We start from the raw sequence: 144,179 nt of genomic DNA, 5'->3' as shown, positions 1-144,179 counted from the left end.
TAATTGTCATGTGGCTTCATTCCATCAAGGCTAAAAAGATGTGCCCATTTCATCATTGTTGCAAGAATAAAGTTTTTAATTTCACACAGCAATCTTTCCCAGATCACTAGCTTAAAGACTATCTTTGGGATGGTAAATGAAATAGTCATTCCCCACGTGAAAAATAATCTGAGACTCTAAAAACATTCCATTGGGATCAAAATAATATCAAAAAAGAATGGTCACAAAAATCTTTTACCTCCATTAACAAAGGTATCTATTCTATTTGTTTGCACACAATCATAATTTCATTATAGCCCTTTCTTAGTTTGTATCCCTAGGAAAAAAATAAGAATTGCAAAGTGTTATTTTTGTAACTTATAAATAATGCTTTTACAAATTAGAATTCTGATAACCCCTTAAAGGTTATGACCCCCAAAACTTATAAAAATTACATTGGGCTGGGCACGGTGGCTCACACCTGTAATCCCAGCACTTTGGGAGGCTGAGGCAGGCAAATCACCTGAGGTCAGGAGTTTGAGACCAGCCTGGCCAACATAGTGAAACCCCGTCTGTATTAAAAATACAAAAATCAGCCAGGCGTAGTGGCAGGCGCCTGTAATCCCAACTATTTGGGAGGCCGAGGCAGGAGAATTACTTGAACTTGGGAGGCAGAAGTGGCAGTGAGTTGAGATCGCACCACTGAACTCCAGCCTGGGCAACAAGAGCAAAATTCTGTCTCAAAAAAAAAAAAAAAAATTACATTGACGTTCTCTCAAAACTAGAAAAGTTTTGAAGTACGAAGTTAAAAATATAATTGGAAAATGACATATAGTCAACTCTCCTTACTCTTATGAGTTCTCTCCCTAGAGATACAAATGGAACTTTGGTTCCTCTAGTATCTCTCCCGTGTGTTACATCACAGCATCATATTCAAATCAAAGAACTAGAACTAGGAAGTGCCAGCAGCTGGCAATAGATACCAAAATAATTTCTCTTTTTCAAATTTTTACAATCACTAACATTGAGAAATGGTTACCCAGTACAGAGTTAGGTGAAAACATGCGCACACATATATAGACATTTATTTAATTACGTGTATACCCTACCACAAATGTCTAAGTGGTCTCTTGTCTTTTTACTAGATTCACTACAGTATAACATAAGATGCTTTGGGTTGTGAATTGGAGAAAAGAAAATCCTTATTGTCTTAAATGCTGGGGAAACTAATTGACTCAGATGATTATTGAAGTCTATAGCAGTGTTTCTCAAAATATCTGTGGACAGTTCTTGCATTGATTTAATTTTTCAATTCAGTGCAGATTGCTACATGGTTACAAAGCACAAGATTTGTACACAGTTTGCACAACTTACAACTCACCCATTTGTTGGACAACACCCCAACTAGTCTAGAGCCTACTTGGCTAGATAAGTGCACTGACCACACACTTGGAGGCGATTGCAATATCAAATCCCTACAAAAATTCCTAAGCATGTCTCTCAATTTCTATGTCTATGTCGTCATAGAATGGTAACAAACAGTTCCCAGACACCCTACATTTTGAGTGGCCCTGGTCTAGAGATAGGTTGGGCCTTCGCATGGTTCTTGTTCCATTTCCCTGACATTTTGTAAGTTTTCCTCCTTTGTGTGCCAGCTGCCTCCTTGGGCTGGTGGGAAGATGAGTGCAATGGTCCCAGTCTTAATATGTGACAACATCCAGAAGAGATAGGTCACTTCAAAGCAACAGCAAAAGAGCAAAGAAGAATTCTCCTGGGAGGCTCTAGCAAACTTTCTGCACATCTCATTGTCCTTAATTGGATCACATGTCTATTCCCGAACTTATGACAGGCAAGAAAAAGGGGATTACTCTTGGAGCAATTGGGCCCCCTCCTGGAGCTAGTGGTGGGAATCCGTCCTTGGGGCGTGTGAGTTGCATAGTAGAGAGTAGAGAGTTGCATTAAACGTAAAATTGGGTTTATGTGGTAAAGGTGGGAAGGAGGACTGGATGATAGGGAGAAAATCAACAATGTTGGAAGTATTTTAACTAGGCTTTTATATAATTATTAGTCAATCAATCAAAGGATATTATTAAGTAGTCATTAATTTAGTAGCTTTGTATTGAACTTGGGCACACAGAAAGCCTGACTTGCCCTAACATTTCCAGCACCTGAGGAAAGAATCCTGTTGACCCTATGTTCTCCAGTCATTGTGACCAAGAGAAAAGGATTTCACAGAACAATTCTGGCTGCTTAAGAGAGGAATTGGGAGGGTATCCTTATGGACTTGAGAGAGGGCATTTCCTAGGGAGTGGGAGGTCATGTGAGCTGGGCAGATGCTTCAGAAAATGTCTCCCACAATCACTTAAAAATTAACTCCATAGGCCGGGCGCGGTGGCTCACGCCTGTAATCCCAGCACTTTGGGAGGCTGAGGCGGGTGGATCACGAGATCAGGAGATCGAGACCATCCTGGCTAACATGGTGAAACCCCGTCTCTACTAAAAATACAAAAAAATTAGCCGAGTGTGGTGGTGGGCACCTGTAGTCCCAGCTACTCGGGAGGCTGAGGCAGGAGAATGGCATGAACCTGGGAGGCGGAGCTTGCAGTGAGCCAAGATCACGCCACTGCACTCCAGCCTGGGCGACAGAGTGAGACTCCATCTCAAAAAAAAAAAAAAAAAAAAAAAAAAATTAACTCCATAATTCTCTCCTCCTTAAGTGTGAGTTGTGCACAGTGACCTCCTTTCAAAGAGTACAATGTGGAAGGGAGGGGAGAAACTTGATAGTGGAGAAACCTCACAAACAGCACTACGGCCAGGTGGTCAAAGTCAAAATCAACAGTGATAAATCACGTTGATAGTATGTACCCTGGATGTGATATGATGACAATGGTGCTTAGCATCTGTGGCCTTCCTCCCAAAAACCCATTACCTCAGTCTAATCATGAAAATATCAGACATCAATGTGTGGGCAGGAGATGAAATAAAATATTTAAAAACTAAAAATTAAATAAAATAACAAAAAAGAAAACATCAAACAAATCCCAGTTGATGGACTTCCTATAAAGTAACTGATCAATAATTCTCACAACTGTCAAGGTCATAAAAAAAAAAGTCTGAAAAACTGTCACAATGAAGAGCACCCAAGGAAACGTGACAAATAAACGTAATGTGGTGTCCTGGATGTGATCCTGAAAGATAAAAAGATAATTAGATAAAGACTAAAGGCACCCGAATAAAGTATGGGCTTCAGTTAATAATAATTTATCAATACTGGTTAATTAATTGTAGCTAATGTACCCTACAAATGCAAGATGTTAATAATGGGGAGATGGGAACTCTGTACTATGGGCTCAAATTTTCTGTAAATCTAAACGTACTCTAAAAAACAAAGTCTACAGCCTGGGCAACATGGCAAAACCGTGTCTCCACAAAAAATACAAAAGGCCAGGTGTGGTGGCAGACACCTGTAGTTCCAGTGACTTGGGGGACTGAGATGGGAGAATCGTTTGAGCCTACGAGGTCAAGGCTGCAGTGAGCCATGATCATGCCACTGCATTCCAGCCTGGACAACAGAGAAAGATCCTGTCTCAGAACAAAGTCTATTAATTTTTCTAAATTGCATGGTACTAAATAGGTGTTTAAAATTATTTTTTAAAGGGTACAGAGTTTCAGTTTCAGATGAAGAAAAATTTCTGGAGATGGATGGTGATGGTGGCTGCGTGACAATGTGAATGTAAGTAATGCTATAGAGCTCGTACACTAAAAATGGTTAAAATGGTAAATTAGGTATATTTTACCAAAATTTAAATGTATCTTAATAAAGTATACAATTATATTGGTGTTATTACCCAGTTTAATGACAGGTTTCATAGGTATGTGTTCTCTGTTCCCAAGGAATTCCAATTGTTAAGCATGAATATCAATGTAGAGTCCAACTATAGGTCAAAATCTCAGTAAGTTTTGGTTAGTGAAGGTGATATGGTTTGGCTCTGTGTTGCCACCCAAATCTCATGTTGAATTGTAATTCCCAATGTTGAGGGAGGGACCTGGTGGGAGGTGATGGGATCATGGAGGCAGATTTCCCCCTTGCTGTTCTTGTGATAGTGAGAGAGTTCTCACGAGATCTGATGGTTGAAGAGTGTGTGGCATTTCCCTCTCTCCTGCTCTCCCATGGTTAGACGTGTTTGCTTCCCCTTTGCCTTCCACCATGATTGTAAGTTTCCGGAGGCCTCCCAGTCATGCTTCCTATTAAGCCTGCAGAACTGTGAGTTAATTAAACCTCTTTTCTTCATAAATTCCCCAGTCTCCGGTAGTTCTCTATAGCATTGTGAGAACAGACTAATGCAGAAGGATGGGGAAATTTTCCAGAAAAAGTGTAACTGAAAATCCTTCTAGAAGAAAGGGAAGAATTTAGCTGAGAGGAATATGGTGATATTTAATTTCACAACACTGGAAAGAATTAGGCTTCTAACTGATATTGGACTTCAATCTACTTGAGATCCACCACCCCGCACAAACACTTTTGTAAGTAAACCTTCTTCAAATTATCCAAATTTGAGTGAGTCACCTGTTTCTTGTTGGGACACTGACTGATATATTTTCTTGGGAAATATTTTCTTGGGAGTTGGTCTTGGGAAAAATTAAAAAGAAGACTACAGGTCAAATGATGTTTGATGAGAAGCCTGTGGAGAGAATCATATGTTAACATATAATTTGGAAGCTCAAAAAGGTGTTGGTTATTGTCCTTCTCAATAACATGAGAAAACAGAGAAACCATATAGGTTATCCCTGCCCCTACTTTGGAGCTTAGAGCAGAACACAAAACAGTGGAAAATGGATCTGGAAGGGCAAAGGAAAGCTATTTAACACATTCGATAGGTCTCATCACTCATTCTCCTTCCACTGAACCAACCCCTCTACCTCCCCACAGTTTAGGGAGGACCTCAGCTAATACTGGGGAAATGATTGAGAAAAATGTTACAAAAAGATTGCAGATACATCAGTTGTGGTACTTCTGACTATAAGAAGAGTAGACCCAACTAATAGAAGTTAAAATAAAATATTATTTTATAATAAGTCCAGAAGAAAGACAAGTTCAAGCCTAGGTAAATCCATGATCCTACCATGTCCTCAAGAGCCGGGGGCTTTTTCCATCTCGGTAGCATGAGAGCAAAATCTCCTCTTGGCTGCAAGATGACTGCAGATATTCCAGGTCTCACACACTAACTCAACGACCTCTAGTCAAGAATAGCAGCATTTCACCCTAGGGTTTTCTTTGTTTTTGTGATGAAAATCTCTCCCCAAATCTTCAAATAAGATACCCTCAGATCCCATTAGCCAGAACTCAGCCTCAAACCATTCCCTAGGAATGTGAATGAGGTTGTCACTTAAGTCAATCATGATTTACCTCCTGGGACTGTGAACGAGCCACAGATTCAAAGTTTCTACCAACAAGGAAAAAGGTGGTAATTGCTGCAAGGTAGTATCCAACATTTCTGTATCGAGGGAGGGAAATACAACACTTTTTCCTCAAAGAACCAAAGAACAGGCTTTCCTGTAGCTTCTTCCTTCTTCCCCCATAAACTGGAGAGATCTCCAAAGTAAAATTTTTAGTAAAAGGAGCACCAAAAATTTATCTTCCTTTCCACATCTCTGCCTTTAAGAAAATATATTATGGGGATTTTTGCTTTTGTTCTTTAGTCTTTTGGCTGTTTACCACCTTTGGGGATATAATAATAAATAAACCAAAGCCCCTGAATTCTAGGAGCTCATGAATGATGTCAAGAGGGTGGTAAGTTTTTAATCCTTCTTGAGTTAATTTTTGTATATGGTGAAATGTAAGGGCCCAGTTTCATTCTTCTGCATATGACTAGCCAGTTATCCTAGTGCCATTTATTGAATAGGGAGTCTTTTCCCCATTGCTTCTTATTGTCAATTTCAGTGAAGATCAGATGGTTATAGACCATCTACAAAAATCTAGAAACTAAAACTATAAGAATCCTAGGAGCAAGCCTAGAAACTACCATTCCAGACATTGGCCTTGGTAAAGAATTTATAACTAAGTCCCCAAAAGTAATTGCAACAAAAACAAAAATTGATGAGTGGGACATAATTAAACTAAAGAGCTTCTGCACAGCAAAATAAACTATCAACAGAGTAAACAGACAACCTACAGAATGGGAGAAACTATTTGCAAACTATGCATCTGACAAAGGTGTAATATCCACAATCTATAAGGAACTCAAACAATTCAACAAGCAAAAACCAAATAACCCCATTAGGAAAAGTGGACAAAGGATATGAACAAACATTTCCCAAAAGAAGACCTACATGTGGCCAACAAACATATGAAACAAATGCTCAATATCTCTAATCATTAGAGAAATGCAAATCAAAATCACACTGAGATACCATGTCATACTAGTCAGAATGGCTGTTACTAAAAAGACAAAAATTAACAGATGTTGGTGAGGTTTCTGGGAAAAAGGTACACTTATACAATGTTGGCAGGAATATAAATTAGTTCAGCCAGCGTGGAAAGCAGTTTGGAGATTTCTCAAAGAACTAAAAATAGAATTACTATTTGGCCCAGAAATCCTATCACTGGGTAGCTATCTAAAAGAAAATAAATCATTCTACAAAAAGATATATGCACTGGTATGTTCATCACAGCAATATTCACAATAGCAAAGACATAAAATCAACCTAGGTGCCCATCAATGGTGGGTTAAAGAAAATATGGTACATATACACCATGGAATACTACACAGCCATAACAAAGAATGAAGGCATGTCCTTTGCAGCAACATAGATGGAGTTGAAGGCCATTATCCTAAGCAAATTAACACAGGAACAGAAAACCAAAAACTGCCATGTTCTCACTTATAAGTGGAAGCTAAACATTAGGTCCACATGGACACAAAGCTGGAAACAATAGACACTGGAGACTACTAGAGGGGGAAAGGAGGAAGGAGGCAAGAGTTGAAAAATTACCTATCGGGTACTATACTTACTACTTGGGTGATGGGATGATTTGTACACCAAATTTCAGCAACACATGATTTACCCATAAAACAAACCTGCACATGTACTCTCTGAACCTAAATTAAAAGTTTAAGAGAGAGAGGAGAGGAGAGCACTCTGTGTACAAAGGAGAGACCAGTGACTGAAGTCAGGAAGTGAGCAAAGGGGTCAAGAACTACCTTCTGCTCTGGAGAGCTGGGTGGCGCATTGGCTGTAAACAAAAGGAAGCCCAGGAGACATCTGCTTAAGACTTATCTTAGACACTGACTTTAGAAGAAAGAAGCAAGACCTTAGTAAGGTAGGAAGGTGCCAGGGAAACAGGGCAAAGCTTCTTCAGGGAAAGCTTGTCTGCTTGACAGAAGCCCTCCCTGAGCTGTCTCAGGAACTTGAGTGAAACAGCAGGGACTCACACAGGACACCTCCTCGAAACAAGGCAGGGAGGGGCACTGCTGGCCATCCCAGCCGAGGGACATCACAGGAGCAAAGAATCAGGATCAAAGGTGAGAATCCCAATGCCAAATCCGTACACATGTGAGATGGGTATAGAATGGAGACAATTGAAATCTAGAACTGCACCACATGCCATTAGTTGATGAGAGAACAATGCTAACGATGACTGTGAAGATGTCAGTGATGATGAAGACAATAACAACAATCGTGTGATGGCTGTGGTCACCTTGACACATCCGCTGAGTTAGTGGAGGTTATCCCTGCAGTGCCACCTGCAGGTAAACTCGAGAAAGACCTGGCCCTTTCAGTCCCTTGACCCACAAAGAGAAGATCCAAGTATCAACCTGAAGTCTTGGTTGACACTTTTAGAGCAAGATGTTGTTAAATATTTAGCTAAGGATTTTCAGTTGGATTTTCATCCACACCAACATGACTGCTACGGTTCTGTTTGAAATGTTCACAGCTCAGAAAATTGCACCACCCTACAAGTTAATCAGCTTTTCTATACATAGTTTCTTCTAGTGTATAATTACTGGCCGGGCTTTATATTATTTTAGGATAGTGTCAGCAGCTAATTGTGGTACAGTCTGAATGCTTTGAAATGAGCTCGGCTGACTATGAGAATAGCTCAGCAAATTTAAGGCTGTGTGTGCATCATTTAAAAAGTCTATTGTTTAGCAGGACACTGAACATGGCAGATTAAAGGTGGAGTCCAATTCAAAGGGCAAGTGATTACGGAATCCGACCTGCCGCACACTTCACTTTGAACTTCCTAAACTGCTCATTCTTTGGTACCTACTTACCACACTCAACTCCCAGTGAATGTTTGTGCTGGCCCACATGCACAGGGAAGCCTCCAGCCCTGGAGAACAGCTGAGCCTCAAACACGGCTACAGGCTCACAAAAATCAGTCATTTGGACTGTGTAGGAGGGAGTGTCATTCTTACCTCAGGTTTCTTTCAAGAGAAGGAATTTCCTTTCCATTACCCTGGAGGCAAAAATGTAGGAAGAATCCTTCTGGCCCCTTTTGGCTTCCTTAGCTACTATTTTATTTTTGGTTCGTTTGTTTGTTTGTTTTGGGTTTTTTTTGTTTTTTGGTTTTTGGTTTTGTTTTTTGTTGTTGTTGTTTGTTTGTTTGTTTTTTGAGACTGAGTCCCCCTCTATTGCCCAGGCTGGAGTGCAGTGGCACAATCTCAGCTCACTGCAATTTCCGCCTCCCGGGTTCAAGTGATTCTCATACCTCAGCCTCCTGAGTAGCTGGGATTACAGGCGCACACTACCACAGGTGGCTAATTTTTGTATTTTTAGTAGAGATGGGGTTTCACCATGTTGGCCAGTCTGGTCTCGAACACCTGACCTCAAATGATCCACCCGACTCAGCCTCCCAAAGTGCTGGGATTACAGGCCTGAGCCACCATGCTGGGCCTTTTAATTTAACTTAATTTTATTTTATTTTATTTTATTTATTTATTTATTTTGAGATTGAGTAGCTCCGATTCTGTAGGGTATGAATAATGGATGAGAGCACCGTATCTGACGGACACATCTGGGAAAAGGAAGGAACATTAGTGATTCAGCCACTTCCACTCACTCTATCCATATTCTGATTTCAAGATGCAATTGTTTTCCCCTTCCACAATTCAAGCAACTTGCCCCCCCAGAGGAACCCCTGCACAGATTCAGGTTAAATGGTGTTGTCCAATAGTTTTCCCAATAATTCAGAAAATTACATAAATTCTACATATTGATTTAACCAAAATTGTAATGTCATTCCAGTGGGAGGATGGGAGAGAGGAAGCAGTACAACAAAGGTAAATACTTAACTGCCATAATAGGAAATTAATAGGTAATGTCTAAAATCAATGAGTCAAAGGATGCTATTGAGAAATCTAGAACAGGATATATGCCAGAAGAAACAGCCAAAACTGTCTTAAGAAGTTGCCAGCAGGGAGGGAAATGACATGGACTGGAGAATGGTGGGTGTCTTAGTCAGCTGGGCTGCCATAACAGAATACTACAGGCCGGGTACAAACAACAGACATTTATTTCTTGCATTTCTAGAGGCTGAGAGTCCAAGATCTAAGTGCCGACGAGTTAGGTTCCTAGTGAGGGTTCTCTGCCTGGCTTGCAGACAGCCATCTTCCTCCTGTGTCCTCTCATGGCCTTTCTTCTGTATTTGCAGAGAGAGAGCAAGCTCTGGCATCTCTTCCTCCTCCTAATGAGGGCACCGGTGCTATGGGATTAGGGCCCCACCCTTATGTGTGCAATGCCAATAGATTGGTGTTTGCTACTGAGTGAAAGGGGTGCCAGAGACGTATAGATGCTAACAGAAGATAACTGAGAAGGACTTCCCCTTAAACAAACTTTAGTCATTTCTCAGCCCTCTTCTCAACTAGGCCTTGGCCTTGGCCTACTGAGCCCAGTTTTAGCAAAGAATCCTGCTAAATCAGTTTATCAAGAATATCCCCATCCTAATATCCAGTCGAACTCCTCTTCCCTCACCCTCGAAACTAATCAGTTCCTCTCTCTTGTTCCCTTGATACCTAACAATTCTCTTAGTCATTTTCCATCCTTGGCCTCACCTTGCCCATTGACAATAAATCCTCACTTGTCCCTGCTGTATTTGGAATTGAGTTCATGCTCTCTCCCCTGCTGCAATAGTCATGAATAAAGTCTTCCTTGCTATTTTTAACGTGTCAGAATAATTTATCTTTGCTTTAACACAATATACATTCTCTATGCTTTAACACAATATCTATGCTTTTAAATTGCCATTCGGTTTCATCCAAGTGGTAAGAAATAACATTTCAAGCTTGTAAACTAAATTTAAAGTAGAACAAATTCTCTGTCACCAAATAACAGCTCCCCTCCCCAGCCCATATATGCCCATCTCTTGCTTTCCTTCTGTGGTAAACAGCTTCTAAAATGACTCCCAGTGATCCCCACTTCCTGGTATTCACTCCCTTGTGGAATCGGCTTCTTTTGTGTGGGAGCTAGAACTAGCTTCTAATAAAAAGAAGATGGAAAAAAATATGGAATTTATTTCTGAGATAGGATTATAAATGCCTATGACTACTGTTTTGAATGCAGCCTCTCGACTGCTTTCTTGGTTGGCTTGTTTCAATGAAGCAAGTTGCTGTGCTGGAGAGGCCCATGTGTCAAAGAACTGGGGGTGGCTGCTGACCAACAGCCAGCATGAACTGATGTCTCTAGCCAACAGCCCACAAGAAACTGATCCCGCCAACAGCCACATGAGTGAGCTTAAAAGTGTGTGCTTCCCCAGTCAAGCCCTGAGATAGCTACAGCCCTGGCCAACACCTTGCTTACAGCCTGTGAGAAATCCAGAAGCTGAGTACCTAGCTAAGCCTTCCAGATTCCTGAACTGCAGAAGCTATGAGATAATAAATGTATGCTTCTTAAACTACTACACTGTGGGGTGATTCGTTACAGAGCAATTGGTAACTAATACATTTTCCATGGCCTTCTTGTCATTGGTCAACTTTTGTGCATAACTTAAAAACAGAGACCAGTGCGACACACAAATTTTGGATACTTTAAGGACACATAGAATCCGCTGCACTATCCTGGGCAGACAGTGCTCTGATTTAAGCTTGACTTTTAAAAGATGTTCATGCAGATTTTTGTTTCCAGTATTTCAATATCTTCTCCAGTTCTTTCTGAATATTGTCTGCTTCCATCATGCGGAAAAGCACATTCCAAAACAAGGGTATGAGGCTGGAGGTGTGAATGCATAAAAAATGTTTAACATCCCTCTAATACCTGCAAGTCACCCCTCCATCCCTGCTTTTCCACAATTATGTTTATTCCTTCAACATTTATTAAGCATTTACTATCCTGGCACTATTCTGGTAGTCCCAGCATAGTAAACACAGCAATGAACAAAAGAGGCAAGTTGTTTGCCTTCATAGGGGTCATGTTTTAGTGAAGGGGGCAATAAACAAAAAAAATACATAATATAATGTAGATAGTGAGAAGTGCTATAAATAAAAAATAAAATGCAGTAAGGAGGATGCTGAATGGTAGAATCGCTCTGGAAGGAGAGGTAGGTGTTTTAGGTAGGTGGTCCAAGAAAAGAGCCATACTAGGGAACTGTTTTAGAAAGTGCCTGAAATAATGGAGCGAGCCATGAGAAAAATCTGACCAGAGTATTCCAGTCTAATGAAAGAGCAAGTGCAAAAACTCTGATGACAGAACGAACTTGAGATGTCAAGAAATATCAAGAAAACCAGCACAGGCTGGCCGTGGTGGCTCACGTGTGCAATCCCAGCATATTGGGAGACTGAGACAGGAGGATTGCTTGAGTCCAGGAGTTCAAAAACAGCCTTGGAAACATGGCAAAACACTCTCTATAAAAAATACAAGAAAATTAGCCAGGCGTGGTGTCTGTAGTCTCAGCTATTCAGCAGGCTGAAGTGGGAGGATGGTGGAGGCTGCAATGAGGTGGAGGCTGCAGTGTGCCATAATCAGGAAGTGGAGGCTGCAGTGAGCCATAGTCATGCCAATGTACCCCAGCCTGAGTGACAGAGACCCTGTCAAAAAAAGAAAGAAAGAAAGAAAGGGGGGGAGGGGGAGGGGGAGGGGGAGGGAGGGAGGGAGGGAAGGAAGGAAGAAAGGAAGGAAGGAAGGAAGAAAGGAAGGAAGAAAGGAAGGAAGGAAGGAAGGAAGGAAGAAAGGAAGGAAGGAAGGAAGAAAGGAAGGAAGAAAACCAGCATAGCTGGAGCAGCATGAGCATTAAGAGGTGAGGCTAAGGCTGGAGTGAGGAAAAGGGCCTGGCTGTAGAGCTTGTTGACCAGTGGACAAGTTTGTGTTTTATTATGAGCATGATGGGAAGACTGTAGAAAGTCTGGGTTTAGATGATTCCAGATTATGTGTATGGAGGGAAATGGGTCACTGACAGTCTAAGATACCTCTGGAAGAAGGGTAAATTGGGACAGAAACATTGGCGGGTATATTAGTCCGTTCTCATACACCCAAGACTAGGTAATTTATAAAGGAAAGAGGTTTAATTGACTCACAGTTCAGCATGGCTGAGGAGGCCTCAGGAAATTTACAATCATGGCAGAAGGGGAAGCAAACATGTCCTTCACATGGCAGCAGGAAGGAGAAGAATGAGAGAAGTGCAGAGAGAAGAGGGGAGAAGCCACTCAAAAAACCATCACATTTCATGAGAACTCACTCAACATCATGAGAACAGCATGATGGAACTGCCTCTATGATTCAATCACCTCCCATGAGGTCCCTCCCCCAACACGTGGGAATTATGATTTCAATTACAATTCAAGATGAGATGTGGGTGGGGACACAGAGCCAGACCATATCAATAGGTGCTTAAAAAAATGGAAAATGTGCATATTCTACAACCTAGCCATTCCATTTCCAGTATATAACATACGGAAGCCGCTATGCATTTGCACAAGGAAACATATGTAAGGATATTTATTGCAGTATTGTTTATAATAATGAGACTGTTAAAGATGGAAACTGAATAAAATATGGTACATTGACTATAAAGCTGTTAAAAGCAATGAACTAAATCTATTTGTATGAACATACTATGTTTGAAAAACAATGTTGGGTGGAAAAATCAATATACAGATGAATATGTCTTGCATGACACTACTTATTTACACTGAAAGCAACAACCAACTCACAAAACAATATTACCTACTGGTTGTGTGTGTGTGTATATATATATATATATATATATACACACACACACACACACACACATCCATACATACAGGTTGAGCATTCCTTACGCTTGGGACCAGAAGTGTTTAGAATTGCAGACTTTTTCAGATTTTTGAATATTTAGAATTCTGGAATATTATACTTACCTATTAGGCATTTCTAACGCCAAAATTCAAAATCTGAAATGCTTCAACAAGCATTTCCTTTGAGCATCATGTCAGCACTCGAAAAGCTTTGGACTTTGCAGCATTTTGGAGTTCAGATTTTCGGATTAAGAATACTCACAACCTGGGCCGGGCACAGTGGCTCACACCTGTAATCCCAGCACTTTGGGAGGCCGAGGCAGGTGGATTACCTGAGCTCAGGAGTTCGAGACCAGCCTGGCCAACATAGTGAAACCCTGTCTCTACGAAAATCAGCTGGGCATGGTGGCAGGCGCCTGTAGTCCCAGCTGTTCGGGAGGCTGAGGCAGGAGAATCTCCTGAACCCGGGAAGCAGAGGTTGTAGTGAGCTGAGACTGTGCCACTTCACTCCAACCTGTGCAACAGAGTGAGATTCCATCTCAAGAAAAAAAAAAAAGAATACTCACAACCTGTATAGATGTATATGAAAAGAAATTATAGAATTAATTGAAAAGATACCTACAAAACTCATAGTAGTGGTGGTGGGAACATGAATGGGACACAGGTCAAATGTCGCTTAAGGCAGCAGTCCCTAATCTTTTTGGCATCAGAGACCAGTTACACGGAAGACAATTTTTCCATGGATGGGGGGAATGGTTTGGGGATGAAATTGTTCCACTTCAGCTTATCAGGCATTAGATTCTCATAAGGAGTGCACAACCTAGATCCCTCGCACACACAGTTCACAATAGGCTTTGCACTCCTATGAGAATCTAATGCCACCGCTGACCTGACAGGAGGCGGAGCTCAGTAGGTAATAATGCTCACTCACCTGCCACTCACCTCCTGCTTGTGGGCCCCATTCCTAACAGGTACCGGTTTGTGGCCTGGGGGTTGGGGAACCCTGACTTAAGTTTTCCCCATAATACTTCCTTTCATTATAAAAATAAAAAGATACGTATGACAAAAATATCCTACATTAATTCCAGGTGGTAAGAAACTGGTGCTTTTCATACTGTTCTTTCTACCTTTATATCCATGTAGGAAAAAGCTCAGCTATTCTACAACAATTAGTTGGAGCAAAAGGAAAGCCCTTTTTCTTATTTATGGCCACATGAAATTATTCTGCCTTGAGGAGATAAAATCAGATCTCTATTTTGGACTCAAGAAGAAGATTAAAATGTTTCCCTGGTTGTTTTTGTGGGTAAAATAGGCCACTTACAATTCTTAAGCAGTTTCTGCGGCCTCAGGCCTTTGCAGTCTGCTCTTCTTAACACTCTTCAGCAAAGCCACAAGGCTCCAGTCTCACAGCCAGGGTCAATATTACTTTTACTATTTCATGTGAAAAGGTCTGTTCACACAGTCCTTAAACCTACATCCAATCAGTTCATTTAAAAGAAAAAAACCTCTCCATCCCTGGGATGAGGTCCAAGGACTGAGATATCCTCTGAGCTGAGAAAGAAGAAGTTTAAACCAAAGTACAGATTTAAGCTTTTAATCCATTGATTTCATTAAGCTAGGCGGCCTAGATCGAAACCAGTCTCATTGGCTGTGAAGACTAGAAATAAATAAACAAATGTAATTGCATGTTTACCACCAAGCAATTGTCAGTTATAATCTGCTGATACTTGAGGGGAAGGTGATGTAGGGGAAGCAGGGTGGGATGGATTGTTGCCATTTTCTTCCTCCTGATGGGGATTTTTGCAAAACTTAGAATTTACCTACACAGTTTCAATTGATATTGATGTCATAAATCTGACTTCATATTCCTTTTCTCTTACCTCAGCTACATTGCTGCCAGATCCTAAATTTCTTTATGCTACGATTTCAACCTCCAAGTCTGTCCTCCACTGGAAAATTCATCACATCAATCCTACCCTCAAATCCTTTCCTCCAGGCTCTGAAAAAAAAAAAAGGGGTGCAGTGGCTCACACCTGTAATCCCAGAACTTTGGGAAGCCGAGGCAGGAGGACTGCTTGAACCCAGGAACTCGAGGCCAACCTGGACAACACAGTGAGACCCCATCTCTATTTTTTAAAAAAAGTTTCCTTCTTGATATAGTTTGGCCATGTCCTCACCCAAAATCTCATCTTGAATTATAATCTTCATAATCCCCACATGTCGAAGGAGAGACCAGATGAGGGTAATTGAATCACGGGGGCGGTTCCCCCATGCTGTTCTCATGATAGTGAATTCTCACGAGATCTGATGGCCTTATAAGGGGCTCTTCCCCCTTCACGTGGCACTTCTCCTTCCTGCCGCCTTGTGAAGAAGGTGCCTTGCTTCCCCTTTGCCTTCCACCATGATTGGAAGTTTCCAGAGGCCTCCCCAGCCATGCGGAGCTGTAAGTCAATTAAACCTCTTTCCTTTATAAATTACCCACTTTGGGGCAGTTCTTTATACCAGTGTGAAAATGGACTAATATACCTCTCCTCTTCTGTGGCAAAATGAGACTTTTATTCTTCAGTACTCAAATATGAGAAACTTCACATTTCTTCCTTTTTCTAAGTCAGATAAACCCACTACACTGTGAGTTGCCTCACCCACTCCCTCAACATGAGAGAGGATCTCTTCGTACTTTTCACAGAATTGTATAAGAATCCTGGTGCCAGAGAACCAGGAGGAGGGCTGAACTTTAGTCCAGAGCTTTCACCTCATGGCTGGGGCTCCCTCTGGGCTGCTGCCCAGGTCCTCTGGCATTGGGTACATTCTAAATGTCACACACGTGCTGGGGTCTCTCAGTGGCCCACCCTGAAGAGCACAGATGCCTCCCCAGAACCTCTTGCTGCTGCTGACCTTGGCGTACACAGGTTTTCTACAATGATTCCCACTGTAAATGGTACCAGCAGATCATCTGACCAAGTCACTCTCTTCTGGCTGCTTATTGCCTTTAGAATAAGGCACGTGATGCAACCCCATTCTGGGAAATGCACTGCCCCTGCCCCCGGTCCCCCACCCCCACCACTCACCCCAAGCTCCAGCAAAGATCCACTAAATGCTCTCTATGTCTGACTGCTTCAATCTTTCACCTGCTTTAGGTTCTGCCTAGAACACCACCTTCTCTACCCTCCATCTTCCCTCTTCTCCCCCTGACCCCCAGCCTCACCTATGTCAATAGCGCTAACACAGATGGGCTCTCAAGTCAAAATGCTTGGGTTTAAACCCACCTATATCTGTGTGTGACCTCAAGCAAGACACTTAATATGGTTTGGCTATGTCCCCACCCAAATCTCATCTTGAATTGTAGCTCCCATAATTCCCACATGTTGTGGGAGAAACCTGATGGGAGGTAATTGAATTACTGGAGCAGGTCATTCCCATGCTGTTCTCATGATAGTGAATAAGTCTCACGAGATCTGATGGTTTTATAAAAGCGAGTTCCCCTGCACATGCTCCCTCTCTTACCTGACACCAGGAAAGACATGACTTTGCTCCTCCTTTGCCTTCCACCATGATTGTGAGGCCTCTCCAGCCATGTGGAACTGTAAATCAATTAAAACTCTTTTCGTCATAAATTACCCCGTCTCAGGTATGTCTTTATTAGCAGTGTGAGGACAGACTAATATAACACTTAACCTCTGTCTTAGCACCCTTATCTGTAAAATGGACAAAACATTAATAAAACATTAATTGAATTAATAGATTATAAATAAATTACGACAATATAGCACCTATCTATAGGGTGGTGATAAGAATTAAATTAGCTACTACTAATAAGTGCTTGGAGTAATGGCCGGCCCATGAGAAAACCACACTAAGCAAGTATTGTTACTGTCACTACCACCCAGCCCAGCACAAGCTTTAGCTCCTCTGAGGAGTCTCCCCTCACTCCTCCAAACTGCCTCCAGCATCTCAGGGCACTCCCTGGTTTCAACATATTCTGGTGGTATTCTTAGCATAAGACAGTGGGTTTCCTCAATCAGTAACTTCTCTGTCACTAGCCCTATGCCCGTAGCTGCTCATATTACTGTAAATACAGCACAGATATTGGAGTTCAATCAAACCATGGTTTTCAACCCCTGCTGAACATTAGAATCATCTGGGGAGCTTTTAATATGCTGCCTGGGCCCCAAGCCAGACCAATTATATCAGGATCTCGGAGCATGGGGCTCAGACTTCAGTATTTTCTTAAAATATTGAAGTGATATATACCAGGTGATACTTATGTTCAGCCAGTGTTAAGAACCACTGACCTGAACCCACATTGAAATCTCAGTTCTTTCACTTCCCAGCTCTATGACCGTGGGCAAGTTATTAAGACTCTCTGAGTCTACTTCTACATCTGTAAAATGTGCATTATAATATCTCACTGCACTAGTTACATGCAGAGTGTGTCGCCATTGCCTGCACAGATCCCAGAAAGACAGAGGGAGGTCAGGGTTCCCTGTCTTCCACTCTGCCAGGCCATCACAAAGATCTTGAGTCCCTCCACCAAGGGACACACTGCTGGGCAGTCCTCTCCTACAGACAGAGCGATTTTCTCCATAATACACCCATAGCCATGCCCTTCCATGGCATCTGCAGATGCAGGGGCGGGAACGCCTTCCCACTCCTCATCCCCACGGTCCTTTACTGTGTCTTGTGGGTTTGCCTTCACTCTGCCCACCTTTGTATAAATAATTCCTTTATTAAAATCTCTCACACTCTCATCTGAGTGTGCCATTTGTAATCCTGCTGTGATTATAATAGCGGACCAATTGCACTAGAAAAGAAAGAAGAGAGAACTGAAATCTACAGGTAAATTTTTAGAAAAGTTAAAAAAAAAAAACCACCTCAATCCTACCTTTACTGGCAGAATAACCCCATGGAACCCTGGAAAGCTTGAAAAGACTTCTGGGTATCTGTGTTTTGTTTGACAAAAATCACAGCAAACTAAATCATATTCCAAGTTTCTCTGATACTTTCTCTCAACCACTTTTTTTCTAGTTGATGATATTCTTTCCATCAAAACCTTCTTGTTCTTTTCAAATTGGCAGAAATCATTCACAGAATTGCTGTGAAGATGAAATGAGGCCAGGCATGATGGCTCATGCCTGTAATTCCAGAACATTGGGAGGCTGAGGCATGTAGATCACTTGAGTCTAGGGGTTTGAGACCAGCCTGGGCAACATAGTGAAACCCCGTCTCTACAAAAAATACAAAAATTAGCCGGGCATGGTGGCACACACCTGTAGTCCTAGCTGCTGGGGAGGCTGAGGTGGGAGGATCACTTGAACCCAGGAGGCAGAGGTGGCAGTGAGCCAAGAATGTGCCACTGCACTCCAGCCTGACAGAGCCAGACCCTGTCTCAGGAAAAAAAAAATGATTAAATGACATGTTCTATGGAAAAAACCTATCCCATCAAAATGATATAGTGGAACAGGCTCAGGCTTTGGTGTCAATTTTTTTTTATTCTTGAGACAGAGTCTCGCTGTGTCACCCAAGCTGGAGTACAATGGCATGTTCTTGGCTCACTGCAACCTCTGGCTCCCGGGTTCAAGTGATTCTCATGCCTCAGCCTCCTGAGTAGCTGAGATTACAGGCATGCACCGCCATGCCTGGCTAATTTTCATATTTTTAGTAGAGACAGGGTTTCACCATGTTGGCCAGGCTGGTCTCAAACTCCTGAGCTCAGGTGATCCACCTGCCTCACCTTCCAAAGTGCTGGGATTACAGGCGTGAGCCACCGTGCCCAGCCTGGTGCCAAATTTATGTGCCAAAGTAGACCTATATTTGCATCCCACTCTTCATTCTGTAACTATAATAAAACAAATTGTTTTTTTTGTTTTGTTTTGTTTTGTTTTTGAGACGGAGTCTCGCTCTGTCGCCCAGGCTGGAGTGCAGTGGCGCAATCTCGGCTCACTGCAAGCTCTGCCTCCCGGGTTCACACCATTCTCCTGCCTCAGCCTCTCTGAGTAGCTGGGACTACAGGCGCCCGCCACCACTTTATTGCTTCTGAAAATTAGTAGTAATTCTCATTGGGTTGTTGTAAGATGTTATATAATGATTATTATGAGTTATTATTTTGAGCACTTTCATGTATTAGACAATTTAATAAGGACTTTATATGCACTATTTCATTTAATTCTCACAAAAACTCTCCAAAGTAGGTGCTCTTTTTAATCCTTATTTTACATATAAGGAAACTGATGATTGGGAAGTTTAAGTAATTTGCCCAAGGTTGAACAGCTAGTAAATAACAGCATAGGAGATGATGTATGATGCAAGGTGCCCAGAGTGTATATTAGGTACATGTTAATGATATCCTGATAGTTTGATAGTGATTAATTTTCTTGTAAAAAAAAATACAAGCAGAGTTCAGAATCCCATCACAATCTAGTAAAGTAGTTCTGAGCTAGGTAAGTGCCCCAATTGTCCAGAATTCAAGGTTTCTCTGTCTAGGACTTTTAATGAGCATAATGTCCTGTATTTTCACTCCTAGGAATTCTCCCAAGAAATATATATCCACAAAAAGACATATACAAGAACATTCAGGCCAGGTGCAGTGGCTCACGCCTGAAATCCCAACACTTGGGAGGCCAAGGTGGGCGGATCACTTGAGGTCAAGAGTTTGAGAATAGCCTGGCCAACATGGTGAAACCCCATCTCTACTGAAAAAATGAAAATTAGCCAGGCGTGGTGGCACGTGCCTGTAGTCCCAGCTACTTGAGAGGCTGAGGCAGGAGAATCGCTTGAACCTGGGAGGTGGAGGTTGCAGTGAGCCAAGATCGTGCCACTGCACTCCATCCTGGGCAACAGAGTGAGACTATCTCAAAAAAAAAAAAGACTGGAAGATAACGTTAACCCGAATTCTGGAGAGCCTTTAATAGCAGACTGAAGAATTCGAGCTTAGCATAACTATTAGGAAGCAAGGCAGTAACCTAGTGGAAATTACAGTTGTATACAGCATTGAGAGAAAGGCATGGATTTGAAATCTCTGGTTCTAGGCCTGGTTAATCTCATTGCTAACTGTATAAACTTTGACAAGTCTCTGGGCACCACTTCCTTATCAATAAAGTGAAAAGAATAATGAATAATCTCAAATATATTGTTAATGAGATTTGTAAAATGGCAATGATATTTATCATTAATCTGTATTTATCAAGAACTTATTAAATACCTGCAATAAAATGTAATAATGTAATAATAAGTGAGGCTAAGAACATGAGTCCATTCAATAAGCTGCTGTAGAAGCCTTTCTACCAACGTTATTCTCCGAAGGTCATTCTTGGCTATGCGACTATACTTTGACTAAACTGAAACCCAGGAACCTAAGTTTTCTACACCCTTAAAAGATGCATTTACTCATGTTTTCGTGCATTCAATAAAGACAGTATAGGGGAGTATGAAAGGTTTTCTATCATGACTTAACTCTGCTTCTTGCTTTCCCGCTGTGCCTAGATTTAGTTATCAAGACAATTTGACCCTCACTCTAGTAGCAGAAATGGTACAAAAGGCAGCAAGAGGAAAAAGATGCAGAGCAGCCCTTTTCCCTTGCCTTTTCCCAGATGATTTAGAATTTCCTGATTAGGCACATGGAGCCTGAAGGGAATCACATCTGTTCTTTGCTATTTAATACTTGTCAGCATCTCTTTAGGAAAGAAAATCTGAATGGCAAGTTTGTGCAGTTTTTTTCAGGTCACTATGCCCTTCCAAAGTTGAGATGATAATTAAACAAAATCTAGGTACATCTTTTATTTTATTTATTTGTTTTTGAGTCAGGGTCTTACTCTGTCACCCAGGCTGGAGTGTACTGGTGCAATCACGGCTCACTGCAGCCTCAACCTCTCGGCTCAAGCGATCCTCCTAGCTCAGCCTCCCAAGTAGCTGGGACCACAGGTGCACACCTCCACACCCAGCTGGTTTTTGTATTTTTAGTAGAGACAGGATTTCGCCGTGTTGTACATGCTTGCTTCGAACTCCTTAGTTCAGACGATCCACTCACCTCAACCTCCCAAAGGGCTGGGATTACAGGTGTGAGCCACTGCACCCCGTCCTACGTACTTCTTGATGCTTGAAAAGTTCATTGACATTCAATACATACATTTTTTTTACAATATAATGGATTGAAGAAAAGTAGCCAAAGTAATTGAATAACAATTAAGAAAGTAAGAGTTACAAATGACCAATATATGAACCAGAAAATTCCAACTCTTTCCTAATTGAAAAGATCTCAATTAAGTCTGGGCGCACTGGCTCACGCCTGTAATCCCAACACTTTGGGAGGCTGAGGCGGGTGGATCACTTGAAGTTAGGAGTTCCAGACCAGCCTGGCCAACATGGTGAAAACCTATCTTTACTAAAAATACAAAAATTAGCCGGGCGTGGTGGCACATTTCTGTAATCTCAGCTACTCGGGAAGTCTCACCTGATAACAATATTCCATGGGTGTAGCCTTTTACTTTTTTTTTTTTTTTTTTGAGACAGAGTCTCACTCTGTCACCCAAAGCTGGAGTACAGTAGTACAATCTTGGCTCACTGCAACCTCTGCCTCTGGGTTCAATCAATTCTGCTGCCTCAGCCTCCCACATAGCTAGGATTAGAGGCATGCCACCACACCTGGCTGATATTTGTATTTTAGTAGAGATTGGGTTTTGCCGTGTTGGCCAGGCTGGTCTCAAACTCCTGACCTCAAGGGATCTGCCTGCCTTGGCCTCCCAAAGTGTTGGGATTACAGGCATGAGCCACCGCACCCAGCCAAGGGTGTAGCCTTTTAATAATTGATATTAAGTTAACACCATTGCTCATCCTTTTATTCCCAACTTTTCTGCTCCACTTTGTTTCACATGTTTCTTGTATACAACAGATAGTTGGGTCTTACCTAGTAATTCAATCAGTCTTTTTATTGTTATCAGGTGAGATTAACCCACCTCTATAAACGTGGAAGGTAAGTTTGGTCTTAGTTCTGTCATCCTATTTTGTTACATTTTTAATATTTTCGTTGCCTAAAAAATACTTTCTATAAGCTGTGATTTCTTTATAGTTTTGGTGTATGTGCTGTTTCATTTTGTTTTGTCTTGCTTTTGATACAGGGTCTGCTCTGTTACCCAGGCTGGAGTACACTGGAGTGATCATAGCTCACTGTAGCCTCAAACTCCTAGGCTCAAGGGATCCTCCCACCTCAGCCTCCCAAGTAGCTAGGACTACAGGTGGGCACCACCACACCTGGCTAATTTTTTATATTTGTAGAGATAGGGTCTCATTATGTTGCCCAGACTGGTCTTGAACTCCTGGCCTCAAGTGATCCTCCTGCCTCGGCCTGCCTAAGCCCTAGTGTTACAAGCACGAACTACCACACTTGGCCTGGTGTGGTTTTTATGATAATTGGAAAATCTGGTGGCTTCGTTCTAATGTTTACATTTATAATTTCACCTTGTTTTTGTTATTTTGTGTTTTTCTATTTTCTGGTAGCTAATACATGAACATGGTACAAATTTTAAAAGGTATAAGAATATACATTGAAAAATATGTCTTGGCTGGGCACAGAGACTCACACCTGTAATCCCAGCACTTTGGAAGGCTAAGGCAGGAGGATCACTTAAGCTCAGGAGTTCGAGACCAGCCTGGACAACATAGGGAGACCTCATCTCTACAAAAAATAAACAAAAAATTAGCCAGGAGTGGTGGCATGAGCCTTGTAGTCCCAGCTACTCGGGAGGCTGAGGTGGGAGGATTGCCTGAGCCCTGGAGGTCGAGGCTGCAGTGAACTGAGATTGCACCACTGCACTCCAGCCTGGATGACAGAGCAAGACTCTGTCTCAAAGCAAAAGACAAATATGTTTCTCCTGTCTTCCCAGGTACCCATTCTCCATCTTAGAGGCATTTATTTTTACAAAGTTTTTGATAGCTATAATTATTTAATACTTAATCATCTATTTTTAGACAGTATGAATTACTCCAATTACGAACAATAATGTTAGTATATTTCTTTTGTTTCTACATCCCCATTTATCTGATTTTTGTTTATTATCTTTTTTAGTATTTACTTTTATCCTTAAATATATTTGCCATCTATTATTTTTATACCAGATTTCAATGATTTCTTGTATCTCAATCTCTAACTATTAAATCATAGTACTGGCCGGGCGCGGTGGCTCATGCCTGTAATCCCAGCACTTTGGGAGGCCGAGGCGGGGCGGATCACGAGATCAGGAGATCAAGACCACGGTGAAACCTCATCTCTACTAAAAAATACAAAAAAATTAGCCAGGTGCAGTGGCGGGCGCCTGTAGTCCCAGCTTCTCCGGAGGCTGAGGCAGGAGAATGGCATGAACCCAGGAGGCAGAGCTTGCAGTGAGCCAAGATCGCGCCACTCCACTCCAGCCTGGGCCACAGAGCCATCTCAAGAAAAAAAAAAAACAAAAACATAGTACTTAGGTCACCTCATACCTTCTCACTATCTCACCCTCCAAAATTTTAATAGCGACATCACTTCTACATCATCAGAATTTATAGATTTAACTTTTCATCCTCAACCATAGCATGAGATCTGTTTTGGTCTTAATCCTGCCAGTAGAATTGATGTTATACTGCAATTTTTTCATTGAGCTTTTATTTGGCTGAAGTTTGTCTATGGTAGTTTCTTTAAGAAGGGCTCACTTTTTTACCAAGGACCCGCTAACATGGGCCGCTTTCGCACCAAAACCGTGAAGAAGGCGGCCCGAGTCATCACAGAAAAGTACTACACGTGGGGAAAGGATTCCCTATTTAATAAATGGTGCTGGGAAAACTGGCTAGCCATATGTAGAAAGCTGAAACTGGATCCCTTCCTTACACCTTATACAAAAATTAATTCAAGATGGATTAAAGACTTATATGTTAGACCTAAAACCATTAAAATCTTACAAGAAAACCTAGGCAATACCATTCAGGACATAGGCGTGGGCAAGGACTTTATGTCTAAAACACCAAAAGCAATGGCAACAAAAGCCAAAATTGACAAATGGGATCTAATTAAACTAAAGAGCTTCTGCACAGCAAAAGAAACTACCATCAGAGTGAACAGGCAACCTACAGAATGGGAGAACATTTTTGCAACCTACTCATCTGACAAAGGGCTAATATCCAGAATCTACAATGAACTCAAACATCTTTACAAGAAAAAAACAAACAACCCCATCAAAAAGTGGGCAAAGGACATGAACAGACACTTCTCAAAAGAAGACATTTATGCAGCCAAAAAACACAGAAGAAATGCTCATCATCACTGGCCATCAGAGAAATGCAAATCAAAACCACAGTGAGATACCATCTCACACCAGTTAGAATGGCCATCATTAAAAAATCAGGAAACAACAGGTGCTGGAGAGGATGTGGAGAAATAGGAACACTTTTACACTGTTGGTGGGACTGTAAACTAGTTCAACCATTGTGGAAGTCAGTGTGGCGATTCCTCAGGGATCTCGAACTAGAAATACCATTTGACCCAGCCATCCCATTACTGGGTATATACCCAAAGGACTATAAATCATGCTGCTATAAAGACACATGCACACGTATGTTTATTGCGGCACTATTCACAATAGCAAAGAGTTGGAACCAACCCAAATGTCCAACAACGATAGACTGGATTAAGAAAATGTGGCACATATACACCATGGAATACTATGCAGCCATAAAAAAGGATGAGTTCATATCCTTTGCAGGGACATGGATGAAACTGGAAAACATCATTCTCAGTAAACTATCGCAAGGACAAAAAACCAAACACCGCATGTTCTCACTCATAGGTGGGAATTGAACAATGAGAACTCATGGACACAGGAAGGGGAACATCACACTCCGGGGACTGTTGTGGGGTTGGGGGAGGGGGGAGGGACAGCATGAGGAGATATACCTAATGCTAAATGACGAGTTAATGGGTGCAGTTTGTTACATATGCAGGGTGCATATGTAACAAACCTGCACATTGTGCACATGTACCCTAAAACCTAAAGTATAATAATAAAAAAAAAAAGAAAAGTACTACACGCACCTGGGCAACGACTTCCACACAAACAAGCGCGTGTGCGAGGAGATCGCCATTATCCCCAGCAAAAAGCTCCGCAACAAGATAGCAGGCTATGTCACGCATCTGATGAAGCAGATTCAGAGAGGCCCAGTAAGAGGTATCTCCATCAAGCTGCAGGAGGAGGAGAGAGAAAGGAGAGACAATTATGTTCCTGAGGTCTCAGCCTTGGATCAGGAGATAATTGAAGTAGATCCTGACACTAAGGAAATGTTGAAGCTTTTGGACTTCGGCAGTCTGTCCAACCTTCAGGTCACTCAGCCTACAGTTGGGATGAACTTCAAAACGCCTCGGGGACCTGTTTGAATTTTTTCTGTAGTGCTGTATTATTTTCAATAAATCTGGGACAACAAAAAAAAAAAAAAAAAAAAGAAGGGCTCATAGAAGCTATAGTCCTTAGGCTGGGTGTGGTGGCTCATGCCTGTAATCCCAGCACTTTGGGAGGTCAAGGCAGGCGGATCACAACATCCGGAGTTTGAGACCAGCCTGGCCAACATAGTGAAACCCCATCTCTACAAAAATGCAAAAATTAGCCAGGTATGGTAGCACACTTCTGTAGTCCCAGTTACTCAGGAGGCTGAAGCAGAAGAATCGCTTGAACCTGGGAGGTGGAGGTTGTGGTGAGCCAAGATCATGCCACTGCACTACAGCCTGGGCAACAGAGCAAGACTCCGTCTCAAAAAAAAAAAAAAAAAAAAGAAGAAGAAGCTATAGTGCTATAGTGCTTGCATCCTGGGTGACTAAAAAATATTTGTATGGAGGCCGAGTGCAGTAGCTCACGCCCGTAATCCCAGCACTTTGGGAGGCTGAGGCAGGTGGATAGCTTGAGGCCAGGAGTTAAAGACCAGCCTGGACAACAAGGTGAAACCCCTTCTCTACCCAAAATACAAAAATTAGCTGGGTGTGGTGGCACACGCCTAAAATCCCAGCTACTCACAAGGCTAAGACACAAGAATCACTAGAACCTGGGAGGCAGAGGTTGCAGTGAGCTGAGATCACACCACTGCAATCCAACCTAGGTGACAGAGTAAGACTCTGTATTAAAAAAAAAAAAAATGTATATTGCCTTTATATTGGAAAATTTTAGCTAGGTTTTAAAAAAAGTTTGTCACACTCTCTTTCTCTAAAGCTTTGTGAGCAAAGCTCCATTGTTTTCTAACATTGGATGTTTCCTGAAGAGTCAGAGGCCAATCTTACGTTTCCCCCTTAAAGGTGGCTCAAGAATCTCCTCCCCACCAAAATGCCAAGGTCTCTGGCTTCACTTTTGTAGACTTATAACTTTACCAGATGTTACTGCTGTTGATTAGTCTGTATCAATTTTTTCAATAAGATGGATCCCTTCAAACTGCAGATTCATGTCTTCTATTTCTACTAAATAAATATCTGGAATTTTTTTCTAATTTTCTGAGACAACTGCACATTCAAATTTCTTTTTACTCCTGGAAATGTTTATTAAACATATAAAATATCTTTTTTTTTTTTTTTTTTGAGACAGACTCTGTTGCCCAGGCTGGAGTGCAGTGGTGTGATCTCAGCTTACTGCAACTTCCACCTCCCAGCTTCAAGCAACCCTACTGCCTCAGCTATCGGTGTATCTGGGACTACAGGCATGTGTCACCACACTTGGTTAATTTTTTTTTTTTTTTTAACTAGAGACAGGGTTTCACCATGTTGATCAGGCTGGTCTCCAACTCCTGGCCTCAAGTGATCCGCCCACCTCAGCCTCCCAAAGTGCTGGGATTACACTGCGCCCAGCCTTAACATTTAAATGTCTTCCAATTTTTTTTTGTTCCATTGTTTTCTCTTTGTCATGTACACCTCTTATGCATATATTAAACATCTTTTGTCTTTCATAGATCAGTTTCTCTCTAATCCTTCTTAAGCATGTTCATTTACATTACATTTTGTTTGCTTTTCTCAATATGCCATCCATATGCTCCTTTGAGCTACTTTTAATGAGGCTTTTATTTCTATAATAGTGAATACGTATTTTCTTCTTCTTCCCTTTAGTCTGTTAGTTTATGTTTCATCTCCTTATGTTGCCCTGCTATATTTTTCCTGAATTTCCTATATTTCTTCTTTAAGCCCTTGTTTTATAGACACAATTGAATCAAACATTAATTCTTTTTCCTTTTTAGGTTTTGAATGGTGCTGTTTGGCCACAACATTCACTTGCTTTGAAGTAACATTTTTCTGATGAGTGTTTTTTTAGCCAGCATTAGTGTTCCTCCTTTCGCCATTTTTTTTCTTATAGTATCGTTGTATGGTTCTCATTACTATTTGCTACAATTTGTTGCAGGTTACAAGTTACAAATGTCTAATTTTCCTTAGTAGTCATTGTTGAATTATTCAGTTCTTTTTATATCGAATAATTGCAGAAATATCATGGGAGAGGGGCTAGGGGACAATTTCCAGAGTATCAGAATCAAAATTAGGTTCCCTGAGTGAGGCTTTGGGTTCCAGGAGGGTTTTTCAGTGTCAACTTTTCCCCCAGGAAATCCAGACTGATAACTTTGCACTGCATGTGATAGCTTCCTCCGCTCCACTGGCAAACTGCTTCTAGCAAATATGGTGGGTCTGTGTGTTTCCCTTTGTTCCCAATTAGGTATTGTTGGTCTTGCTCTGCTGACGTTCTGAGAGATCTGTACTCCAGGCACCTTCTGTGGACAGCAAGCCCACGTTTTATTGTCGTCACTGAATTTGGCCACCCTCCCCCATCTAGTGTGCTTCAGTGCTACAGCTGTCTCCTCGTTTATTCAAACATGGAGTTTTCTTTTCTATTTATTTTTGTTTGGTGGCATTTTTAGAGACAAGACTGCAGAATAACTTTCTTACTATGCCATTTTAAACACAGCTATCTCATGATTTTTGTAAAATCCAGATATAATTGTTGTCTTTTTTTATTCTTGCATAAAGTGTGAAATCTTGCATACCTTCATGGTGTTTTGTAATCAGCCCCAGCCTATTTCATCTTCATCTTCTGCTGCTTCCTCCCACAACTTTTGCTTTGGCTACAAGATGATATCATACAAAATCCTCAGTGGCAAATGTGTTTTCTCCTGAAATTCATAACATAAAATAGCCATTAAAGGATGTTAGTCATACTTGATAACTATTACTGAAACAAAAACAGGACTCAGGCATAAGAGAGAAGAGTTTATCAAATGGCAATCAGATCAATGGGGATTGTCTCAACAGAGAAAATATTTGATAAAATAAAAGTGAATTCCTTCCCGAAGACACTGGGATATATAAATTGGAAATCCCAGATTTTGCATTAAAAAAACGTGAATTTCATCCTTTCTCAAATTCCTTTATTAATCTTGGGATTCCATTTAAAAAAAAAAGAAATGTTTTTATTGAAGTATAAAATACATACAAATAACTTCATAAATCCTAAGTTTACAGCTCAATGAGTTCTCACAAAATGAACACACATTTGTAATCTCCAATATCAAGAAATAGAAAACTACCAGCCCCCAGAAGCTTACATGGGCCACCTCCTAGTCATTAGTCCGTCACTGCAAAGATATCCACTGTCCTAATTGTTCACCATACAATATGCTTTGTGTTTGACTTTCTTTAACTTAACATTATGTTTGTGAGGTTTATCTGTGCATTTTCTTTCTGTATAGCATTGTACTGTATAAATATATCACAACTGATTTATCCATTCTACTGTTGGTGGAAATTTGGGGTGCTACGTGTTTGGGATTATTATAAATTGCTGCTGTGTACCTTATTCCACATGTGTTTTGGTGAGTACATATACAAATTTCTATTGTGTATACCTAAGAGCAGAACTATTAAATAATAAGGTCTATATGGCCAGCTTTTAGTGATACTACCTCAGTTTTCCAAAGTTCTTGGGAGACTCTTCTGGAAGGATTTTTATGCCTGTGGTGAATTTGCATCAAAAGCATTTGTATTGGTTACTTTTGGGGCCATAACAATCCACACTGAAACTTAGTGGCTCAAATCAACTCTTTTTTGTTGTTCACGATTCTGTAGGTCAGCAATCTGGGTGGCATCCTCGTCCATTTTCTGTTGCTATAACTAAATGCCTGAGACTGGGTAATTCAAAAAGAAAAGAAATCCATTTCTTAATGTGGCACATCTACACCATGGAATACTATGCAGCCATAAACATGATGAGTTCATGTCCTTTGTAGGGACATGGATGAAGCTGGAAACCATCATTATCAGCAAACTATCTCAAGGACAAAAAACCAAACACCGCATGTTCTCACTCATAGGTGGGAATTGAACAATGAGAACACATGGACACAGGAAGGGGAACATCATACACCGGGGCCTGTTGGGAGATGGGGGGAGGGGGGAGGGATAGCATTAGGAGATATACCTAATGCTAAATGACGAGTTAATGGGTGTAGCACACCAACATGGCACATGTATATATATGTAACAAACCTGCACGTTGTGCACATGTACCCTAAAACTTAAAGTATAATAATAAAAAAAAAAAGAAATCCATTTCTTACCGTTCTGGAGGCTGGGAAGCCTCAGGTCAAGGGCTGCATCTGGTAAAGGCCTTCTTGCTGGTGAGGACTCTGCAGAGTCCCAAGGCGGTTCAGGGCATCCCGCAGCAAGGGGCTGAGCATGCTAGCTCAGGACTCTCTTTCTCCTCTTATAAAGCCACTGATTCCCCATCCTCATGACTTCATCTAATCCTAATTACTTCCCAAAGGTCCCTCTTCTCAAATGCCACAGTCAAATTCCCCACCCTCTTAATATGGTTACAGTGGGGACTAATACTCAAACCATAGCAGGTGGCTATGCCAGTCAGGTTTTCTGCTGAGGTCACTAACGTAGCTGCCGTTATCTGGCAGCTCTACAGGGTCAGATGGGATAAAACGACCTCATTATGTCTGGTGGTTGGTTCTGGCTCTTGACTGAGCCGCATGTCTCCCGCAGGTCAGCTTGGGCTTTTCACATTAGCATGGCATTCGAAGAGGAAGAGAGCAGACACTAAGATCTCCTGAGGCCTCGTCCTCGTCCAGGAAGCCACCCAGCATCACTGCAGCTGCATTCCACAAGTCAAAGCAGGGCACAGGGCCAGTCCACATTCAGGGAATGGGGGATAAGCTCCACTTCTTTTTTCTTTTTTTTTTTTTTTAACTTTTAAGTTCAGGGGTACAAGTGCAGGTTTGTTACATAGGTAAACTTGTGTCACACGGGTTTGTTCTACAGATTATTTCATCACCCAGGTATTAAGCCTAATACCCATTAGTTATTTTTCCTGATCCTCTCCCTCCTCCCACCCTCCACCCTCCAAAAGGCCCCAGTCTGTGTTGTTCCCCTCCATGTGCCCGTGTGTTCTCATCATTTAGCTCCCAAAACTCCACTTCTTGATGAGAAAGTCAGCAAAAAAAAGTCAGCCATTTTTTTCCAATCTCCCATCATCTTTCATCTGACCATAATTATTTATTTTCCTCTCACAGGCAAAGTATGCTTGCCCCACCCTAGGAACACCAAGTGCCTCATCCAATTATGGCATCGTGCTCAAGGCTATGGTCTAATCTGCATTAGGTCCAAGTGAGGCTCCTGGAGGACTTATCATCAGGTGCAGCACCCCTCAGTCTAGACACCTTCAAAATGAAAAGGCAAGTCTTCCACCCCACACATACCCAAAATATCATAGTAAAGCAGGATAACCACAATAAATAATCCTATTCAAAAGGGAAGGATGGAGGGACATAGAAGTCATTTTTCCATGGCAATTCTCAAACACAGCTGGACACATGTTGCCAGGTCCCCCTAAACTGGAAGCCGAGAAAGTTCTTTTTTTGTTTTTGTTTTTGTCTTTGTTTTTGAGATGGAGTCTCACTCTTGTCGCCCAGGCTGGAGTGCAACAGCGCGATCTCGGCTCACTGCAACTTCTGCGTCTCAGGTTCAAGTGATTCTTGTGCCTCAGCCTCCTGAGTAGCTGGGATTACAGGTGTGTGCCACCACGCCTGGCTAATTTTTGAATTTTTAGTAGAGACAGGGTTTCACCATGTTGGTAAGGTTGGTCTTGAATTCCTGACCTCAAGTGATCTGCCTGCCTCAGCCTCCCAAAGTGCTGGGATTACAGGCTTGGGCCACTGTGCCTGGCCCTGGAAAAGTTCTTGATTAGGGTTCATTGCTGTTCCTTTGGCATGGAACCACCCAGCTCATATCTCGGAGTGGTTCTTGGTTCTACACTACACTAGGGGCCCTAAGCTCAGCTCTCTGAGACAATTTTTCATTTCCATAAGAAATGGCCCATTTTGCCACTGAGTAGCTTTCTCAGTCTGCCTCCTACCTAGAGAACATCGGGAGCCCACAGGTCATTTTCTTTTTTTTTTTTTTTTTTCATTTTGAACAGTCTGTTCCTTTTAGTGAAAGCTGGCAGTGCTTTTACCAGAAAACTCTCTTAAAATTTTTGTGGATTTCTTGTGACTTTGCTACAGATCTTCATGTGGCAAAAGTCATATTGATAATTTTTGTTTAGACAGTTCTTTTTCTACTTTGGGTCGTAAGTCAGGCTGAGTGCAGCAATGCTCCTCTGTCTACTGAGAGTGTTCAGGAGACGCTGCCTTGACTCTTTTGGCAACCTTAAATATGATGTCACAGCTGTACACTTAATTTGGGACTTGGCCCCAGGTCTCATTTCATTTTGAGAATCTTCTATGAGCTGTGGAGACCAGGGATGATCAAACAGTTTTATCTTCCAACGCAGCAAATCTTGGATCCTTTCTTTTTTTATTAATATGTCATAGTTGTACACATTTTGAGGGGTGCATGTGATATTTTGATACATGTATACAATGTGTAATGATTTGGACCCTTTCTGTTTTCTCTGAATTCTACTTGCAAATGAAACAGCTACTTCTTGACTTCATCTCTCTCTTCCTCTACCTTATCATATATGTATTTTAGACCAACAAGCTGACACTTTCAACATTCTGCCTGGGGACTTCCTTAATGAAATCCAAAAGTTTATTAGTAGCATTTGCTGTCTTCCAAGTTATTGTAGACAACAATCTTGCAGATTGCTCTGTCATTTACCCCAATTGCTGAAGCCATCTCTTCATTGCTTTTCCAATCTCCGCTAATGATTGGTTTGCCACTTACACAGCCTTGATGAAAAGTTTTATCATCACTGTCTGTTCTTTTTCTCCATGTCATTTCTCAGGATTGTTTATTCAGCTAGTAACTTTGAGAGATGAGATGGTGTCTCCCCCAGGACAAATAGTAGGCTGCTAACTGCTTGCTCTGAAAGTGTTGGGGTCCCAAAGCTCAGTGCTTCTCAGTGGCATCTCAGACCCACTGCATGGGTGGCATTCATCTAGGTCACATTGCATCGTCCCCATAGGACTTGGAGGCAGAGAAAACCAAAGCAAATATGCTGATGCCCATGCTGCTTGCTCTGCCATGAATAATAAAGGCCTTTATCTCTGACATAGGAATCTTTGTCTAGCGCCAGCATCCGTGAAACAGGCACAGGCTCACTTATCAGCTTGTAAGTAGGCAAAAAACAAATCCCAGATCCAACAGTCTCCATCTCCAGAAGGTATTCTCAGATTAATTTCCAACAAACCTCGAGTTAACACTACCGAAATTTGGACGTGACCTGAAAAAAACTCACTTCCCTGAGATAGAATTGGAGGAAAAATTATGTTCATAGCATTTTTAAAAATTCAGAACCATGTCAGAATTCAGAAATGGAAGTAAATCCTATTAACATCTCTGTGCTCGTGTTTCTGTGTGACCTCAGAGCTAGCCAGCCTAAGATCAAATGAAATATTATAGCATTGTCAAAAACCACGTATTCTCTTCAGGAAGTTTTATCTTCAGGATCATTTATCGATCTAGCAAGAAAAAAAATTCCAATAACTTGCCAACTGCAATGCTTTATGTAGTTTCTGAACAAACATTGTAATCTTTAACTCTATGACTCCCAAATAATGTCTGTGTTATAAAATAACAAGTCAGAAAAAAAAAAGATTAGGGACATAAGGAGGAAAAAAGATAACTAGCATTCATATCTCACCTACCACATGCCAAGGAACTGTAGAAACTTTGTTGATATTTATGTAAAACCCTATGATAATTGCTACTGCAACTTAAAATAAAAGTTACATTAAAAAAATAACAATTACGTCAAGGATCCGTGGCTCATGCCAGTAATCCCAGCACTTTGAGAGGCCAAGGCAGGCGGATCAGTTGAGGCCAAGAGTTCTAGACCAACCTGGCCAAAATGGCAAAACCATGACTCTACTAAAAATACAAAAATTAACCAGGTCTGGCAGCACATGCCTGTAATCCCAGCTGCTCAGGAGGCTGAGGCACCAGAATTGCTTGAATCCAGGAGGCAAAGGTTGCAGTGAGCTGAGATTGTGCCACTGCACTCCATCCTGGGCAACAGAGTGAGACTCTGTCTAAAAAATAAAAATAAACAAATAATAACAATTGCTACTGCTTTAATTTCACAATGAATAGTACAGCCTGGTGCCTAGGAACAAACTCTATGACAGACAACCTGGGTTTACAGCTCAGCTCACTGCTAATTAGCCCTAAATGTGGGGGCAAGTTACTCAGCTTCTCCAAGCCTTTGTTTCCTCATATGCAAAATGGGGATACTATTCATTCCTACTTCATAGGCTTACTGTGTTATTTGAGGTAAAAGGGTTAACTCCTGTAAAATGCTTGTAAACGTGCTGTTTAATTTCAATGAATAGTATCTAGGTCAAAAACACTGAATGAGGAGGATGTACAGGAACAGAAATGGCTGGAATACACTCTCAATGATCCAAGAGTCTGGGAGGAAGGAATGCAGTACTTCCAATGCCTGGATTTCTGGATGACTGCAAGTTGACTCCAGAAACTTTTTTTGCATTAGCATCTTTCTAAAATATAGAAATCTAATGTCCTTAATCTCAGACATCTAGCCTCAAAAACTATGAGACAATGCATTTCTGTTGTTCAAGCCATACAGTTTGTGGGTCTTTGTGACAGCAGCCCCAGGAAACTAACACAAAACACACAACGTAAATTTGCACTATCTTTTCTGATATCTTTTCTTTTTTTCTTTTTTTTTTTGAGATGGAGTCTCGCTCTGTCACCCAGGCTAGAGGGCAGCGGTACGGTTTTGGCTCACTGCAAACTCCACCTCCCAGGTTCAAACGATTCTCCTGCCTCAGCCTCCCAAGTAGCTGCGATTACAGGCACTTGCCACCATGCCCAGCTAATTTTTGTATTTTTAGTAGAGACGGGGTTTCACCATGTTGACCAGGCTGGTCTCGAACTCCTGACCTCAGGTGATCAGCCCACCTCGGCCTCCCAAAGTGCTGGGATTGTAGGCGTGAGCCACCGCGCCCAGCAGACTTCTTTTCTAAACGAAGACACAGTACAGAAGTGCTTATAATAACAAGTAACAATTCCCTACCCCATCCCTAGTCCCTCTCAGTTACAATCTAAAGAGCCTTTTAAATTGCTGTTAAATTTCCTTCTTCTTTAAAGCCTTTCCAACTACCTGGAAATGCAGTGTGGGTTTCTCATTTCTCTGATATGAATGTTCCACTTTGCAGCACACGAAACGCCTACGCAATGCATATGCATAATAAATTTTTTTTTTTAGTGTTTGAACAACTCCACGTCAGACTGCTTTGGAAGGACATTGGCTTTATGAAAGTCTGTTTTACATGGAGGTGCTGTGGGCAGCTGAAAATAGCCCAGGCTTCATGGGGGGTCCACTGCCTGCCTACTCTATCTCTAGCCAGGTGACTTCAGTGCCCCACACATGGTTGCCTTATTTTTTTAATGGATGTAGGAAGATAATATCTCAAAATATGAATCTCAGTGCTCTTCTTTTCTTTTTTTTTTTTTTTTTTTTTTGAGACGGAGTCTCGCACTGTTGCCCAGGCTGGAGTGCAGTAGCATGATCTCGGCTCACTGCAACCATCGCCTCCCTGATTCAAGCGATTCTCCTGCCTCAGCCTCCCAAGCAGCTGGGATTACAGGCGCCCGCCACCATGCCTGGCTAACTTTTGTATTTTTAGTAGGGACAAGGTTTCACTATGTTGGCCACACTGGTCTTGAACTCCTGACCTCAAGTGATCCACCCACCTTGACCTCTCAAAGTGCTAGGATTACAGGCATGAGCCACCGCACCCAGCCACTTCTTTTCTTATTTTACTGTGAAATACAAAACATTCACAGTTTAACCACTACCTAAGTTAGAAGACAGAACACTGCCCCTCCTCCAGTAATGTTCCACATCACTCGCCATTAAGGAAATGCAAATTAAGGCCATGATGATCTAACACTACACATGTATCAGAACAGGGGAAAAAAGTGTAATAGCAGCAATAGCAAATGCTGGCAAGGAGGCAGAGAAATTGCACTTCTCACACATTGCTGGTGGAAACGTAAAATGGTGCAGTCACTTTCGAAAATGGTGTGTTGGTGTCTTTTAAAACTAAGCATACACTTCCCATGACACCCAGCAATTGCACTCCTGGGAATTATTTAAGAAGTAAAAATGTGTATACATACAGAAACCTATGCACAAGTACTCATAGTAGCTTTATTTGTAACAGGCAAAAACTGGAGGCAACCGAAATGTCCATCAAAAGGTGCATCCGTACAGTGAAATGCAACTCAGCAACACAAAGGAACAAACTATTCATAAGAACATGTGTCAATCTCAAGCGGATTCTCTGATTGTACAAAGCCAATCTCAGAAGGTCACGCATTACACAATTCCATTTATACAATATTTCCAATGACAAAATTACAGAAGAGGAAAATAGTCTAGTGGTTGTTGCCAGGGTCTAGGGATGGCGGGGAGGGGCTGGAGGGAGGAAACTATGAAGGAGACGCACACGAGGAGCTTTGTGTATGTGTAATCAAATGACACAGAACTAGTTCCATACATTGGACCAATGTCAATTTGTACTATCATTATGCATGATCCAACTATTGGGGAAATTGAGTGACAGGTATGCAGGACATTTATGCACAGTGTTTGCATCTTCCTGTGAATTTATAATTATTTTAAAATACATATATTTTTAATTCTAAAGTAGCCACCACCTAAGTCAGAAGATAGGATAGTGGCCGGGCGCGGTGGCTCACGCTTGTAATCCCAGCACTTTGGGAGGCCGAGGCAGGCGGATCACGAGGTCAGGAGATCGAGACCACGGTGAAATCCCATCTCTACTGAAAAATACAAAAACTTAGCCCGGCGTGGTGGCGGGCGCCTGTAGTCCCAGCTACTCGGAGAGGCTGAGGCAGGAGAATAGCGTGAACCCGGGAGGCGGAGCTTGCAGTGAGCCGAGACTGCGCCACTGCACTCCAGCCTGGGCGACAGAGCGAGACTCCGTCTCAAAAAAAAAAAAAAAAGAGATAGGATAGTGTCTCCTGTCCCACACATTCCTCCCCACTCAAAACCCTCTTCCTTGCCATTGACACCTTGCTTCCTATTATATATTGACCACCTGTCTTCGTCTGTTTATATTGCTACAAAGGAATATCTGAGGCTGGGTGACTTATAAAGAAAAATATTTGGCTCATGGTTCTGCAGGCCGTACAAGAAGCATGGCACCGGCATCTGCTTCTGGTGGGGACCTCAAGCTGCTTCTGCTCATGGCGGAAGGGGAAGGGGAGCCAACATGTGCAGGTCACATGGTGAGAGAGAAGGAGGCAAGACAGAGTGAGCAAGAAGGTGCCAGGCTTTTTTCAACAACCAGTTCTCTCAGGAACTGAGAGTGAGAACTCACTCACTCCCAAGAGAATGGCACCAAGCCATTCATGAGGGATCCAAACACCTCCCACGAGACCCCACCTTCAACACTGGGGATTAAATTTCAACATGAGACTTGGCAGAGCTAAACAAACTGCATCCAAACCATAGCACCACCTACACATGCTTTCCTAAAAATAAATTATTTTTTGCCTAATTTAAACTTTATACAGATGGAAGCAATCATATGAAATCTTTTGACTCTGCCTTTTTTCACTAAACTTTTTCACTAAACAACATAATTGTGAGTTTCATCCATGGTGCGTGTAGCTGTAATTCTGTATTCCATCAAATGAATACACCACAATGAATGCATCCATTGTGTTGCAGATGACTTTTTGGGTTGTTTCTGGTTTGGGGCTATTATGAGCGATGCTATCAGGAGCATTATTGCACCCTGGTGCATCTGTGCATGCAGATTTCCAGAGAATATACCCAGGAAATAAGCTGCAGGCTCCTGGGGTATATTTATTTTCAACTTTACAAGAGAACAATAAATTATTTTCCAAAGGTTTGTACCATTTTTCACCTCCATTGGCTGTGTAGGTAAGTTCTTCTTGCTTTGTTTAGCTTTGAAAGACAGATTTAGCCATTCTGGTGGGTGCATAATTGTGTCTTGTTGTAGCTTTAATTTGCATTTCTCTGATTACTTTTTGGTTGAGCATTGTTTCATTTTGGATTGTCTCTGTTATGAAATGTTGGTTCAAGTTTTTGATCATTCTCTATTGAGTGGCGCATCTTTTCCTTACAGATTTGTAAGAATTCTTGTATATTCTGAACACTAACCCCTAGTCTGTGGCTGTCCTTTTCCTTCATTCCCTGCTCTCCTTTCCCAATTCAGCAGGCATGGCCCTTCCTTTCTTCAGCCAAAGGCTTAGGTAAAAAGAAAACCAGTAATAGGAATATAACCAAAATCGAAATACTGTTTATTTTTATCTCCTAAATAAATTCTTTAAACTATATTAGTTACACTCATGATCATAACAGCTCTATTCACAATAGTCAAAATGTGTCTGCAACCAAAGCACCCATCAATGGATGAATGGATTAACAAAATGTAGTATATCCATCCAATGGAAATATTATTTGCCTTAAAAAGGAAGGACATTCTGATACGTGCTATAATATAGATGAAGCTTGAAGACATTATTATTGCTAAGTAAAACAAACCAGACACACAAAAAATAGCATCTTTGAGCAAAGTCTGTGGGATTCCACTTATATAAGGTACCTAGTCAAATTCACAGAGACAGAAAGTAGAATGGTGGTTGTCAGGGACTAGATGTGGGGAGAATGGGGAGTTAGCATTTAATGGATACAGAATTTCAGATTTGCAAGATGAAAAAAATTCTGGGCGGGGTTCTGTGGCTCACACCTGTAATCCCTGCACTTTGGGAGGCTAAAGCAGGAGGATCATTTGAGTTCAGGAGTTTGAGACCAGCCTAGGCAACATAGGGCATGCACCAGCCTATCTCTACAAAAAATTTAAAAATTAGCTAGGCATGGTGGTGCACACCTGTGGTCCTAGCTACTTGGGAGGCTGAGGTGGGAGGATCACTGGAGCCTGGGAGGTGGGGGCTGCAGTGAGCAGTGATTGTGCTATTGCACTCCAGCCTGGGCAACAGAGTGAGACACTTTCAAAACAAAAAAAATTATCAACATGAATGGTGGTGATGGTTGCACAACATTGTGAATATATTTAATGCTGCTGAACTGTACTTTTAAAAATTGGTAAGACGGGGCCAGGCACAGTGGCTCACACCTGTAATCCCAGCACTTTGAGAGGCCGAGGCGGGCAGATTGCTTGAGACCAGGAGTTCGAGACCAGTCTGACCAACATGGCAAAACCACGTCTCTACTAAAAATACAAAAAATTAGCTGGGCATGGCGACTCACGCCTGTAATCTCAGCTACTCAGGATGGGAGGCTGAGGCACAAGAATCGCTTGAAACTGGGAGGCAGAGATTGCAGTGAGCCAAGATCACACTACCATACTCCAGCCTGGGTGACAGAAAGAGACTCGATCTCAAAAAAAAAATTGATGGTAAATTTTGTCATGTATATTTTATCACAATACAAACTGTATTAGTACAGTCATTTAAAATAACCTTTTATTAATACAGAAAGAAGCAATATGTGTATTTTTAAAATTAGAAAAAATAGGCAACATGCTAAATAAATGAATAAAATGTTTTCATTTCTACCACCCTCACTGTGACACTGAATGTAGAACTTCTGATCCGAAATGAGCCTTCTGCTGTACCTGTTTGATAATCTACCTTATGGTATACATGATCTATACTTTTCTTTTTTTTAAATGGAGTCTCGCTCTGTCGCCCAGGCTGGAGTGCAGTGGTGCGATCTCTGCTCACTGCAAGCCCCGCCTCCCGGGTTCAAGCAATTCTGCCGCCTCAGCCTCCTGAGTAGCTGGGACTACAGGCGCCCACCACCGCACCTGGCTAATTTTTTGTATTTTTTTTTTTTTTTTTTTTTAGTAGAGACGGGGTTTCACCATGTCAGCCAGGATGGTCTCGATCTTCTGACCTCATGATCTGCCCGCCTCGGCCTCCCAATACATTTTTACATTCAATTTTTTCCAGTTGAGCTAAACACATAACAATCGTTTTAAAGCCAAACCTGAGTTTGGCGTTTTGGTGCTTGTTTGTTTTGTTTGTTTGTTTGTTTTTAAAGAGTCAAAAAGCAAGGCTCTAAAGAGGCAGCCTAAAAGATTCATCTTTAAACAAGAACTTGGGGCCGGGCACAGTGGCTCACTCCTGTAATCCTAACACTCTGGGAAGCCGAGACATGCAGATTGCCTGAGCTCAGGAATTCGAGACCAGTATGGGCAACATGGTGAAACTCTGTCTCCACTGAAATACAAAAAACCAGCCGGGTGTGGTGGCAGGCGCCTGTAATCCCAGCTACTCAGGAGGCTGAGGCACAAGAATTGCTTGAACCCAGGAGGCAGAGGTTGCAGTAAGCCGAGATCATACCACTGCACTCCAGTCTGGGCAACAAAGCAAAACTCTGTCTCAAAAAAAAAAAAAGAGCTTGGGAGGAAGTTAGAGCATGCTGGGGAGGAAGAGAAAATGGGAGGAGTTGAGAAGGAAAGAAGGTGGGCCCTCTACTCGTAGAGGAGCAGAAAGTGGCCTCAAGATGGCCTGTACCCTGTCAAGGTGAACACCCTTAGTCTCAGCCCCAGAAAGCAAGCTGGGACCTTGGCTAAAGCCAGCAACTTCATAGCCTTTAGTGAGCACTGCTTGTTGCTGTGCTAATAAACTACAGTGGTTTGCTGTGCCCTGAGTGGACATCCCAGTAGCAGCAGGCAATGTGCCAGGTGACCCCCAGCAAGAGTGACAGCTATCAGCAACTTTAGACTGCACAGCCCATCTGGACTCTCCCATGGCCCAGAATATGTGTGGATATCCCTGAATGTCCCATATTCCTGAGGAAAGTACCACCTGTCACAAAGGGTAGTTTTAAGGATGGAATAACACACCTGAAAGTATCTGGGACAATGGCAATCTCAGCTCTATGGATGTTTATTGTTCTTGTTTTTTTTTTTTTTTTTTTTTTGAGACAGAGTCTTGCTCTGTCACCCAGGCTGGAGTGCAGTGGCGCGATCTTGGCTCACTGCAAGCTCTGCCTCCTAGGTTCACACCCTTCTCCTGCCTCAGCCTCCCAGGTAGCTGGGACTACAGGCGCCTGCCACCACGCCCAGCTAACTTTTTGTATTTTTAGTAGAGACGGGGTTTCACCGTGTTAGCCAGGATGGTCTCGATCTCCTGACCTCATCATCCGCCCCCCTCAGCCTCCCAAAGTGCTAGGATTACAGATGTGAGCCACCATGCCCGGCCTATTGTTCTTGATTTTAAGCAGGCCTATCTCTAACTCCAATTACACAGTAATTTGCATGATCCCATTGTTACCTATGCAATGCATCCTATTTGAAGATAATAGCTTACAAGAGAGGAAAAGCAAACATCATTAACCACATTGCGTGGCTATAAGAAATGAGGTTGATTTTCCTGAGGGATGGTAATCTGACTCTGGAAAGATTCCAAATTCCAAACAGGGGAATTTCCATGCTCTTTTGAGCAAAGGTGATACCCCTGGAAAATCATACAGTCTCCCTGCTTGGAAGACCATCTCTCCTTTAAGTGTGTCAACTTCTGCGACTATTGTTCAGTTTCCTAAGTTTCATGATGTCATTGATCTCATGAATACTATGAGATACTTGTTATTGCCTAAGATGCTTTAAATTAGCTTTATGGTTCTCAGAAATCACTAGACCCACACACAAAAATTCTGTCTGGACTGCAAATTTTCAATGTCCTATTTACATTGAGCAGTTTAACCTCTTCCATTAGCAGGCAATAAATGTCATCAGTTTTTAATGAGTAAATACCAGGTGCATGGCATTGTTACAGGCATTAAGGTGTAACAATGGAGAGATTTGACATGGTCCCTTGACTTCTGGTTCTACTCAGAAACATAAGACACCGGACATGGATGAAGCTGGAAACCATCATTCTCAGCAAACCAACACAAGAACAGAAAACCAAGCACCACATGTTCTAACTCAGAAGTGGGAGCTGAACAATGAGAACACATGGACTCAGGGAGGGGAACATCACACACTGGGGCCTGTCGGCGGGTGGGGGGCTAGGAAAGGGAGAGCATTAGGAGAAATACCTAATGTAGATGATGGGTTGATGGGTGCAGCAAACCACCATGGCATGTGTATAACTATGTAACAAAACTGCACGTTCTGCACATGTACCCCAGAAATTAAAGTATAATTTTTAAAAAAGCAACATAAGACACCTTAACAATGAGAACAATATAGATGTGAGGGAAGTGGCAACTAGAAAAATGCTTAACAATTTTTATAATTAACATAGGCTTTTACAAAGCCAGATTTGGAAGAAAAATACTTTTTATTAATTTTTAATGCTCTTGTAAGCTTTGTTCACATTAACCATGATTTCATTAAGCTTTTATTTTTATATCGCTTTACATTTTACTATGCCATATTCATTAAGTTTTTTGTTTTGTTTTTGAGACAGAGTCTTACTCTGTCACCCAGGCTGAAGTGCACTGGTGTCATCTCCGCTCACCCCAACTTCTGCCTCCCAGGCTTAAGCAATTCTTGTGCCTCAGCCACCTGAGTAGCCGAGATTACAGGTTGTCCCACCACACCGGGCTGATTTCTGTATTTTTAGTAGAGACGAAGTTTCGCCATGTTGGCCAGGCTGGTCTCAAACTCCTGGCCTCAAGTGATTTGCCCACCTCAGCCTCCAAAAGTGCTGGGATTACAGGCGTGAGCCACTGCGCCCAGCCTATATTTGTTACGTTTTAAGAGGAGATGATAAAACCAAAATGAAATGAATAAAAAAAATAGGTATCGTAAATTTTCTTTCAAGGAAAGAATTGTTTCAATAACAGCACTTTTGTTGTGAACCATATATAAAATATTGTTATAATCTGTGCATTACAATAATATTTACTTGTTTAATCATTCAGTGAGAACATTGCTTAAAGAGAGGTAGGCAGGTTATATGATGCCCATTTTATAGAAAAGAAAATGTACTCAAGAGGTCATGTGACTTCTCCCAAATCTTACCATGAGTCATAAAAGCAGAGATTAAGTTTCCTGACTCTCAGGCCTTTGCTGTGCCCACTTCATGCTGTGTTCACTGATTTTAAAACTTGACTACCTCAGTCTGTTTCCAGCTTTTTTTCATAGCTGATCACAGTTTTGCCTTCCACGGCTCAGAAAAGTGTTTTCATTTGTACATGTTCATGCTTTCTCAAAGGATGCCGACATTCATCACAGGACTTCAGACCTGCAAGGGGTCTTTGAGATCTAGTCCACTAGTCTCATTTTATAGGCAAAGAATCTGAGGCCCAGAATGGTTAAGAAGCTCCAAGGGAGGTAGAAAGGCAAATAACGGCATAAAAATGAATCCTATAAGAAAAGGTTAAAGGCACTGAAATCGTTTCCTCCAAATGGCTAATATAATAATGGCCTTTGAGTATTAGAGGATTTATGATTCAAGACAAGGAAGTTTTTTACTCTTCTCTATCTCTACCAAAAACAAAACAAGTGTTTATTAGAGTGAGGAAAAAGAAAAATACTAAATATGGGAAAGAATTTTCTGGCAAGACACAGTGGCTCATACCTGTAATCCCAGCACTTCAGGAGGCCAAGGTGTGAGGATCACTTGAGTCCAGGAGTTCAAGACCACCTGGGCAACATAGGGAGACTGTTCATACAAAAAAAAAAAAGTTAAAATTAGCCAGATATGGTGGCTCATACCTGCAGTCTCAGATACTTGGGAGGCTGAGATGAGGGGATCACTCAAACCTGGGGGGTCAAGACTGCAGTGAGCAGTGATCACACCACTGCACTCCAGCCTGGGTGACAAAGCAAGATCCTGTCTCAAAAAAACAAAAAAAAAAAAAGAATTTTCTGGCAGCCAGGAAGAAACCTACAGAGATTTCTTTTTCATTCATTCTTTCTTCTTGAGATATAATTCACATACCATACAACTCATTTAAAGGACACTTCATGGTTTTTAGTATATTCATAGCTGTGCAACCATAAACATAATCCATTTTAGAACACTTTTATCAATTAAAAAAAACCACACCCTATAGCTATCATTCTCCTGCCCCACCCCCAGCTCCACTAGCCCTAAGCAACCATTTAGTCAACTTTGTCTTTATAGATTTGCCTATTCTAGTTCACATAAATTAAATCATATAATATGTAATCTTTTGTGACTGCCTTCTTTCCCTTAGTGTACTGTTTTTAAAGTTCATCCAATGTTGCCGCATATATATTTCATATTTCTTTTTATTGCTAAATAATATTCCATCATACGCGTGTACCACATTTTATTTATCCATTCCTCAGTTGATGGACATTTGGGTTGTTTGCACTTTTTTTTTTTTTTTTAGAAACAGGGTCTCACTCTGTTGCCCATGCTGGATTGCGGTGGTGCAATCATAGCTCACTGCAACCTTGACCTCCCACGCTCAAGTGATCCTCCCACCTCAGCCTCCCAAGTAGCTGGGACTGCAAGTTCCCTTTTCTCTTGGGTATATGCTGAAGAGCAGAATTGCTGGGTGAAATGGAACTCTGTTTAACTTTTCAAGAAACTGCCAGACTATTTTCCAAATCAGCTGCACCACTTCACATTCCCACCAGTAGTGTAAGAGGGTTCCAATTTCTCCACATACCCACCAACATTATTATTATGACTTTTTGATTATAGCCATTTTAGTTTGTATGAAGTGGTATCTCATTGTAGTTTTGATCTGCATTTCCCTGATGACTAATGTTGGGCATCTTTTTTTTCCCCCCTGAGACAGAGTCTTGCTCTGTCACCCAGGCTGGAGTGCAGTGACACAATCTCAGCTCACTGCAACCTGCAACCTCCACCTCCCGGGTTCAAGCGATTCTCCTGCCTCAGCCTCCTGTGTATGGGCATCTTTTTATGGGCTTATTAGCTATTTGTATATCCTCTTTGGAGAAATGTCTATTCAGATCTTTTGCCCGTGAAAAATTTCTTTTTAAAAGGTTAGGCCAGGTGCGGTGGCTCATGCCTGTAATCCCAGCAATTTGGGAGGCTGAGGCTGGTGGATCACCTGAGGTCTGGAGTTTGAGACCAGCCTGACCAACATGGAGAAACCCCATCTCTACTAAAAATACAAAATTAGCCGGGCATGGTGGCGCAGCACCTGTAATCCCAGCTACTCGGGTGGCTGCAGCAGGAGAATCGCTTGAACCCGGGAGGCAGAGGTTGCGTTGAGCCAAGATCGTGCCATTGCACTCCAGCCTGGGCAACTAGAGTGAAACTCTGTCTCAAAGAAAGAAAGAGAGAGAGAGAGAGGAAGAGGAAAGAAGGAAGGAAGGAAGGAAAGGAAGGAAGGAAGGAAGGAAGGGAGGGAGGGAGGGAGGGAGGGAGGGAGGGAGGGAGGGAGGAAGGAAGGAAGGAGAAGGTTAAGTGCAGATTAGACTCATTATCTGGATTGCTTCATATCTAGTCCTCTCTTACATAAATTATGTAAGTCCTAATTGTATCAATTAGAGTTCTTCTGGCCCTTTCTAGTTCAATGAATCTATAGTTTAAAAGAATTTTCATATCTGAAGTTTGATTTTTGTAGAATACAAGCTGAAGACAAAATGCTACAAAATGTCCCCTCTCCCACAGAGGTGAATTTTTGAGTAAGAGTCTGCAGAGATGCATTTCAGGAAGATCCTTTGTTTCAGGGGCAAGTCCTACAGAACAGAACAGCCTCTCCATATTGGTGCAAAACCTGGCACAGATCGGGGCCAGTGGGCTAATGGGCTTCATTTCCTCTGGCATTTTAGATTGCCTGCCTGAAAAAAAATAAACCTCGCTTTTGTCTGAATTACAACATGATAGGCTGATTCATCTTCAACCCCCACTGAAAGGGTGTAGCTGAGTTGCTTCACGAAATGTATGATGTAGCACGAAAATATGCGTCCCAAGAAAGGCAGTTCAGCAGGGTCTCTGTATAAGAATATGCTCAACCTTGGTGGAAATGCCAACACTTGACTTCCAGACCTTTCCCTTCCTCTCTAAATGAGTTGCTCCATTTATGTGTGAACACTTTAAATTTTTTTTTTTTTTTTTTTGAGACAGGGTCTCTCTATAGCCCAGGCTGGAGTGCAGTGGAGCGATCTTGGTTTACTGCAACCTCTACTTCCCAGGTTCAAGTGATTCTCCTGCTCCAGCCTCCCCAGTAGCTGGGATTACAGGCGCACACCACCACGACAGGCTAATTTTTGAATTTTTACTAGAAACGGGGTTTCGTCATGTTGGCCAGGCTGGTCTCAAACTTCTGGCCTCAAGTGATCCACCTGCTTTGGCCTCCCAAAGTGCGGGGATTACAGGCGCAGGCGTGAGCCACCGCGCCCAGCTAAAAATATTTTTTCAGTTGGATTTTTTCTTTCTTTCTTTTTTTTCCCCCGAGACATGGTCCCTCTCCATTGTCCAGGCTAGAATGCAGTGGGGTAATCATGGCTCACTGCAGCCTCAACCTCCTGGGCTCAAGCGATCCTCCTACCTCAGCCTCCCAAGTACCTGGGACTACAGGTGTGTGCCACCATGCCTGGCTAATTTTTTATTTTTTGTAGAGGCAGGATATTGCTATGTTGCCCAGGCTGATCTCCTGGGCTCAGGCAATCTTCCCACCTTGGCATCCCAAAGTGCTGGCATGAGTCAACATGCCTGGCCCTAAGTTGTATTTTTAAAGCCTGCAGGCTCAACATTAAAAAAATTAAGACTAATGATGTTAAAAAGGAAATAAGTATGTACCTGTTTGTATGTGGGTAGATGTGGTGTTCAGTTTAGGAGTTAGAGTAAAAAGTTATGACTACTTCAGGGGCACCTAAAGGCACCACAGTTAATCACTTGAACACAATATAAGCTCATTGAATATTTTAAGAAATAAGGACAAACATTTTTCTTCCTTTTCCTTTTTTTTTTTTTTTTTTTTGACAGAGTCTTGCCCTGTCACCCAGGCTGGAGTGCAATGGTGTGATCTCAGCTCACTGCAACCTCCGCCTCCCAGGTTCAAGCAATTCTCCTGCCTCAGCCTCTCAAGTAGCTGGGATTACAGGTGCACGCCACGACACGAGGCTAATTATTTGTATCTTTAGTAGAGATGGGGTTTCACCATGTAGGCCAGGCTGGTCTCGAACTCCTGACCTCGTGATCCACCCACCTCAGCCTCCCAAAGTGCTGGGATTACAGGCGTGAGCCACTGCGTCCAGCCCCCTTTCTCTTCTTTTAAACAAAAAACAATGTACATTATTATCCATCACTAACACGGATACCACTGCCCTTAATAGTATAATAGAATTAAAAGAAATGTCCTGGGCCCAGCCTGGTAGCTCACACCTGTAATCCCAGCACTTTGGGAGGCCAAGGCGGGTGGACCACCTGAGGTCAGGAGTTCGAGACCAGCCTGACCAACATGGTGAAACCCCGTCTCTACTAAAAATACAAATATTAGCCAGGCGTGGTGGCAGGTGCCTGTAATCCCAGCTACTGGGGAGGCTGAGGCAGAAGAATCACTTGAAACTGAGAGGCAGAGGCTGCAGTGAGCCAAGATCATGCCACTGCACTCCAGCCTGGATGACAGAGTGAGACTCCAAAAAAGAAACAAAGAAAGAAAGAAACCTAAAATAATGTTAACTGAAGGACAACATATTAACATATCTAAATGATCATCAGAGGGTGGACATTTTAGAAGAAGAAAAAAAAACAGACCATGGGGTTTTCCGATTATCCAAGATTCTCACAGCCCATCTATGGCTACATGAAGTGAAATGAATAAAAGGCAAATAAGGCCATTCATATGGTTTGGCTGTGTCCCCACCCAAATCACATCTTGAATTGTAACTCCCACAATTCCCATGTGTCATGGGAGGAACCTGGTAGGAGGTAATTGAATCATGGGGGCAGGTCTTTCCTGTGCTTTCTCATGATAGTGAATCAGTCTCATGAGATCTGATGGTTTTAAAAAAGTTTCCTGGTCGGGTGCCGTGGCTTACGCCTGTAATCCCAGCACTTCGGGAGGCCAAGGCAGGGGGATCACCAAATCAGGAATTCAAGACCAGCCTGGTCAACATGGTGAAACCCCATCTCTACTAAAAGTACAAAAATTAGGCCAGATGTGGTGGCTTATGCCTGTAATCCCAGCACTTTGGGAGGCTGAGGCAGGTGGATCACCAAATCAGTAGTTCAAGACCAGCCTGGCCAACATGGTGACACCCCATCTCTACTAAATATACAAAATAGCTGGGCATAGTGACACACACCTGTAATCCCAGCTACTCAGGAGGCTGAGGCAGGAGAATCGCTTGAACCCGGGAGGTGGAGGTTGCAGTGAGCCAGGATCGCATCACTGCACTCCAGCCTGGGCGACAGAGTGAGACTCAGTCTCCAAAAAAAAAAAAAAATACAAAAATTAGCCAGGCGTGGTGGCATGTGCCTGTAATCCCAGTTACATGGGAGGCTGAGGCAGAATTGCTTGAACCCGGGAGGAGGAGGTTGCAGTTAGCCGAAATCGCGCCACTGCACTCCAGCCTGGGCGACAGAGCAAGAGTTTGTCTCAGGAAAAAAAAAAAAAAAAGTATCCCTGCACAAGCTCTCTTCTCCTGTCTGCCACCATGTAAGATGTACCTTTCACCTTCCGCCAAGTTTGTGAGGCCTCCCCAGCCATGTGGGACTGTAAGCCCAACAAACCTCTTCCTTTTGTAAATTGCCCAGTCTTGGGTATGTCTTTATCATCACCGTGAAAACGGACTAATAAAGCCACAGTGCAAAATATCCACCATAGTGCTCTCTATATGTGACTTTCTAGCCTACCCTTATCCACCACGGTGATTCCTATTCAGTATTCCACTGGTTGTGCCTGCTGATGAAGAAATCAATATATATTCCCCTAAATCCTGTCTTTGGTGTAGGTTTGGAATGCCCAAGGATCAGCCAGTGCAGTCAGGTCTGCTGGCACCTTCCAAAAAACCAAGTGGATATGGTTTGCCTGTGTCCCCACCCAAATTTCATCTTGAATTGTAGCTCCTATAATTCCCGTCTGTTGTGAGAGGAACCTGGTAGGAGATAATTGAATCATGGGGGTGGTTTCCCTCATACTGTTCTTGTGGTAGTGAATAAGCCTCACGAGATCTGACGATTTTATAAGAGGTTTCCGCTTTCACTTGGTTCTCATTGTCTCTTGCCTGCCACCATGTAAGATGTACCTTTTGCTTTCCACCATGATTATGAGGCCTCCCCAGCCACATGGAACTGTGAGTCCATTAAATCTCTTTTCTTTATAAATTACCCAATCTCAGGTATGTCTTTTTTTTTATTTTTTTTTTTTTTTTTGAGACCAAGTCTCGCTATGTCACCCAAGCTGGAGTACAGTGGCACAATCTTGGCTCACTGCAACCTCCACCTGCTGGTTTCAGTGATTCTCCTGCCTTAGCCTCCCAAGTAGCCAGGACTACAGGCACCCACGACCATGCCCAGCTAATTTTTCTATTTTTAGTAGAGACAGGGTTTTGCCATGTTGGCCAGGGTGGTCTCAAACTCCTGACCTCAGCCTCCCAAAGTGCTAGGATTACAGGCATGAGCCACCATGCCCAGCCACGGTCTTTATCAGCAGCATGAAAACAGACTAATGCACCAAGCAACTGGTCAATGTCATAGGCACTAGAGAAACTCCTAGGATTTGTTCTTTTAAAATGTTCTTCAGGACGGGCACAATGGCTCACCCCTATAATCCCAGCACTTTGGGAGGGCAAGGTGCTTCCAGCTCACTTGAGGCCAGGAGTTCAAGACCAGCCTGGGCAACACAGTGAGACCCTCCCCCAATGCACCCCCGACCCAACGTCTACAAACATTTTTTTAGAACATTAACCAGGTATGGTGGGGCATGCAGTGAGCCATGATCGCATCACTGGACTCCAGGGTGGGTAACAGTGCAAGACTGTCCCTAAAAAAAACTTAAAAATAAACAAATATATAACTAAATAAAATGTTCTTCATACATTTTGCAGTAACCTTGTAACGTTCAATCACTGATTCTAAATCTATGTAAATTCCGGTATCAGACCCTTGGTAAGATGCTTGAGCAAAATGCCATGAAGACACCTGCCCACAAGCCAAAATGTTAGAAGTCAGGTGCAGTAGCGAGCTCCTGCAGTCCTGACCACTTGGGAGGCTGAGGCAGAAGGATCTCTTGAGCCCATAGTTCGAGACCAGCCTGGGCAACATAATGAGACCCCTGTCTCAAAAAAAAAAAAAAAAAAAAAGAACCAGTGACATAGGATGAGGACGAAGAAGCAAGGAATAGTGCTGAAGAACTTTCAGGATATGTGGGGTGACACTAGAAAGTGCTTAGACATCACACGTTACCAAGAAAGAAATGTGACCTATAGAAAGGAGTCTGCAGATGTCCTATGAAACAATTTAAAAATCAAAAACAGGCCGGGCGCAGTGGCTCACGCCTGTAATCCCAGCACTTTGGGAGGCCAAGGTGGGCGGATCACGAGGTCAGGAGATCGAGACTATCCTGGCTAACACGGTGAAACCCCGCCTCTACTAAAAATATAAAAATTAGCTGAGCATGTGGCACATGCCTGTAATCCCAGCTACTTGGGAGGCTGAGGCAGAAGAATCGCTTGAACCTGAGGGGCAGAGGTTGCAGTGAGCCGAGATCACACCAACCTGGGCAACAGAGAGAGACTCTGTATCAAAAAATAAATAAATAAATAAATAATAAAAATAAAAAACATGGAGTTTGGCTTTAATTAATGATCTGAATTAACAAAAACAACAAAATGCTAGGCCAGCGCAGGGGCTCATGCCTGTAATCCCAGCACTTTGGGAGGCCAAGGCGGATAGATCACTTGAGGTCATGAGTTCAAGACCAGCCTGGCCAACGTGGTGAAATCCCATCTGTACTAAAATACAAAAATTATTCGGGCATGGTGGTGGGCACCTGTAATCCCAGCTACTTGGGAAGCTGAGGCAGGAGAATTTCTTGAACCCGGGAGGTGGAGGTTGCAGTGAGCCGAGATCACGCCACTGCACTCCAGCCTGGGCAACAGAGTGAGACTCTGTCTCAAAAAAAAAAAAAGGCTAAATGTACAAAGCTAGGTCACTGAGAACCACAAGAATACAGGGCAAAATTGATGTTAATCTGTCATATAATAATTTAATTACATCCCATAAATATCTACAATTTTTTATTGTTTATTTCTTGAGACAAGGTCTCACTCTATTGCCCAGGCTGGAGTGCAGTGGTGCAATCACAGCTCACTGCAGCTTCAACCTCCCCAGGCTCAGATGATCCTCCCACCTCAGCTTCCTAAGTAGCTGGGACTACAGATGTGCACCGCCACACGCACCTAATATTTGCATTTTTCATAGAGATGGGGTTTTGCCATGTTGCCAAGACTGGTCTTGAACTCCTGAGCTCAAATGATCCTCCCACCTAGGCCTCCCAAAGTGCTGGGATTACAGGCATGAGCCACCCCCGCCCAGCCAATATTTATAATTATTACATGTCAACTAAAATAAAAGAAAAAGTAATTTAATTACAAACCCAGTTCACATACATGTATGTAATATGGAATTTCCTGTTGTTTCTATACAAATTTATCTTTGTCTGTTTGAGAGATCAATTTCTCTTTTCAGTATTGAGTAGTGAATAGAATCAAAATCTGTAGGTAAAGAAGCTACTCAGACAGTTTCAAAACTGAATTTGATGACACATTTGTACCTAATCTGAGTGGCCCCCAGCAACATGGGTTTTGAGTTCTCAAAGGCCAATAGATAGCTCCCTTTCCTTTCCACAGCTTTGGGAGCTTGGGCTACCCTGTAACGTCTAAATGCCTGTGCAGTGTGGGCCCATGAAGCTGGCAGGGTGGGCAGTAGAAACGCCCACCAGCAGGAGCCAGCTGACCTCCTGCATGTCACAATAGCAGCCAGGTGTCTCCACAGTGACGTCTCTGAGCCAGGAGGGAAGAACTGTGGGATTGATACATCCCACAACTGGAGCAGCCTTAGTGCCGGGAACAGCTCTGACCACAGTAAGTCATCCCAAAACCTCACAGCCAGATGAAACCATTGAAGAATTTCATCTGCACCAAGGAACAATTTAGCGTGATACTGGAGGGAAAGAGTTTCCCTGTGAGATCCAGGAGGTCCCTTTAGCTCGTCTCCTGACATCACCACAGTCATACCCAAGAGGAAGGAAAGGTCAGAGACAATGATTTGGAGAACATTCTACACAAAAACCAAGTATGAGACAATGACGATTTCATGACGGCTCACTGTTCTTTGGTATCGTGCCTTACGTGAGCTGGGGACTAACTCCGTATCCTTAAGGAGGCATCACTTGATTAGAGTTGCCCAAAAGAATGTGGGTTATTATCCTAAAGGTCTGTGTAGCTATCCTGAAACAGTCAGAAATGAGTTTTTATCTCACTTAGGTGGTTCCGGGGAGAAGCCTTTCCAGGACCCATGTGTAGGCACAGCTGTTTTCCCTGATTGGGATCCTTGCGGCACTCAAGTGAGTCTAGAATTATCAGATTTTGTTCTGTCTCTGTTCACTGTGAATTCTATTCTTTATTTCCTTTAAAACAAAAAGCTCCTGCTATTTTCTTCTATAATTATGATGTTTGTTTCTTGATCATTTTACCTTCTGTTCACCAATTAATTGAAATCCAACCCATCAGGATTATCTACCCTGCTTTCCTGTAGGGAAAATAAAAAGCGCTTAGAAGCAGTCTGATTTTCACTGCCTTTAATTTCTCAAATCTCAAGATGTTCCGTTCAAAATCTTTAGTCTCTATTTTGTCTTCTGTACATTATGGTTGTATTCCCTCAGAGGCCGAGTATATTTTATCTTAGTTTTTAGAGATCACTAAAGTCAAGTAAATGAAGGAAAACAGAATTCATTTTCATTATGGGAAAACAAAATCAATCCCTAGGTAGTCAAAAGATTACTTACTTAAGGAACCACCTGGTTAACTTCTTCTCCTAGAACTTAATCCCCTAACTAGGGGTAAAAAAGGCTCAATGTCATCTTATAAAGTATTAGATACCAGGGACTTGTCAAATGGGAATGCCTTTATTATAGAATGTTTAACTTAGAACTTCCTAAACAGTTTTGCTTTCTTCCGTCATTTGTCTGTGATGGAACCTCAAAGACACTAACTAGTATGCGAGACAGATTTGTGTTGGAACATTGTGTTAGCTTTCCAGCAGAGTTAAAATTCTGGAATGTAGTTATAAACCTCCAAATGAAAAATACCTGCTGGGCACAGTGGCTCACACCTATAATCCCAGCACTTTGGGAGGCTGAGGTGGGAGGATCACTTGAGCCTAGGAGTTTAAGGTCAGCCTGGGCAACATAGTGAGACCCTGTCTCTACAAAATATAGAAAAAAGTACCCAGTTATGGCGGAATGCATCTGTAATTCCAGGGACTCAGGAGGCTGAGGTGAGAGGATTCCTTGAGCTGGGGAGGTCAAGACTGCAGTGAGCCATGACTGTGCCACTGCACTCCAGCCTGGGTGACAGAGTGGGACCCTATCACAAAAAAAAAAAAAGAAAAATACCTAAGTGGCCAAATACCTTATAAAGTTCACGCATACTACTCTATAGGAAATATCCTCAGCTGTCTTCTCTGTGCCTGGTTCATGTGCTCTTGTGCCTAGTTCATACGTGCTTGGTCATCTGCCTTCCAAAGCACACAGCAAATCAGATGATGAGAGCAGCTGACAAGTAGAGACAGTTGTCATTTTATGTTGGCAGCTACAATAAATGACACTGTCTGATGGAGAAAATGAGCGGGGAAAACACTTCCAAAACACAGGCAGAAATATAAGAGTTGAAATCCCAGAGTTCCAGACAATTTCACTTCAGGGCAAGCAAGCCTAAGTGGCCTCTGTATCCACCACTCTATTACAACCCAGTGACATAACCGACTTGATGGTCCTCAGATGCCGGAGCTGGGAGGATCCCCTAGGGCGCTGTCCAACTCGCCCCAATTTACAGATGAGGAAACAGAGGTCTCGGGAAGCATTGAGAGCCCAGTCCAGGATCACAGCTAGTTAAAGGGGAAGCTGCAACTACAGTCAGGATCCCCTGACCCCAACGGCCAACCTCTATCATATACACCCCACTCTGGAAAGGTGAAAAATAATTCAGCGTTTTGGCCGGGCATGGTGGCTCATGCCTGTAATCCCAGCACTTTGGGAGGCCGAGGCAGGCAGATCACAAGGTCAGGAGACTGAGACCTTCCTGGCTTAACACGCTGAAACCCCATCTCTACTAAAAATACAAAAAATTAGCCAGGCGTGGTGGAGGGCACCTGTGGTCCCAGCTACTCGGGAGGCTGAGGCGAGAGAATGGCATGAACCCGGGAGGTGGAGCTTGCAGTGAGCCGAGATCGCGCCACTGCACTCCAGCCTAGGCGACAGTGTGAGACTCTGTCTCAAAAAATAAAATAAAATAAAAATTAATAATAATTCAGTGTTTCAAAAGGTTTCAAAAGGCCAGTAAGGAATTAATATATGTTTAAAGAATTTTCTTGACAAAATGGTTGAAGGCTCATTGGTTACATATGACAATTAAATGAGATAAAGCATAGAAGGTTATCCCTCAAACACAGAAATAAATAAAAATGTTGTCAGTTATTATTATAACTTAAAAATCTGATACATAAAAAAGTGCTTTTTTATAGAAGTCAGAAGAAAGTAGGTTGAGCATTTTTAATACTAATCTTTTAAATACCTTTGCTCTGCCAGGAAATTAATTTTCATAAAGCAATACATTGTTGGATCTCACCCTGAGGAAGATCTTCCCCGGGCACCCTATTTTAACAGTACCCCATCACCTCTAGCTCTTTACTTTGATTTTGTATGCTTTATAACCTATTACCATATGAAACTAAAGATATGTATAAAATCTTTTCTCTAAAGCTTCTCCTAAAGTTCACAGCTAAAATACTGTGATTTTCTTCTGGTTTTTAAATAGTCCTCTTGTTAGAAAAGATTTAGCCCTTATCCTCAATCTCGCAGCCACTAAATAGTCAATTCACACAAGCCAAGTGATTTGTAGAATAGGAGTCTCTGCAAACTGAGTCCAACCAGCTTGAATAATAACATCATAACATAATGGGATCCCTTTATAGTGGTAGTGTCCGGGTCCAAATACCAAAATTCCTATTTTGAGCTGTATTAAGATTTTCTAAATGTAGCTATGTTTCAAGAGAAGCTTGGTCTATGGATAGCTGAAGCCGTGTAAAACAAGCATTCTTATCACATGGGTCCAATATCACTGATTCTACATGGCAGATAGACCTTAAAATGCATTCCTACTTTTCCCACTCCCTCCCACATTCTTTAAAAGGGTAGGGTTTATTATCTCTCTGAATACTCAAATGAAAACTTAAGTGTATAAACAAAACTAGACAAATCCTTAGATTAAGATGGGAGGAAGATGGTCTTTTGACCTCTGAATATAAGTTTGATCTAACATCTTTTTTTTTTTTTTTTTTTTTTTGAGACAGAGTCTCATTTTGTTGCCCAGGCTGGAGTGCAGTGGCGTGATCTCAGCTCACTGCAGCCTCCACCTCCCGGGTTCAAGTGATTCTCCCACCTCAGCCTCCTGAGTAGCTGGGACTAAAGGCCTGCGCCACCACACCTGGCTAATTTTTTTTTGTATTTTTCGTAGAGACAGGGTTTCACCATGTTGGCCAGGCTGGTCTCGAACTCCTGACCTCAGGTGATCCACCTACCTCCCAAAGTCCTGGGATTACAGGCATGAGCCACCGCACTCAGCCTGATCTAAGTTCTTTAAATGATCACTCCATATTGTTAAACAATGTTTCTAAGTGAGAGGTAGAGAATTATATTAGATGGTAGGAGGCCTGAAAGGTTGAAGACAATTTAGAGAAAACTAGTTATTTCCTTGGCACAAAGTAAATCCTACTACTCCTGAAGTATAAGAAAAAATAAAAATAAAAATAATAAAAATAAACAATTCTTTGATCAAATAATTTTTTTAATTGACTTGTTCTGATCATTAGTGCCTACTTGTTCAGCCCACTATCCTTACATGCATTAGTGGATTCCTTCTCTTTTTTATCTCTGAAGATTCCAGAAGTAGATCAGTGGATTCCTTAAATGTTAAAGAAACCCTGTCTTCTGTAGTCCCACCTACTCTAGAGGCTGAGACAGGAGAATCGCTTGAACCCAGGAGGTGGAGATTGCAGTGAGCCGAGATCACGCCACTGCACTCCAGCCTGGGTGACAGAGTGAGACAGAATGACTCTGTCTCAGAAAAAAAAGTAAAGAAAGAAACCCTTGCAATTAGAGAGAAAAAGAGAATTAGAACTTAAAGTGACCAATGTTAAATATACTATTATATTTGGACTATATATAAACTAGAAACCTCCAGGGCCTGGCCTCACGTGGAGTTGTCTTGCAGCTGGTTGCTTGGCTCTCTTCTGTCTTCCCAACCTGATGTCATCCACTTCCACAACTTTAAATGCCATGAAAGTGACGGCTTGCCATTTCCAGCCCTGCCCTCTTCCTGGGCTCCATTGTCCCTCTATCCTCAACCATGTGGCTGTTTCCTGGGTACCACAAAAGTGCCACGAAGGAAACCCAGCTCTTCTCTCCAGACCTTACCCCAAACACCTCCTTCTCATCTTAATAACACCGTCAGTTGCTCAGTCACAAAACTTGGGCATTCTTGATCTCTCCCGACCTCACTCCCACCATCGGGGGAGGACTCACCAAGAAACTCCAGAAGCTTAAGTGTCAGGGACTCTCCTTTGCTCAGGACCCTCTATCTCATTTTGTGTTATCCCATTGCAGGGTCCTCTATCTCATTTTGTGTTTAGTTTTTATTTTTTCTTATAGAAGGCCCTCAAACTGTATGATTTAGGCCTCACAAACCTTGGATCGGCCTCTGCACCCTCTGTCCAGCTCATTTCCAAAAGAAAACTATCTCAAAAAATAAAAATAAAAAAGGAAAGAGAAAAGAAAACCATCTAAAACCGACCACCGTGAACACTGTTGATTGCTACCACCTCAGTCCAAGCCCCATCCCACCCCACCCCATACTGCAGCCAAGATGATCTTTGAAAGTTGAAAGCTTTTCAGGTCAGATCTCTTTCTTAACCCTCCACTGGATTCCCCTTTCCCCTAGAACAAGTCACACTACAAGAGGTAGGATACGGTGGCTCACACCTGTAACCCCAGCACTTTGGGAGGCTGAGGTGGATGGATCACCTGAGGTCAGGAGTTCAAGACCAGCCTGGCCAACATGGTGAAACCCCATCTCTACTAAAAATACAAAAATTAGCCAGATGTGGTGGCGGGCACCTGTAGTCCCAGCTACTCGGGAGGCTGAGGCAGGAGAATTGCTTGAACCTAGGGGGCAGAGGTTGAAGTGAGCCAAGATCACGCCACTGCACTCCAGCCTGGGTGACACAGCAAGACTGTGTCTCAAAAAAAAAAAAAAAAAAAAGAGAGAGAACAAGTCACACTACAGAACTATCACAGAGTGCCCTGGGTGATCTGGCCTCTGCTGGACTCCCAACCCTCTCAGCTTTAGCTATCCCCTTCTTTCCTTCCTGGAATACCCCGACTTGTTTTTGCCTCTGTCCTTCGTATTGTCACCTCTGCTTGAGAGAGTCTCCTCCATTTCTTCATTTGCCTCATCTTTCATTGTCACCTCCTCTCAAAAGAGTGTCCCAGCAGGGCACAGTAGCTCACACCTATAATCCCAGCACTTTAGGAGGCCGAGACCAGTGGATCACAAAGTCAGGAGTTCAAGACCAGCCTGGCCAACATGGTGAAACCCCGTCTCTACTAAAATACAAAAAAAAATTAACCAGGTGTGGTGGCGGGCGCCTGTAGTCCCAGCTACTCAGGAGGCTGAAACAGGACAATTGCTTGAACCTGGGAGGTGGAGGTTGCAGTGAGCCTAGATAGCGCCACTGCACTTCAACCTGGGTGACAGAGTGAGACTCTGTCTCAAAGGAAAAAAAAAAAAAAAGACTGTGTCCCTAGGGTATGACCCCACCCCCAATCCAGTCATTCGTGATCCCATTATCTTCTTTTTTCACCTATAACTATATGCAAGTATCTTATCAGTTTACTTGTTTATTATCTGAATTCTTTCTTTTTTTTTTTTTTTTTTTTTTGAGACAGAGTCTCGCTCTGTCGCCCGGGCTGGAGTGCAGTGGCGCAATCTCGGCTCACTGCAAGCTCCGCCTCCCGGGTTCACGCCATTCTCCTGCCTCAGCCTCCGAGTAGCTGGGACTACAGGCGCCCGCCACCGCGCCCGGCTAATTTTTTGTATTTTTTAGTAGAGACGGGGTTTCACCGTGGTCTCGATCTCCTGACCTCGTGATCCGCCCGCCTCGGCCTCCCAAAGTGCTGGGATTACAAGCGTGAGCCACCGCGCCCGGCCTATCTGAATTCTTTCAAAAGAGCTAATCTCCCTGAAGGTGAGAACCCTGTCCACATGCTCACCATAGAATCCCCACAGCCTAGCAGCACCTCCCACAGAGGGGTGCCTAATATTTTTCTAAACAAATGAATGAAGGAAATGTTCATTAAACAAATACTACTGCAGTTAAATGTGGCATCAAGCAGTACTACACATAGGGTGCATGGAATTGAAGCCTATGAACCATTATAAGGTCCCTTTCATTTGTTCCTCATTAACTGTGGATGACTAAAAATCCATTCTGCCAATAGCTCCAACTATGAGATGTGGATTGATGTCACAATTCAGACTCCATGATGTATGTCCTCATAATGCAGGAGGTGAAATGTGTATGTCATGTGTCCAAATTGTAAGACACTTGCTGTAAGTAGCAAAAAGATGGGAAGGAAAATCTACAGGCCAAATCATATCTGAATCTCCCCATTCTCTCTCTCCACAAATATTGGTTTAGGAATTCTCCGAGGTTTGAAGGTTATGAATGGTTATCATTCAAGGATTCAGAACTGAGGTAAAAATACTGTGAATGATAAGGAAAAAAAAATCACTAATTGAAGTCTAAATCAATATCCTTCAGCTCTCTGAGGAAATGTATTTTTAATATAATAGCTTTATCGAGATATTCATACACCATAAAGTTCAAACTTTTACTTTTTTATTTTATTTATTTGGTTTTTTTTTTTTTTTTTTTTTTTTTGAGATGGAGTTTCACTCTTGTCACCCAGGCTGGAGTGCAATGGCATGATCTCGACTCACTGCAACCTCCACCTCCTGGGTTCAAGCAATTCTCCTGCCTCAGCCTCTTGAGTAGCTGGGATTACAGTCACGCACCACTATGCCCAGCTAATTTTTGTATTTTCAGTAGAGACAGAGTTTCACCATGTTGGCCAGGCTGGTCTCGAACTCCTGACCTCAGGTGATCCACCTGCCTGAGCCTCCCAAAGTGCTGGGATTACAAGCATGAGCCACCGCACCCAGCATGAAGTTCAACGTTTTAAACGGTACAATGGAGTGTTTAGTATATTCAGTGGGTTGCACATTCATCACTATCACTCTTTCCTCACCCTAAAAGAAAACTCCATACCTACTAGCACTCACTGATTCCCCTACCCACCCCATGCCCAGGCACATGGCGAGCACCAATCTACTGTCTATGGATGTGCTGATTCTGGACATTTCCCATAAGTGGGACCAAAAAAATGTGTGGTCTTTGTGTCTGATTTCTTTCAGGCAGTCTAATGAGTTTAAGGTTCACTCATGTTGTTACATGTATCATTACTTTATTCTTTTATTGCCAAGTAATATTTCCTTGTATAGTTAGATGACATTTTGTTTATCCATTCACCAGTGGATGGACAGTTGAATTGTTTCCACTTTTTGGCTATGGTGAATAATGTTGCCATGAACATTCATGTACAAGTTTTTGTGTCGACATATGTTGTCTTTTCTCTTGCATGTATACCTAGGAGTGAAATTACTGAGTCAAATGGTAACTCAGGCTGGAGTGCAATGGCACGATCTTGGCTCACCACAACCTCCGCCTCCCAGGTTCAAGTGATTCTCATGCCTTAGCCTCTCGAGTAACTGGAATTACAGGCGTGCGTCACCACACCCAGCTTATTCAGACTGTTTTCCAAATTGGCTGTAACATTTTATGTTCGTATTAGCAGAGTATGAGCGTTTGAATTTCTCCACATTCTTGTCAACAATTGCTATTGCCTTTTTTATTAAAACCATTCTATTGGGTATGAAGTGGTATCTTATATTGTGGTTTTGATTTGCATTTCCCTAATGATGAATGATGTTGCACATCTTTTCATGTGCTTATTGGCCATTTGTATATTTTCTTTGGAGAAACGTCTATTCAAATGTTTTACCCATTTTTTTAATTGGGTTGTCTTTCTTTAATTGAGAGTAGGGCTTTTTAAATATTCTGAATATAAGTCCCTTATAAGACATATGATTTGTGGCCAGGCGCAGTGGCTCATGCCTGTAATCCCAGCACTTTGGGAGACCAAAGTGAGTGGATCACTTGAGGTCAGGAGTCCGAGACCAGGCTGGCCAACATGGCGAAACCCCATCTCTACTAAAAATACAAAAATTAGCTGGGCGTGGGGGCACACACCTGTAATCCCAGCTAATCTGGAAGCTGAGGCAGGAGAATCGCTTGAACCTGGGAGGTGGAGGCTGCAGTGAGCTGAGATCATGCCAATGCATTCCAGCCTGGGTGACAGAGTGAGACTTTGTCTCAAAAAAATACATATTATTTGCACATATTTACTCTCATTCTGTGGGTTGTCTTTTCACTTTCTTGATGGTGTCCTTAAAAGCACAAAGGTTATAATTTTGTGAGGTTCAATGTATCCATTTTTCTCTTCTGCCTTTTGTGATTTTGATGTCATAGCTAAAAAATGATTGCCTACCCCAAAGCGATGAAGATTTAGTCCTATATTTTCTTGTAATAATTTTATAGTTTTAGCTCTTACATTTAGTCTATGATCCATTTTGAAGTTTTTATGATGTGAAGTATGGGTCCAGCTTCATTCTAATGCATGTGGATATCAAGTTGTACTGGCAACAATCTTTCCACAGTGAACAGTCATGGCTGCTATATTAGCCAGGGTCCTCAAGAGAAAATGAACCAATAAGAAATAGATAGGATGGGCACAGTGGCTCACACCTGTAATCCCAGCATTTTGGGGGGCCCAGGCAGGCAGATGACTTGAGGTCAGGAGTTCGAGACCAGCCTGGCCAACACGGTGAAACCCCTGTCTCTATTAAAAATACAAAAAATTAGGTGGGTATGGTGAGGCACATCTGTAGTCCCAGCTACTCAGGAGGCTGAGGCACAAGAATCACTTGAGCCTGGGAGGCAGAGGTTGCAGTGAGCCAAGATTGCGTCACTGCACTCCAGCCTGGGTGACAGAGTGAAACTGTCTCAAAAAAAAAAAAAAAAAAAAAAGATAGAGATTTATTTTAAGGAATCTGCTACATAATTATGAGAGATGGCAAGTTCAAACCCTGCAGGGCAGGCTAGCAGGCTGGAAATTCAGGTTTGAGTTGATGTTGCAGTCTTGAATTTGAAATCTGAAGGGCAAACCAGCAGGTGGAGATTCAGGTAGGGTTTCTGTGATGTGGTCTTGTAGCAGAACAGTTTCTTCCCCCAGAAACCTCCATCTTTGCTATTAAGGCCTTCAACTGATTAGATGAAGCCCACCCACTGTGTGGAGGGTAATTTGCTTTAGTTAAAGTCAACTGATTATAAATGCTAAATTGTATCCACAGATACTTTCCCAGCAACATCTAGACTGCCGTTTCACCAAACAACAGGGCTCCAACAGCCTAGCCAAGCTGAAACATAAAATTAACCATCACAGTACCTTTGTCAAAAATCAATCTGACAACACATGTAAGGTTTATTTCTGGAGTCACTATTCAATTCCATTGATCTACATGTCTGTCCTTATGCCAGTAACACAGTGTCTTAATTATTGTAGCTTTTTTTTTTTTTTGAGATGGAGTCTAGCTCTGTCACCAGGCTAAAGTGCAGTGGTGGAATCTCAGCTCACTGCAACCTCCACCTCCCAGGTTCAAGTGATTCCCCTGCCTCAGCCTCCCAAGTAGTTAGGACTACAGACACGCACCCTCACGCCTGGCTAATTTTTTGTATTTTAGTAGAGACGGGGTTTCACCATGTTGGCCAGGATGGTCTCGATCTCCTGACCTCATGATCCGCCTGCCTCAGCCTCCCAAAGTGCTGGGATTATAGGTGTGAGCCACTGCGCCCAGCCATTATTATAGCTTTATAGTAAGCCTCGAATTCAGCAACTGTTAATCCTTCGAATTTTGTTTCTTTCGACTGCTTTGGCTACTCAGAGTCTCTTGCAACTCTAGATTAATTTTTAGAATCAGTTTGTCCAATTTACACTCCTACCAACAGTGTAAAAGCATTCCTATTTCTCCACAGCCTCGCCAGCATCTGTTGTTTCCTGACTTTTTAATGATCACCATTCTAACTGGCATGAGATGGTATCTCATTGTGGTTTTGATTTGCATTTCTCTAATGACCGGTGAGGATGAGCTTTTTTTCATGTTTGTTGGCAACATAAATGTCTTCTTTTGAGAAGTGTCTGTTCATATCTTTTGCCCACTTTTTGATGGAGTTGTTTTCTTCTTGTAAATTTGTTTAAGTTATTTGTAGATTCTGGACATTAGCCCTTTGTCAGATGGATAGATTGCAAAAATTTTCTCCCATTCTGTAGGCTGCCTCTTCATTCTGCTGACAGTTTCTTTTGCTGTACAGGAGCTCTTTAGTTTAATTAGATCCTATTTGTCAATTTTGGCTTTTGTTGCAATTGCTTTTGGTGTTTTAGTCATGAAGTCTTTGCCCATGCCTATGTCCTAAATGATATTGCCTAGGTTTTCTTCTAGGGTTTTCATGATTTTAGGTTTTACATTTAAATCTTTAATCCATCTTGAGTTAATTTTTGTATAAGGTGTAAGGAATGGGTCCAGTTTGTGTTTTCTGCATATGACTTGCCAGTTTTCCCAGGACCATTTTTTTTTTTTTTTTTTTTTTTTTTTAAATGAGTCTCACTCTGTCACCCAGGCTGGAGTGCAGTGGCACGATCTCGGCTCACTGCAAGCTCCGCCTCCTGGGTTCATGCCATTCTCCTGCCTCAGCCTCCCGAGTAGCTGGGACTATAGGCACCTGCCACCACACCCGGCTAATTTTTTTTTGTATTTTTACCAAAAAAAAGTGGAGACGGGGTTTCACCGTGTTAGCCAGGATGGTCTCGATCTCCTGATCTCACGATCCACCCACCCTGGCCTCCCAAAGTGCTGGGATTACAGGCGCCTGCCACTACACCTAGCTAACGTTTGTATTTTTAGTAGAGACGGGTTTTCGCTATGTTGGCCAGGCTGTGTATCTGCTTTTGAATACTGTTTGCATGGTGTGTCTTTTTCTATCCTTTTACTTTCAACCTATTTGTGTTCTAAGAAAAATCATTTAACTTAGAAATGAAATCTTTCTGCTAAGTGTGTGTATATATATATATATATATATATATATATTTTTTTTTTTTTTTTTTTTTGATACGTAGTCTCACTCTGTCGCCCTGGCTGGTGTGCAGTGGCGTGATCTCAGCTCACTGCAAGCTCCGCCTCCCAGGTTCACACCATTCTCCCGCTTCAGCCTCCCGAGTAGCTGGGACTACAGGCGCCCGCCACCACGCCCAGCTAAATTTTTTGTATTTTAGTAGAGACGGGGTTTTACCATGTTAGCCAGGATAGTCTTGATCTCCTGACCTCGTGATCTGCCTGCCTCGGCCTCCCAAAGTGCTGGGATTACAGGCGTGAGCCACCGCACCTGGCCTCTGCTAAGTATATTTTTATTTCAGGTTTTAAAATGCAACAAATGATTTTTAAAAATCCACTTACCACTTTTAAATGAAAACAATTAACACCAAGAAAAGGTATTTTTATTTTCTCCAACTCTTAACCAGTCTTCAATTTAACTGATAAGGATTTATTCTTCAAAATCAGATGTGATTTTTAAGAATATCATCTTCAAAATTAAGTACCATCTAATGGTCACCATTCTGTTTCTGTCAAATCAGCAGAGAAAGGAAATTCCTAACGGAACACTGCTCAGAAGTACTGTACCATGTCTTCAAATGCCTAAGGCTTAAGTTGGAAAGCTAGAAGCAACAGAAAACACAATAAGGTAACTGATTTCACCTGGGGAAAAGTCACTTCCTGTTTTGTTTTTTTTTAAAAGAGACAAGGTCTCGCCATGTTGCCCAGGCTGGTCTTGAACTCCTGGTCTCAGGCAATCCTCCCACCTCAGCCTCCCAAATTTCTGGGATTACAGGCATGAGCCATCACACCCAGCCAAAAGTCACTTCCTAAATGTCAATGTACAAAGTATGTAGGACCCCTATGTGTAGCTAGTTGGCTATTTTATTCTCTAGCAAAGCACTGCCCAATCGAAATATAATATGAGCCACAAATACAAATCACATATGCAATTTTAAAATTTCTAGTAGCCATATTTTTAACAAGTAAAAAAAAGTGAAATTAATATATTTAACAATAGGTTATTAATAAATATAACTAATATATTTTATTTAACACAATATATTAACATTTCTACATGTGACCGATATAAAATTGTTATTCCTAATTTCCTGCTAAGTCTTTGAAATTTACTGTGTATTTTACACTTAAAATATATCTCAGGCCAGGCTCAGTGGCTCACGCCTGTAATCCCAGCACTTTGGGAGGCCGAGGAGGGTGGATCACAAGGTCAGGAGTTCCAGACGAGCCTGGCCAAGATGGTGAAACCCCCGTCTCTACTAAAAATTAAAAAAAATTAGCCGGGCATGGTGGCGGGTGCTTGTAATCCCAGCTACTTGGGTGGCTGAAGCAGGAGAATCGCTTGAACCCGGGAGGCAGAGATTACAGTGAGCTGAAATCGTGCCACTGCACTCCAGCCTGGGCGACAGAGTGGGACTCCGTCTCAAAAAAAAAAGAAAAAAGCATATCTCAGTTCAAACATGCAATATTTCAATTGGTCAACAGTCATAATGGCTAATGGCTACCATAATGAGCATTGCCACTGTAGCACTGAAAGCTGGAAATAGCCTTTAAATAGCTCTGTGATAATCAAATCAAACTTGATTTTTTTCTTAACCACAATTATTATGCATTCCTGTAACACGACCACTTATATAATGGGAATATAAAAATGCAATAGTCTAACAGGTAGATGTCCAATCAAAATTAAAGTTACAAATTTTAGAGGTTGCAATCTGTATTAGCAATGACAGCCACTATTTATTAAGCATTTACTCTGTGCCCAGCACTACTGCCAGGTATTTTAATCAGTAGTAAAAAATACTTCTATTACACCCATTTCAGAGAAGAAGAAACTGGGCTTGAGGAAGGTTAACTTGGGCAAGATCACACAGCATGTAGGTTGTGAAGCTATCATTTAAACTTGCACATTGGCCGGCACTGGAGCCTCTGCTCCCAGCCTCCCTAAAATGAATCCCTCCACCTGCAGATATCCACTGAATCTCAAATATAAAACTAAGAAAGGGAGCAAAAGAAAACAATCAAGTCAAAATTTCCCTGGCCTGTGTTCCATTCCACAATTTACTGAGTGTCTATTGTGCACAATGTCCTTCAGGATTGTTAGGGTCCCACTTGCCCCTGGCTGGGGTGCACTGACTGTATGTAACAGACTGCTTCAGAGCAGGAACTTGAAAGTTTTGATAAAAAGCAGTTGAAAAAAAATGTGAATATTTCAGCATATTTTCAATAATTTCTCAACCATTCAAACTTTTTTTGCTGGCTCTTATCTAGGCAAGAGAAAACATCAATATTAGAGTCAGAAATCTTACTTATCAGCCAAGTGTCTATTGAATATCTGTAATCCATTCCATACACTATTTTACTCTGCACAATTGGGAGACTAATAGAAAATATACACGTAGATTTTATATAAACACAAATGTGATGCACATGACTATGCATCAGATGCAGCCTTAAGACTAATTACTTGTTTAAGGCCAGGTGCGGTGGCTCAAGCCTGTAATCCCGGCACTTTGGGAGGCCGAGGCGGGAGGATCGCTTGAGCCCAGGAGTTCAAGACTGTCCTGGGCAATATAGCAAGACCCCATCTCTAAAAAAACAAACAAAAAGAGTAATTACTTGTTTAAGGTCACATTTAACTCCCAAATCCATCTTACTAATAAAAGAGATAATTATTGAGTATCTACTTATGCAGACACCATACTATGTGAATTTACATATATTATCCTAACTTTCAAAACACTCCTATGAAGAACTATCATTCCAATTTTACAGATGAGAAAACAAAGCCAGCATTTTTTTCATTGTACCAGGTTAATTATTAACAAAAATAATAATGCCATCAGCTTACGTTGGTGTAGTTACAGATTATGACACTTTGATTTATATCATCTAAATTGACCCTCATAATAAATTGTGATATCAAGAGCATAAGCGCTTACAACTACCAGGATGAGGAGTCATAGAGACTGGAGACAACTTAAAAAAATTAGATTATTCACTTGGGAGAATCATGTTATTTGCATTCAGCACTCTGCAAACCAGAAAGGGCAGACAAAACCAAATTCTATCCCAGTTGAGGAAAGCTTTCACAGAGGTCTTACAAGCCTAACTTCTCCAACCTTCTCCCATTTCCAGAACACTCCCATCAACATGGGAGCCCATAAAACTAAGAGCAGTAGCGGGAGAGATTCTGATGCTCTCTAGTTAAGGAGCCTTGTCTCCTGCAGTATTACAAATAGGCGTCATGCCCAGGCTGCGCAGTACTTCCTAACAGCAAAAACCCTCAACTACCTAGATTTCAAGTACCAGTTGAGAGACTTCGTTTTTTCCCCCAACCTCACCCTTTTCGTAAGGGGTTGCAAATGCTCCAAGCAAATTTGCCTCCAGCACTTAATGGAAGTAGTGTCAAGTCTAACAAACTGAAAGGGAAAGGAGCTGGCCATTCAGAAGATAAAGCACTAAGTACATTACTTTGGGGCAGTTTTGTGTTTTTTTTTTTTATTTTAATGTGGCCAAAGCAATGGCAGCGAATACCGAGTGAGCAAAACTCAAAGTTTTCTACCCTTGCATTTTTACTTCCAATTATAAGTTAATGCTAGAAGAACTTTTATGATTAATAATATTATACTTTTTATTATCCCCATTTTATAGATGAGAAATTGAGGCTTGGTGACATTAAACACTCAAGGTTACACAGCTAGTAAGAGACTAAACATACAAATCCCCTAGACTCAAGTTCAACGCTCTTTACCTTCCACCATTTCATCTCCTTGGGAAATAAATAAGTCTGTACTCCTGCGGGCTGCCTTTATGCAATATCTTAGTTATTTTCTTTTCTTTTCCTTTTTGTTTTTTTTTTTTTTTTTTTTTTTTGAGAGGGAGTGTCGCTCTGTCGCCCATGCTGTAGTGCAGTGGCATGATACTGGCTCACTGCAACCTCCGTCTCCTGGGTTCAAGCGATTCTCCTGCCTCAGCCTCCTGAGTACCTGGGATTACAGGCATGCGCCACCATACCCAGCTAATTTTTTTTTGTATTTTTAGTAGAGACGCGGTCTCGCCCTGTTGGCCAGGCTGGTCTCAAACTCCTGACCTCAGGGGATCCACCCGCCTCCCAAAGTGCTAGGATTACAGGCGTGAGCCACGGCACCCAGCCCCTGAGTTATTTTCTTATAAGAAAATAATACTCTTATAAACAGTAAGGACACTGTCTATGGGAAATGGGCTTCTAAGTGCAGTAAACTTCCCAGAAGGCTGAGCATTATAAACTCTCCAAAATGGCAAGCCTGCTACCGAAAATACAGTCCCCACCTAGGAGGTTTTCTGGACACCAGAACCAGTCTCCATTGTCAGGACATCTGCTATCTACCCCAAGTTTACTGGAATTTCTCCCATTTTGGGTGGGGGGTGGTCTCTTCATTCATTAACCTTAAAATTCTTCTCCTTCCCTTTTGATTGGATATTTAAAATGTTAAAATAAGGCTGGGCTGTGATTTCGTGTTCTAGCAGTTGATGTCACCACTAATACAAAATTGTTTTGTTTTTAGCCTGCCTGAAATAATCTTAGGTTTACACTTTGCCTCATTAGAAAACAAGCTCCTGGCCGGTTGTGGTGGCTGAGGCCTGTAATCCTAGCACTTTGGGAGGCCAAGGTGGGAGGATCGCCTGAGCTCAGGAGTTTGAGACCAGCCTGGGTAACAGGGCGAAACCCCATCTCTACCAAGACTACAAAAATTAGCCAGGTGTGGTGGCTTGTGCCTGTAGACCAGCTACTTGGAGGGGCTGAGGTGGGAGGATCGCTTGAGCCCAGGAGGCGGAGGCTGCAGTGAGATCACAGCACTGCTCTCCAGCCTGGGCCACAGAGCGAGACTCTGTCTCAAAATAATAACAATAACAATAATAATAATAGTAACAAATATCTGCAAACTTGATTGGAATTTCTATTATTTAGTAACTATTAAGCAAATATATGTAATCTACAGACTCATTGCCAATAAAAACATATACCACAACAGTTGTTAAAAAGTAACTGGAGATCGGGCCATGCCCTAAGCAGCCTCTAGGCAATTTATCATATTTCGCTGTTAACCTAGTCATTTGAATGAGTTGTTTTTGTCTTTGTCTGTTTTTCTTTCCTTTTTTTTTTTTTTTTTTTTGAGATGGAGTCTTGCTCTGTCACCCAGGCTGGAATGCAATGGCACGATCTCGGCTCACTGTAACCTCCGCCTCCCAGATTCAAGCGATTCTCCTGCCTCAGCCTCCCGAGTAGCTGGGATTACAGGCGCCCACCACCATACCTGGCTAATTTTTGTATTTTTAGTAGAGACGGGCTTTCACCATTTGGCCAGGCTCATCTCGAACTCCTGACCTCAGGTGATCCGCCCACCTCGGCGCCCCAAAGTGCTGGGATTACAGGCGTGAGCCACCTTGCCCAGCCTGTAATTCTTAAAACCTTAATAACCTTGGCTGATGATAAAACCTCCTCAGAATCCAGACACCCCAACTACCCACACACAAAAAATATATCAAAATCAAACCAAAAAAACCTGCCCCAAAGTAATGTGCATAGTGGTTTGTCTAGAAGAAATAGCGTGGCATAAGAATGAAATCTTGCCACATCTAAGAAATGTAAATTCAACAAAGATAGATCTGCAGACCTCCTGTGGAGAACCCATCATCGTCAAGGCCCAAAACTTTCTAAGAGAATTTTCTCTAGGAATCAATTAGAATCCTTTAAAAAAAAATCTTGGCTGGCCATCACAACTGCACGTGGATCCCAGGGCTCAGCCCAGATTCTGGACACAGTGGCCAAGATTTAAAATCATTCACCAAAGAGCAAATGTTTTGACTTTCAAAGAGCAGAACTGCAGCAGAGTAGCCAACAGGAAATTAAATTCCCTAAGTTAAATACTATGTACTGCCAGCGGTGTGGAACTACTCTCCATCTCACCCAATATGAAACCTCCTCACTAGAGATGTAGTGTCCCTTTGGGGCAGAAATGAATTGTTTTTGTAGCTGGGCGCGGTGGCTCACGCCTGTAATCCTAGCACTTTGGGCGGCCGAGGCGGGGGTGGCGGGGTATCGCCTGAGGTCAGGAGTTCGAGACCAACTGGGCCAACATGGTGAAACCCCTTTTCTACTAAAAATACAAAGAAGTTAGCTGGGCATGGTGGAACATGCCTGTAATCCCAGCTACTTGGGAGGCTGAGGCATGAGAACTGCTTGAACCCAGCAGGGAGAGGTTGCACTGAACCGAGATCGTGCCACTGCACTCCAGCCTAGGCTACAGAGCGAGGCTTCCACTGACACCCTTAGCCCAATGTATTGGATTACAACAGGGTCTCAACAAAAATACTCTTTGATTTGTACGCTGCTGCCTTTGGCAGCCCTAGGAATTAAAGAACATTGCGAGTATTATCTACGCATTAGAATGCTGAAATTGAAATTACGCCTCTAGGTTCCTAGACTGAGATTGAGATATCAGCCCTGTAAACCAGTGCTCCTTTAGGAAGAAAGGTGTCTCTCTTGACGTTCCCCAATCATTGAGAGAACACAATCCCTAAACAAGAGATTCAAGGGAACAGTCACAGATCCTGGGGTGGGGGCATGTTTGCTACGTGGACATCCGAGGACGACCGCGGGCTGGTGACGGGCGGCCTGGCGGGAGAACCCTAGGCTAAGTAACCCCTCTTCCGGGCAAGCCCCAGGCGTGAGTCACTGGCGAGCACGGCGGGAGGAAGGGGCGCCCTGAGTCCACAGCCCTGGGGGAGGTCGGAGGGTCTGAAAGCGGGGAGTCTGTGAGTGGAAGGTACGTAGGCAGTGGGTCTAAAGCGACTGCCTTCCTGGGGTGGCTGAAGGGCTGGATCCCAGGGGGCGAGGGACCAAAGGGGTGGGGCCTGCTCCTGCGGCCGCGGGGAGGGGCCGGGGGTCCGCGAGAAGGAGGCCGACCAGCCCGCGGCGCCGAAATCTCCCGCGCTCAGAAGCTGGCCCCTCCTCCCCGGCCAGGCCTCAGGCCCCTCGCCGCGGCCGTGCCTGCCGGCCGGCTCCTCCCGCTGTCCCAGCGACGCAGCCCTGGCCCCAGCCCAGGCCTCGACCTCGACCTCAACCCCGACACCGACCCCGATCCCAGCCCTGGCGCGGCTGCGAAGCCGCCAGCCTACCCCACCCGCACACAGCCGGCGGCCCCCGGCGCGCGGCCAGTGACGGCACCGCAGGGTGCGTGGCCAATCAGCGCGGCCCCCGAGGAGGTGGCCTCGGCCCCGCCCCCCTGCGCCCAGGGCCAGTGAGGCGCCGGCGCCGGCGGCCGCGGCGGGGTGAGAGGCCGCGAGGGCCCGCCCCGTCCTCCCCTTTCCCCTTTGCCCCGCCCTTCCCGCCCGGCCCCCCCCACCCAAGCCCCGCGCCGCCGCTGGTGCCGGTCCCCGCGCTGGGCCCGCCCCCGCCCCCGCCCCTCCCGCGGCCCGCGAGCGCGCCTCACGGCTCCTGTCTCCCCTCCCTCCTTCTCTCTCACGCCTAGCGCAATGGCGGCGGCCGCGGCGGAGCAGCAACAGTTCTACCTTCTCCTAGGAAACCTGCTCAGCCCCGACAATGTGGTCCGGAAACAGGCAGAGGTAACCGAGTTCGCCGCCCCCGTCTCCGCGCCCTGGCCGGCGCGCCGACCCTTTCCCGACGCCGGCCGCGCCGGGCCTCGGCCAGTCCGCGGCGGCCGCGCAGGCTGGGCCCGGCGGGCGGCGGCCGCGCAGCCCACGTGTGAGGCGGCCCGCGGCTCCCGGTCGTGCCCTCGGGCTTTTCCGGCCATTGCTGCCGCGGCGCCCGGCACCAGTTACCTCCCCGCCGCCGCTCGCACCCACGTGCGGCCGCTCCCGACGCGCTGCCCCCGTCCAGGTGCAGGGTGCCGGGCGGGCTCCGGGCCCCAACTCCTCTGGCCACCCCCCTTCCGAGCTCCCCGTTGCCCCTTTCCCGCTTTCTCCCAGCGGGAGCCCCCACCGCCCTTCCAGCCGCTGTCTCCACCCAGCCTAGCGCTGTGGGTCTCCCAAACCCTGGCTGCTACCTGACCCGTCACGCCTGCTTCTACCCCCTGCTCATCTCCCACACCGTCTGTCCCTCTCTTTTTAAATGTGTGCCCTGCCTTGTCGCTACTGCCTTTTTCCATTTAGTTCTTTCTCTTTCTAGTTCCTAACATCAGAAGCCAGATTTCCCTGCCCCCTCCCACCCCCAGTCTTGTAAAGTTGCCTTTAGGGTTTCTTTCTATGCAGTTTCCACCTTACTCTGGGCTTATAATACACTTACTCTGCTCTGCAGACAAATTTTCTTTGCTCTCTAGAGAATCGTGGGATAAATGGGAGGTAGTGGGACTTCCGTTGTTTAACTGGGCCAGTACCATATGTTTAAGTCTTCAACTTCATTAAATCTAACCGTAATCTCTTTTTTTCACACCACCTCTTGTTCCTGGCCTCCAAAATGTGGAGATACTTTCAAGTGACAGTATTTTAAATATATCTGTAAGCTCATTTACCAAGTTCACTAGAAGACTGATGTTAATTGTCAGCGTTGAGACCACGATTCTTGTGGGATACTTCCAGTGGGGGGAGAAACTTCCCAGTTTCTTAGCTGACCGCCAAACTTGGTTATATATGGGGTTTTTGCAACCAAGAGATTGAAGAGTTTTATAAGATTAAGTGAAGGATGTTCAGCCAGATATTTTTAAATAACAAAAATTAATTTTACATAGAGCCAATGAAGTTGACTACAGGTCCTCTTCTGAACTCAGGCCTGAAGACTTTTCCAGGTGTCTTTAAAACGACAGTGGTAATCCTTGTTTTTAATAGATGGTGGATATGCTGGTTACACTTAGGGGTTTTATATTAAGTGAAGTAAACACACCCAAAATTCGGTTCTATGTGAAAAGATTTTTTCAACTATTCACTTCATTAAGTTTTTATTTATTATACATGTAATACATGTTCAGGGTAAAAATTCAAACAGTGAATAGTTTCTTATCCCGTTTCCTAAAGGTGACCGCTTTTAAGTGTCTCGTGAATCTTCCCTGAAAATTTAACATGCACATTCATTTTTTACTTAATGGGCTTCTAATACTATTTACACTATTTTGCAACTTGAATTTTCCACTCTATATTTCACATTGCCTCATGAGTGAGTTTTTTGGTCAGCTGTAGATTATACATCGTATGGATAGATATTTATGTAAGCAACCCTCTATGAAATGTATATTGCGGTTTCCAGTGACCTGCTCTTTTAAAAATAGTACTATGCACAGGAGTACATGTATACCTATCTTTGCATACTTTGCCAGGTTTGCTTGTAGAATACTGAAAAGTAGCATTTGTTCCTAGAAGTAATATGCATGTATTGCACCAGTTTGCCTTGGGGATATGATGATGCTTAAAAAAAAAAAATTAATGCTTTCTGCTAACTCTTGAGATAATTTTTCACCAAAATAAGTTTTTAATCCCAGCCTATAATAGAAATTTTCATGTGTTACAAAGCAGAACAGCATTGTAATTAGTAAGCTAGTTTAATTCTCCCTCTTCCCTCCAGTTGCTTAAGTCTCTATTGTCAAGCCTAGTGGGGAATCTCTCTTCTATTGAACTAAATGCCAGTGTCTGGTTCAGCTTGGATTCCAGTTGGTGCCTGTTGTAAATCTTTTATCACTTAATCACTTTGGGGATAGTTATCAGCATTCAGCACATTTTCTCATAAAGAACAATTGAAAATAAGTACTGTTATTCTCTTAGTCTCTTTATTCCTAATGAAAACATTCAGATGCTAGGTTTTTACTTTCTTTGTATATCCTGAGAATATATTAATATGTAAACTAAGTACTGTGATACAGAATTTTCTAATTTGACCCCCAAAAAAGTAAATGTTAAGAGAAGCTCTCTGGTGCCATATAATGCCCCTTTCTTTTTTGCCTAATGAAATAAGCGTTTTATAAGAAATCAAATGAAATAAAATTAGCATCAAGTCTGATAGAGCAAATATAGAAATATTTTCTGTGAACTGAAAAAATGGCCAGGGCTCAGTAAATATCTTTGTAATTTACTCATTCAAAATAAAAGTACTTAGTCGACACATAAATACCAAACTGTTGACTAAGGTGACTTCTTTTGTATTCAAATATGGTTATATATTTGGTTGAAATCATTGAAGGGATATCAAAACTCTAAAAAGTTAAAACTTTTTTCATCGTATTTGCCATTTAGTAGGCTTTATATTTATTTCTATTTTTAAAAATCTGTAAGGATATTTCTCTTTATAGAAAATGTTTCTCATTTGAAGAAACATATGTGAATGTCCCTGAGTCTCAGAATACAATAACGTGAATAAACCATTGAATAAATAGTTGACAAGTAGTGCAAAGTAGAGTATTCATGGTATTTATCTCTAGACATTTTTATACGACATAAGCTTAAGTAGTTATTAATTATATGCATGGATTTTATTTTCTTACTAAGGTTCTCCATACAGAATTTGTTCCTCATTGACTCTGAGAATTTCACTGAGTGTTTTTTGTAGAGATAGGGTCTTGCTGTATTGCCCAGGCTGGTCTTGAACTCCTGGCCTCAAGTGATCCTCCCATCTCCCAAAGTGTTGGAATTACAGGCATGAGCCACCACACCCAGCCCATTGTTGAGATTTCAATAGACGGAGGATAACATTGAAAAATATACCTGATTGTTGAGGAACCAGGGTGTTAATAGATAAAAGTCATGCGTCCCCTCTTTTACTTTTCCTCATACAAGGTAGGCTCACTATAAATATTTATGGAATGAGATGAGTACATATGAGCATTTCTTCTTTGTGGGCAGGGAAGAGGCGGAGGAGAAGTCTTTGCATTGTGTAAATTGTATAAGGTGGAATCAAATCGAATTGAAATTTTGTTTGCCACAACTGGTAACATTCACTGAACCTAACTGGACTAGTGCTGGGAATAGTATTAGAAACAGTCTGTATAATTCTTATACGCTAATGTGCTAGGTACTCAGATACAAAGATAAAGAGTTACCATCCCTGTCCGTGTGGAACTTAGACTGTTTAACTATTATCCTTGACCATTGTGATGGTATTGATGTAATCCTATATTTGGATTACCACAATGGAACATATCAGATGGAGAGAACCCTCACTCAACAGACATCATCTGTCACTCGTATTAAACTCTCCCACCATTGGCTTCTAATTCATTATGGAGTAGAGATTAATATTTGACCCAGTGTTAAGTTGGGTCAAATGTTAGGGCTGCTAGAGTTACCATAGTCACACCAGCAGTTCCCCCTGGGCAAGAGTAGGGAGCCTCGGGATTTATATTAGGTTTTCTGAGAGTGACAGCCTAGTAGAGAAGTTTTTGGCCGGGCGCGGTGGCTCATGCCTGTAATCCCAGCACTTTGGGAGGCCGAGGCAGGTGGATCACGAGGTCAGGAGTTCAAGACCAGCCTGGCCAAGATGGTGAAATGCCGTCTCTACTAAAAATAAAATTAGCCAGGCGCGGTGGCAGGCGCCTGTAATCCCAGCTGCTCAGGAGGCTGAGGCGGGAGAATCTCTTGAACCTGGGCAGCAGAGGTTGCAGTGAGCCGAGATTGCACCACTGCACTCTAGCCTGGGCGACAGAGTGAGACTCCATCTGAAGAAAAAAAAAAAAGTTTTTGCAAAAACTTGATTTAGGCCACTGAAAATTTAAGTGTTAAACATTGATCACATTACCAGTGTTTAAGTGGCTAAGCTGGGTGCTTTTTATTGTATAGTGAGATACTTTTTAAATGAAAACATACTACTGGTATAAGGAGTTGCTTTGGTAAATATTAAGTGAAAAGTCTCAAAGGTACATAACCATTTTTGCATTCAGCTTGTGAATATCTTTACATAAATTATCTCTTCTGGATAAATAAATTCAGACCATCTTCTCTCCTCAGCTGTGAATACTTTTTGGCACAGTTTTCAGCATTGTTATGATCCTATGTGCTTTTTACTAGAATGGGAACTTGAGGTTATCAGAAGATCTTGAATCCTCCTTTCCCCCAAAATCTGTTCTTCCCCAGACAGATATGTTTGAAAAGTTTGAAAACTGTATAGCACTGCATAAATAGAACTGGTTGTTTAATGAAGTGAAACAGAGCTTTCAGTACCAGAGAGATTTTGAATATGGTTGGCCTTAGAGGACCAGAGTTCTGTCTGCTGTTCATTGTCTGTGATCTTGGGCAAGTCATTAACTTATAAGCCTTGATTTCATTATCTGTTAATATCTCATGGATGCCATGGGGTGCTTAGTAAAAGGTTTAAGGTAGATGTGGATTCAAAATAGCCTTGTTTTTCCTCCCTTGTCACTTTGTTCCAGAGAAACCATGTAGATAAAGAGGTATGGTAACAATGGGGAGCAGGTAAGCTCTGAAGAAATTAATGTCACCCACATTAGACTCAACTCTAAATTGCTAGATAAGAATGGATTATCTATTTACTAAGAGGCTTCTTAGAGTAAGCAATTCCAAGTGTACTTAAATTGATTTCTTTTCCACAGTGAACGAATACCATTAGAATTCTTGCATATGAATCTGCACTTCTCTGGACAGCATATAGTTGGTTCTTGTCATTTAATCCGTTCTGATCATCTGTCTTTTAATTGGTGTCAACTTTTTTTGTTAACCAATTTGTTGTGATTTTACATTATTAGCAGAGGATAGAGTGTCCTGAGTCACAAACTTCTTGCTAATAGATCTGCAAAAGACAATAAAGCCTCCTGGCCAAATTTATCCTGACCACATTCATTTATCTATGTAGTAAGGTTTTAGTACGATCCTTGCTTGGAAGAAAATGTAGCGTAAAGGATTTGAATACTTTGTTTCTCTGACTTACTTCCACGTGTGTGTCTGGTGGTTCTAAGTAGCAGTAATTTGAACCAGTTGTACATCATCCAGTCTCAAAAATGTTAACAAAACAGTTTCTCATGATGTAAGGTGATTTTAAGTGAGCACTAAAGTTTGCAGCACAATGGCTTAAGTCACATTTGGCAATTTTTTGGCCGTCTTAGGCCTTGAGTTTTGTTAACCAGGGAGCATAAGTTGGGAAAACATGCACACACATTAGAAACATTTAAGAGATATACGTAGAAAGGAACTTGATAAGTAACCCTTTGGACATCTTCTCTTCCCTAACGTATCTGAGGTATATTTCATGTCACAGAAGGTGTTAACACCAGACCTAGATTAAATAATTTCTCATGCATCCTTCCCACTCTTTCTTTCTTTCACTGGTTTACTCATGAAGTTTTCTAACATTCTTTCCTAACCATTTTTTTTTTCCATGCAGGAAACCTATGAGAATATCCCAGGCCAGTCAAAGATCACATTCCTCTTACAAGCCATCAGAAATACGACAGCTGCTGAAGAGGTACTACCTTAATATTTGTGACTATTACATTCTTAGGAAATAAGTTATTAGATGATCATAGTACAAATGAGAATTGTGATTAACCACATAGACTTTACTAGAACTTTGTACTTATTATTTGCTAAAAGCTACTTAGGAGTTATAATGTAATTTTTTGAAGTACTTTGTATTAAGAATGAGAATTGCCTTTTTTCCGCATAAGATAATGTGTCCAGGGTGGATGAAAGTTAATGGTTTTATAAGTAATTGCATAAGAATTATTAAATTAAAGTGATTTGATTTGATTGATTGATTTTGAGATGGAGTTTCACTCTGTTGCCCAGGCTTGAGTGCACTGGCACCATCTCGGCTCACTGCAACCTCTGCCTCCTGGGTTCAAGCAATTCTCCTGCCTCAGTCTCCCGAGTAACTGGGATTACAGGCGTGCGCCACCATGCCTGGCTAATTTTTGTATTTTTAGCAGAGACGAGGTTTTGCCATGTTGGCCAGGCTGGTCTCAAACTCCTGACCTCAAGTGATCTACACCCTTCAGCCTCGGAAAGTGCTGGGATTACAGGCATGAGCCACCATGCCCAGCCTAATTTAAGTGCTTTTTGCAGCTAAAAATTTTCTTTCCTTGAAACAATTTATTCTAAAGAAGTAAATTAGTTCAGTGTTTTGATATGTTATCAATGTTTTGAAAAAATATTTTTTTCCAATCTTTAAAAATTTATGCTTATAACCATCTCTAGATGAAGTATATGTACTAAAGATATACTTAGGAACAGAGACATTTTCTAGAATATTTTATTAGAATCATGGTTTTTAGCTAATTACCTAGTTCCTATACCAAATTCAAATTTGTTTTAAGAATTACTTTTTCCTATGGTAAAACAAGGCTATTTCCTAGGATTTTATAGTTTCCTACTACTGATTGGGGCATTTTGTAGCTAATTTTCTTCTCCCCCCCACCCCCACCCCGCTTATAAGTTAATATCCTCATAAATATTGAATGCCATTAAATATCTGTTTACTTTGGAAAAAGTATAAAAATACCCAAGTCTAGAAAACTGTTCTACCTACAAAACATTTCATTTAGAGTTTGTAGTGTAAGACTTTTTTTGCTAGCAAACTGTATATAAAATGCTTATCCTTGATAGAAATAAGTCACACTAAACTTTTACATTATGTTTCACCTGACTTCTTCCAGTCAGTTTTCTCTAAGCAGATGAAGTCAATCAGTTTAGACTAGCCACTTCATGTTCTCTCAACCACTTTAAAAGCCATATAAAAGTATCCCAGTTTTTTTTTTTTTCTAGATGACAAGAGGTACTTCTTTGCTTTTGTAACATGTTCTTTTCTGTAACTCAAAATGGATGTCAAATGTGAAGAACCCTATATAGGGTAACTTCTATCACTAAAAACAGATGACTGTTTTAATTCTTGAAGATTAGTGCAAGTTAGCTAGTAAACCAATTTTAAAGCCAAGAATACTGAATTTTTTTAATAACTTGTATTAAGCCTTATTTAAATCTTAACTTGATTTAAGAATTAGATAATTGTTGTGAATTAGTGACAGCATCTTGATTGTGGCTTTATAGTTTTTGGTATATGTGTGAGAAGAATTGCACATGAGTTCTGAGTTTTAACCACTTTTATAAGAATTATAACCACTTTGAATTCTTTCTAGAGCATGTTAAATATTTGTAAAAGTTTCTACCTACCATAAATGTTTCAGTAAAAAGATTTCTCAGTGGAAAGTAATGGAGGAAAAAAAATAGCCAATTTTATTTGTATAGCTTAACATTTTTTGTTGGTCAAATTCCCAAAGTAATTATAGTGATAATGAGTAACATCAGCTTGGAGAAATTGAGAGCAGGAAAGATTAGGTTCAATATTCCCAATAGTTTATTGGCTTGATTTGATAAAATTTTAGAATGGCATTTGTCTTAGCTTTTCTTTGGATAATCTCAAGAAATGTTATACAGAAAATGCCAAACTTAATTACATAGATTTGAAAATGAAAATTCGGCCAGGCGCGGTGGCTCACGCTTGTAATCCCAGCACTTTGGGAGGCCGAGGCGGGCGGATCACGAGGTCAGGAGATTGAGACCACGGTGAAACCCCGTCTCTACTAAAAATACAAAAAATTAGCCGGGCGTGGTGGCGGGCGCCTGTAGTCCCAGCTACTCGGAGAGGCTGAGGCAGGAGAATGGCGTGAACCCGGGAGGCGGAGCTTGCAGTGAGCCGAGATCGCGCCACTGCACTCCATCCAGCCTGGACAACAGAGCAAGACTCCGTCTCAAAAAAATAAAAATAAAAATAAATAAAAATAAAAAAGAAAATGAAAATCCAAGAATACACATGTTGAGATGGATTAGCACTTTTTAGGTATTGGGAACTTGTAATGTTTGTTTGCATAAAAGAAGCATTTTATCTAAGATGCCATTGAAAGGGCAGGTATGTAACAAGTTAGGCCAGGCTGGGAGCCTAAGGTTGGGTGGGAAAGGCGCTTGATATTCTAGAATGAGACCAGACAGAGAGGTAGGAAAAGAGCATTCGTTATAGGGTTTACAATTTAAGATTTGTTTTTCTCCCAAATAATGTGTTAAAAACAGGGATGAAAGACAGATTTATCATTGCTAAAATATGTGTTCCTAATTGAATTGTAATGTGATTAGGAGTTCTCCTCACCTTAAGTACAAATGGCTTATTTTGTGTCACTAACAAAATAAGTCTGTATAATAGACTAATGTAATTAGAAAGAGTTATATATTTACTTCTTTAGAAAATTAACAAGGTGCTTTTGAAATATAAAAATACTACAGTGAAATACATCAATGGCAGAGTGAATCTAGTTATTAACAATGTTATCTGTTTATAGGCTAGACAAATGGCCGCCGTTCTCCTAAGACGTCTCTTGTCCTCTGCATTTGATGAAGTCTATCCAGCACTTCCCTCTGATGTTCAGACTGCCATCAAGAGTGAGCTCCTCATGATTATTCAGATGGAAACACAATCTAGCATGAGGAAAAAAGTTTGTGATATTGCGGCAGAACTGGCCAGGAATTTAATAGGTGTGTATGCAGGTGCATTCATGTTACCAAAAACATGGGTATATCCTTCTTTTTTTTTTTTTTTTTTTTCTTTTTTGAGACGGAGTCTTGCTCTGTCGCCCAGGCTGGAGTGCAGTGGCGTGATCTCGGCTCACTGCAAGCTCCGCCTCCCGGCTTCACGCCATTCTCCTGCCTCAGCCTCTCCGAGTAGCTGGGACTACAGGCGCCCGCCACCATGCCCAGCTAATTTTTTGTATTTTTAGTAGAGACGGGGTTTCACCGTGGTCTCGATCTCCTGACCTCGTGATCCGCCCGCCTTGGCCTCCCAAAGTGCTGGGATTACAAGCATGAGCCACCGCGCCTGGCCTTTTTTTTTTTTCATGGAACCTTTTAGAGTAAGATTCATAAGTACCTGAGTACCATTTATTCTGTTTAAAATGAGTGTGCTTACGGATTTTGCATTTAGAGCCAGAAATCACAGATAGATGTTTGTGAAATCCAGTAATAGGGCTCACCTATTGGTATTCAAAATACCCATGTGAGGCTAGGCACCGTGGCTCACGCCTGTAATCTCAGCACTTTAAGAGGCCAAGGTGGGCACGTTGCTTCAGTCTAGCAGTTCAAGATGAACCTGGGCAACATGGCAAAACCCCACTTGTACAAAACATTAGTGGGCGTGATGGTGTGCACCTGTAGTCCCAGTTACTTGGGAGGCTGAGATGGGAGAATCACCTGAGCCCCAGAAGCTGGAGACTGCAGTAAGCTGCGATCATGCCACTGCACTCCAGCCTGGGCAACAAAGCAAGACTCTGTCTCAAAAAAAAATCCATGTGGAAAAGTAATTTTGTAATTTGCTTGAAAATTGGCAGTTACATTTCCTCCTAAATCTATAATGTTTTAGAAGCACAGGCTAATTAATGGTATAGCCTACTTTGTACATTAAACTTGCCAGTTGAACTAAAAATCAGTGACTCCAGTGCTTTTGCTGTTGTATATGTATGGTGACAAATACATACGTATACTGTTATGCGGCTATACTATGTACTTTTTTGGGGGGGGTGGGGGGGGACGGAGTTTTGCTCTTATTGCCTAGGCTGGAGTGCAGTGGTGCGATCTTGGCTCACCGCAACCTCCGCCTCCCAGGTTCAAGTGATTTTCCTGCCTCAGCCTCCTGAGTAGCTGGAATTACAGGCATGTGCGACCACGCCCAGCTAATTTTTTTTGTATTTTTAGGGTTTCTCCATGTTGATCAGGCTGGTCTGGAACTCCTGGCCTCAGGTGATCTGCCCATCTCGGCCTCCCAAAGTGATGGGATTACAGGCGTGAGCCACCGCGCCTGGCCTACTATGTACATTTTTAATGCCCAAAAAATATTTTTTTAAGTGAGGTAAAAGGCAAACATCATAAAAAATGCATTTTACTAAAGGTAAAAATCCTTTTTGGTCAACTAAAAATAATAATGTAATTGAACATGCTACTTTTTTATCTTGCTGCAAAAAGCTTTATTTCCATTTGGTCTAGGGCTTGGGAGAGGACTCCAGCTTGGTTAAAAAGCTACCTAATGGCTGGAGGGAGAGGCTCAGGCAGAAGCCCTGATACATTGAGAGGGACCCTCAGAGGTCACTGGGCTTTTAGTGTTGTTTGATGATGAGGCTTTTGAAGAGACGCTTGCCCAGCTCAACATGGGAGCCAATTAGCCTGCAGAGGTTGGTCACGTGGTCCCCCATCTTAATGAGTTTCACTTCCTCATCTAGGAAGTGGCTCTCCAAGAAGTCACAGAGATGGGATCTGTGCAGGCAGAACCCAGGGCATGAAGATCCAAAAGGGCCTGGTTCCTGGTTCAAGTTCTTCTCCAGGGCCGTGACAGCTTCCATGGTGTCTCGGGTTTTGTCCCACTCATCTTCATACTTCCTGCTCGTAGAAGAGAGTGTGGCCACCACTTTTTTTTTTTTTTTTTTTTGGACAGGGATTTATAAGTGGTTGTAAGCGCAGCTTGTTTAGATGGCATTTTTAATAGTTGAAATGAAGATCAAGGTTAAATGGGAGATTACTATTGATTGAGCTTAGTACGTTATGACACTAATTTTAAAATCTCATCAACCAATAATACAGCTAGCAGATTGTATCCTTTCTTATGTCAACCATTTCTTAGAAACTAATGGGGAATGTGTCAATTCTTTATATTTTAGATGAGTTCAAATTAATTTTTTTTTTTTTTTTTTTTGTGAGACGGAGTCTCTCTGTCGCCCAGGCTGGAGTGCAGTGGCGCGATTTTGGCTCATTGCAGGCTCCACCCCCTGGGGTTCACACCATTCTCCTGCCTCAGCCTCCCCATTAGCTGGGACTACAGGCGCCCGCCACCTCACCTGGCTAATTTTTTGTATTTTTAGTAGAGACGGGGTTTCACCGTGTTAGCCAGGATGGTCTGGATCTCCTGACCTTGTGATCCGCCCGCCTCGGCCTTCCAAAGTGCTGGGATTACAGGCGTGAGCCACCACGCCCGGCCCAAATTAATTTTTTTAGACAGTTTTGCTCTGTTGCTCAGGCTTGAGTACAGTGGTGTGATCATAGCTTACTGCAGCTTCCACCTCCCAAGTTCAAGTGATTCTCCTGCCTCAGCCTCCCACACGCCCAGCTAATTTTTGTATTTTTTTAGTAGATATGGAGCCAACTGGGTTTCACCGTGTTTGCCAGCCTGGTCTCGAACACCTGACCTCAAATGGTCTGCCCACCTTGGCCTCCCAAAGTGCTGAGATTACAGGCGTGAGCCACAGCAGCCAGCCGTAATTTTGAATATTTTTAAATTGTTTAGAAAATTCTACTTTCCAGTTTTAAGTATGCAGATATGAATTTTTACAAGTGACATCATTTCTCATTCAGAAACACTTAACAGTGCAAACCTTTCCAAAGTATTCAAAGTGCTCTCATAGATTTTTTTTTTAAGCTGCTATTTTATTTCCCCTCAAAGCATCATCTTTAGGTTGAAGAGACATTTAATGTCAGCTTAGCAGCACAATTGTCATTTCACAAAAGTTCAAATATGGGGGGACGTTTAAAAAGAAAACATCTATAATTCATCTTTAAGTTGTATAACTCTTAAGGTCTTTGTGGCAATATAACCAGAGTCTTATAAGTGGCACAGTAGATTTTTGTGGTCACTCATTTTTATTGTAAAGTATTATTTAAAATCTCTTAATCTTGTTAAATAGTAAACATATTAATAACATCCTCTGGCACTATTTGAACCAAACTGCGAAGTGTGAGCACCCTGTATGGGTCCTGAGATTCTAACCCTGATGTCTTCTCAAGTTCCAAAGTAATGGTTACTTTGGTTTCAAGACCATGCCTCCAAATACTAGCTTTGCCTACTTTTTCAACTGTTCAGTAGCAATGGTATATATAAAGGAGTCAATCAATCAGATATTTTTACAGTTAAAAGTGCTGCCTTCTCTTCAAATTCCACTCCTTAGAAATAATCTCTGCCAGCCAGGTGCGGTGGCTCACGCCTATAATCCTAGTACTTTGGGAGGCCAAGGCAAGTGGATCACCCAAGGTCAGGAGTTTGAGACCAGCCTGGCCATCATGGCAAAAGCTCGTCTCTACTAAAAATACAAAAATTAGTCAGGCATGGTGGCGGGTGCCTGTAATCCCAGCTACTCGGGAGGCTGAGGCAGGAGAATTGCTTGAACCCTGGAGGCAGAGGTCACAGTCAGCTGAGATCGCGCCATTGCACTCCAGCCTGGGTAAAAGAGTGAAACTCCATCTAAAAAAAAAAGAACCTCTGCTAATATCTGATTATCTAACCCAGATACAGAGTTGTTTGGTTTGTTGGTTTGTTTGGTCTTTTTTTTTTTTTTTTTAACACAATTATGATGCCATTTTTATGGCTAAAGGACAGAATTTTATGGAGTTTTTAAAAATAGCAAAAGTGACATTTTTCACTACTCCATGTTATGAATGAGGCTTATGAAATGAAAGGATTTACTCTTAGTATATTGAAGTTCTGACTTAACACACTTTATGTCTGGATTTCTTTACTTTTAGATGAGGATGGCAATAACCAGTGGCCCGAAGGTTTGAAGTTCCTTTTTGATTCAGTCAGCTCTCAAAATGTGGGACTGCGGGAAGCTGCCCTTCACATTTTCTGGTATATACATTAATCTAGTTTTTTGAGACGTTTGATTTAACAAATGCCCTAAACACCTTTTAATTGATTATTTTAGCCTAATTTAACTTTATACTTAAAATGAAAATAATGCCTTTACATAAGTTTTGTTTGTATTTGTATTGGAAGCAATTTTTTTTTTAAAGGGCCTTTTATTTTACATTATGATCTTTTTTGTACACAAAGGTTCTCTACAGCTTGCTGGCTTTCTCTTTGTCTTTTATGATTCTGAAAGTTTTTATTGAACAGTGTCCTCTCCTTTATTTGGAGATTAACACAATACTGGATGTAGCTTTTCGAAAACCACATTAATAATGGTGTCTTGAAGAGGAGAAGGAGAATGCAGGTGAATCCCCATTATGTTTTCTGGGTCTTCTGTGACCAAATTTTATAATATGTTAAGAAACCTGTATATTTATAAGCAAATAGTCTAAGTTTAGAATTAAGTGCTTATTCTTTGCCCCACTGTGCTATATTTTTCTACTACACCTAAATTGTGATCAAGATCATACACATTTTAGGCTTTATATCATTTTCTACTTTAGTTGTCATATATATCTTTGTTTATATCAGTAATTCAGATTAGAGAATGCAGATGGCCGGAGAGCATAGTTCTTGTAGTTTTCATCTGAAAACCTGTGGTTGCTCTTGTCCCATCCTGCGCTCCAGGTCAGCTTTCGACTGAGACAGAGTAATAAGGATAAAAGCATGTAGCTGGGAATGGGCTGCTGAGTAGCCTCTACTCCCAGCCCAGACTTCTCCAGTATGTTTTCATTCACTTAACCCAAAAACAGGATTGCTTAGAGAATGGGTAGATGATGTTCAACCTATGGATTAATGCATACTGAGTCAGGTAAACAAACAGTTCATTAGAGATTCTAGCTCATACTTTACCAAGATATTAATATAATGTAGCTTTTAAAGAATGTTTGGATTATCTTTTAGGAACTTTCCTGGAATTTTTGGGAACCAGCAACAGCACTATTTAGACGTCATCAAACGAATGTTAGTTCAGTGTATGCAAGATCAGGAGCACCCATCGGTAAATAATTTCAATCCTATTAATATACCCATCTATTTTAATCTAATTTGTGAAAGAAATCAGTATATTTTAGGAGGTTGTTTTTACTTTTATACTTTAAAATACAAACACCAGTTTTACTGATAAAGAGTAATTTGATCTTGAGTAAGAAAACTTGAATTTGCGTTTATCAAAAATTTCTCATGTTTGACATTTTTTCCTCTTGATTTTAGATCAGAACATTATCTGCTAGAGCTACAGCTGCATTTGTACTTGCAAATGAGCATAATGTTGCTCTGTTCAAACATTTTGCAGACTTGCTACCGGGATTTCTACAGGTATGAAAACAATATAGAATAAATCATAATTATATCTTACTTGGTTATTTAATGCGTTCAATCATTTATGCAATAAATTCATATTGCTTATTATGTTCTGGCACTAGGCATACAGCAGTGAACAAAAACATGCAAATCTCAATCTCCATTAAACTTATGTTTACTGCCTTTGAAAGACATTTTTAGTCTCTTACAATATTTATAGTTATAAAATTTTTCTGTAATGTAAATGTTGTAAGCAATTATGTGCTTATTGTTGAATTTATGGTCATGTAGATTATTTCCATTAAATCAACCAAATAACCTGTGAGATTTAATGCCCATTTTACATAAGGAGAAGCTACTCTTAACTACAGGGTGTGTAATAGTTTGTATTATAATGTAAGTTTATGGTTAATTCACATTATCGTTAAGGATGTTAATTTTTAAGAATACTTTCTGTTTTAATCAGAAAGCAAAATAAGATTAGACAAGATAGAGCATATATTCAGGGCAACTTGAATCTGTGCTCCTGGAGAAAAAAATTTTGTATTAATTAAAATTTAAAAGATTGGACAAGTTAGTGGTTCCCAACCTTGTCAGACTCCAAACTCCTTTTTTATGACAATCTTTTAGTAATTTTTCATATACTCTTCTAAAAATGAAATGCATAAGTAATATATATGCACAATTTTTTAGAATATTAATATATAGCCTTAACTAAATACAAAAAAGAAATGCAAAGAAACATAAAATGGCTTGCTTTTCCTTATGTAAATGGTCAGACAAGACTACATTGGAAGACATAATAGACTAGGTGGTTTCCAAGTGATCTGTACAAATGCAATAGCTAAAACTGGACTAATAGCAAAGATATTGGCAAGTCAAATACCACAGTTCCCATTAGAATTGGTGATAAGATTTCCTAAAATAGTAAGGTTCTGAACAAAGCAAAGTAGAGGTTGAGTGTCTCTTATTCAGAATGCTTGGGAGTAGAAGTATTTCGGATCTCAAAATTTTTTCAAATTTTGAAACACTGTATTTGTGTTACACTTACCAGTTGAGCATCTCAAGTCAGAAATCCGAAATACTCAAATGCGCATTTCCTTTGAGTGACGTGTCTGTGTTCAAAAAGTTGAGGATTTCAGAGGATTTTGGATTTGGGATGTTCCACCTGTATGTATCCATTCTTGATTGATACAGTAGTTACATTGGAGGGGGGGATAACAGTTGTTAAAACCAGGCAAAAAATAATTTGTGAGTTAGGTTCTAAGTTCAGATGATTATAAAGAGTTTTTTCCTTTTTATAAATGTCTGGGATTTGTAATAATGTGAAATGCATAATGAGAAGATCATGTAAGTCCCTTGTGCTTGTGTCACAGGTGCAGGACATTTAGTATCCATGGCCTTTGCCCATCCTCAACCGTGAGACCATCAAGAAATATCTCCTGGGTGAAAAACCATTCCTCCTGAGAACCACTGAGTTAGACAGGATTTAGACTAGCTAAAATTGAAGGTTTCCACATGATAAAAAGTTATTTAAAGGATTTAGTGAAACTTCTCTCCCCATGTTTCACAATGAAAAGATAGTTTCGTGACAGAACATAAACTATAACATACTCTTGCTTTAGTAGTTTATTATCTGAAATCTCTAGTTACTGTTGAAATCTAATCCCAGTTTTCTTCCTCTGGATTTAGATAAGTTAAAATGTTTACCACAGCTTTTTAGAGTTGTTACTCTGAAATAGATAATGATAAACACAAAATGCATACTTTAATACCACAGTGACCAGACTTAACATCCAAGAGAAATAAAATGGGTAATATTGGACACTTTAAATGTATTACAGGTTCTAGTACTTACTATGCGTATGAAAAAAACTAGGACGTGGATATAAGAAAGGACAGAAGAGCCAGGTGCGGTGGCCACACATGTCCTGGCTACTAGGAGTCTGAGGCACAAGAGTTGGAGGGTACTGTGAGCTATGATTGTGCCACCACACTCCAGCCTGGGCGACAGAGCGAAACCTCATCACTGAAAAAATAAAAGGACAAAGGAAAGGGACTCCTGGTTATAAAAAAAGTAATTCCTTGGCAGCCTTAAGTATTGTAATGGTTATTATAGTTTCACTGATTTTCATTTCGACTTAGATGTAAATCTGTTTTGTATGTTTCTAGTTAACATCCGTCAGAAGGAAGGTATACTTGTGCCTGCAGGTAGAACATTTGTATAATATAGATTGCTAAATTATTTAGTGAAAAATAGTTTAGTAATATTTCTTTATTGTCAGCATCTTAGGAATGTTTTGGCTAATGAGGCATCATAAAGTCAGTCTTCAACACCGACTTTCTATTTCATCTTTTCTAGGCTGTAAATGACTCGTGCTACCAGAATGATGATTCTGTCCTAAAATCCCTCGTTGAGATTGCAGATACTGTTCCGAAGTATTTGCGTCCTCACTTGGAAGCAACTCTACAGCTAAGTCTAAAGGTAAATTAAGTATGTTAGTAAACGTTCTGTTTGTTATTTTCAGGGACTAATCTAAATTATTAAATGTATACAAATATGTCTTCTTTGTAGTTGTGTGGAGATACCAGCCTCAACAATATGCAGCGCCAGCTTGCCCTTGAAGTGATCGTCACCCTCTCTGAGACTGCAGCTGCTATGTTAAGAAAACATACCAATATTGTTGCACAGACTAGTAAGTCAATGGTCTTCAGATAGTTTATGTGTAATGTGGCCAAATTTTTGGATAAATTTGCTGAGGGTTGTGTAACTTCTCAGATTGTTGAGAATATAATGAATATCCTTTTAGAATCAGATGAATTTGGGAAAATGCATCTCAATACATGCAAGCATGGACCCCCACATTGTGGTTATGCCTTTTTTTTTTTTTTCGAGACGGAGTCTCGCTCTGTCGCCCAGGCTGGAGTGCAGTGGCGCAATCGCTGCTCACTGCAAGCTCCGCCTCCCAGGTTCACGCCATTCTTCTGCCTCAGCCTGTCCGAGTAGCTGGGGCCACAGGCGCCCGCCACCACGCCCGGCTCATTTTTTGTATTTTTAGTAGAGACGGGGTTTCACCGTGGTCTCGATCTCCTGACCTCGTGATCCACCCACCTCGGCCTCCCAAAGTGCTGGGATTACAAGCGTGAGCCACCGCGCCCAGTCGTTTATGCCTTTAAGACTTTTCAGACACCTGGAAATCTAGTGTTAAAAATAACATTTCTAGAGTGGAGTGTGACAGACTATCATTTATATGTTAATATTGGGCACAGTTAATAGAGTCAAAAACAATTCAGCGGGGATATATAGATGCACAGTAGCGAACTGCAAACCAAGATAGCATGTGTTGCTTACCAGTGAAGACAAGATTAGAAGAACAAGGTCTAACACTAGTCATGGCTCTGTTCACTATATTACATTGCTTTTGTTTTATAGACCCTCGTTGCAGCAGAAACTTAAATGGCTATTGTGCTATGGAAATACTACTTTAAAGTTTCGCTGTGCTGGGATAAGGACTTGAGAACTAACCTGATCTTTTTCTGGCCTAGCCATTTCTTAATGAGCTAATGAATACTTGAACACTTAATTTAGAGGGTACATACATCACCAGATTTATTTCGTAGTGGTACCTAACTTTTGTCTTACACTGAGATAGTGGTTGGAATCTTAGAAACATTCCCATTAAAGTCAGGAACAAGAAAAATACCTCCTTTATCACTGTTCATGTTGTACTGACTGCCCCAGCTGATGCATTAAGAGACAAAAATAAGTTATAAGCATTAGAAACAATGGCTGGGTGCGGTGGCTCACACCTGTAATCCCAACACTTTGGGAGGCCGAGGCAGGCAGATCACCTGAGGTCAGGAGTTCGAGACCAGCCTGGCTAACCTGCTAAAACCCCGTTTCTACTAAAAATACAAAAAATTAGCCAGGTGTGGTGGTGCACACCTGTAATCCTAGCTACTCAGGAGGCTGAGGCAGGAGAATTGCTTGAACCCGGGAGGTAGAGGTTGCAGTGAGCCCAGACCATGCCATTGCACTCCAGCCTGGGCAACAAGAGCGAAACTCGTCTCAAAAAAAAGAATTAGAAACAAAAATACTGCTTATTTGTAGGCTATGTGGTTATTGTCTACAAAAAGTTTTAAAGACTCAACAGATAAACTGCTAATCAAAGGGTTAAGCAAGATCCTTAGATATGAGAACATTTTATTGTAAGTGTTCCATTATTCATAGTAATCATTTAGAAAATTTTATAGGCATGAGTTGTAGTAACTGGGAATAAATCAAAAGATGTAAGACTTATATGGAGAAAGTTGAATAACATATTGAAAGACTAATAGAAGAACGAATTATCAGTTCTCAAATTAATCTAGGGTTATGATAGAACAATTCTGAAATTCTTCTGAAAGAACATAGGGCCTGAAGTAGCCAAGACAATTTTGACGAATGAAGTGGAGATCTTGTTTCATCAAGAAGGTTTAGAATGCATTGATGATGCAGATGTTGACAATGGATTGGATGGGGCCGGGCACAGTGGCTCACGCCTGTAATCCCAACACTTTGGGAGGCCGAGGCGGGCGGATCACGAGGTCAGGAGATCAAGACCATCCTGGCTAAAACGGTGAAACCCCGTCTCTACTAAAAATACAAAAAATTAGCCGGACATGGTGGCGGGCGGCTGTAGTCCCAGCTACTTGGGAGGCTGAGGCGGGAGAATGGCGTGAACCCGGGAGGCAGAGCTTGCAGTGAGCTGAGATTGCGCCACTGCACTCCAGCCTGGGCCACAGAGCGAGACTCCGTCTCAAAAAAAAAAAAAAAAAAAAAGACAATGGATCGGATGGAACAAAGGGTAGAGTGTAGGAGAGGATGCACTCACATGGGAGCAAAGCCATTTTTAAAAAGATAATTCATCAAAAGTTCTTGGGGCCAGGCATACTGGCTCAGGCCTGTAATTCCAGCACTTTGGAAAGCCAAGGTGGGTAAATTACATGAGCTCCTGAGTTTGAGACCAGCCTGGGCGACATGACAAAACCCTGTCTCTGCCAAAAATACAAAAATTAGTCGGGCATGGTGGCACACACCTGTGGTTCCAGCTACTCAGGAGGCTGAGATGGAGGATTGCTTGAGCCCAACAGGTCAAGGCTGCGGTGAGCCAAGATCACACCATTGCACTCCTGCCTGGGTGACGGAGCGAGACCCTGTCTCAAAAAAAAAAAAAAAAAAAAGTTTCTGGGATAACTGGTTCATTCTTTCTTTCATTTTTTCTTTTTTTTTAATAGGTTTATGGGGAACAGGTGGTGTTTGGTTTAGTGGTGATTTCTGTGATTTTGGTGCACCCATTAAGGGAGCGGTGTACACTGTAGCCAACGTGTAGTCTTTTATCCCTCACTCCCCTCCCACCCTTTCCCCTGAGTCCCCAAAGTCCGTTGTATCGTTCTTATGCCTTTGCATCCTCATAGCTCAGCTGCCACTTATGAGTTGAGAATATAACTGGTTATTTCTATGGGGAAAAAAATTCCAACTCTAGACAACTTATTAAAAAAATAGGCCGGGCGTGGTGGCTCACGCCTGCAATCCCAGCACTTTGGGAGGCCGAAGCGGGCAGATCACGAGGTCAGGAGATCGAGACCATCCTGGCTAACACAGTGAAACCCCATCGCTACTAAAAAATGCAAAAAACTAGCCAAGCATGGTGGTGGGCACCTGTAGTCCCAGCTACTCGGGAGGCTGAGGCAGGAGAATGGCGTGAACCCGGGAGGCGGAGCTTGCAGTGAGCCGAGATAGCGCCACTGCACTGCAGCCTGGGCGACAGAGCAAGACTCTGTCTCAAAAATAATAATAATAATAATAATAATAATAATAATAATAATAATAATAATTGGGGTCTGCTCAAGACCTGAATATTACCTTGCATGCTGGAACTAGTTAAAAAAGTTAAGGGCTAAATATTACAGATGTATTTTACAAGTAATGCTTAATAGATAATTTTTTAAGACTGAATCACAAACCATCGATGTAAACATTGCCAAATTTGCAAATGCTAAAACAGTTTTTTGACCAATCAGATACACCATAAATGAACTGAAAAAATAAGCCACAAACTGGAAGAAAATAATTACAGTGCACACAATCAACAGTTTGTTATCTAGAGAATACACAAAGGCTGAGAAGAGGAAATTCATTGCTTCTTTCTTCAAGATGGGGTCTTGCTCTGTCACCCAGGCTAGGGTGCAGTGACGTGATCTCAGCTCACTGCAGCCTCCCAAGTAGCTGGGACTACAGGCACACACTACCACACCTAGCTAATTTTTGTGTTTTTTGGTAGAGATAGGGTTTTACCATGTTGCCCAGGCTGGTCTTGAACTCCTGGGCTCAAGGGATCCTCCCACCTAAGCGTCCCAAAGTGCTGGGATAACAGGTGTGCACCAGCAGGCCCAGTCAGGAAATTCGTAAAAGAGGGATCTGAAATAGCTAATGAACCCTGCTAAGTCTCAATAAAAACAAGTGTAATTGTGGAATACAAGTTGTCCAAAAGTTTGACAATATCAATTGTTAATAAAAGATGTGGAACTGAGAGGATGCTTATTCCAGCCCCAGGGGACTTGACACATTTTTGTGAAATAACACAGACCTCCACTTGAACTTCACGTAGTTTATGCAACAGCTATGCAGAGCACAGCTTGTTTGGTAATTTTTTTTTTTTTTTTTTTTTTTTTTTTTTGAGACAGAGTCTCACTCTGTTGCCCAGGCTGGAGTGCAGTGGTGCCATCTTGGCTCCCAGCAAGCTCCACCTCCCAGGTTCACGCCATTCTCCTGCCTCAGCCTCCCGAGTAGCTGGGACTACAGGCGCCCACCACCACACCCTGCTAATTTTTTTGTATTTGGGGTTTCACTGTGTTAGCCAGGATGGTCTCGATCTCCTGACCTCGTGATCCGCCTGCCTTGGCCTCCCAAAGTGCTGGGATTACAGGCATAAGCCACCGCGCATGGCCTTGTTTGATAATTTTTTAGTACTATTTGAAGATAGTAATAACAATTTCATGCCTAGACTCATGCTTGTCAAACAGAAGATGTAATAATCTCATCAAAGCAAATTTTATAGGAGGAAAAAATTGGAAACAACCAAAATGTTTATCAGCTAGACAGTGGGTAGTATGTGTATATAATGGAATGCTATTAAATAAATTGAAATCCTTATGTGTTGAGAAAAAAGCAAATTGCCAAGGTACATATATTATGAAACCATTTATTATATAAAAAATCAAATCTTGAAATAGTACTATAATTTTGTATAGAGATATAGAAAATCTGTAGTTCAAGTGTGAAAAAACAATTGGGGAATGGGAAACATTTGTGATGTTGCTTCTTACCTCTGGTGACGGGGGGAGTATGTAATCGGATTTGGGAATTTCATAGGAGGGTTTGACTTATGAATGTTACTTTTTAAAGAAACGATAAAAGCAAATGTGACAAAAGGTTAAAATTTAACAAACCAGGTTTTGGGGGCACAGACAAATAATTGTTTTGTCTTGCTCTCTTAGAGGCAAAGTAAAATCTTAAAATTCTTGTTTATAAATAGTGATATGGATAAGATAAAGTCACAGTCTTCGGGTATGAAATAATTGTTTACTTTAGTTCCTCAGATGTTAGCAATGATGGTTGATTTGGAAGAAGATGAGGACTGGGCAAATGCAGATGAACTAGAAGATGATGATTTTGACAGGTAATCAAACATAGTGTCAGGGTGGCAGTGAGAGCCCTAGGGCTCCAAGGTCCATCTCTTCACTATTGCACCCTGTAACCTGAAGGTAAACTGTTAAGCCTGGAATATGGGGCACTTTGCCTTGCTGTTGTATTTATTGCTGTGTCACATTTTATAAGTAGTATTTTCTTTAGTTTTCATGTATAATTTATATTAATAAAATTTATGTTTCTTGGAAGTTCTTAAAAATACTTTAGTAGTTAATACATAAGGTTGTATTTTATAATCAGGAACTGAAAGATACCTACAACAACAAACAAGGAAGTTTTTCTTTTTTTAAAATAAAGTATGATATGAAAACAGCAAATAAAGTAGCTATGTTTTTTTTTTTTTTGAGACGGAGTCTCGCTCTGTCACCCAGGCTGGAGTGCAGTGGCACGATCTTGGCTCACTGCAAGCTCCACCTCCCGGGTTCACGCCATTCTCCTGCCTCGGCCTCCCAAGTAGCTGGGACTACAGGCACCTACCAACATGCCCAGCTAATTTTTGTATTTTTAGTAGAGGTGGGGTTTCACCATGTTAGCCAGGATGGTCTCAATCTCCTGACCTCATGATCTGCCCACCTCGGCCTCCCAAAGTGCTGGGATTACAGGCGTGAACCACCGCGCCCGGCCAAGTAGCTATGTTTTTAACTGTCTTACTCTAAATTATTTCCAAGTTTTTTGTTTGTTTTTGTTTATTTTTTGTTTGAGTATCTTTTAAAACATGTATAAAGCAACTTTTTTGTGATAAATGCTTTTACAGGCAGAGACTTCCCTTAGAATAATTGTTTCAACAAAATTCCCTGCAATACACGTCATATTTTCCTAATAAAAGGCAGTTTAATTTTAGGATAGACAGCATCCAGTGGTGAAAAGATTAGAGTCACACTGGGTGACAGTAACACTGGAATTACTATTGTGCTTATTTATTTCAGCTTAGGAAGTCCCATGAATACAGGAAAAGTCAACCAAAATCTATATTCACTGTGCAGTAGTAATGATGGCCCCTTACATGTATATGAAACATAGCACCTCCGAGTTCTGTTACTTTAATGAACTTTATTGGTAGCCCCAGAGGTATATTATATTACAGATGCAGAAAGGGAGATTGAAGATTGAGTGATTTGTCTCAGGTTATGTAGCCAGTTAATGGGCTGGGGTTAATTACCATTTTTTTCATTCTTCCCAGTGCATTATACTACCACCTTTTCTTCAAAAAAGCTGAAATTGGCCGGGTGCGGTGGCTCACGCCTGTAATCCCAGCACTTTGGTAGGCAGAGGTGGGCAGATCACCCGAGGTCAGGAGTTCGAGACCAGCCTGACCAACATGTTGAAACCCCGTCTCTACTAAAAATACAAAAATTAGCCGGGCCTGGTGGCAGACACCTATAATCCCAGCTACTCGGGAAGCTGAGTGAGGAGAATCTCTTGAACCTGGGAGGTGGAGGTTGCAGCGAGCTGAGATCACGTCATTGCACTACAGCCTGGGGAACAGAGCCAGACTCCGTCTCAGAAGAAAAAAAAAAAGCTGAAATTATTCCCCTGAAAGACTTGGAGTCAGTATAAACTACTAGGTTAATAAAAGTAAAAATTAAAGACATTTGGCTTTAGAATATATGGTGCATTTTTGAGACTTAATCCCATTATTAAAAATGACTGATTTCTGGCTTTAATACTATTTTGAAGCATATGAAAGTAATCTTTCACTGGAAATCACCTGATAACGGCTGAAGAGAAGACCAGGGCTAGGTCGAATTTCCTTTGTGGTTCAGTTACTATAATGTGCTGCTGCCTGTCCTTTAATTTGCCCTGTAAATGGCGCTTAAATTTATACAATTTAAGAAACTTTGTTTTCTAGACTAGATGAATAAGATTTTCTAATTTGTGAAACAGGGCATAAATATATTTTCAAGGTGAGCTTTTTTTAAGTCTAAAAACCTGTTCTGAAGATAATTTATAGTTTCACCTTTATAGTATTGTCTTTACACAGTAAAGATAATGCACATGAAATACACTACTGATCTTCCAGTTCTAAGCCAGGATAAGTCCAAATGCTTTTATGCCCACATCCCTTTGGCTTTCAGAGAAGACAATAGAATTAAGTTTCACATAGCTATGCATAGTTTGGCAGTGCGGTTTGCACCCCTTTAAAGGTGAATAAACTCACGGTGGGGAAAATTACACATTCTCTGCACCCTTTTCGGTTTTCTATGTTCTGTTCATTGATAAGTTTGAAGACTGTATTTCTAGGAAATGAAATACATGAGGCTCTTTCAACACTGCTTTTACTGGAGTGTTGAAAATGTCAGAAGCTGTGTCTGAGAACAGTTTTTAGCCAGTAGCGGGTGGGGGTGGTCTTGAAAAGCAAGATTCAGGCTGGGCACAGTGGCTCACGCCCGTAATCCCAGCATTTTGGGAGGCCCAGGCAGACGCATCACGAGGTCAGGAGATCGAGACCATCCTGGCTAACGCGGTGAAACCCCGTCTCTACTAAAACTACAAAAAAATTAGCCAGGCGTGGTGGCGGGCACTTGTAGTCCCAGCTACTCAGGAGGCTGAGGCAGGAGAATGGCGTGAACCCGGGGGGCAGAGCTTGCAGTGAGCCGAGATCGTGCCACTGCACTCCAGCCTGGGTGACAGAGCGAGACTCCGTCTCAAAAGAAAAAAAAAAAAAGAAAGAAAAATAAGATTCAGGCATGACTTTCTAAACTATGGTGGATCATGATAAAAACATTTACTCTTTTTTCTTTTCTAAGCTGTAGGGTTTTTAACCTCTAATTTCAATTCCACATTTAAAGACAGCTTGAATTCTTTCTCAGTCTTAGTTTAATAATAATAATATGGTTAGAAGTATGTCTGTAGAGTATACTATTTCTTTTGTGTTTCAGATATATTGAATACACAATTCTGTTTATGTGTTTAGCAATGCAGTTGCAGGCGAGAGTGCTCTAGACCGAATGGCTTGTGGACTTGGTGGAAAGCTCGTTCTGCCAATGATCAAGGAACACATTATGCAAATGCTTCAAAATCGTAAGCTGTGTCCTTCAAATGCTAGAATAGTGAAGTTGTGCCCTTTCTAAAGCTTAAATTCTAAGATATGTTTAGACTGTTAAAAATTAATCTTTATCTTTTTATCATCCATATTTAACCCAATTCATTTATTTTACCAATAAAATTGTCAATCCCAAAGAAAATGTACAGATTTACTTCCTAGCCAAAAATATTTAGATTTGAATTTGAAAATGATGTTATTTGAATTTTTATGGAATATTAGAATGTTTGAATCATATACTCTTCTTTCACCCTATATCTTTTATTTTTAAAAGAAGAAATTCTATCTAATGTTATCAAAAGAGAGACCACTTCTTTCTTTCTGTTTTTGCCCCTGACCGAGGTGATGGTGGAAGCCCACCTGCCTTGGAGGGCAGCTGTTGTTGTTGACACAGGATTTCGCCATGTTGCCCAGGCTGGTCTCAAACTCCTGGCCTCAAGCAGTCCTCCTGCTTCAGCCTCCCAGAGTGCTTGGATTATAGGCATGAGCTACCACACCTGGCCATCCTTCTTTTTTATTTCTATGAATATTTCCCTAATATTTGGTCGGTTACCTTTGTACCTGTAATATATATATCAATCCCAAAGTTTATTGTTGTATATGTTTTATTTTCATTTGTCTTTTTTTTTTTTTTTTCTTGAGACGGAGTCTTGCTCTGTCGCCCAGGCTGGAGTGCAGTGGCACAGTCTCGGCTCACTGCAAGCTCCGCCTCCCGGGTTCACGCCATTCTCCTGCCTCAGCCTCTCCGAGTAGCTGGGACTACAGGCGCCCGCCACTACGACCGGCTAATTTTTTTGTATTTTTAGTAGAGACGGGGTTTCACCGTGGTCTCGATCTCCTGACCTCATGATCCGCCCGCCTCGGCCTCCCAAAGTGCTGGGATTACAGGCATGAGCCACTGCACCCGGCCTAATTTTTGTATTTTTAGTAGAGACGGGGTTTCGCCGTGTTGGCCAGGCTGGTCTTGAACTCCTGACTTTAAGTGATCCACCTCCCTCGGCCTCCCAAAGTGCTGGGTTTACAGGTGTGAGCCACCGCGCCTGGCCTGATACATACTTTTAGAATCAAGTAGTCACGCACTTTTTCTGTTCATTTTTCTAAAAAGTAAATATACAAATGTTTTTATATTATATATACATATACCCTTTCCAAAAAAGTTTTGTTACTCTTTTCCAAATAAGAACCTTTATACATCTCCCTCTACCAGAATGACATGTTTATAGTGTCTAATTGCTATTCCATCTGTAATTTTTTTCTGTAGCTGACTGGAAATACCGGCATGCAGGATTGATGGCCTTATCTGCCATTGGTGAAGGGTGCCACCAGCAAATGGAAGGAATTCTAAATGAGATTGTAAATTTTGTTTTACTTTTTCTCCAGGATCCTGTAAGTACCAGTAAATATTTGATTCAAAATGATTAGTGTAGCTTCATGTGGAAACCTTCTTGCTTTTACTAATGAAAGAAAACGTTTTCCAGCATCCAAGAGTGAGGTATGCAGCCTGTAATGCCGTGGGACAGATGGCTACAGATTTTGCACCTGGTTTCCAAAAGAAATTTCATGAGAAGGTAAGTAACAAGTCCTCAAACACCCAAATCAGACTTTAGGAAGAGGGGTGGACATTTCAACATGTATGCCCGTTTGGTTTCATTTCACAGGTGATTGCAGCTCTGCTGCAGACCATGGAAGACCAAGGCAATCAACGTGTGCAGGCCCATGCAGCTGCTGCCCTCATTAACTTTACTGAAGACTGTCCCAAGTCACTACTTATTCCATACTTGGATAATTTGGTGAAACATCTGCATTCCATTATGGTACTGAAGCTTCAAGAGGTAAGTTTTAAGATCCGTAGGCTGCTTTCTGTTTGTAGATTAATTTGGGTTGATTTGATGGGTAAGAACTGGAGAAAGAGGGACTTGCAGCATGACCATAAAGAATATAAAGTAAAAAAACTGAGGAGGCTATTCGGAGTTGTGGAATCATGAGTAGAGAAATTCAGATTTGATCAAAATGTGGGCTGATAATTGGAATTGGGAAAGATACAGCTAAAGGTCAGGTAAAATCAGTGTATATGGATCACCCTGAAAATAAGGCAGAGAAGTTTTTGAACTCTGATTTATGTAAAGTGTGAAAAACCATTCTATGTTCTTAAATGCTGCAAGAAATGATCATATGTTAAGAAATTAGTGTAGTAGCATTGGGTGAGGCATACACAAAAAAGGGAGAAGATGTAAGGCAAGACCATCATACTGTCATCGTCCAGGGAGCTTAGATAGTAATAGTGGAAGAGGTGATTCTAAAAGACACTTCATGGGAAGCACTAACAGTTTGTTTCTGGCAGTTTGAATTTTAAAAGATGAAAGGGCCCGGCATGGTGGTTCACCCCTGTAATCCCAGCACTTTGGGAGGCTGAGGCAGGTGGATCACCTGAGGTCAGGAGTTTGAGACCAGCCTGGCCAACATGGTGAAATCCCATCTCTCCTAAACATACAAAATTAGCCGGGTGTGGTGGTACACGCCTGTAATTCCAGCTACTCGGGAGGCTGAGAGAGGAGAATCACTTGAACCCAGGAGGCAGAGGTTGCAGTGAGCTGAGGTGGTGCCACTGCCCTCCAACCTGGGCAGTAAGAGCAAAATTCTGTTTCAAAAAAAAAAGATGGAAGAGAAGAAATTAAAAATCGTTGACTATTCTAACCAGAGTGACAGAAATACAGAAGTTGTAGAAACAACGTCATTTTTGAGTATCCAAGTAAAAATGATTATAGTTACAGCTGAAGTAAGGGATGCAACCTGAAAACAATTGACTTATGTTAGTCCAGCACAGTGTGTGAGAGATGTAGATGCGAAAATCAAGGATTTTAGCCCAGTTTATTGTCAAATGCAATGAAAATGGATTACTACTATAAAAATGAAATGAATAGAAGGCATAGAAAATAAAAGATATAAACCTGCTCTCAAATTGCTATAAAAGTTTCTAATGCCCTCAATTCTTATACTTATTATGAACTGGTAGCAAATAGTTAACAAACCACAGTTTGCGTAGCACTGGTGATTGGTCAGAGAGCAAGACAAACAAGAAATGCAATGTCTCAGAAGCCAAAGACAGAGGACTTATAAACAAAGGCCCAAGTTCTCAGTATCAGATGACAGCAGACTAAGAATATAATAAAGGAATCATTCATGTGCCCGAAGGCAGACCGAGGTGGACCCAAGTTGAAGGCAGATTGGTTGGTTGGTTAAATCAGTAATGGATGGATCCAACATGACTTTACAGGTTTGGGTGGATGGCTGTGGTATGATAGTCCCTGTGTACCCCTGTCCTTCCTTCCTGCAGTGAGGCACTATATGGGTTTTTAAAGATAAGTGGAAGGAGTTGTTGGGATGGGATGGTAGGAGGACAGTGTTCACGAGGAAGAGTTGTGCAAAGAGAAGGTAGCCTAGCGGAGGAGGAAAGACATTTTCTCTGAGGCCAGCAGCACAGTCCACACTAAACATGGAGCAGAGGCTGAGGTGCAGAAGCAGGAAGTAAGATAACTTCCTCAAGACATAGTTGAATGTGTAACACAAGGTAAAGAACTCTGCTGAGAGTGTGGGTGTAGTTGATGTGGGGAATTATGAAAATCTGGAGTAGTAACTGGGTCAGGTTCATATGAGTCAATAAATATTTTATTTTATTTATTTATTTTTATTTTGAGATGGAGTCTTGCCCAGGCTGGAGTGCGACAACGCAACCTCCGTCTCCCAGGTTCAAGCCATTCTCCTGCCTCAGCCTCCCGAGTAGCTGGTGTTACAGACATGCACCACCACACCTGGCTAATTTTTGTATTTTGAGTGGAGACAGGGTTTCACCATGTTGGCTAGGCTGTTCTTGAACTCCTGACCTCAAGTCATCCGCCCACCTGTGCCTCCCAAAGTCCTGGGATTACAGGTGTGAGTCACCGTGCCCGGCTTCCTCTTTTTTTTTTTTTTTTTTTGAGACAGAGTCTTGCTCTTGTCAACCCAGCTGAGATGTAGTGGTGCAATCTTGGCTCACTGCAACCTCTGCCTCCCAGTTCAAACAATTCTCCTTCCTCTGCTTCCCAAGTAATGGGATTACTGGGGTGTGCCACCACACCTGGCTGATTTTTATTTATTTATTTAGTAGAGACAGGGTTTCACTATGTTGGCCAGGCTGGTCTTGAACTCCTGACTCAGGTGATCCACCCGCCTCAGCCTCCCAGAGTGCTGGGATTACAGAAGAATTACTGTAAAATATTGCTGGTGACAGGACGGGCCCAGCAGCAAATAGGTAGTAAGCATTTATTACTAGCTGGGTCAGAACACCAGATCTTTGGTGCAGAGAAAAAGGTCATCTCATCTGTTTTCAGCAAGAGAAATGCAAGAGAAGGCAGCAAGGTTCCTTGAGGGATCTTCTGGGGAGGGGGAGTTAGAAAATAAAGGAAGGGGCCAAAGAGGGAATTTTCTTTACGACATAGTAAGACAGCACAAAATATAATCATAAGTAGAGGAAATCAGTGAAGAAAAAAATGAGTATGAAGTGTAGGCATTAAAGTTGATGAACACAAAAATTTTGATTCCGTATCTGTACTCAAGAATTAGCTGTGCTTTGAGATGAGACAAAAATGAGTAAGGGGTGTTGTGTTAATAGAAGAGAGAAAAAAAATCTCAAATAGTTCAACATAGATTCTTTTTATAGAAATTTCCTCCAAAACCTACAATCTCTACCTCTAGAGAGGTGGTCTCATTCAGCTGTTTGAGAAAAGCATTCAAGAACTTGAAGGGAGTAGTAATTGTAAATTTAAATACTTCTTCCAGTTTTCCTTTGAAGTAATAATTTGTGTCTTCCTTCTAGTTGATTCAGAAAGGCACCAAGTTAGTTTTGGAACAAGTTGTGACATCCATTGCATCAGTTGCCGATACTGCAGAAGAAAAATTTGTCCCCTACTATGATTTATTTATGCCATCACTGAAGCACATTGTTGAGAATGCGGTTCAAAAAGAACTGAGACTTCTGAGAGGAAAAACTATTGAATGCATTAGCCTCATTGGTCTGGCTGTTGGGAAGGAAAAAGTAAGTAATTTCTTTCTTTCTTTTTTTTTTTTTTGAGACGGTGTCTTGCTCTGTCGCCCAGGCTGGAGTGCAGTGGCAATATCTTGGCTCACTGCAAACTTTGCCTCCCGGTTGACGCCATTCTCCTGCCTCAGCCTCCCAAGTAGCTGGGACTACAGGCACCCGCCACCACTCCCAGCTAATTTTTTGTATTTTTAGTAGAGACGGGGTTTCACCATGTTAGCCAGGGTGGTCTCGATCTCCTGACCTCATGATCCGCCCGCCTCGGCCTCCCAAAGTGCTGGCATTACAGGCGTGAGCCACTGCGCCCGGCCAGTAATTTCTGTTATGTTAAATTTACTGTATGTAACTTGGCTGTGGAGGCATTGAGAGTACTAGAGGGATTTTTTCCTTCTGATAAATGGTTTTCTGGATGCTTGTTTTTTTCCTTACTCTTCCTTACTCCTTTCACATTGCTCCTATTTTATATACAGATTAATTCCTGTCTTCATCTTTTCATTGTTTGTTTGGTTTGGTTTTTCTTTTTTTTTTTTTTTTTTTTTTTTTGAGACCAAGTCTCACTCTATCACCCAGGCTGGAGTGCATTGGCATGATCTAGCTCACTGTAACCTCTGCCTTCTGGGTTCAAGCGATTCTCCTGCGTCAGCCTCCCAGGTAGCTGACATTACAGGCACCTGCCACCGCTGCCAGCTGATTTTTGTATTTTTAGTAGAGATGGGGTTTTACTATGTTGGCCAGGCTAGCCCTGATCTCCTGACCTCAAGCAATCTGCTCACGGGTGTGAGCCACCGTGCCCAGCCCGTCTTTTTGTTGTTAATATTAGGGTTTCTTTTTAGCTCAGCTATGCTCTTGATGCCTCCTCCTTTCCCCACCACACACAGTGCATCTCGTGGGAGGTGTGTAGAAATCAGTATCCATGTTTGTTCCCTTTAAATATGTGCTTGGAAACATGTCATTTGCTTTCCTATTAATCTAAAATGCATCAAGTGTTCTAAGAGAAATCTATGCATATAGATCTTCAGAAAATAGTTACCAAGGACCATTGGCCAGTGTGTTTCTCAGCCAACATCTCAGAATTGTTCAAGCTAATGCAAACGAAGTTTCTCTGTCATTGAACCCTCATGTTCTGACCCTCAGAATTATCAACAGGGAAGCTCTGTCTTGCCTTCTTCAAAACCAGCATCAGTATTAATTTATATTTGGAACTGGTTTCTGTGAGACACTGACCACTAAAACATTGGTATGTTTTATACCAATAAAATATTTTTATGTCCCATACTCTATATATCTGGCTTTCAATGTCTCTTTAAAACGCTGCCTGTCTATACAATGGAGATTACCAGAACTGCAAAGAGTTAAGTGAAAATCACAGACAAAATTTTATGCAGTGAATTCTATAAACAATCCAAAATTTTCTTTCTGAATTTGAATTCGGTTTTACTGCTTGAAATGCGTAAGCCATAGACTAACACCTGATGCCATTAGAAGTACCTTTATACTGTAGTTCACTGCCCTTCAGTGGAAAATATATTTTTCTAGAAAGTGAACTAAATCTGTCACAATATAGATGAGAATTTTTCAATATGATAGTTTTATCTTTGGAAGTTATGACCTATGTGGGCAATGTAGTCGATTTTTTGGCAACGCTTTACTAATTACACAGGAAACAAAATTCAGTATCAACAAGTGTGTCTCTACATATTTTCCTCTAGTTCATGCAGGATGCATCAGATGTGATGCAGCTTTTGTTAAAGACCCAGACAGACTTCAATGATATGGAAGATGATGATCCTCAGGTAAGTGATCTTAATGCATTTGCTTTGATCTGCTAATGAGTTGTGGACAGCACACGGTTCAATATATTTAAAACAAAAGGAGTGATAGATTTCTTGACATACTACCAAACCCTGCTAGCAGAGACATTCTTCACTGATTTTCCTTCTGTTTCTCAAGCTACTTTTTCTCAGTCTGTTGTAGGTTGCTCTTGCTTTCTCTGACTCTCACTCAAGTTTTGGTGTTTGTGGGTTCTGTCCAAGGCTCTCTTATCTTCTCACTCCTGTGGAGCAGTGTCACTCACAGACATGGCTTCCGGTTTCCTCTGTGTGCTTGCAACTTTCAGATCTTCAGAATTGAAGATTCGTTTATCCAACATGTAATAGACATCTCCATTTGGGTGTCTCCTAGCCCTTTGAGGGCTGCATGACCTCCCTCCCCTAGCAGAAAACACAGAACCCAAGAATCTCAGGACACACTGCTTACCTCTCTGCCGATGAACAGACAAAGGCATTTCATTAGGAGGAACCCCTGCCTCTCGACACACACGCACATACACACATAGGTATACACACCCAGCTAACGCTTGCTCATGTTCCTCATCCTTTACAAGATTTTCCTGATCTGTTCAGTCTCAATGGTGGGTAGTGCCAACACTGTTATAGTAACATCATAAATGTTTGTCATATCTTGATGGTATTCCCAACGCCTAACATATAATAAGGCACTCAATAAATAATTGTTGAGTTAAATTTTGACTTTACATAGCCACACTGTAATAGTTTAAATAGGTAAACATACCATTTTGCAAAGAAAGCATGTTTTGTTGTTGTTTGCTTTCTTTGCAAAATGATATGCAAATATACATGTATGTTTTGTATGTACAGAGATAACAGGCAGGAGGGATACTTAGCAGACTGCTGACAGTAGGGAGGCTGAGGGGACTGTAAGCTGTAGGGAGGGGTGGTAAGGACGAGGCGCGTTGCTCACCTTTGTATCAGCCAGCATATAGTTTAATGCCTGGCATGTGAGAAACACCCAGTACCTATCTGAAGAGTGGGTGGACTTTTACATATGAAATCATTAAGAGGTGGGGCATGTGTCCATGCATGCTCAATAGATAAATAGGTAGGTGGATGACAGATATCAGGGGATAAGAATCACTTTCTAGGTTGCAGGGATGGTGAATGGAACCGGATTCTCTAGGTAATTTGCAGATGATGAAGTCTGTGTAAACACAGTAATAGGAGAAGAGGTGTTTTAAATATATTCAGCCACTTACGAGAAAATTATAACAGCTAAGAGAAAAGGATGTTTTGTTTCTTGGGTTTTAATAAATGTTTAATGAATGGAGTGGCAGGCAATAGGGATACAGAGTCAGATAAAGTACATTTCTGTCTTCAAAAAATTTGTAACTGGGAGTTGGTGAAATGTTTGGTTTTGTTTAGGCGATTGGTTTCATTTAGGTGATTCAGATGCTTAGAAAGAAAACTATTATCACTTACTGAAAGTAGAAAGAAATACCCAAGGTTCTGGTCTTTGTCTTTTGCCTCACCTGCTGTCCATATCCCAGTGTAATGAGTTCACAGGAATTTCATTATTGATTCTGGACCTTTTAAGTACATAACCTTTAGAAATGCTCTTACTGCTTAAAGTACTGTGAACATATCAATAAAACATTGTTTCTATGAAATAAAGAAATGGCTTTATCATGTTTACCCATTGTTTTTTAATCTATTTTAATTTTAAAATTTTTCCCCAGATCTCTTACATGATCTCAGCATGGGCCAGAATGTGCAAAATCCTTGGAAAAGAATTTCAGCAATACCTTCCAGTGGTTATGGGACCTTTAATGAAGACGGCTTCAATTAAGCCCGAAGTAGCCCTTTTAGATAGTAGGTGTCTTTAGAAGGACCTATCGGTTATAATAGTTCTCTCTTTGTTATTATTTTTAATATGCATTTGTTTTCTTCTCCGTTAATAGCCCAAGACATGGAGAATATGAGTGATGATGATGGTTGGGAATTTGTGAACCTTGGAGATCAGCAAAGCTTTGGTATTAAAACTGCAGGACTAGAAGAAAAATCAACTGCTTGCCAGATGTTGGTGAGAGAGTACTGATTTTATTAAACTTTTATTTTACATCTTATATACATTTCATATGAGTGCTTTTGATAGCTGCTAAAGAAATTACTTTGGAGAGCCAGTAATATATTCCTTAAAAAGTAAAGTTTTCTTTCCATTTTAAAAGAAATCGTATGGATAAACCTTTCATTATCACTGCTGTTTTAAATAGCAAAAAAACAACAAATAGCCCAAATTCCTGTTAGTAGGAAGATGAATGATAAATTACTGTGCCTTGGAGTAATATACAGCCATTATGAAAAGTTTATAAGCTACACGAGGGAAGGATTTTTGTTTTGTTCTTAGTCTATAGTAGGTGGCCATGGAATGTTTTTTAAACAAATGAACAGAAGTGTGTTCATGCTATTTAATGTAAAACAAAACTTGTATGATTTCAATTGTGTAAAAAAATAGATATGGCAGGAAAATCAAAATGTTTGGTTATTGTCCCTTATGGTGTTTATGGTGTGCATATGTGTGTTTCGTTCCTAGTTTTCTTTTTGTTTTCTTTATGAGCATGCGTTTTAAAGTGAAGGATAATACTTTCTTTTTTTTTTTTTTTTTTTTTTTTTGAGATGGAGTCTCTCTTTTTCACCCAGGCTGGAGTGCAGTGGCATGATCTTGACTCACTGCATCCACCTCTGGCGTTCAGTTGATTCTCCTGCTTCAGCCTCCCGAGTAGCTGGGATTACAGGCGCCTGCCACCACAGCTGGCTACTTTTTGTATTTTTAGTAGAGATAGGGTTTCACCATTTTGGCCAGGCTGGTTTTGAACTCCTGACCTCAGGTGATCCGCCTGCCGTGACCTGGGATTACAGGCATGAGCCACCGCACCTGGCCAATACTTATTTTTATTAGATTTTAGAAATTATAGTATATTACAAATTTAGCAGTTAAGTAAACCTAAATAAAAGTCGCTTAAATTTTATTTTTTGTATTTATATTACATGTTCTAGTTCATTTAAAAGTGTATTTCTTACTGTCATCTTCAATACTTAGTATCTATAAATTATAAACACTTTGGATTTGTGGGTTTTTTCTCTTGTCTCAACTGGAGAGCAAATACAAATAACATCTTTAAACAGAATTAATCTTTAGATGTAGTAGAAGAGAATGCAACAATTGGGTTTTTTGGGGTTTTTTTTTTTTTTTTTGCTTTTTGAAACAGAGTCTTACTCTGTCGCTCAGGCTGGAGTGCAATGGCTTGATCTCAGCTCACTGCAGCCTCTGTCTCCTGGGTTCAAGCGATTCTCCTGCCTTAACCTCCCAAGTAGCTAGGATTATAGGCGCACACCACCACGCCTGGCTAATTTTTTGTATCTTTAGTAGAGACGGGTTTTCACCATGTTGGCCAGGCTGGTCTCGAACTTCTGACCTCGCGATCCGTCTAGCTCTGTCACCCAGGCTGGAGTATAGTGGTGCCATCCCGTCTCACTGCCACCTCCACCTCCTGGGTTCAAGTGATTCTCCTGCCTCAGCCTCCCAGGTAGCTGGCACTACAAGCACCCGCCACCATGCCTGGCTAACTTTTGTATTTTTAGTAGAGTCGGGGTTTCACTGTGTTGGCCAGGCTGGTCTCGAACTCCTGACCTCGTGATCTACCAACCTCAGCCTCCCAAAGTGCTGGGATTACAAGCATGAGCCACCATGCCCAGTCATGATTTTTTAAAAATACAAAATAACAGAAGCATTTTCTACAGATTTACAAAGTAAATGCTACAATTAACTGATGGTTTCAGGGTTTTTTGTATCTTTTACAATGATTTTTCCTCAATTAAGTGGTACATTTTGTTTGATGTATTGCTGAAACTTGCTGAGTGGAATACGAATGATTCCAGCCTTTGAAGGACAATATATACAACAATAATTTCCTTTTTTTTTTGTCACTCACCAATACTACAATCATTTCATGACCCTTCTTTTAAAACACTTTTTAGTTGGAAGACTAATTTGACAGTTCTACATGCAACTTTAAATGTAGTTCTAGTCAAAATACAACCTCCTATAGTCCTTATGATTTTGCTGTTTGTTAATATTAATGCTTGAAAACTAACATGAATCTTTATTTCCTCCCAATACTTTGGTTACAGGTTTGCTATGCTAAGGAGTTAAAAGAAGGCTTTGTGGAGTACACCGAACAGGTTGTCAAACTGATGGTCCCTTTACTGAAATTTTATTTCCACGATGATATCCTACAACTTTTGAATACAAAACATGTCTAAATTTAGTGAACTTGTAGTTTCTTGGAGTATTAGACAGTGTTCACTGAAGTAGACTTCACCATGATTGATTGTATTTGCACTAAGTGTACTTCGAGATGATAAACTCGGTTCTCTGCATGTGCCTTTGTTTCCACTTGTGCCAAAACATGAAAAAGAAAACGTGACCTATCCTATGTTTGTCAGCTTTCTGTGGCCCACTTAAGGAATTAAGGATAATTAGCAAATGATTACAATTATATATAGTTGCTACTTTCCCCAAATATCTTTTGGTAAATGTTAAGAAAATAAGACTTTTATTTTAAGAGATGGTGTCTCACTCTGTCACCTAGGCTGGAGTGCAGTGGCGTGATCAGGGCTTACTGAAACCACAACCTCCCAAGTAGCTGGGACCCAGGTGCACAACACTGAGCCCAGCTAGATTTTGATGATGATGATGATGATGTTTTTTTTTTTTTTTTTGTAGAGATAAGGTCTCCCTATGTTGCCCAGGCTGGTCTCAAACTCCTGGGCTGAAGCAGTCCTCCTGCCTTGGCCCCACAAAGTTATGGGATTACAGGCCTGAGCCACTGTGCCTGGCAAGACCTGTCTTAATAGATTAGAGAACCACTGATAGATGGTCAGCTTTCTGTAGCAGTGAGAATCCTACATTTCAAATGTGGATAGCACCTTTGGGGGGAAACATCGCTTGGCACATCTGCATTCTTTTTTGACACAGAGTCTCACTCTGTTGCCCAGGCTGGAGTGCAGTGGCATGATCTCAGCTCACTGCATCCTCCACCTCCCAAGTTCAAGCGATTCTTCTGCCTCAGCCTCCTGAGTAGCTGGGATCACAGACATGCGCTACCATGCCCAGCTAATTTTTTGTATTTTTTGTTTGTTTTTGTTTTTAAGTAGAGACAGGCTTTCACCACGTTGGCCAGGCAGGTCTCGAACTCCTGACCTCAGGTGATCCACCCACATCTGCGTTCCAGTATCCTTCTCAACGTAATGATAGTCATAATTAATATTTTCCGGTACATTTTTATGCCTTTACACACAAGAGTGGTAGAGCCCAGACACAAACCCAGATCTGCCTGACTCCAAAGCCCCTTTGTCATTATTCCTCTTATGGTATCCTATAGTGGTATCCTTTACAGAAGACAGCTTTTACCCAACAAAGACTTAACTTCCCAGGATGCCAGAGGACAAAGCAGGATTGCTTTTAAGAGGAAGTTATCAAGGCCTTATTTTATAAATGAGATTAGATAGGGAAAGGCAATTTAATCTTTATTGAAAACTGAAAAGGCCAGCATAGGAAGAGGTCCTCGGTAGTTTTTTTCAGGGAAATGCTTCAGTTGCATTTATTAGAAACAGATACTACCTGAGGTTTTGAGGTAGGTACACCTTGAGGCATGCTAATGGTCGTGGGTCCTTTCATAGTCATTTTTGTATTTTGGTTTACATTTGAGCAGTAGGCAGCCCTTCACTGCTGCTGGACTCATTCCTGCCACTATTATAGGTGACAGAGGAGACAGGAGGTATGTCTTTTCTATTTTTATACATGCTTTATATTTAACACAAGCTCTTGGGTATCTTAGATAAACAGAAGTTGCCTAGCACTCCTATTAGTGCATTGAACCCTTTAACATTTAAGCAAAATAATAAACAGTCTTTTGAGGTTCCTTAACAATGAAACGTGTTCGAGTGGCGGCAGCAGAATCCATGCCTCTCCTCCTGGAGTGTGCAAGAGTCCGTGGTCCTGAGTATCTCACACAGATGTGGCATTTTATGTGTGATGCTCTAATTAAGGCCATTGGTACAGAACCAGATTCAGACGTCCTCTCAGAAATAATGCATTCTTTTGCAAAGGTGAGTATTTTTCTCTTAAAAAATAAGTATAAGGTTGTATGTTCATTTATTAGTCTTGCTAAAAGTAAAAAAAAAAAAATTGAGACAGAGTATTGCTCTGTCACCCAGGCTGAAGTGCAGTGGCACAATCGCAGCTCACTGCAACCTCCGCCTCCTGGGTTCAAGCAATTCTTATGCCTCATCCTTCCAAGTAGTTGGGATTATAGGCATGTGCCACCACACGTGGCTACTTTTTGTATTTTTAGTAGATATTCCCCAGGCTGGTCTCAAACTTCTGGCCTCAAGTGATCCACCTCGGCCTCCCAGAGTGCTGGGATTACAGATATAAGCCAGCTAAATAAATTTTTATATGCTGTAGTGTATGATTTTTTTAAAAATAAAAATGTTAAATTTTTTGTTGTAATATTTTGGTATTATTATGTTTGTTTTAAAGAGGGTAAATTTGCCTTGGAAGGGCAGTATAGGTAGAGGGAATGATATGGGCAACGGCATGGAAGCATGCATTCTTTGGAAAAAGAGAAGAAATTCTGAATACTCTAGTATTTTAGTCTTGCACTTAATAATCCAACTATAGAAGCTTGGGTACTATCTCCAGTTTCTATTCTTTACACTTTCCTCAATTCTTCTCTGTTTTTTTTCATTGCCCCATCTCTTTTTCATGCCATTGAAATAGCCTCACTTGGTCTACTCCAGATGTCTCCTTTCTTTTCCTCTCAGTTCATTCTCCTTTCCTCAAGCACTGCCTTCCTCTTCATTGAGTCACTTCCTTTCTCATACAGTGTCACTCCCATTTTGCACAACTCTAGTTTGCTCCAATCTTGATTGAAGATTTACAGTTTCTCAGCATCTTTATGTGTCCTTATTTACACTCCTGTAATTCAGAATTCCTTCTGTTTTTCCAAAGACAGCATGCTTCCATACCTTTGCCTATATTATTTCTTCTACCTCTCATGCCCTTCCTTCAATGTTCTCCTTGTATGTTGTGTGTATGGAGTATGGATATAGCAATTGTGTTCCTTAGGAGCTGGTGTGTGTGTATATATATACGTGTGTTTTCCGTCTTTGAATCCTCAGTACCAAGCATGATGCCTGGCACCTAGGTGTGCTCAGAAGTGTTTAAAAGAAAATATTTTTTTCTAACTCCAATCTTTAAAATGCTGTCATTCTAACAAATACAAGCTAAGCATATGTAAATAATTAATATTCCAGGATACTGAACTGTGTTCATTTTTCCATATGATTCCTAGTGGAGTTTAACTTTGGACTCTAAACACCCCTAATCTTATGGATTGCTTTCCTTCCTCAACCTCATTAGTGCATTGAAGTAATGGGAGATGGATGCCTTAATAATGAACACTTTGAAGAACTGGGAGGTATATTGAAAGCAAAGCTTGAAGAACATTTTAAAAATCAAGAATTACGACAAGGTAAGTTTTCCATGCTTTTATTTCTGAATATAATCCTTGACCATCTTGGTGATCAGTTAAAACATTTATTTGGGTGTGTTTCAGTTAAAAGACAAGATGAAGACTATGATGAACAGGTCGAAGAGTCACTACAAGATGAGGTAAATTATTCCCTTTGGAACTTACTTACATGACCACTTGCATCTGAAAGACTTGTAAATGCCTCAGTTTCTGATTTATGTGACGTCATTCTGATGTAATTATCAGTCTTTAGCAGAGGAGTCAGATATATTTCCTCTCTTAATTTATGAATAAGTAATTTGAAATTAAACTGATATGTCTTTTGGTGCTGTGTGCATTTTGTTGTAATACCTCACTCAACAAAACACCTTGAGGTTTACCTAGTTCATTTACATCCTGCTCACAACAACCATTTGTATTTTGTGGTGCTTTCACTATATTAAAGATGAGTAACCTAAAATTCCAATGTTAAATGATTGCCCAGAGTCACACTGTTGACAGTCTGGGGCCTTTTTCACCATGTTACTTAGTTCTCTCATCAAACCATCTAGGACTGTCAAGCATACTTCATTGTGTGGTTTAGAGTCTAGCATCTCATATGTGGCCGCTTGGTGGGCCAGTGCTACCGTGTAGGTAATACCAGCTTCCTGAAGGTGCCCACGTGCTTGTAGGCCCAAATTGCCACTAACAGCGAGACCCCATTCTCCCCACCATCCACCCCGAAACTACGATTATTCTGCTGAAAACAAAGTAAAAATAGTAAAAACACCTTCGTTTCAGAATGTAGAAATTAGAGATAATTTTTCAACCCATCTTATTTTAAGTATGTTCCAAGGAAAATCTTTGTAATAAATACGGTTCTTGCCACACACCTTTGTCTTTCCAGGTAGGACTGGCCTTTGATTAGTAAGAGACATGATAACCCACCCTTGAAGGTTACTCCAGTCTCTAGACTCTTGATTTACCCTTAAGACAGGAATGAGAAATTGATTTTCTGCATTTTTTAAGGTTTTTATAAATGTTAACTATTGATAATAGAAAATATACTTTTTAATCCATATGGGTGTGTATGTGTGTGTTTTTTTTAGGATGATAATGATGTTTATATTCTGACCAAAGTGTCAGATATTTTACACTCAATATTCAGTAGCTACAAAGAAAATGTGTTACCATGGTTTGAACAGCTGCTTCCATTAATTGTCAACCTCATTGTAAGTGTTACCTCTCTTAATAGTTGTTTTGCATAGTTTACCTGGAATTCTTTTCACTGCAGTGTAAAATCTAATGCTTGAAGTTAAAATGGGTCTCAGAAATGATTGTTTCCATTGTACATCTTTGATTTTATCAAGTTGACTGCATTACCCTGGATATTTTCTCATTCATTATATGCTTGAAGATTCCTAACTTGGTTTTCCATAGGCCAATTCAGTTCTAACACATTTGAAAGATATACAAGTGATTTTTTTATTATTTCAGATTATCTGTGCCCTCCTAAATTAATAAAAGGAAACAGAATGGTTACTTCTTTTTTAGTGGACCATAGATAATTCAATTATCTTTGTTATATACTACCAGCAATCATGGATTATGGATAATGGGCATATATATATATATATATATATATATTTTTTTTTTTTTTTTTTTTTTTTTTTACCTTCTCTCACCCATATATTTGATTTTTTTAAAAATGTTTTATAGACTTCTTTTTTTTTGTTTTTTGTTTGTTTGTTTGTTTGTTTGTTTTTCTCAAGATGGAGTCTTGCTGTGTCGCCCAGGCTGGAGTGCAGTGGCACAATCTCGGCTCACTGCAACCTCTGCCTTCTGGGTTGAAGCAATTCTCCTGCCACAGCCTCCTAAGTAGCTGGGATTACAGATGCACGCCACCATACCCGACGAATTTTTTGTATTTTTAGTAGAGATGGGGTTTCACCATGTTGACCAGGCTGGTCTCCAACTCCTGACCTAATGATCCACCCGCCTCGGCCTCCCGAAGTGCTGGGATTACAGGCATAAGCCACTGTGCCCAGGCCTAGACTTCCTATTTTAAAGCAGTTTTAGAGTCACAACCAAATTGAACAGGAGGTACAGAGATTTCCCATGTGCCTCTGCCCCTGTGCGTGCATGGCCTCAGCACCATTAACACCCCCCATCACAGTAGTAGATACATGTGTTTCCATTTATGGACCTACATCAACACATCATATAATGGCCTATGTGTATTCAGTTTTTTGTTTGTTTGTTTTGTTTTTTTTTTTATTTTTAGTTGTGTTTTTTTGTTGGGTTTTTAGTAGAGATGGGGTTTCACCATATTGGCCAGACTGGTCTCCATCTCCTGACCTTGTGATCCGCCCACCTTGGCCTCCCAAAGTGCTGGGATTACAGGCGTGAGCCACCTCGCCCGGCCATGTTTTCGGTTTTTTAAAAATATATTATAAATTAGCAGCTATCATCAGATGTTTAGAATTTTTCTTTTTGGCTTTCAGTTTTGCATTTTATTGTATTAAGTAGTGCATTACATTTTTTAAAAGATTCAGGCACACATGACTTAGCCTGTTGAATAAATGCTATAAATTAAGATCTTTGCAGCTTTTTTTATTACTGTATTTTTTAATGTAGCATTACCATTGTCTTTTTCACAAAGTAAATTTATATACAATGCTGCCACTGTCAGTTCTTCTGTGTGATAGTGTCAGATTGTAGAGTTCTGTAACAAATCATACAAGTCTTTGAAACCTAAATTTTATTAAATCTATGTATTTGATTGAATATCGTTGTCACAAGAAGTTGTTGTTACTATGTTTTCTTTTTTCTTTTGCCTATATCAGGAATATCAATGTAAGCAGATAGTCTATAGTGAATAATTCTTTACATTGTTTGTGTACACCAGTATTTGAAGCTTAAAAGAGAATTTCTTTTGTAGTGTCCACATAGACCATGGCCAGACAGACAATGGGGATTATGCATTTTTGATGATGTCATAGAACACTGTAGTCCAGCCTCATTTAAATATGCAGAATATTTCTTAAGACCAATGCTCCAATATGTATGTGACAACAGCCCAGAAGTCAGGCAAGCAGCTGCATATGGCCTGGGAGTCATGGCACAGTATGGTGGAGATAATTATCGCCCTTTTTGTACAGGTACCTTTGCTTTTTCAGTTACGTGCATTTCATTCCAGACATCCTGTGAATCCCTACTTTACTCTCTTTACCACACTCCCAAACATTATTTGCCTATTTCTGCTGTAGTCTGTTTTCAGACATCTCATCTGTAGCATTTAGGATTTTAGATGATAAAAAGATGATTTATTCTCATAGAAATAGAATCAAAGACATCCCCTGCCCCCAGCCTTCCAGGGTGCATTTCTCTTTGCGTTTTGGCAATATACAACAGCCTTAGAATAGGACTTTTTTTTTTTTTTTTTTTAATTGAGACGGAGTCTCACTCTGTCACCCAGGCGGGAGTGCAGTGGCACAATCTCGGCTCACTGCAACCTCCGCTTCCCAGGTTCAAGCAATTCTGCATCAGCCTCCCGAGTAGCTAGGACTACAGGTGCCCGCCACCACACCTGGCTGATTTTTTCTATTTTTAGTAGAGATGGGGTTTCACCGTGTTAGCCAGGATGGTCTCGATCTCCTGACCTCATGATCAGCCCGCCTCAGCCTCCCAAAGTGCTGGGATTACAGGCGTGAGCCACCACGCCTGGCAGAATAGGACTTTTAAAACTTACTGGGGAATATAGTTAGGCAGCTTTTAAAGCTTAAGGACCCTCGGAGGATATGGTGAGTACTATAAATCTGGAGGCCACTAATCTCTCTGGGTCTCTCAGTTAGTAGAGGGCTAGTGCTCCTGTCCATGCTGGGGCAGTCCCCCTTCTGTTGCCATTCTGTAATGACATAGCCAAGAAGACAACACTTCCCATACACTTTAACATTTCTTTACCATAGTCAATATCTGAACCAAATACAAAAATATATATATTCATTTGCATGAAAATGTGAGGTTTTAGCTGAACTTCTTTCAAATGCTTATTTTAGAAGCACTTCCCCTGCTGGTAAGAGTTATTCAGTCTGCGGATTCTAAGACCAAAGAAAATGTCAATGCTACAGAGAATTGCATCTCAGCAGTAGGGAAAATCATGAAGTTCAAGCCTGACTGTGTAAACGTTGAAGAGGTCCTTCCACACTGGTTGTCTTGGCTGCCACTACATGAAGATAAAGAAGAAGCTGTTCAGACTTTCAATTATCTATGTGACCTGATTGAAAGGTAGGAAAGCAGACCGTGACCTTATTTCCTTCCTCTCCACAGTGCTTCCTGGTTTTTCTTGCCTAACATCAGTCTTTTAAGGTTTAACCGCATGATCTCTGCACAGTCCTCAGTTGTATAGGTTTATAATAGTGCTGTCTTTATAAATCATATTAAGAAACCATATCACAGTTAACATTGCCCTTATAATAAGGTCTAATTTTGAGTTATTCTTTATGAAATTAGATTCAACAGATGAGGCACTTTAGTGATTTCTTTGTTTTTAAATTTTTTTGGTAGTGACAAGGTCTTAACTGTTTTGCACAGGCAGGTCTCAAACTCTTGGCCTCAAGAGATCCTCCCACCTCAGCCTCCCAAAGTGCTGGGATTACAGGCATGAGCCACCAAACCCAACCTAAGGGCATATTGTTTAGTGTCTGTTTTCTAAGTCCAAGTTCCCCCCAAATATCAGTCAGATCTAAGCTCTGTCGCTATTATTATTTTTAGGTTATGAATAAATTCAAGGGCTACAACCACTGCCACTATTGTAGCAATAGGCCTATTGTAGCAATAGGCCAACAGATAGATTCTCCATGCTTGTTTAAGTTCAGGTTCACGTAAGAAATGGGTTTGAGTCTTCCATTGAGCATATCATTAAGGAATATAACAGCCATCCTGCAGACTACATGCTCCTTACCTGCTCCTGCGTCTGAAATGACCAGGTCTTAATCATGCTATTTGATCATCTCCCTTGGAAACGACCACTCTGAAATTCTCTTAGTGACAAAGACTAGAACTCTTAAATTCGCTGTTAGGTTTTTTCCCATTAAACTTGCCTGAGTTTATTTCCCAGTTTATTCTTGAAATGTTTATATAATTTTTTTTAACTTCAGAGTTATTTTAGAAGCTATTTTGTAGTAGCAAAATAAAATTTGTGTTAAGAAACTTATTCTTAATAATACAATACATTTTTTTAACACATCACAAATTATTTATAAGGTATTTAGAGCATTCTGTTTGGCCCTTAAAACAATCCTGAGAGATGAGCCCAGTATTTTTTTTTTCTAATTTATATAGAAAGAAACTAAAGAGTTCATATATAAGATTGGCTGGTTTTCTTCCTACGGAATTTAAAAGGCCATTGATTTTAGTGAACACATAATCACATTTCTCCTTATAAATTTCACTTACTCAGGTTTTCTTCTCATTTGTCAGTAATCATCCAATTGTTCTTGGCCCAAACAATACCAATCTGCCCAAAATATTCAGTATAATCGCGGAAGGAGAAATGCACGAGGCAATTAAACATGAAGATCCTTGTGCCAAACGTCTGGCCAATGTCGTTCGCCAAGTACAGGTAAGCTAATTCGGTTGAATTGGGGAAGGGGAGACAAAACCTTTTTTTCTTTATATTCCTCTGTGAGAAGAAACTAGAAATCTAATGAGCTACGGGAATTTTATTTTTATATTTTCATAGTCTCTTGTCTCCAAGCCTCAAATGGATTATACTTGATGTAATCCATCCATATGTTCTTATTATTTATTAGAATTAAAACCTTCATCTTAGGACATCTTGAGCCTACCAGTTGGTGCTTAACACAAGCTTATTTTGTGTAGTTTTTCTGCCTATCTGAAGAAAAAAAAACGAGATTTAATAATAACTTGTCACCTCCAAAAAACTTTGTATGATTTTTACTTCCTATATTCATGTGGTATGTGGGTTACTTTAAGATGTTACCAGCTTAATGTAGCTTTATCAATGCAAAAATGAAGAAAACTTACTGGAAATGAAATGAACTTTAAAGAAATGAACAGATTTCTTGCTTTTACAGTGATACTCATCAAAATAATCTACCTAGGGAGAAGGTATTTTGCCATTATTATGGTCTACCTATGATGATGATTAAAATTCTTCCAAATGACATTTCGTCCTGTCTAAGTCTGTGAAAATGTTTCTTTCCCTAGACTTCTGGAGGACTGTGGACTGAGTGCATAGCACAGCTCAGTCCTGAGCAGCAGGCCGCCATTCAGGAGCTCCTGAACTCTGCGTGAAGGGCCTTAATGTCACCCACCAGAAAACTAACTCCAAATAAACGCTTACCCTTTCGTTTAGGTTTCTTTGTTTTGTTTTTGAGCAAAAGAGATCGGTAGTGTTGTGTGTAGGCCATTCTTCTGGAGAGCCACGAGCAGGAAGAGCAGCGCTGTGTTGCAGAATGGAGTTTCCATGGATTTCTACCAGACCACTGAAGGAGTTCCTGGAAGTCCTGCGGTAGCACTGGAGAGTATTTTTCTATTGGTATAACCCACCACCTGAAGGGGAAAGGGAAATCAAATTAATTTTTCTCATTAGACATAAGGAAATTTAAGGAAAAACAGCTTTAAGAACAGTTACTCAGTATAGACGTGTGTTCACACAAATTGCTCTGCACTCAGTGTTCATTGTGAATTGGAGTGTGAGTCTTTCCGTGGGGTAGAAAGAAGCCTACTACCCAGCAAACCAGTAGACCCAAAAGTTGAAAAAAACTGATGACAACAAGCATGAAGATGGCATATTTGATGTCACTTTGGTTCTTTTTCCCAGAAGGCTTATACAGTGACTCAGTCGGGAAGCTTTCCAGCTTCCAGCCCTTGAATGTGAAGTGTCATTGGCATGTCTGGCAGTAGTCTCTCATTCACTCCTCAATAAACAACATTGAATACAAAAGAGGCTTGTGTAAAAACTCAGTACTGTCTGGCTTGGATTCATTTCATGTTTTTAATATAAGAATGATCTAATATTTTTTTAAAGTAATGGCTATCAGTAATAGCTGAGTGTTTTTTCCCCTAATATTTTCCTTGTGCAATTCAGACTTAAGCATCGAGTTTTTACCATCTTCCACTTTAAGCTAAGTTATGATACCTATTCCATTCACAATTGGTGTTCTTTTTAAGGTTTGCAAATTTCAACGAATTTTGTAGCTAGGATTGTTCTGATCAGCTCAAAAAGATTTGGCTTAGTGTTTTCATTGCAAATTATAATTGCTGTAGAGCCACACACAACTTTTGAACTTTTAATTGTAAGTATTATGGCTGAAGTTATTTACTGAAAATTTCAGTAAAATGTATGAATGTTTCTTTATGTGTTAACCTCATAGCAGTAAATGACTTGCTGTTGTTTAATTTTTCTAAGGCATCTTAATAGACTTCTGTTGAAAACTTCAGTGTTAACATTTTTATAGTTTGTACGAAATTTAACCGTGATATAAAAATGAATTTTATGCATAGATCAGAATTTTAAATTAAAGGTTTTTTCTTTAAATGATTTGTATTACTTTATTAAAACTAAATCTGAAATGGAATTAGAAAATAGAATGAATTACATACAGATGGTTTACTTGTTAGCAGATGCCCTTCAAATATATTTTACATTTGCAGCACACCACCATTGCCTGGAGGCTTCCGAATCTAGCAAAAACAATGTATTAAATGACTCCACCTGCGCAGTCCTTGTTTTCAGTGGATGAATACCTGTGGGCTCTTGTAATGTGTGGTAATATTTGGAGCTTTATAGCCTGTATTCCTTGGGAGAAAAAAATGGGAATTGGGAGTAAAAAATGTGTCAAGACAACCCCTTTCTGCTTTCTTATGTAGCATCTGCAAAGCCGATTCATGTACTGATGCCAATCAGCTAGAGCAATGTAGGCTTTTTTTAATTTAAATTATTACTACACTTTATTACTACACTTGCAGAAAAGAAACTTGTTAAAAACATGGCACACCTGCAGAATTTCAGATGACAGTGTGGTCAGAAGATGTTTTTTGGGAGAACCTAGTGTTTGCTGGGCACTATGCTAAGCACTTTGGGAGCAAGAACCTTCCAGTTTAAACACCAGTGGTATTGTCAGTTACCGTTAGTATCTGAGATGTACTTACAGCAGGGTTCTAAGAGCTCTGAAAGAAGTGCTCTGTTAATTGCAGACTGGCAGCATCCTCCTTGATAAAAGCAGAAAAGCAAAGAGGTAATTGGAGTTGAATCAAGTTAATAGGGAAGGTTGGTAGTAAATGCTATTAGTGTGACATGATTCTGAAATCCAGAGCTCAGAACTAAGATGTACCGTGAACTAACAATTCTTTGAAAGGACCTGCAGAAGCATTTTTAATACCTCATTCTGTCTATGCAAGATGAAAATTCGTGGAGTTTTTTCTTGGCTTTTGTACCAAATTTAGGGGTCTTGCATGTCAGCAAGTGATATATATTGTTTATAAATGCAAGCTATTTCTGGAGGGGAAAAATGTGTGTGGCTCTTACATTTTCTGGGAATTTTGTAACAAGTTACACGCACAAGTGTTAGAAACTTTGGCATAACTCAATTTGGAGTATTTTTTAAATGCTGTATCTTTAAAGAAAAGTAAAGTTGTCTTAAAGCTAATTTGACACTTCTGTAATGAGAGACAACCTTATAACTCTGGAGTTGTAGTTTGACAGAACCATCAGTAAAGACATAAGCAAATAAATGGTCTTGGTGCACCTGGTCTGATAATAAATAAGGGGGGGTGCTTACTTACAGTCTTGCAAGCGTTATATTTTTATGTCTAATCCTTTGAGTAGGTGCCTGTTTAAGCAACGTGAAAGGCTAAGGAGCTAGCTAAATGATTTACTTAATAACTGCTTCATTCTGCCTGGAGAATTGTTGCATCAGTTTTCTGTGTTGCACAGAAATCACGTTGCAGGCAGGCACGGTGGCTCACGCCTGTAATCCCAGCACTTTGGGAGGCCAAGGCAGGCGGATCACCTGAGGTCAGGAGTTGGAGACCAGCCTGGCCAACATGGTGAAACCCCATCTCTACTAAAAATACAAAAAGTAGCCAGGTGTGGTGGCAGGCCCCTGTAATCCTAGCTACTCCAGAGGCTGAGGCAGGAGAATCACTTGAACCCGGGAGGCAGAGGTTGCAGTGAGCCAAGATTGTGCCATTGCACTCCAGCCTGGGCAACTGGGTGAGACTCCATCTCAAATAAAAATAAAAATTAAAACGAAATCACTTTGCTTCTCTTAACCTTCTTTGCCACGAAAGATTAACAGCCAAAACCTGCCATGTTTGCTATTCCTAAGGAGATTTTCTTTTTCAGCCCTAAAAGTATGAGTACCACTATTTTAGAAGAAGAAAGTGAATGACCCACAATGTATGTACATCACCCGTGGGAGGAAGCATGGATATTTATTTCCAGCACTTGGAATTTCTGAATGGTGATGCTGAGGAGCAGGGGTTAATTCTAACAACATCCTGCCCTAGATTTGCACCCTTTTTTCCCCACACAGCTGTAATCCTTACAGTGTATGCCAGACAACATTTGGGCTGATTATTTCTATGAATTATATTTGAATGGATGAATACAAACATTTTTAAGATAAATTATAGCTATATTATTCACTTCTCAGAATGAGTCCAAAAGTGGTACAATATAATTTTTTTGTAAAACGTTACAAAAATTTTTTCCTAAATTCCACTAAGGCAGCAGAGTATAATTCTGAAATGTGTTCTTTCATGATTCAGGAGCTTCCATTGTGTATTTCCTCTTGATTTGTGTCCTCTTGACTAGCATTCAGATTGTAATGGAAACCAGAATAATACCACTTGCTATGAATCAGAAATTAGTTCCCCTATTTCCCTAAAAGTTTTGTAACAGATGGGTAGAAAATGTAAGAATTTGGATCAGCCTGACAACTTGCTCCTGTGATCTTAAGGTGCACCTTGAAAGATCATGGTGCTGTATGGTTAAGACCAGAGGTTGGCAAATGTGTTCTCTAAGTTCGAGATAGTAAATATTTTAGCACTCGTCACCGAACAAGTATGTGTTTGTAAGCTATAGAGTCTCACAAACCGCTTAGCCATTGCAGTGCGAAAGCAGCCATGGACCATAGTAAACAAACGGGTTTGGCTGTATCCCAGTGAAACTTGACAAAGACAGGCTAGCCATAGCTGCTGACCTCTGAATCAAATCACCGCGTCAGTTAAAAAATCCCAGTCTACCATGTACTCAGCTTACCTAAACTCTGTATGCCTTAGTTTCCTTCTCTGTAAAATGGGAACAATAATAGTACATACCTTATAGAGGATTGAGATGGATTTAGAAGCCAGGCACATGAAGCATTAGCTATCAGAATTACACCTAAATTCTATTAATACTTCCAGATAATTTAAGCAAACTTTTTTTTTTTTTTTTTTTTGAGATGGAGTCTCCCTCTGTTGCCAGGCTGGAGTGCAGTGGCATGATCTCGGATCACTGCAACCTCTGCCTCCCAGGTTCAAGTGATTCTTGTGCCACAGCTTCCCGAGTAGCTGGGACTACAGGTGTGAGCCACCATGCCCAGCTAATTTTTGTATTTTTAATAGAGACAGGGTTTCACCATGTTGGTGAGGATGGTCTCTATCTCTTGACTTCGTGATCTGCCTGCCTCAGCCTCCCAAAGTGATAGGATTACAGGTGTGAGCCACCGTGCCCAGCTGCAAACTTTTTTTTTCAAGTTCTCTAATCAGCCTTGGCATTAGGAGGAAGCCTAGAAAGTTGTGGAAAATATTGGGAAACTTTGCAAAGTCAGTGAAGTTGTGCCATAAACGTGGTGTGTGTGGACTACTTTACTTTCTTGACACTGTGATTCTGGTGTTTGAAGATGCCTGATCTGCATAAGACATGGCCCTAAATGCACCCATTGCCTCATCTGGAGCTCCCCCCTAAAAAGCAGCAGTCTGTCCCTGTTTGGAGAAGACATTCAGACAGTTCGCTGCAAGAGCTGGTTTGTTCGGTACACTGAACTGTAGGTCACCAGGGACTTTTGCCACCATGCTGACATAAATCTGGCATCTATGTAGGATGAGATTACTGTCAAGGCCATTGTACAGGAGTGGACAGCTGGAAAGCTTTGTCCCCTGGGGTCACACTTCCTGCCTGGCTGTGGCCCCTTGCGGGAGCTCCTTAATATCCTATGTAAAACAAAGTTAACGGCTACCACACAGGGTTGTTGTAAGGCTTAATATATGTATAAAGCACCTAGAGCAGTGCCTAGCATTGTAGATTTGATATTATGAGTACACATGCCGAAGAGATGGAAGTACATTTGGATAGCATTTCTTTTTGTTAGTGTCAACCCAAAAGAGGATCTCTAAAAAGAAAACATGTTTATTTGGGAGTAGAGCATTGCAATGGGAATGTACATGTCATCATAGATGATGAGTATATTCGGGAAGAAAAAGGTTTTTGTAGGTTTTTTTGGTTTTGTTTAATTTTGTGATGACAGAGTCTCCCTGTGTTACCCAGACTGCTCTTGAACTCCTGGGCTCAAGTAGTTCTACTGCTTCAGCTTCCCAAAGTGCTGAGATTACAGGCGAAAAGAGAAAGGTTTATAAAGGAAGAAATGAGGATTACATCGTTGTTTTGAGATAATTATCCTTGACCGCACAGGTCAGTAACAAGCGTGATGCCGGCCGGGCGCGGTGGCTCAAGCCTGTAATCTCAGCACTTTGGGAGGCCGAGGCGGGTGGATCACGAGGTCAGGAGATCGAGACCATCCTGGCTAACACGGTGAAACCCCGTCTCTACTAAAAAATACAAAAAAATTAGCCGGGCTTGTTGGCGGGCGCCTGTGGTCCCAGCTACTCGGGAGGCTGAGGCAGGAGAATGGCGTGAACCCAGGAGGTGGAGGTTGCGGTAAGCCGAGATCGCGCCACCGCACTCCAGCCTGGGGGACAGAGAAAGACTCCGTCTCAAAAAAAAAAAAAAAAAAAAACAAGGGTGATGCCAGTACAAGATTGACAAGCAGTTGGATGTGTGCTTGCAGAAGTATTTTTTGTGTGAGGTTGGAAAGGCCTTTGTGCAAAGTTGTGATTTTTGCGGTGTTTGTCATCATGCGTACAAACATGAGAACCCTCTATAACCTTCTCCAGCTGTTTGTCCAGGTGTTCTTAACATTAGTGACTCCTTTTTTTTTGAGACAGGGTCTCGCTGTGTCACCCAGGCTGGAGTGCAGTGGCGCAATCTTGGCTCACGGTAACCCCCACCTCCTGGGTTCAAGTGATTCTCCTGCCCCAGCCTCCTGAGTAGCTGGGATTACAGGCGTGTGCCGCCATGCCCGGCTGATTTTTGTATTTTTAGTAGAGACGGGGGTTTCACTATGTTGGCCAGGCTGATCTCAAACTTCCAACATCAGATGATCCAGCCACCTTGACCTCCCAAAGTGCTGGGAGTACAGAGTGAGCCACCAAGTCTGGCCTAGTGACTCCATTTTGATTCTGACAGTTTTCAAATTAGTTACCTATGTCATAAAACATGCAAACCATGGAAAATGGAAGTACTTGCTAATCAATAATTTGATTGACTTTTATTAAGCTATTGACCAAAACTATGTTAGGCTTGCATAATAAAGGGCTAAGTAAAACACATGGTCTCTGCTACAGGGGACACATCATTAAGGAAAAAAATTAAAGAGTGCACTGGGTGTACCCTTTGATGAAGAAATCAAAGAAGTAAATTCACTTAATATTGCAAATAGGATGTGCATTGAGCCACCTCAGTTTCAGCATTATAGCAAACTGCACCAAAGATCAAAATACATGTGCTCCTGGTCATTGACAAATCCCTCCCCAGGTGATGCATTTTCCAGCCTTGCTACTCACAATTGGTTGTTATTGGACTGCTGCAGAGGTGACCCAGAGTGGGGCATTTGTAACCAGACAGGTCACCGTATGTGCTCCCTTGGAAGGTGAGGGAGCCAGAGTGGGGCATTTGTAACCAGACAGGTCACCGTATGTGCTCCCTTGGAAGGTGAGGGAGCCAGAGAGGCAAACAGGAAGTTTTGGTCTCCCAAACTGCCTTACACCCAACCCCAGATCCTTCCTAGGGGCAGTATTGCTATGAGATAGTCCCCTTTCAATTAACTGACAATTGGGTTGGCAATGAAGAAAACCTGCCAGATTATTTGTAGCCATTTAGAAAGTTGGCCCCAACCCCCAAAGCAGTTACTGTCTTGTTTCATCCGTTCCTAGAAATCACGTAATGGGGTATGTGGTCTTGTTTGGTGTGTCTGTTTCTGTCCCGAGTGTGCTGCTGCCGCTTAATCACACTCCTGAATTTTCTCAAATCTATGATTTAGGGATTAACTGGCATGTTTTATCTAGTTTTAAGAATTTAGCCAGCCGGCGCAGTGGCCAATGCCTATCATCCCAGCACTTTGGGAGACCAAGGTGGGTGGATCACAAGGTCAAGATTTCGAGACCAGCCTGGCCAATATGGTGAAACCCCGTCTCTACTAAAAATAAAAAAATTAACCAGGCATGGTGGCGGGCACCTGTAGTCCCGCTACTCAGGAGGCCAAGGCAGAAGAATTTCTTGAACCTGGGAGGCAGAGGTTGCAGTGAGCCAAGATCACACCACCGCACTCCAGCCTGGGTGACAGAGTGAGACCCTGTCTCAAAACAACAACAAAAAAGAATTTAGCCATTGAGGCTGGGCGCAGTGGCTCACACCTGTAATCGCAACATTTTGGGAAGCTGAGGTAGGTGAATCATTTGAGCCCAGGAGTTCAAGACCAGCCTAGGCAACATGGAGAAACCCCATCTCTACTAAAAATGCAAAAAAAAAAAAAAAAATAGGCATGGTGGTTCAGGTATGTAGTCCCAGCTACTTGGGAGGCTAAGGTGGGAGAATAGCTTGAGCCTGGGAGGCTGAAGCTGCACTGAGCCATGATTGCATCACTGCACTCCAGCCTGGGTGACAGAGTGAGACCCTGTCTCCAAAACAAAAGCCATTTAAATAAAGTCCCTTTTAATTAGGAAATATTGAAAGCGAAAAAATTTAAGCAGTTAGGACCCTATTGCATTTTCTAATTTAAAAAAGAATGTACAGTTTATTACTGAAGGGTCAAGGAAGATAGTTGTGTTTGAAGAAAAATACAGCCCATCACTATCTTGAGTGTTCTCCAATTGGTTCTCATGGGCAAAGGCTGCCATTACTACAAATGGTCAATAGCCAAAAGACAGGCTCACGTTGTAGCTGATATTTCAAGAAGAGTAAAAATATGAAACAGCAACACTAATATGGAGACTGGCGATGGGCAGAGACGATGACTGCAGTCGGGTCTTTAGTGCAATGACTGGCCCGAGCAGCAATGACAAAGGATCCCAAGGAAGGCCTCGTGGAGAATCTGAGGATACCCCAAAGCTGTTTCACAGAATGGTTTGCCCTTTGCTCCAGGGATAAGATCCTTAAGAGTCTTGGGACCGTGTTGTCGGGGCCGCAATCATCTGTCCAGTTACTTTAGTGGTAGGGTGTGTGAGGGGGCCGCAATCATCTGTCCAGTTACTTTAGTGGTAGGGTGTGTGAGGGGCCCGCACTGGCCTTCAGGGCAGCCACTCGCCCAAAGCTGCTGCCGTTCCCCAGCAATCTGCCCATGCAGTGGGAAACACCAGGAGGCTATTCCCGGAAGCAGGGCTGATTCCATCCCAATCATCCAACTCATTACTTAAAGCCTCTCCTGCCCAAACTCCCCAACAGACTTCTGCCTGATGAAGGAGCTTGCACCCTCAGGCTTTCTGCTGCTTCCAGAGCTGCTGCCTGGGCCTTCAGGTAAGGCGCTGTTTTCCCAATCCTTGCTTGTGCTTTATGGCACCAGGAGAACATTTGCCCCTTCCCCAGGCCTGTTTCCCTTGCAAACTTGCTGTCCTAGCAGCACTGCCTTCCGCGAGCGAGTGATGTAGAAGAGAACACATTCTTTGTAAATAGTGTCTTCTGGGAGTCCCTCTGGTTTCTGGTGAGAATTAAATGGAAGTCTGTAACTGACGTGCTCAGGGCAGCGCCTGCCCAGCACTGGCAGCGGCTACAGTGACAGCTATGCTCAGACCCCAAGGACCAGCCCCCCAATCATTCGAACATTCTAAAAGCCAACCAAGATTGAGAACCTGCTGGAAATCTGAGCTTCCCGCTTCTAAACTCGTCTGAACAGATGAGAAAAGATTTCTCAAATCCACTGGCAGGGTTGTGTAGAGAAGGAATGCGTCTTCCTTTTGTTTTCATGTTATAAACTATAGGGTTATTTTCTCTCTCTCTCTCTCTCTCTCTGACTTTGGAAGAGAGAGTGTTACTTTGTTGCCCAGGCAGGTCTCAAACTGCTAGTCTCAGGAGATCCTCCTGCCTTGGCCTCCCAAAGTCCTGGGATTACAGGCATGAGCCACTGTGGTACCAGTCTATATATGAGTATTTTAAGATAAATTCTAGAGAGCGGTAATTGGTTTGTTTTGGTTTTTTTGTTTGTTTGTTTTTGTTTTTTTGTTTGAGACAGAGTCTTGCTCTGTTGCCCGGGCTGGAGTGCAATGACGCCATCTCAGCTCACTGCAACCTCCGCCTCCCGGGTTCAAGCGATTCTCCTTCCTCAGCCTCCTGAGTAGCTGGGATTACAGGCACCCGCCACCATGCCCAGCTAATTTTTTGTATTTTTAGTAGGGATGGGGTTTTGCCATGTTGCCAAGACTGGTTTCAAACTCCCGAGCTCAGGCATTCCACCCACCTCGGCCTCCCGAAGTGCTGGGATTACAGGTGTGAGCCACTGTGCCCTGCCGGTTTGTGGGGTTTTTTTTTTTTTAAATTGTTTTATTTTTTTACACAATAGGCCATCTGTACATAGTTCAAAATTCAAGACTTACAAAACATTATTATTCAGTGAAAAGTATCTTCTCTTACTCCTCAGCCATCCCCACCCAGCTTCCTCCTCTTATGAAAGAAAAGTCCACAAACGATCCTGACATAACCTTTTTGCTTAATGTAATTCATAACCTCCTTCTGGAAGGAAATTAATGAAATGCCTACATGTCTTTCTGATGGGTAGGAACTATTCTAAGAAACCACCTGCCCACCTGGTTAACCCAACCTGAATTCTTTAACCAGACATTATATAAGTCAACAATGAGGCCGGGCATGGTGGCTCATGCCTGTAATCCCAGCACTTTGGGAGGCCAAGGCGGGCAGATAAGAAGGTCAGGAGATCGGGACCATCTTGGCTAACACAGTGAAACCCTGTCTCTACTAAAAATACAAAAAATTAGCCAGGCGTGGTGGCGGGCACCTGTAGTCCCAGCTACTCTGGAGGCTGAGGCAGGAGAATGGTGTGAACCCAGGAGGCGGAGCTTGTAGTGAGCCAAGATATTGCCACTGCACTCCAGCCTGGGCGACAGAGCAAGACTCTGTCTCAGAAAAAAAAAAAAGTCAACAATGATTAACTACATTTATTTTTTGCCTCTAAAATATCTCTACAACAAAATAAATCTTTGAAATTTACTATAAGTAAATTTATAACACTCATAACTAAATTATCTGAAAAGGGTTTTTTTAAAACATCCTCCCAGAAGGAAAGATGATCAATTCTTATCTATCGTTCTAGGGATATAAATATTCAGGAGGCTTTTCAGAATAAAAGTTAAATCATTTTAGCTGGGAATTCTCAAAATTTAACCCTGTTAAAGATGAAACTTGGCTGGGCACGGTGGCTCACGCCTGTAATCCCAGCATTTTGGGAGGCCGAGGCCGGTGGATCACGAAGTCAGGAGATCGAGACCATCCTGGCTAACACGGTGAAACCCCATCTCTACTAAAAAAAATACAAAAAAAAAAAAAAAAGATGAAAGTTAAATATCTTTTGCCCTTTTCAATAAATGACAACCTATAGATTAGTATGGCCAGTGCTGGTGATCATCAAAATGTTAAGAATAGCATCACCGCCGGGCGCGGTGGCTCAAGCCTGTAATCCTAGCACTTTGGGAGGCCGAGGTGGGCGGATCACGAGGTCAGGAGTTTGAGACCATCCTGGCCAACATAGTGAAACCCTGTCTCTACTAAAAATACAAAAAAATTAGCAGGGTGTGGTGGCGGGCGCCTGTAGTCCCAGCTATTCGCGAGGCTGAGGCAGGAGAATGGCATGAACCCGGGAGGCGGAGCTTGCAGTGAGCCGAGATGGTGCCACTGCACTCCAGCCTGGGGGACAGAGCCAGACTCTGACTCAAAAAAAAAAAAAAAAAAAAAAAAAAAGAATAGCATCACCATACTGAGTTAGAACCTCATTTCATCTTAAACTAAGTGGCATTGGGCTGTCTTCTTTATTACGATTCAGCATATGAAGTTCCATTGTGATTGGGGAGCATATTTTCAAGTATGCGTTTTTATAAATTATAACCATTGCTTATTTTAAAAAATTTAATAACATTGTTCTGTTTTTAACATTTATTTTATGGTTACCTTCTATTTATGACAAATGGGTCAGGCTCGGGGCTCATCCCTGTAGTCCCAGCACTTTGGGAGGCTGAGGTGGGAGGATTGCTTGAGCCCCAGAGTTCCAGGCTGCAGTAAGCTATGATTGTACCACTGCACTCCAGCCTGGGTAACAGAGTGAGATTCTTGTCTCCAAAACAAAAACAAATACCAGTTTTTCATTTGTAGTCATGATTTAAATTTTTCTTTTCAAACACTTCAAAAAAATAAAAGCCAGTGAGTTATTTTTAATGTTAATGTAAACAGAGTTACAGTTCTGAGGACGTGGCAAAAATCATGCAGATGATACAGATGATGGAAGTTCAGGAAATCCTTTTTCTTGGCGGAAGGTAGCCATGCAAATATATGTTTGAGAAGTTTTGTTCTACTTAGTTTAAAGAGATACAATGATTCTGTGGGATTGGATGAACAAGGCTCAGTCAGCAAGAAGAATCTGGCTCTGCCAACTTTCCCCATTTAACAGTAAATTCCCACCCACCACCCAAGCCCCTGGCAGCCCCCATTCTACTTTTTCTGTCTCTGTGAGTTTGCCTACTCCAGATGCCTCGCGGTAAGTGGAGTATGGACACCTTATCTGTCTCTTCGTGTCTGCCTTATTTCACGCAGCATTATGTCCTCAATGTTCATCCTGTTACAGGATGGGTCAGAACCTTCTTTTTAAGGCTGAATATGTTGTCTCTTTTTTTCTCTCTCTCTCTCTCTCATCCTTCTAACATCTATACGACCAGTTTGCTCTATTAAATCCCTGTTTGAAATACCTAGTAAGATCTCTGTTTTTCTGATTAAATCTTGACAGATACTAAACGTACACAACAATTTATTTAGTTTATTCGATGTGTATATTTTTATGAGTAAATTAATAAGAAAAATACATTTTTTACTCTGTGATCCTCAGTTTTGACAAGTTAAACGTTTCTTAACATACTGGTAAGAAGAAAACAATGTATTCAAGAAGGAAATGTTCATTTAATATTTTCAAGAAATGAATTCATTATAAGTTTTAGTTAATCAGTTCATTTGGTAAATTCAGATCATGGATAGTGGGCAAATCGGTGTTTTAGTAACATAGCTTTTGGCAAATTGATGTTTGGTAAAGTGGCCCCACTATTCTCTTTCACCCCCAGGCTGGCTCAAAAGTTATTTCTTTTGTTGTTGTTCTTTTTGTTTTTGTTTTTTTTTGAGATGAAGTCTTGCTCTGTCACCCAGGCTGGAGTCACAATCTCGGCTCACTGCAACTTCTGCCTCCCAGGTTCAAGTGATTCTCCTGCCTCAGCCTTCCAACTAGCTGGAACTACAGGCACATGCCGCCACGCCCAGCTTATTTTTTATATTTTAGTAGAGATGGGGTTTCACCATGTTGCGCAGGTTGGTCTCAAACTTCTGAGCTCAGGCAATCTGCCCACCTCGGCCTCCCAGAGTGCTAGGATTACAGGCGCGAGCCACTGCGCCTGGCCCCAGCCTGAATTTGAATTGCATGTATATTCTCTATATTTCCAAATATCTGGATTTGGAAAGTGGACTTAACATCATTTTCTGCCTCAGTTCGCTCATTGGGAAATGGGGAAAAGCCTCGTTGGTATGGTTGCTGAGAGAATTGAGTGTGGGCAGGAATGCAGAAGGCCTGGGAACCACGGGCAGATGCCCTGTGCTGTGCTGAGCCAGCAGCAGGCCTGCCTGGCCCTTGTACCTTACATCTCCATTCCTATAAGAAAAGGAGAGTTTCACAGTTTCTAAAAATTAACATCTACGGTGTCTGCTAAATTATTTTATCTTGGAACAAAAATGTAACAGAAAGGTTGATAGTGTACACAGTAAAATAGTAAAATGGAATTTGTGATGACTGATTTATACTGTGATTATCTTAAAACCTAAGAACATTTTATATGTATATATATATATATATATATATTTTTTTTTTTTTTTTGAGATGGAGTGTTGCTCTGTCGCCCAGGCTGGAGTGCAGTGGCGCAATCTCGGCTCACTGCAAGTTCCGCCTCCCGGGTTCACACCATTCTCCTGCCTCAGCCTCTCCGAGTAGCTGGGACTACAGGCGCCCGCCACCACACCCGGCTAATTTTTTGTATTTTTAGTAGAGACGGAGTTTCACTGTGGTCTGGATCTCCTGACCACGTGATCCGCCCACCTCGCCCTCCCAAAGTGCTGGGATTACAAGCGTGAGCCACCGCGCCCGGCCAAGAACATTATATTTTAAAAGTTTTGCTCTTTTATCTGAAAATGCATGCAAAATGTGTTTTTTATTATATATTTTAAGGATTCATCATCCCTGAATTATGCTACAGGAAAGGCAATTGCCACCCCACAAAATCAGTATATGGAAAGTCTTATTACTGGGTTTTTTTCATAATTCAGACTATCAATAGTTTGCATTCTGAGCAGCTTATGTGTGGTTTTCATATTGTATTTTGAATGGCCTTTTTGGTTATTTAAAAATGTGTCTCAGCCAGGTGTGGTGGCTCACACCTGTAATCCCAGCACTTTGGGAGGCCAAGACAGGCAGATCACAAGGTCATGAGATTGAGACCATCCTGGCTAACACGGTGAAACCTCGTCTCTACTAAAAATACAAAAAAATTAGCTGGGCGTGGTGGCGGGTGCCTGTAGTCCCAGCTACTCAGGAGGCTGAGGCAGGAGAATGGCGTGAATCTGGGAGGCAGAGTTTGCAGTGAGCCGAGATTGCACCACTGCACTCTAGCCTGGGCGACAGAGCGAGACTCCGTCTCAAAAAAAATAAATAAAAATAAAAATGTGTCTCTCTGGCCAGGCATGGTGGCTCACGCCTGTAATCCCAGCACTTCAGGAGGCTGAGGTGGGCAGATCACTTGAGCCCAGGAGTTTGAGACCAGCCTGGCCAACATGGCGAAACCCCATCTCTACTAAAAATACCAAAATTAGCTGGGTGTGGTGCCAGGCACCTGTAATCCCAGCTACTCAGGAGGCTGAAGTAGGTGAATTGGTTGAACCCTGGGAATTTTAGGTTGCAGTGAGCTGAGATGGTGCCACTGCATTCCAGCCTGGGCAACAGAGCGAGACTCCATCTCAAAAATAAATAAATAAATAAATAAATAAGCCTCTCTGGAGAAAACTGAGAACCTTGAGGGGGCAGCAGAGGAGCATCACTCACTGCTTTAAAAAGTTAGAGAACGACGGCTTCCGGAGCTTCACTGTCTGAGGGAAAAATGCTTATGTGGAAGCATGCCTAAAGAGTATACCAATTAGATGAGAAACACATCAAAGCTGAGTACTTCTCCCCAGGTGTACGGCGTGGCTGTCGTTTCAGCTGCTGATCAGGGCCCTGCCTTCATCCTTCCATGCTCAACTGAATTCAGAGGGCAGACAGGCGAGAAGGAAGCTCATCATGAACAATAGAACCCTAGGGGCAAGAAAGGTACAAATGATTCTCTAACGGAGCCATCCTGGGTTAATTATTAGTGTGTCTCCCACGAAGCCGTCCTGGGTTAATTATTAGTGTGTTTATACTGTCTCTTCTGATCCCCCTCCCTTGTTGGGGAAAATAATCTCACTAACAACATAAAATTGGTAAGGCTTGAGGTCTGAGCTATTATTTAATTAAAGTTATTTTGAAATTTTTGTTGTTGTTTTTTGAAACAGGGTCTCACTGTCACCCAGGCTGGAGTGCGGTGGCACGACCTCCACTCACTGCAGCCTCTACAGCCCGGGCTCAAACAGTCCTCCCACCTCAGCTTCCCGAGTTGCTGAGACTACAGGCACGGCCATATCCCCGGGCTAATTTTTTTTTGTTTTTTGTAGAGACGGGGTGGGGCGGGGTTGGGGGGGGGGAGGGTCTCAGTATGTTGCTCAGGCTAATCTTGAACTCCTGGGCTCAAGTGATACACCTGCCTCAGCCTCCCAAAGTGCTGGAATTATAGGCATGAGCCACCACACCTGGCCTGAAAGTATTTTTAATTGGGAGATATTTTAGAAACCCTTTCTATACATTCAGTGCCGAATAAATGCAGTCATTAATATATGACAAATAATTAATTGCCATTTGATTATCTAGTGTTATTTTTTAAGTGCCTTTTTCTTTTTTCTTTTGAGACAGGGTCTCACCGTATCACCCAGGCTGGAGTGCAGTAGCGTGAACACAGCTCACTGCAGCCTTGACCTCCCAGGCCCAGGTAATCTTCCCACCTCAGCCTCCCAGATAGCTCAGACTACAGGTGCACCACCACGCCCTGCTAATTTTTTATACTTTATGTAGAGACAGGGTTTCTCACTATGTTAGCTGGGCTGGTCTCGGACTCCTGGACTCCAGTGATCTGCCTACTTTGGCCTCCCAAAATGCTAGGATTGTGGCCATGAACCACCGCACCCGGACTTTTTTTTTTTTTTTTTAAGAGATAGGATCTCACTCTGTCACCCAAGTCTGGAGTGATGCAATCATAGCTCACTGCAGCCTCAAACTCCTGGGTTCAAGCCATCCTTCCACCTCAGCCTCCCAGTAGCTAGGATTACAGGCATGTAGCACCACACCCAGATAATTTTTTCATTTTTTGTAGAGATGGGACCTCGCTGTGTTGCCCAGATTGGTCTCAAACTCCTGGCCTCAAGCAATGCTCCCACCTCAGCCCCTAAAAGTGCTGGAATTATCAGCATGAGCCACCACACCCAACCTTAAGGCAATATTGAGATTCCAGATTCCACACATTCCCACTAGAATTATGGCCTGCTACAATATGGTAAGCAAATGAGTAAGAATTTGGAGAAACCTTGAGAGTTTTAGGACCACAAATAGTAACATGGTAGGATTAAGGGAAACATTGAGGATAAATATTAGAAAATGTAAAAAAAAGAACTGTTACCCTAAAATGCAGGTTAAGCTAGCTCTATGTACTTAACACATTTCTGAAAAAGAATGCATGTTCCACATGGTGAATACCTTTTATATTGTTATAAATGTGGCACATGCCCATGGAGAGAATGACAGCCTTTATGAATGATGAAACCCATCATTTTGACATCACCCTGGACTTGCTCAATTATGCCTTTTGCCATTAATACCCATTTTAATGCATTTAGCTCTCCCACTCAAAGTGGGCAAAAAGAATGCTCAATTTATTGATTTCTCTGTATAACCAAAGGCAGACATGGGGGTGCACACCTGTTACCTCAACTACTTGAGAGGCTGAGGCGAGAAGGTTGCTTGAGCTCAGGAGTTCAAGGCTGCAGTGAGCTATGATTGTGCTATTGCACTTTAGCCTGGGCAACAGAGCAAGACCCTGGTGACAGAGCAAGACTCTGTCTCTGGGGGAAAGAAAAAAAAACTTGTGTGTGCCAAAATATGTGGCTGTGTGGTGGTTTTCTTTAGAGCAAAAGGGCAACCCCATGACTTCAAGACTTCGAGAGTCAGCACAGAAATTTCCCCTGTGTGGAGTGAACATTTTCATTTCCATCACCCTGGAAAAAGGCAGGTCCTAGATTCAGAACTGGGCACTGGCGAAGCAGGCTTTTGATGAGAAAGTTTGGGACCTAGTCGTGTGGGTCTGGTCTCTGACTGGCCCAAGCCCACGCAAGGGCACTTTCCCATTGGAAGCTCAACCAGCCTTTGCCACATGGAGCCAGCCCAGACTATCAGGGAGACTGTTTCTTTTGAGATTAAGTCTCACTCTGTCACCAGGCTGGAGTGCAGTGGCGTGATCTCGGCTCACTGCAACCTCCGCCTCCCAAGTTCAAGGGATTCTCCTGCCTCAGCCTCCCGAGTAGCTGGGACTACAGGTGCGTACCATCACACCCTGCTAATTTTTTTGTATTTTTAGTAGAGACGGGGTTTCACCATGTTGGCCAGGATGGTCTCGATCTCTTGACCTCGTGATCTGCCTGCCTCAGCCTCCCAGAGTGCTGGGATTACAGGTATGAGCCACCGCACCCGGCCGAGACTCCATTTCAAAGGGCCCCGGGATTGGTTCTGCTCACAGTAGCTGGTGGACTGATGTAGGTGAGCACTAGGATGTGCTTCCCTCCATGATTTCCAAATTGTAAGTGTAGTTGTATCCAAGGTTGCAGTCTGGTACCTGCTCAGCCACTTCTAGAACACCACCACAGAACAACCCTGCTGCAGGGGTTGCTACCTGTGCCATAGTAGAAGGTGAGAAAAACAAGGAGTTACCACCCAACCGTGGACTCTGGAGTGACACTGCTTCGGCTGTGTGCAGGCAACAGGGAGCTGTGGCCGGGCTGCTCTCTCCAGACTTGTTCTGCATTCAGGTTCTGCCCCCACAAAATGTGGACCTGGCCTGCTGCTGCCTCTCACCCCACTCACTTCCACTCTCAGTTCAGACCCAGTGTGAAGGCATCAGATTGGTAGAACTCAAGTTCCATCTGAAAACCTAGGTGTGGCCGGGCGCAGTGGCTCACGCCTGTCATCCCAGCACTTTGGGAGGCCGAGTGGGGGTGGATCGTTTGAGGCCGGGAGCTCAAGATCAGCCTGGGCAACATAGCAAGACCTTGTCTCTACTAAAAGTACAAAAATTAGCTGGGCATCGTGGCACATGCCTGTAATCCCAGTGACTTAGGAGGCTGAGGCAGGAGAATCACTTTAACCCGGGAGGTGGAGCTTGCAGTGAGCCGAGATCATGCCACTGCACTCTAGCCTGGGCAACAGAGTGAGGCTCTGTCTCAAAAAAAAGGCCTACATCTAGGCCTGACGTTGTGCTATAGGCTGGCTGTTTATGTCTCCCCAAAATTCATGTTGAAACCTAATCTCAAACGTGATGGTATTGGAGGTGGGGCCTTCGGGAGGTGATTAAGTCTGGAAGACAGAGCCCGCATAGATGGGATTCGTGCCCTTATAAAAGAGAGCTTGTGGGGAGCTCCCTCACCCACCTGCCAGCAACAAGACAGCTCTATGAAGCAGGAAGCAGGCCCTCTCCAAACACTTAGTCCACCGGTGCCTTGGTTTTGGACCTTTGGACCTCTCAGTGTCCAGAACTATGAGAACTAAATTTCTGTTGTTGACAAGTCACCCAATCTATGGTAGTTTTGGGGGTTTTGTGTGTGTGTGTCTCTGTGTGTGTGTGTGTTTGTTTTTTGTTTGTTTGTTTTTGACAGAGCTTTGCTCTGTCGCCCAGGCTGGAGTGCAGTGGTGCATGTCGGCCCATTGCAACCTCTGCCTTGCGGGTTCAAGCGATTCTCCCACCTCAGCCTCCCGAGTAGCTGGGATTACAGGCGCCCACCACCATGCCCAGCTAATTTTTTTATTTTAGTAGAGACAAGGTTTCACCATGTTGCCCAGGCTGGTCTCGAACTTCTGACCTCAAGTGATTTGCCCGCCTTGGCCTCCCAAAGTGCTGGGATTGCAGGCATGAGCCACCGCACCCAGCCTATAGTAGTTTTGATACAGCAGCCAGAACAGACTAAGGCAGGTGGGGAGGGTGCTCCAGGTGGAAGGAACCGCACAGGCAGAGGCCTGGCAGTGGGACCACGTGGTGTGCTCTAAGAGCGGAACTGGTGTAGGAGCTGGACAGAACAGTAACGTCAGAGCAGGCATTTCTGTTTCCATCTGGACAAAGAGAAGTCATGGGTAGGGAGATTCAAAAGACACAATGGTTTTTCTCCCTCTCGTGATTAATTTGAGATAGATTCAGTAGCTGAGAAGCTGTGGCAAGCTTGGCATTTTAATACTTCCAGAGTGAGTGAAAAATGACCTCCATGCAGAGGGGAAAGCTAACAAATTGAGGGTTGATGGATAGCTTCTCTCTCTTCAAAGAGGGGAGCCCCTTGAAAGGTTTCTGACGTGAAGGTGAGGTTCTAGAGCTCAGCTGTCCAACCCGGCAGCCACCAGCATATGTGGCCTTGAGCTTGAGACGTGGCTGGCACTTTGGATGGGATGTGCTGCAGGTGTGAAATATATACCTGACTGCAGGAGACAGAGCATGGGAAAAAAAGGAATCTCAGTAATAATGGAATATATGGATTCCATGTTGAAATGATACTATTTTGGATATATTCAATTCAACAAAATATATTGTTAAAATTAATTTTACTCCTTTCTTCTTACTTTTTAAAGTGTGGCTACCAGAACTTTTTTTTTTTTTTTTTTTTGAGATGGAGTCTCGCTCTGTCGCCCAGGCTGGAGTGCAGTGGCGCAATCTCGGCTCACTGCAAGCTCCGCCTCCCGGGTTCACGCCATTCTCCTGCCTCAGCCTCTCCGAGTAGCTGGGACTACAGGCGCCCGCCACCACGCCCGGAGACGGGGTTTCACCGTGGTCTCGATCTCCTGACCTCGTGATCCGCCCCCCTCGGCCTCCCAAAGTGCTGGGATTACAAGCGTGAGCCACCGCGCCCGGCCTCATTTTTTTTTTTTTTTTTTTTTTTTTTTGAGACAGAGTCTCGCTCTGTCACCCAGGCTGGAGTGCAGTGGCGTGATCTTGGCTCACTGCAAACTCCGCCTCCCGGGTTCACGCCATTCTCCTGCCTCAGCCTCCCGAGTAGCTGGGACTACAGGCGCCTGCCACCATGCCCGGCTATTTTTTTGTAATTTTAGTAGAGACGGGGTTTCACCGTGTTATCCAGGATGGTCTCGATCTCCTGACCTCGTGATCTGCCCGCCTCGGCCTCCTAAAGTGCTGGGATTACAGGCGTGAGCCACCGCGCCCGGCCCATTTTTTTTTTTTTTAAGACGGAGTTTCTCTCTTGTTGCTCAGGCTGGAATGCAATGGCGCAATCTTGGCTCGCCACAACCTTCATCTCCCGGGTTCAAGCGATTCTCCTTCCTCAGCCTCCTGAGTAGCTGGGATTACAGGCATGCACCACCATGCCTGGCTAATTTCGTTGCACAGCTAATTTTCTTTTTTTTTTTTTTTTTTTTTATTTTAGTAGAGACACGGTTTCACCCATGTTGGCCAGGCTGGTCTTGATATCCTGACCTCAAGTGATCCACCCACCTCGGCCTCCCAAACTGTTGGGATTACAGGCATGAGCTACCACACCAGGCCCTAACATTGTACTTCTACTGGACAGTGCTATTTTTGAGTGCCTTATTCTACCTAAACAAAATTCAAAGGAATTTGTTTAAAGTGGTTACCTCTGAAACCCCAAAGCCTCATGCAGTTATTTTTCCCTGTAAATTTCAGGTCTGCCAGCTCCCTAGCCCTGTCTTGCTTGAGACTAGATTTTTATGTTATAAACCAGGCTTCCAATAATATATTCATCTTTGAAGAATGAATTTTGAAGTTACAGAGTTATGCTTTTGGTAACAAAGAATATAATTTAAAAAATTTTTATGGGTCCTTAATATCTCGTGATGTGAATCCTGCTCACTCAGGGCTATCAAAGCACAGAAAGCAGCTGCTCCACTGCCCCTGCAGCCACATCCCTGGAGCCCGAATGGGCAGTTCGAGCCTTGTCTGCCCACATCGCCCTGGCTCGGGGCCAGCTGCAGTGGTCTCCAAGGGAGCAGGAAGGTGGATTCTTCAAGCAGCCATTGCAAAACAAGAATACCTGAGAAGTTGGCTGGGCACGGTGGCTCATGCCTGTAATCCCAGTATTTTGGGAGGCTGAGGTGGGTGGATCACTTGAGCTCAGGAGTTCGACACCAGCCTGGCCAACATGGTGAAAGCTCATCTCTACTAAAAATACAAAAAAAAAAAAATTAGTTGGGTATGGTGGTGGGCACCTGTAATCTCAGCTACTCCAAAGGCTGAGGCTGGAGAATCGCTTGAGCCCGGGAGGTGGAGGCTGCAGTGGGCCAAAATTGTGACACTGCACTCCAGCCTGGGCAACAGAGTGAGACTCTGTCTCAAAACAAACAAACAAACAAACAAACAAACAAAACCCTACAAACCTGAAAAGTCCCTCTAACTGAATTCCCTTCTACCAGTCACTTCAGTGAAATTCTCATGCACACCAGCATTTGACCACCTTCTTCTCTCGTCCTCTTCATCCCAAAGCCGTTGGTTTCTCTTGTCCTCTTTGTCTCAAAGCCCTGGGTTCCCTTCTTGCCCCCAGGAGCTCATCCTCATGGTTCGCCCCATGTCGGCAGCTCTAGACCACCTCTAGGGGTTTCTCACCCTCTCCTCCTTTCCAGCCCATTGGCTGTACCTTATCCTCCTTACTGCTGTGCACACTTGCCCCTAGATGGGGCATTTTCCAGTACAGGCAGCCTTCACCCACCTGCTCGCGATGGCGACGCCTTACATATCAATAGGACAATATCAAAACCTGGGAATTGACATGAGTGCATTGCTATTAACTAGACCTTATTCAGTCTTCACCTTCTTAAAAAATAATCTTCATCCGTGTGTGTATGTGTGTGTGTGTGTGTGTGTGTGCTATGCAATTTTGTACACGTATAAGTTGTGACTTAACCACAATCCATTCTGAATGTTGCATCAGCACCGAGGGACTCCCTTGGGCCCCCTCTTTGTATTCACACTAGCCTCTCTACTCAGCCCCACCCTGGCAACCAATAATCTGTTTTTCATCTCTATAGTATTGTCATTTGCCCGACAGTGGCTCACACCTGTAATCCCAGCACTGTGGGAGGCCAAGGTGGGTGGATCACTTGAGGGCAGGAGTTCGAGACCAGCCTGGCCAACATGGCAAAACCCCATCTCTACTAAAAATACAAAAATTAGGTGGCATGGTGGCATGCGCCTGTAGTTGGGAGGTTGAGGTATGAGAATCGCTTAAACCTGGCAGGCAGAGGCTGCAGCGAGTCAAGGTCACACCACTGCACTCCACCAGCCTGGGCGACAGAGAGAGACTGTATCCCCCACCACTCCCCCACCCAAAAAATATATATATAGTATTGTCATTTCAAGAATGTTATAGAAATGAAATCATACAGTAAGTAACCTTTTGAAATAGACTTTTTTTCACAAAGCGTAATGTCCTCAAAGTCTATCCAGGTTGCTGCTGGTTCGTTCCTCTAGTGTTCTGTGGTAGGGATATAACAGAGCTGGTTCAACCACTCATCCACGGAAGGACATGTGCGTTGCTGGCCATAATGAATAAGGCTGATGTGACCACCCGTGTACAGGATTTTGAGTAAACTTAAGTCTTTATTTCTCTAGAAAAAAAACATGCTCAATAATGTGATGGCTGGGTTGCATGGGAAGTGCATGTTTCACTGTGTTAGGAACTATCAAACTGTTTCCAGAGCAGCTGAACTATTTTATGCTCCCAACAGCAAAGTATGAAAGATCCAGTTTCTCGGCACCCTCGCCAGTATTTGGTGTCATCACCGGTTTTTTTTTTTTTTAGCTGTTCTAATAATTGTATAGTAATATTGTGGTTTTAACTTCATTGCCCAGGTGACTAATGATGTTGAACATCTTTTCATATGCAAATTTGCCCTCTGTGTCTCCTGTTTGGTGAGATATCTGTTCATATCTTTTGCCCATTTTACATTTGAATTGCTAATTTTTTGTTTTTGTTTTTGTGTTTTAGTGTGAGATTTGGAAAATTCTTTCTATATTACGGATATAAAGTCGTTGTCAGATACGTGATTTGCAAATACTTCTCAGTTGGTAGCATGTCTTTTCATCCTCTTACCAGGATCTTGTGCAACACAAGACAATACAGGCTTTGTATGCTGAAAAGCACAACAAACCGATGAAGTAAGTCAAAGATCTAAATAAATGGAGACATCTTCTGTGCTCATGGATTGGAAGACTCGATATAGTAATGATGCCAGCTTTTCTCAAATTGATCTATAGATTCAACACAGTTCCTATCAAAATCCCAGCAAGATTTTTTGTAGATATAGATATTCTAAAATTTATATAGCAAGGCAAAGGAACTAGAATAGCTAAAATAATTTTGAAAAAGAAGCATTAAATGAGAAGAAATACTCTACCTGATATTAAGACTTACAATATAGCTATAGTAATCAACACTGCATGGCTGGGCGCGGTGGCTCACGCCTGTGATCCTAGCACTTTGGGAGGCCAAGGCGGGTGGATCACTTGAGGTAAGGAGTTGAAGACCAGCCTGGCCAACATGGTGAAACCCCAACTCTACTAAAAATACAAAAATTAGCCAGGCATGGTGGCATGTGCCTGTAATCCCAGCTACTCAGAAGGCTGAGGCAGGAGAATCGCTTGAACCCGGGGGACGGAGGTTGCAATGAGCCGAGATGGCAAGCCACTGTACTCCAGCCAGGGCAACAGAGCGAGACTCTGTTTCAAAAAAATAAAGAGAGCATGGCAGCAGAAGAGGGACAGAACATAGATCAGTGGAACAGAATGGAGAACCTGGAAACAGACCAGTGCAATAGGCCTAATGAATTTCTAGGAAAGGTGCAAATCAATTAAATAGAGGAAAGATAGTCATCTCACAAATGATGCTGGAAAATTGAACATCTGTAGGCACAAAGTGAAGTTTGACTCAAACCTCATAGTGGATTCAAAAATTAATTTTAAAATGCCATGGTCAGGCATGGTGGCTTTGACTAGCTACTGGGGATGCTCAGGCAGGAGGATCCCTTGAGTGCAGGAGTTCTCGGCCAGCCTACTAGACAACATAAGGACACCTTGTCTCAAAAAAAAAAGTCATGAATGTTAATGGAATATATAAAACACTTTTAGAAGAAGGCATATGAAAATGTGTTTAGGACCGGCCGGGCGCAGTGGCTCAAGCCTGTAATCCCAACACTTTGGGAGGCCGAGGCGGGCGGATTACGAGGTCAGGAAATCGAGACCATCCTGGCTAACACGGTGAAACCCCGTCTCTACTAAAAATACAAAAAAATTAGCCTGGCGTGGTGGTAGGCGCCTATAGTCCTAGCTACTCAGGAGGCGGAGGCAGGAGAATGGCATGAACCTGGGAGGCAGAGCTTGCAGTGAGCCGAGATCGCGCCACTGCACTCCAGCCTGGGCGACAGAGCGAGACTCCATCTCAAAAAAAAAAAAAAAAGAAAGAAAATGTGTCTAGTACTTAAGGCTAGGCAAAGAGCTCTTTGACATGACATTAAAAATATAGATCATAAAAGAAACACTTTTTTAAATTGGATCTCATCAAAATTTTTACGCCCATCTTTTGTTCGTTTTTGTTTTTTGAAATAGAGTCTCGCTCTGTCGCCCAGGCTGGAGTGCATTGACCTGATCTCAGCTCACTGCAATCTCTGACTCCAGGATTCAAGCGATTCTTGTGCCTCAGCCTCCTGAGTAGCTGGGATCACAGTGTACACCACCACACCCTGCTAATTATTTGTACCTTCTGTAGAGGCAGGGCTCACTATGTTACGCAGACTGGTCTCGAACTCCTGGGCTCAAGTGATCCACTCACTTTGGCCTCCCAAAGCGCTGGGATTATAGGCGTGGGCCACCACACCTGGCCTTTGGCCTTTTATTTTATTTTAAAGATAGGATCTCATTCTGTCACCCCAAGCTGGAGTGCAGTGGTGCAATTATAGCTCACTGCAGCCTCGAATTCCTAGGTTTAGGCTTCCTTCCACCTTAGCTTCCCAATAGCTACAGGCCTCCCAGTAGCCACAGGCATGCAGCACCACACCCAGCTAATTATTTTATCTTTTGTAGAGATGCAGTTTCACCATGTTGGTTAGGCTGGTCTTAAACTCCAGCCCTCCAGTGATCTGTCCACTTCAGCCTCCCAAAGTGCTGGGATTACAGGCGTGAGCCACCGTCCCTGGCCCCCATCTTCTTTTAAGGAACTGTTCTTTTTCCTCTTTGAATATGGAAGCTGTCATTTCTTAAATGATCCCATCGTTACAGGACATCAGACCCAAGCTGGGCCAATTGAAGTACCTAGTCCCCTAGTCATGGGACTTGGTGCAAAGCATGAACACAAGATGCAAGTGTTAAAGGAAAAAGAAAAAAACTATTTACATTTGTTAAAGCACAGAAAGGGGCCGGGCGCGGTGGCTCAAGCCTGTAATCCCAGCACTTTGGGAGGCCGAGGCGGGTGGATCACGAGGTCAGGAGATCGAGACCATCGTGGCTAACACGGTGAAACCCCATCTCTACTAAAAAATACAAAAAAATTAGCCGGGCGTGTTGGTGGGCGCCTGTGGTCCCAGCTACTCGGGAGGCTGAGGCAGGAGAATGGCGTGAACCCAGGAGGTGGAGGTTGCGGTGAGCCGAGATCGCGCCACCGCACTCCAGCCTGGGGGACAGAGAAAGACTCCGTCTCAAAAAAAAAAAAAAAAGCACAGAAAGGATGACTTTATTCATGACCATCACGATAGGTGAGACCACAGCAATGGGATTTTGCTGTGGGAGAGAGAGAGTGAGCTCACCTCCAAACACAGCATGGGCAAGTAGGAAGTTACAGCCCAGGAGCAGGGGAGGAGTCAATGGATGGAAAATTACTAAAGAAAAATCAGGGTAAGAAGTAGATTCTGACTAAAGCCACCTTACAGGGTTCTTGCTGAGGACAGGCCAGGGCAATGAGATATCATCACCTGGCAGGAGCTAGAGGCCGAGGACCCCGACCAGATATCAAAGGTGATTAGATACTGGTGGTCACGGCGTGGGCGGGGGTGGGTCTCGCTAAACTGACTTAGTAGGGTTCTTGCTAAAACTGGATTTTTTTTTTTTTTTTTTTTTTTTTTTTGAGATGGAGTCTCGCTGTGTTGCCCAGGCTGGAGTGCAGTGGTGCAATCTCGGCTCACTGCAAGCTCCGCCTCCCGGGTTCACGCCATTCTCCTGCCTCAGCCTCTCCGAGTAGCTGGGACTACAGGCGCCCGCCACCACGCCCGGCTAATTTTTTGTATTTTTAGTAGAGACGGGGTTTCATTGTGGTCTCGATCTCCTGACCTCGTGATCTGTCCGCCTCGGCCTCCCAAAGTGCTGGGATTACAAGTGTGAGCCACCGCGCCCGGCCTAAAACTGGATTTTATAAGCAAGTGCAGAGATGGGCCTAGGAGAAGGTTCGGGAGGCTGACTAAAGTTTTGTCAAGCAGAGAATCTTTGCCACAAGCCAAGCCAATCAGAATAGCCCTGGGAGTGCTCTACCTGGAGCCTGGGGAAGCAAATTCCTTTCTTTTCTAACCACAGGGTGTAAAGATAGGAACCAAGCGGTGTCAGTGGTCACATGAGACAGCAGGTGTGCCGTGGCAAAGACGCTGGCAAGCCTAGGAGAGCAGAGTGACCGCCCTGCACATTCCTACCTCGAGCGGCCTGCCCTGGTTTGCCCGCCCCCTCCCTGGGGCCACGGGGAGGAACCTCCCAGCACACGTGTAGCCCAAGTGTGGTCCACTGTTCAGGAAGCTCCGCAGTAGCCGGCAAAAACCCCTTTTGTGTGTAGGCTTTTGGGATTGGGTTCCTGTCACTTGTGATGGGGAATTCTGACTCCTTTGTGGGGCAAAGACAGTTTGGGGACCCAAGGCCATCTGGTTTCAAAGGCTGTGCCCTTCCCCACCACATGACAGTCTACCTCCTGCACGGATGCCCTCAACATAGAACTACATTTCTGAGAGGTTTTTTGTTTTTTGGGTTTTTTTTTTGTTTTGTTTTGTTTTTATCTGGGAAACTCCCTTTCAGGGAGGTCATCATTTGTTAGTCTCTCATGGTTTTCACAACCTTTTCAACTATAGCCAATGCTCCTGTGAGTAGAGAATACTGGCCAGGCATGGTGGTTCACGCCTCACCCATCGTGGCTCATGCCTGTAGGCTGAGTTGGAAGGACCACTTGAGTCCAGGAGTTTGAGACCAGCCTGGGCAACATAGTGAGACTTCATCTTTACCCACCCCCCAAAAAAGAATATTGAGTTTCAGCTAACAATCGTTGATCGTTTATACTGTGCCACAGATTATGCTTTTTCATATAATACTCAAAGGGATTCTGTGATGTCATAGTTTCTGCATTTCGCCAGTGAGGAAACTGGAGCTCCATGAAAGTGAGGAACTGGCCCAAGGCCATTGGTAATTTCCACCTCACTGATACTCCAGTGTTCACTGTGAGCACTGCCCTTAATGAGCTCCAAGACATATATGGCTATCCCTGGTGCCTTTCCCTTTTTTTTTTTTTTTTTTTTGAGGTGGAGTTGCCCAGGCTGGAGTGCAGTGGCACAATCTCAGCTCACTGCAACCTCCCCCTCCCGGGTTCAAGTATTTCTCCTGTCTCAGCCTCCCGAGTAGCTGCGACTACAGGCACACACCACTGCACCCAGCTAATTTTTTATATTTTAGAGATGGGGTTTTGCCATGTTGGCCAGGCTGGTCTTGAACTCATGACCTCAAGTGATCCATCCGCCTCGGCCTC

General features: G+C 42.1%; 2 protein-coding genes across 7 annotated transcripts; both read left to right on the top strand.

The window, feature by feature from the left end:
- Window positions 1-23,872: 23,872 nt before the first annotated feature.
- Window positions 23,873-25,657, top strand: LOC129464169 (small ribosomal subunit protein eS17-like). The gene is made up of 3 exons (XM_055245257.2): window positions 23,873-23,943; window position 24,262; window positions 25,228-25,657. Exons 1-3 carry the CDS (start codon window positions 23,888-23,890, stop codon window positions 25,576-25,578), a joined length of 408 nt encoding a protein of 135 aa, XP_055101232.1. The 5' UTR covers window positions 23,873-23,887; the 3' UTR covers window positions 25,579-25,657.
- Window positions 25,658-52,104: 26,447 nt separating this feature from the next.
- IPO5 (importin 5) lies at window positions 52,105-117,983 on the top strand. Of its 6 annotated transcripts, XM_055245251.2 has the most exons (28): window positions 52,105-52,183; window positions 63,761-63,867; window positions 70,754-70,847; window positions 76,558-76,638; window positions 79,502-79,694; window positions 83,718-83,820; window positions 84,784-84,880; window positions 85,093-85,197; window positions 87,545-87,667; window positions 87,758-87,878; window positions 92,816-92,903; window positions 95,847-95,953; window positions 97,237-97,361; window positions 97,454-97,543; window positions 97,634-97,807; window positions 100,828-101,046; window positions 102,759-102,842; window positions 104,582-104,714; window positions 104,804-104,925; window positions 107,034-107,130; window positions 108,841-109,013; window positions 110,329-110,440; window positions 110,525-110,580; window positions 111,529-111,651; window positions 113,361-113,580; window positions 114,478-114,706; window positions 115,901-116,042; window positions 116,651-117,983. In XM_055245251.2, the coding sequence occupies exons 3-28, from the start codon at window positions 70,758-70,760 to the stop codon at window positions 116,735-116,737; spliced, it is 3,294 nt and encodes a 1,097-aa protein (XP_055101226.1). In that variant the 5' UTR covers window positions 52,105-52,183; window positions 63,761-63,867; window positions 70,754-70,757; the 3' UTR covers window positions 116,738-117,983. The 6 variants fall into 6 exon arrangements, with proteins under 6 accessions (XP_055101226.1, XP_055101229.1, XP_055101230.1 ...); XM_055245254.2 differs by lacking the exon at window positions 70,754-70,847 and having other exon boundaries at window positions 52,120-52,183; XM_055245255.2 differs by lacking the exons at window positions 52,105-52,183; window positions 63,761-63,867 and adding an exon at window positions 69,955-70,048.
- Window positions 117,984-144,179: the final 26,196 nt, after the last annotated feature.

This window comes from Symphalangus syndactylus, chromosome 15, assembly GCF_028878055.3.
Source record: "Symphalangus syndactylus isolate Jambi chromosome 15, NHGRI_mSymSyn1-v2.1_pri, whole genome shotgun sequence".
Taxonomy (NCBI): domain Eukaryota; kingdom Metazoa; phylum Chordata; class Mammalia; order Primates; family Hylobatidae; genus Symphalangus; species Symphalangus syndactylus.
Note: the sequence above shows the minus strand (reverse complement) of the source record. Positions and strands in the feature narration are given on the sequence as shown.

Coding starts and splice junctions, on each gene's coding strand:
- LOC129464169 (XM_055245257.2), top strand. CDS start 23,888: ATGGGCCGCTTTCGCACCAAAACCGTGAAGAAGGCGGCCCGAGTCATC.
- IPO5 (XM_055245251.2), top strand. CDS start 70,758: ATGGCGGCGGCCGCGGCGGAGCAGCAACAGTTCTACCTTCTCCTAGGA. Junction 70,848..76,557: donor TGGTCCGGAAACAGGCAGAG/GTAACCGAGTTC, acceptor TTTTCCATGCAG/GAAACCTATGAGAATATCCC. Junction 92,904..95,846: donor GAAGATGATGATTTTGACAG/GTAATCAAACAT, acceptor TTATGTGTTTAG/CAATGCAGTTGCAGGCGAGA.